The 110913-nt window shown below is 47.1% G+C and overlaps 2 protein-coding genes and 2 pseudogenes across 9 annotated transcripts; 2 read left to right on the top strand and 2 right to left on the bottom strand.

Annotated features, from left to right (window-relative positions):
* The first annotated feature begins 10262 nt into the window (after positions 1 to 10262).
* On the top strand, positions 10263 to 45258 carry FAH (fumarylacetoacetate hydrolase). Of its 6 annotated transcripts, none has more exons than XR_014243488.1 (15): positions 10264 to 10449; positions 15104 to 15214; positions 16376 to 16497; positions 16990 to 17039; positions 17402 to 17492; positions 19259 to 19356; positions 19447 to 19499; positions 23975 to 24074; positions 24833 to 24963; positions 26798 to 26873; positions 29022 to 29068; positions 30932 to 31033; positions 31791 to 31908; positions 34254 to 34383; positions 40712 to 45258. XR_014243488.1 is itself a non-coding variant. In XM_082388538.1 (14 exons), the coding sequence occupies exons 1-14, from the start codon at positions 10369 to 10371 to the stop codon at positions 39428 to 39430; spliced, it is 1224 nt and encodes a 407-aa protein (XP_082244664.1). In that variant the 5' UTR covers positions 10263 to 10368; the 3' UTR covers positions 39431 to 39621. The 6 variants fall into 6 exon arrangements, 4 of the variants coding, with proteins under 4 accessions (XP_082244664.1, XP_082244665.1, XP_082244666.1 ...); XR_014243489.1 differs by lacking the exon at positions 40712 to 45258 and adding an exon at positions 39647 to 39734; XM_082388538.1 differs by lacking the exons at positions 34254 to 34383; positions 40712 to 45258 and adding an exon at positions 39387 to 39621 and having other exon boundaries at positions 10263 to 10449.
* Positions 45259 to 45362: 104 nt separating this feature from the next.
* Positions 45363 to 51449, top strand: LOC309627026 (annexin A2 pseudogene; annotated as a pseudogene). Its single transcript has one exon. The product of its transcript is annotated as an annexin A2 pseudogene (transcript).
* Positions 51450 to 51540: 91 nt separating this feature from the next.
* On the bottom strand, positions 51541 to 109798 carry CTXND1 (cortexin domain containing 1). The gene is made up of 5 exons (XM_082388607.1): positions 107709 to 109798; positions 106277 to 106398; positions 104465 to 104594; positions 56930 to 57091; positions 51541 to 55312 (listed from the first exon to the last, which is right to left on the bottom strand). The coding sequence occupies exon 5, from the start codon at positions 55248 to 55250 to the stop codon at positions 55071 to 55073; it is 180 nt and encodes a 59-aa protein (XP_082244733.1). The 5' UTR covers positions 55251 to 55312; positions 56930 to 57091; positions 104465 to 104594; positions 106277 to 106398; positions 107709 to 109798; the 3' UTR covers positions 51541 to 55070.
* LOC309626997 (histone acetyltransferase KAT7 pseudogene) lies at positions 57098 to 72321 on the bottom strand (annotated as a pseudogene). The gene has a single exon. The product of its transcript is annotated as a histone acetyltransferase KAT7 pseudogene (transcript).
* Positions 109799 to 110913: the final 1115 nt, after the last annotated feature.

Below are 110913 nucleotides of genomic sequence, written 5' to 3'. Positions count from 1 at the left end.
TGGGGAAAGGAGACTGTTAGGTACTGAGAGCACAACTGGTTATCAGTGTGGAAAAAGGTGAAAATTGATCCCTATGTCACACCATAGGGGGAAAAAAATAATGTCTTAAATGTAAAACAATTTTTAAACTCTCAAAAAAAAAAAATGATTACTGCTTAGACCTTGGGATACAGAAGGACTGTTTAAGACACAAAGCATTAACTGAAAGTATTATTGATGAATTTGTCTATTAAAAAGAGGCATTTTAAACCAAAAATACCTTAAGCTATCTTCAAAGAAAGGGAAAAGCCAAGTTACAAACCAGTGCAAATCAAGACCATAGTAAGATACTATTTTACACTCATTCAATTGGCAAAAATTTTAAAGTCTGGCAGTATCTAGTGTTGGAGGGATTCCACATAATCTCTTAAAGTTTCCTGATATTAAGCAAAAGTGGTTCAATCCTTCAAATGCTTTGGTAATTAATACCTTTTAAAGTTGGACTTTCAAACATCCTATAATCCAGAAATTTTACTCCTAAGTGTATACCCAAGACAGACTTGCACATAGGTGTAACAGGAGACATATAGGAATTTTCATAGCATTGTTTACAGAAAGCAAAAATCCAGAAACCACTCAAGTCCCCGTTGAAGAATGATGGGTAAATAAAATGTGATATATTCTTACAATGGAATAGAAATATAGTGATCAGAACTAGAGATCCCTAGAGACAACAAAATAAAAGGACCAGATAGTAAGCCAAAATACACCTTTTTGCAAGTCACATAGATGGAATTTATATGAAGAGAAAGCAGGGTAGTGATGACAGAATTCAGTATGATATCCTTAGATGGGAAGAGGCCAGGCATGTGGTACCATATGATCAAGGCCTTGACTTTTCTAGACATAACTAAAAGCAGGCTATGTGTGAGCCAATGCTGAGAGTCTTATGAACCAAGAATTACGATTAATCCAATTTCCTGTACCTGAAGTCCAACGTCATAATTATGAATCTTTTTTATGACCACATGTTAAAATCGGGAGTTTTGGCGATTATTTGTTTGTTGTTGTTATTTCTTTTTTTTTTCTCCATGCACATGGTTTATTCTTAAAAAATTTTTATTGAATATTTAGGAAAAAGTCCAAAATACAGGTAAATAAGTCAAAAGAGGTAATCCTTTTTAAAGATAATTATACAAATTGCTTAATTGCGACTTTAGTTCTAAGTAACTCAGCTTACTAGTATGGCTGACCATTTCTAATGTAGATGGTTAGTTGTTCGATGGGGTTTCTAGATAAAACACCAAAACCATGATTCATGAAAAAAATTTTTAAGTTGGACTTTCTTACAATTAAAAATTGTTCTGCAAAAGACATTGTTAAGAGAACAAAAAGACGAGCCACAGACTGGGAGAAAATAGCAAAACATATCTTATAAAAGACTTATAAATATAAAAATAACTCTTAACTGTATGAAAACAACCCAATTAAAAAGTGGTCAAAATATCAAGACACCTCATCAAAGAAGATATAGATGGCAAATAAGCAAATGAAAAGATGGTCAACATAATATGTCATTGGAGAATTGCAAATTAAAATGAGATAGCTGCAGAGAACACGGGTTCGAGCCCTGGTCTGGGAGGATCCCACATGCTGCGGAGCAACTAGGCCCGTGAGCCACAATTACTGAGCATGCGCGTCTGGAGCCTGTGCTCCGCAACAAGAGAGGCCGCGATAATGAGAGGTCCGCGCACCGCGATGAAGAGTGGCCCCCACTTGCCGCAACTAGAGAAAGCCCTAGCACAGAAACGAAGACCCAACACAGCCATAAATAAATAAATAAATAAATAAATAAATAAATAAAACCCAAAAAGTTAAAAAAAAAAATCATGAAAAAAAAAAAATGAGATAGCACTACATACCTATTAGAATAGCTAAACTCCAAAACAACACCAAATGCTATTGAGGATGTGGAGCAACAAGAACTCTCATTCATTGGTGATGGGAATGCAACATGGGACAGAAGAAAGTTTGGCAGTTTCTTAAAGCTAATCATAGTCTTACAACCTAGCAATTGCACTCCTAGGTATTTGTCCAATGAATTAAAAACTATGTCCACTCAGAAATCTGTACCCAAATGTTTTTAGAAGTTTTATCCATAATTGCCAAAAATTGGAAACAATGAAGATGTCCTTCAGATGTACCAATAAACTGTGGTATATCTATGTAATGGAACAGTATTCAGCAATAAAAAGAAATGGGCCGTCAAGGCACAAACATGGAGGAACTTTAAATATATTGCTCAGTGAAATACGCTGTCTGAAAAGGCTTGCTACTATATGACATTCTGAAAAATGCAAAACTAGAAACAGTGAATAGTGGTGGCTATGGGTTCAGGTAGAGGAAGGAAGGAATAAATGGGTGAAGCACGGGATTTTAAGGCAGTGAAACAGTCTACATGACACTGTAATGGTGTATATGTAACAGTATGCATTTGTCCAAACTCATAGAACTGTACAACACAAAAAGCAGAACCCTGGGAATTCCCTGGTGGTCCAGTGGTTAGGACTGGGCGCTTTCACAGCCAGGGGCCCAGGTTCGATCCCTGATTGGGGAACTCAGATCCCACAAGCCATGAGGCACAGCCAAAAAAAAAAAAAAAACCCTAAGGTAGACCATGGACTTCAGTTAATAATATTGTATCAATACTTGTTTATCAATGATGACAAATGTACCATACAAATCCAAGATGTTAATAATAGAGGAAACTGTGTCAGGGCAGGGGCATATATGAGAACTCTTTGTACTTTCTGCTTAATTTTTCTGTGAACCCAACACTGCTGTAAAAAAGTCTATTAGTTAAAAAGACAAGGAAGATGGCTGTCCTCTGTTGGAAGGTTCAGACAACTCTGTAGCGACCCCTGCAGAAGATGCCTGGGACTGCTGCTTCTGGCTCTCTGGTTTGGTCTACCTTTAGGTAGCATAGCAAACCTTTCACCTTAAAAAAAAAAAAGTCACGTTAAATTTCAGGGCCATGGGACACCACTACATACAGCAGAGTCTATAGGTGTACTGTCTAGTAGAGTAACCACTAGTTTATACGTGGCTTTTTAAATTTAAGGGACTTCCCTGGTGGCGCAGTGGTTAAGAATCTGCCTGCCAATACAGGGGACACAGGTTCGAACCCTGGTCCGGGAAGATCCCACATGCTGCGGAGCAACTAAACCTGTGCGCCACAGCTACTGAGCCTGCGCTCTAGAGTCCATGAGCCACAACTACTGAAGCCCGCACGCCGAGAGCCCATGCTCCCATGCTCCACAACAAGAGAGGCCACTGCAATGAGAAGACCGCGCACCGCAACAAAGAGTAGGCCCCGCTCACGGCAACTAGAGAAAGCCTGCGTGCAGTAAGACCCAAGGCAGCCAAAAATTAATTAATTAAATACATTTATTAAAATTTTTTTAATTTAAATTTTTTTAATTTTTAAATTTATTAAAATTTTTTAAATTTATTTTTTATTTTTATTTTTGGCTGCGTTGGGTCTCTATTGCTGTGCACGGGCTTTCTCTAGTTGTGGTGAGCAGGGGCTACTCTTCGTTGTGGTGTGTGGGCTTCTCATTGTGGTGGCTTCTCCTGTTGAAGAGCACGGGCTCTAGGCATGTGGGCTTCAGTAGTTGTGGCACATGGGCACTAGAGCACAGGCTCAGTAGTTGTGGCTCCTGGGCTCTAGAGCGCAGGCTCAGTAGTTGTGGCCCGCGGGCTCTAGAGTGCAGGCTCAGTAGTTGTGGCGCACGGGCTTAGTTGCTCTGTAGCATGTGGGAGCTTCCCGGGCCAGGGCTCGAACCCGTGTCCCCTGCATTGGCAGGCGGATTCTTAACCACTGCGCCACCAGGGAAGCCCCTTAAATTTAAATTTAAATCTGTTAAAAATAAAATGAAGACTTTGATTCCTCATTCACTGGTCACATTTCAAATGCTCCAGTAGCTCCATCTTGGTTAGCACAGATACAGAACAACTTCATCACCTCAGAACAATCTATTAGCAGTGGTCTAGCCCAGTGTGTTGTGTCCAGGGGAGCTGTGCTGATTTCCGTCAATGCGCAAGCAGGAGCCCCAAGATCTGACAGAGGAAAGAGCAGATTTGGACCACCCCCTCCAAAGAGAATGTGGGCAAGGTAGACGCTGAAGATTCAGGACTCCCCTGGTCTGTCCGGCAAGGGGGATGCAGTAGGGGGGTTTGGAATAATAAGCAGAGAAGGCAGATGGCAGACTAGGAGTAGAGCTTTTGATCTGGAAGCCTTAGGTAAGAGTGAAGCAGGTCTAAACTTAGTGCTATATTCCTGGGGTTTCTGAGAAAGGAAGGAGCAGAGATGTTTATGAGAGACATATTTCAGTGGGCAGTTATTGTTGACAGGAAAGCAATGTTTGGGGAGAGGGGCACTGAATTGTCTGTTCAACTATGCCAAACAGGTTGGATACAGAGTACATGTTAAATGTTGAAATTTCTCTGCATTTCTGGGTACAGGATGCGACCCACAGCTAAAGCTCAAAAAGACCCTGAAAATTCAGATGGGAAAAGGAAAAATTTGGATGGGAAAACCCTTCAATAAGTATTCATACAAAAAAGCAAAACAAAGTTTTAAGTATCTTGTTGAAATCACAGAGAAGGAGGATCTGAAAAGTTGCATGTGCTTTGATAACAATAAACGAAAGCTCATTGTATGGTACACATTATTATCAAGTAATACAATTGTCAATGACGTTCTCTCTACTTAACATGCTGTTTATTTATGGGTCTTTCAGATCCTGCTTAAATCCAAAATGGCTTTGAGGTAGTATTCCATCAAAACATGGATACAATAGTACCTGAAACAATTAAAGCAGACTAAAGACAGAATAAAAGAGGGCAGGAAAAAGAAAATTTGTCTTGCAAAAAACCCAGCCCTGGTTGAGCTGGTTCATTTGGCTCTGCTTCAGAATTATCAAGAAAAAGAGGGAGCTCTGACAGAGACCGAACTCTTCAATGAAGCAAATGTCTTCTCTCCTTAAGGCTCATGCTCAGAAATGCTTATTGTACACGTTTTAGAGGGGACACCATGTGTTTGGCATGTATACCATACACTTTAGCATCAGAGGGATGTGTATCATGTGCAAACATTAGTGACATTCTGTTCTCTCCAAGGAGTTCAACCTTTAGAGGACCTTGGAACTGGACTCGGAATTCAAGTGCAAGTGAAATTTGTGGGGTGGGGTGAAGGGAATGGATGGATTCCTTAGGGTTGCCCAAAAAGGCCACCCTCCTTCTCCCAGTACAGGCAGAGTCCACTTCCTGCTTATCTGAATGGCAGTTGCCAGCCTCTCGGAGCCCTTGCAAGACATTTGCGCCCTGGATTCAGAAAGCCCTTTCCAGTTCTCTTGTAAGGGAGTCAGGGGCATGCTTGTGTGAATGAGGCCAGCAGTGCAGCTGTTGGAGCCTCTTGTGTGCTACATTTTAGCATCCGAGGGAGGTACTGAATTTGGTGCTACAGAGGCTCAAACCAGCCCTTCATGATGGAGGTGCCAAAACTCACTTCCAGTCCGGAAAGCACCCATACCCTTCGACCCAGGAATTTACCCTCCAGCAAAAGTGTAGGAAAAGGAAAACATTTTGTGCATGCAGATCTCATGGCTCCATTGTTATTACAATCCCAAACATTGCAATTTCTTCAGCTGATGAAAATGATAATAATGAAGCCTATTTGGCCACAAGGAAAAATGTTCAGGAGAAAAATGTAAGGAAAGACTAAAAAATTGCCTCTCTGTAAAGTTCACAATGATGGAAAAATCATGTGCATAACAAATGGAACGAGCAAATAACATGAAAATGTGAAAACTGTAGGATGGTGGGATTACAGGCAATATTTTTTCCTTAAAACTCTTTTTTATAATTGTTGTAATGTACATGCTCAACACACCCCCTCCCAAAAGAGGAGAAAGAAAAAATACAGTGTATTTGCAAGTCACTTCAAATGTTTTTTTCCAAACAGAGGACAGCTTTGGTGTCTTCAGACACTATATATAATTAGTGGGTTGGCAAGTCTATTTTAAAACTACGAAATCTTCCTCCCCCTTCAACTATCTCATGCCCACACCCCTTCCCATACACACATCAGCCCCACACCCTTCCCCCCAAAAGTTTTCTCTTTACATGGTTTTTATCATCTAGGCTTTCATTAGCTTGTGAGTATTCAGGGGAAGCTCCTGGCCCATTGCTCACACAGCCCATGCTCAGAAAATAAGGAAGCTGTGCAGTATGCCCAGGGCCTGGATGGGGGGGTGGGGGGCAGGGGAGGAGGCTCACTGGTTATTGATTAATTGCCTTTAGTCAGCAGTTTCTTATTATTTCCTTAAGTATTTATGGAGCACCTATTCTGTGCCAGGTGTTTTTGTTTTTTTTTTTTTTTAAAGGTAAAGCTATTTTAATTTTTTATTTATTTATTTTATTTATTTATGGCTGTGTTGGGTCTTCGTTTCTGTGCTAGGGCTTTCTCTAGTTGCGGCAAGTGGGGGCCACTCTTAATCGCGGTGCGCGGGCCTCTCACTATGGCGGCCTCTCTTGTTGCGGAGCACAGGCTCCAGATGCGCAGGCTCATCAATTGTGGCTCACGGGCCTAGTCGCTCCGCGGCATGTGGGATCTTCCCAGACCAGGGCTCAAACCCGTGTCCCCTGCATTGGCAGGCAGATTCTCAACCACTGCGCCACCAGGGAAGCCCTGTGCCAGGTGTTTTGCTGGGCCTTGACAAAGCTACACAAAGAATAAGACAGTTCCTGTCTCTATGGGGAGAGGCAGGGCCAGTACAGAACAAGTAAATAGTTCATTGCCCTGCAGCTGAAGAGTCACTAGAATTCTGTAGGTATTAGGTGCTGCCTGGAAGAGTAACCGAAAGTGGGGTCCAGCTGCTCGCTGCTCAAAAGCCAATAAAGAGGCAAGGTTGGTGAAAAGGAATGTTTGCTTTATTTTGGATGCTGGCAACTGGGGTGGGGGGGGAGGGTGGACTCCTGTCCGAAGGCTGACTCCGCCCACTGACAATCGGGGGCAAGAGCTTTTATAGACGGAGGGAGGGGGCTACATGCAGAAACAGCACAGTCAGCTCCGACAGTCATCTTGAACTTGGTCATTGGTGGTCTGATCAGCGTCATCTTGATTGTTTTAGGTACAGTTAATCTTCAGTTCCAGGGTTGGTTTGTTTCCATTTCTTTGAGGCCAGTTCTCTGCATTGTGGCAGCTTATGTTATGGCTACAGCCTGGTCATTATGTGGTTAACTTCTTCCACCTGGTGCGGGTTTCGGTACCTACAAGACAGCTCACAGGATATGGCTCAGAATATTCTCTGTAGCCCTTGAGGAGAAACTAAAGGTTCTTGACTTTGCTTACTGACTAAACTATTATTGTTTAGTCCTGTTTGACTGCTTTTCTTTGCTTCTGCATTTTCTCACTTCTCTGATTAAACTTATCCTTTGGCTAAAGTTTTTCCACAGACAAAAGGCAGGCGGAGGACATGGGGGGCATAGACCATAGGGCCCTGCTCCGTTTCAGAAGGCTTCTTAAGGCCACAGAACAAGAGTTGGGACCCTGTCCTGTTTCTTTTCCCCTTTCTGGAACCTGCCAGAATGAGTCAGAACATGTACCACTGCCAGAGACTGCCCTTCATCCCCTCCTCCCCCCGCAGGGCAGACTTAACCAAAACTCAGGTCTACCCTTGGCACAGACACTCAGGGTAGGAGATGAGAGCCGAGAACAGGTTGAGCAAGAGGGAGCCCCTTGCAGGGTGACCACTGGTCAGCTCCAACCATCTCCGGGCCTAGGGAGGGGGTTCAGCAGCCAGTCCTACTTGTAATGCCCCCTCATCTCAGGCCTTCTGGTTTCAGGCCCTCTTAATCTCACATGATGCCACCAACCCAGCCTCTCCTCCCTCCAAGCCAAACTGCAGGGCAGCCTCCGTAACTCTGCAGAGTTGTGTGTGTGTATTTTTTTTTTTAATTTTTAAAAAACTTTTATTAATTTTTTGGCTGCATTGGGTCTTCGTTGTGGTGCACTGGCTTACCGTTGCGGTGGCTTCTCGTTGCGGAGCATTGGCTCTAGGCGCTTGGGCTTTAGTAGTTGCAGCACACGGGCTCAGTAGTTGTGGCACACGGGCCCTAGAGCGTGCAGGCTCAGTAGTTGTGGCACACGGGCTTAGTTGCTCTGTGGCATGTGGGATCTTCCCGGACCAGGGCTCGAACCCGTGTCCCCTGCATGGGCAGGTGGATTCTTAACCACTGCACCACAAGGGAAGTCCCAGTCACCTACAGTTTTAATACTTGGTTCTAACTACAAGCTCTTTGGTACACACTTCACTGCTGATCTTGTTGAAAAGGCAGCGTTGTTTTAGAGGTGAGGACAGAGAAAGGAAGACAGGAAGGAACAGCTGGGAGACTTGGGACTGGCTGTTGACAAATGTGTTTGAAGAATGAAGATGACTGAACCTCATTTAGGGAGCAGGATAGTGGATGAGAGGAGATATGGGCAAGACATTGCAGGCAAAGGAGGTGCAACTTCTTATTTACTTTTAGGTCTTTCCATCTATCATTATTATTCATTATGAAATGTTTTTGAAGGGAAACAGTTTGTTATATTTACAAACCTTAGGATGATTCTGCCACCTTTAAAATGTTCTTTAAAAATAATTTCTAGAATTTTGGCTTAAATTGGTTTTCAGATTTATTTTCAGACAGCTCTGCTTGTGTATCCATTAATTCTTTAACTTTGGACTCTAATGTCGTAAGAATTCCCAAGCAAATTAATCAAAAGTCAGTGTTGCAAATACTGGTTTGTGTATTGATGAGTATTGTGCAGCCTATACTTTAATAATTTTAACCCACTTAAAGAAATAATTTTGTTAGGTTTCTAAGAAATTGCATTTCTATTATAAATGTATTTTCAGTCAGTGCTGACCACTTTACCTTTATAGCTGTGTTCTCTCTTTTTCTGATTGTCTTCTTCAAAAAGAAAAGCAAAACCCAGACACAAAGAAATGGCTAACTTTCTGGTTGGATGTCCCTGGGGGTAAAAAAGTAGTTAATTGATAACTAACTCTGTGCCAGGCATTATTTGACCATCACAGAAACCCTGGAGTAGGTATTGTTATTATGTCTGTTTTACAGACGAGGAAACGGATGATTGGAGAGTTTAACTTGCCTAAGCTAAACACTTTTGTGCTGTCAGAGGTGGATCTCAAATCTTCATCCTTTTTGCTGTGTCACCAGCATTGCAGAGAGGATTAAGGTGTAAATTTGTTCTTCTTCTCTCCCTCCCTTCCTTCAGTTTTTTCTCCCTCACTCCCTTTCCCTCTCTTTCTTTTCTCTCTGTATTTTTTTTCTCAGTCTCCCCTTTCAATCTTTACACACAAACAGAGTTTCTGTATGCCAGGCACAAATGCTCCACAATTAATTCAATTTTCCTATCAACTCTGTGAAGTAGGAACCATGGTCATCAACGTCATACAGAGAAGAAAGCTGAGGCAGAAAGGGGATAAGTAACTTGTCCAAGGTCAAACATCTTGTCGGTGTCATTTTAACACTAGAATATGAAATAAACAGGTGAGTTACATTTTCTAGAATATTAATCTCATTAATGTAAGCCTTCCAAACAGGCACGACTCTTCCTTTCCCCGAAAAACTGGAAATGCCATAGCTGACAGATTAGCATGGTTTATGAAGGCGGAAAGGACGAGACTGGAAGCATTGTACCAGCCCAGGAGGCAGCGTCTGGCGTCAAAGGGTCTGCTGTGTCCCGGAAACCCAACAAGACTTCTGTTGAGCAGAAGAGCAGGCCACGCAGCCGGGGGAAAACGAGGCTGAAGTCACCAGGGACAGAGCCTTAAACGCCAAGCTGGGGATTGCTCTTGGTAGGACCAGGGCCCCTGGGCCTGGCAGCTGGACCGAAGTCTCCCGGGAGGTGGACTCCGGGACGAGGACCTTCAAAGAGGAGGCGGGGCTGCTTGGAAGGGTCAAAACTGTAGTGGGAGAGCCCGGAAGGACTGTGCGGGGGTGGAGCTTGCGAAGCTGGAGTGACAGGGAGAGGAGGGATTGTGCAGGGGTGGAGTTTGCGGAGGAACAGGCCTCGTGGAGGGGCGGTCTCTTGGTGGGCGGGGCTCGAGGGCGGTCTCTTGGTGGGCGGGGGCTCCAGGAGGGGCGGAGCCCTCGGAGGGGGCGGGCCGGGTCCTACTGTGTCATAGCGTCAGCTCTGGAGGGACGGGCCTGAAGGGGCGGAGCCCGCAGGGGGCGTGACCTGCCTGACGACCTCTGCGAATCCCGTCTTGCTGGCCGCGCGCAACCCGCAGCCCGTCGCCCTGCTCCGTGCCCACCAGCATGTCTTTCGTCCCAGTGGCCGAGGATTCCGACTTCCCCATCCACAACCTGCCCTACGGCGTCTTCTCCACCAAAGGCAACGTGAGCTGCAGCGCTCGGCTTCCGGGTGCGGGGAGGGAGGGCTTCCCCTCCGCCCGGGACCCCCATGCCACCTTCCTGCTCCGCCCCTGGCTTCAGCCCAGCCCTGCCACCTTCAGCCAGCACCCGACGGAGCAGGACGTCGGGCCCGTCGTTTCCCTGCTAGACGCCTCTCGCGAAGACCCCCGGTGTCATTTGGGGCCTAACGAGCGGTGCCTCGCATTCTCCTCCCTGGGGAATGCGATGGGAGGTGGGGTGGAAGCAAGGGCCTTTTTTCTTTGGAGGGGCTGATCATGGAGAGTACTTGTGGGTTCATATCCCTCCTGGTAACTTTCTAGACGTGCAAGCTATTGAAATTCTCAGCCTCAGTTTCTGCAGGTTTGTGTGAGAATTAAACGCAAAATGAAACGGTACATGAGTCTCCCTTTTAGGTAGGCAGAGCAAGTCCTATTATTATTACAGAGGAGTTGAAGCACAATCATCCTCCCTACTCCGAAGTCTTTTGGCTTTGTTGTCTTCCCCCAAGGCACCACGTTGTGACCGGTTGTTTTCTCCCAGGTTAGCTTCTAACCCTAGAACTCGGGAAATATTATCTGACCCGGTATTTTCAGTAGCTCGGAGGGATGAGCGCCTTTGCTGGCAGTAGAGCCCTGGGATCTAAGAGGTTACGTTTCTTTACCTCCAGCTGGCCTTCTTTCAGCTCCCTGGGCTCCCTGGCATTCCCTTGCTGGTCAGAAGAAGCCCTTTTGGGCAGAGAAATGAAATTTCACTTAGTAAGTGTAGTCTGATTGGCAGAAAGAAATCTTTGAAAACTGGGGGTTTATCAACAAATATATAAGAAGGTCCCTGGGTGGGGAAAGCAGATTCCCTTGGATTTATTCATGGTATTTTGGGCTTAGCTTTCTGCTCCCAACTTTAAAGGTAAACTCCTGATTCATAGAACCCCAGAATCTGCTTGCGCCCAAGTGTTGAGGAACCGTTTGCTAAATGGAGCTCCTGGCAGTTAGCCCCTTCCTGGAAACTGGGTTCCCTGCCCCCATGGCAAAAAACGCCTAGGTCTAGAAGATTCAACATGTGGTTTCACAACTGCCAGGCCTGGCCAGTTGTCGCAAGGATGCAAAAAGGTAACACTCAGTCCCCTGGAGGGCCGCAAATACAAATAAGAGGCATGTTAAACCTTAACCTGTGTTAGCCAAGTGCACTCTGCTGGCGAGCCCTCCCCTGCACTCCTCTGACACTTTGTCCTCAGCTGTGTGTCCTCAACCTCTACTCCACAAATCCATTAGGCAGAAGCCTTTGGGGCGTGGGGGGTGCTCTGACTTGCTCTCCCAGAAGGCTCTGGAATGAATGCCCCTTAGGGTATGGCTAGTGGCTTGCAGACTCCATGCCCCAGCTGTTCCACATTAGAATGTGCAAGGACAGCCACGAGGGAGGTTCACTGCCCTCTGAAAAGAGTGCTGGGCGTTGGGAGTGGGCCCCCTGGGCATTGCAGAAGGCTGAGGGCCTTCAGGCGGAAAAGGCTGTGTCTGAAGCTATGGCTGCAGGCACTGGACATTCCAAAGGTGGTGGCTGCCTGTCCAGGCTGACCTAGTCGCCAAGGCACAGCCTCCCTCTCCTCCATGCCAGTGGCCAGCCGTGCATAATTTGGGTGGAACAATAGTGAATGAATCCGGCTTTCATTTTAGTCATTCTTTTATTCAGTGAATGCTTATGAACCCCAACTCTGGGCCAGATTCTGGACTGGGAGTTGGGGATCAAAGGCACACGGGACACCCTCCCTCCACCTTGGGTTGCTCATGGACTAGTAGAGCAGACCCTGGCTCTCTCTGTGAAGACAGGGACCGTGGCTTCTGAGAAACAGACGCTGCAGTCATCTGGAGCTGACGGCCAAGGTGCTCAAGTCCCCATGGTTCCGGCCCTGCCTCTGCCTCCAGACCCTCTGCTCTCTCCAGCCACACTGGCTGCCTTTCAGTTTCTGAAACATTCTTTTTTTTTTTTTTTTTTTTAAATGCACAACGTGAGAGTTGTGAGTTAAGTTTTTTTTTCTTCCCCAAATTAATTAATTAATTAATTAATTTTTGGCTGTGTTGGGTCTTCGTTTCTGTGCGAGGGCTTTCTCTAGTTGTGGCAAGCGGGGGCCACTCTTCATCGCGGTGCGCGGGCCTCTCACTATCGCGGCCTCTCTCGTTGCGGAGCACAGGCTCCAGACGCGCAGGCTCAGTAGTTGTGGCTCACGGGCCTAGTTGCTCCGCGGCATGTGGGATCTTCTCGGACCAGGGCTCGAACCCGTGTCCCCTGCATTAGCAGGCAGACTCTCAACCACTGCGCCACCAGGGAAGCCCTTTTTTTTTTTTTTAATATTTATTTATTTACTTTGGCTGCACCGGGTCTTAGTTGCAGCACTGGGGATCTTTTAGTTGTAGCAAACTCTTAGTTGCAGCATGTGGAATCTAGTTCCTCAACCAGGGATCGAACCCAGGCCCCCTGCATTGGGGGCGCAGAGTCTTAACTGCTGGACCACCACGGAAGTCCCAGTTTCTGGAACTTTCTAAGAGCAGTTTCCTGCCTCAGGACCTTCGCACGTATTGTTCTTTCTATCTGGAATACTCTTTTTTCCTACTCTATGTATGCCTGATTTCTTCTCACTCTTCTGGGCCCAGCTTAAATGTCACCTCCTCAGAGAGAGCTGTCCCCTAAGCACCGTCACTGAACGAGCTCCCCACTGAACTCCAGCCATAGTTATCGTCTGTCACCTCACCGTGTGCTTCCTTTTGCTTCTGGAGGGTGGGAACCATGTCTCTCCTCTATCGTCAGTGCTTCTGCAGCCTTAGCATACTGCTGGGATGAATTAGATGCTCCATAAATTTTTTTGTCTGAGTGAATGTCTGCCCTGTGACTGGTCTCGTGATAAGAGATTTACAGATGTTAATTAACTGAATTCTCACTACAAACTTGCTGTTGTGCTACTGTCCCCATTTTACAGATGAGGAAACTGAGGCTCAGAGAGGCTAAGAATCCTGCTCCAGGTCTCACAGCCAGTAAGAGGCAGATTTGCACCCCACAGCTGTGAGTTCCCAAACCCCATGATTTTCCCTCTGTCAAGCTGGGAGGTGGGTAAAGCTTTCCTTTGGACAACATTCTATCAGATATGACCAAATGTTATAAAGCAGAGGCAACGCACACGCATTCTCTTAAAGTTAGACATAGGATATCTCTTACTAATTTGTCTCCCTCAGGTTATACATGGGAACCTGAGGCCCTCAGAGGACCAGGGACTTGTCCAAAATGATAAGATGGTGAATGACAGAGTAGGCAGGACCTCAGGGATCGGGAGTCTAACACTGAAGAAAATAACTCCCAACAGTTAAAGTAGAGGGACTCACTCTCTCAGGTCCTCACGTCTAGGTCTAGAAGATTCAACATGTGGTTTCACAGTTGCCAGGGTTTGGAACACAAGGGCAGCTTCTCGCCGTTGCTTGCAGCCGAGGAGACAGGCAGCCACACTTTTGATTAGGTCTCTGATGTTGCTCTGTGGCCTCGCCTCCTTCCTTCAGCTTGGTGTGGGGGCCAGGGTCAGAGAAGTGGCCCAGGGGTCTGCCTGCACATCCCCTGAGTGGGCAGCCGCTGGGGTCCAGGTGACCCAGCTCATTGCCCAGGGAGATGAGGCCCAGCCTCTCCAGGCAGCTTCCTCATGGGCAAGGTCTGCCCGGGGCCTCAGGGCCAGGTGAGGGTGTGGCTCCGGTCTACCCCTGTGCACGGAGGGATAGCCATCTTCTGTCAGCCCCCTGAAATGAGCAGCCACTGGAGATAAGGCCAGCCAGTAGCCCCACCTCTAAACTCCCTGGGACTGAAATGGGAAAGCTGGTGGTTCGGGAGAGCTGGGAGCTCAGCTCAGGACAGAGCTTTAGGAGGTCGAGTCTGCAGACATGCTCTCAAGCTCCTTGTTGATGAGCAAACTTCAGGGCCATGTGGACAAAGGTCAGGCTTTGCCAAATATTTGCGACATTGTCACACTCAGGGCTGAAGCTGGGATTTGGTGGTGCAGAAAGGAACTTTCCGCGCGTGCTCTGAGCAGTCTGGCTTCATGCTCCCTGGTGACCCGAGCTCTGCTCTGTTTGAGCCATGACAGAGGTCATTAGTCCAAGCCCCTGGCCCTCAGCACTGTGCCTGGGACATGCTCTGCTGTGCAGAGGAATTGCCCCCAAGGGAAGGCCTAGGTTAAACCTGAGAAATAATCCAGTTGCCTGGTGAGGTGGTGAGCTCTTCATCACCAGAGGCATTTAAGCAACACCTGAGGAGCTTTGCTGGGGCCTTTGCCTGGATAAGGGGCTTGGACTAGGCCTCTTTCAACTTACCCACTACAAGGGGTGTTTGATTTATTTTCCATTCAGGAAACACAGATTCTTTTCCCTTCTTGTCCTAGAGGCAGACATGGCACCAGGTTCTTCCCGGACAGAGATCACAGGGTCAACTTCAGCCCTTTGAGAGGCAAAGGGAGCTGGGGTACAGTACTAAGGATCCAGTTCCTCAGTCCCTCTCCATAGAGGGCCATCTAAAGACAAGAGCCATGGGCTCGTAAATAGACAGACTTGCTGGGTAAGTGAGCCAAGCCCGGCTGAGGCTTTGCCCAGTGCTGACCATGCCACCTTCCTCCCAGCCAAGACCAAGGATCGGCGTGGCGATTGGTGACCAGATCCTAGACCTCAGTGTCATTAAACACCTCTTCACTGGGCCTGTCCTCTCCCAACACCAGGATGTCTTTGATCAGGTAGGACATTGTGACATGGCTTGTCCTGGATCTCAGTGGCCTTTGTTGCAAATGCCACTAAGAAAATGTCCTTTGCCTTCCATTTCTGATAGAGGTAGTGCCTTGAGGGCTCAGAGATTTTACTCGGATAAGGTTGGGGTGGTTGTGAGACAGACAGGCTGGCAGGAGGTAGCCTTGGGACAGCGCAGGGTGGGTTCCTGGGTGAGGAGAGTGTCAGTCCCTCCACAGTCCTAGGCCCTCCCCAGTTGTCTTTGAGGTGATGCTCTCCAGTAACTGGTTCATTTCCTCATTTTAAGCTGGTTGAGTCTCTGCTTGTTCCAGGCCAGTGCTGGGCCCTCTGAGGGAGAGAGCCATGAGCCCTGGCCTCCAGGTTTGATTCCAGCCTGGGAAGAATGGACAGCTTGCCCCAAGTGCCCACTGTGTTGCCACCACTTTAGGAGTCAGCCTGAAGGATACGTACATGAGTGATGGACGTGAATTCACTTCCTTGTAAACGGTCCAGTGCTTTGGTGTGCGTCCTCCCTCCCGTTCCATGGAAGGAAGATGATATATATTGAGTACCTCCTATGTGCCAGGAGTTTTACACACATCTCTTGTTCAATTCTCACGACGACCCTCTGGCGTAGGAATGGAATCCTCACTAGATGGATGAGGGTCTAATCTGAAACGGGACACAATTCTCCCAGGTCACATGGCTACAAGGATTGGAGCTGGGGTTGGAACTATGGCCTGGAGAATCCACAAGTGCTTTTTCTGCTCCACTTCACTGGCTCAGAAACCTCTTCTTAACTCATGTGAAGGGGATTGGTGTAGACTGCAGTACCCCTGCAGACCGGAGGCCCCCCCGGAGGAATGCAGCCATCTTCACTGCAGGCGGGGCCAAGCTTAACCAGGCAGCTGTCCCAGATAGGAGCTCCCGGGCTTTGCCACTTGCCTGCAAGTCCATGAGGGGATGAAGCCCCATCAGGAAAGATGACACATCTCCCCAGCTCGATGAACAGATGACAGAACTAAGAACCAAAGTCCTGAGAGTTTGAATGAACTGGGATAAGTGACAGGGGACCCAGAAAGCTGGCCAGGCTCTCTCCTGTCAGTAGGAGGGGTAGCACAAGGGGCTTTCCCATGTGTGATCTTCTTTCTTCCTCCGCATCTTGGTCCTAGCCAACTCTCAACAGCTTCATGGGCCTGGGTCAGGCTGCCTGGAAGGAGGCAAGAGGATTGTTGCAGAACCTGCTGTCCGCCAGCCAAGCCAGGCTCCGAGATGACACGGAGCTTCGGAAGCGGTGAGGAGCCCGTGGACCATGGCGGGTGGGGAGGAGGGGACCTGGCTTGTCGGAAGAGGACGGTGTGGTCGTCGGGGACATTCCGAGTCACGGGTTGGCTGCCTTGGCCTCATCCAGCCCCGACCTGCCTGGGCTGCATTTTGGTGGGAGGGCTCTGGGCCGACTGGGATTACCTCTCTGCCTGGACTGGGGTGTCCAGGCCATGCCTGGCCCACCGGCCCACTCCCTTGTTCACTCAGCCATTCCTCATCAGCATCATTTGTGTCCTTGTCTGGTTTCCAAACAAGGGGTAATTTAGCCCGTTGCCTAGAGTGGAACATAGAAGCGGGGGAGAGGCAACTTGTCTTTAGTGGGTGGATGCCCATCCTGGGGTGGCCCCAGGCTGGTCTGGAAGTGCTCGCTGGAGATTGTGAGCAGGATTTGGGCCATGATCTAGGCTGAGCCTGTCAATGACCGAAGCTTGACCTTGAAGCCCCTTGTTCTGTGTTTCAGTGCATTCACCCCCCAGGCTTCCGCCACGATGCATCTTCCGGCCACCATAGGTGAGTCCAGTCTCTTTACCAGGATGCACACGGAGCAGCTGGCTGCTCGGGGGGGCAGGCACAGCTTGAGCAAAGGCCTGGCGAGCGGAGCCCGCGGGTGGGAGGGGTGTCCGCCACTCTTTTGCAAATTCCATTGTCTGTTTCAGGAAGTCTTGGCTCCTTGTTTCTTTTTCGTTTCTCAATTGGGAGTTCTCAAAACGAATTTTTAGCGAGGCGACTTTGTGTCGCATGTCGGGCGTGCTCTCCCGGCCCCTTCTGCCCACCTCTCCTTGTTCTCCCGCTCCGACACCACTCGGAACTGGCCCTTCTCTGACCTGCGGCATCCAGGTCACTGACAGCATCTCCCGGCCTTTCCCCTGCAGGCGACTACACGGACTTCTATTCCTCTCGGCACCACGCCACCAACGTCGGAGTCATGTTCAGGGGCACAGAGAACGCATTGATGCCCAATTGGTATGTTCTGGACCAGTGTGTGGCTAAGTTCCAAGTCTGTCTTTACGTGCCCAGCAGTGTGTTGTCCCAGGAGCTGCCAAGTCCTCTCAGGTTAAGGAAACCCAGGAGGAAAGCTAACAATGACCATGATGTCACCGCTTCTGGAAACGGTGGCCTCAGACTCTGGTCCTCCTCTCCCCTCAGCCCTGGACCTGCTGTGGGATCATGGGGACTTCCCTTAAGCTCTTTGATCTGGAGAACACGGGTTGGAATTAGATCCTGACTCACTCACATCCTTCCAGATCCTTTTGTTTGTAAGCTGTGAATTATGGTTCTATTGGCAAGTCTTCCATGCCAGCATTCTCCATACTTAGCCTCTTCCGATGAATGAGAATCCTCAAGTGTGCCCAATGCTGCGTTTTCTCAAAGTGTGGTCAGCTCGAAACAGGGGCTGCATTTATTTATTTAATCCTCATAGGGGTTCTGAGGGGTTGCCAAGGCTATGGCTGACAACCCCATTTCACAGGAAGGGAAACAGACTTAGAGAAGGGGCAACTTGCCTGAGGACAAACAGGGCCAAAGGCTGTCTCCTAACTCCCAGGTCAAGGCCATTGCCGGAGCCTAGAACGCAGAGCCGAGATCCTTGCCCTTTGCTGTGTGTTGTCCTCTGGATGAGACGGTTATTCAGAGCACAGTGGCAGGCGCACGCCCCAGGCCGGGTGCCCTGGGCCACACACAGTCACTGGGGTGGACAGAGACTTTCCCCTTTTTTAGTGGGTGTTTCAGATAAGCTGTGCCAGAAGGGGCTGCGTCTGTCAGAACCAAGAGGAAGAAGGGGGAAGAGAGTGGGTTACGACCCAGAGAAGTTAAGCAACCAGGCCAGGGTTGCAGAACAAGGCCAGGGTGCATCTAGGACTGCAGGAGGCCAATGAGTCAAGACTCTGGCCCTGTGCATGGTCCAGGCCAAGTGGGGGAGTCTCAGCCCATTTCCTTCTGCAGGGTAAGAGCAAACAGGCTTTCTCTCTCAATGTTTGATGCAAAGTGGTCGGTGGCTGTGCCTTTTTTACTTTATGCATATATCGTTTATTATAAAGGTAATATATGCTTGTTGTGATTAACCAAAACAGAAAATACATAAAATACATAAAGTAAAACACTAGAAATTTAAAATGTGCATACCATTGGACCCACAGTCTTACTTTCATGTATCTATCCTACAGAAATAATGTTTGTATTCAAGGACAAAGATGTTTACCAGCAGTCTGTCTAAGGACCCAAAGCTGGAAGCAATCTGAATGGTTATTGGTGGAGGACTAGTTGAAAAATCATGGTCTGTTCACAATATGAAATGTTTTGTAGCTGTTGAAAGAAAGATTTAGGATCAAAAGTCATGTGCATGATATATATATATATTTTTTTAATAGATTTATTTTATTTATTTATTTATTTTTGGCTGTGTTGGGTCTTCGTTGCTGCAGGTGGGCTCCTTAGTTGCGGCACGTGGACTCCTTAGTTGTGGCATGGAACTCTTAGTTGCAGCATGCATGTGTGATCTAGGTCCCTGACCAGGGATCAAACCTGGGCCCCCTGCATTGGGAGTGCGGAGTCTTAACCACCGCATCACTAGGGAAGTCACTGGTTATCCATTTTAAATATGGCAGTGTATACATGTTGATCCCAAACTCCCTGACTATTCCTTCTCCCTTTCATTTTTAATTTGAAAACATTTTGAAATTTACTTTGCACATGTAACAGTGTTGATGCTTTCTCTCTCCTTTCTTCATCAGGCTGCACTTACCAGTGGGCTACCACGGCCGTGCTTCCTCCATCGTGGTGTCTGGCACCCCAATCCGCAGGCCCATGGGACAGATGAGACCCGATGACTGTAAGTACCCTGCCGTGCTCCACTCTGTGTCCCCACACCCTGAGTTCCATGCCTGGCACTCACTAGCCTCTCTTTCTGGTATGATTCCAGCTAAGCCTCCTGTGTATGGTGCCTGTAAACTCTTGGACTTCGAGTTGGAAATGGTAAACCATGTCTTGGTGTTTTATTGGCGTGGGGTCTGTATATACAGTAAGGCAGGAGAGCTCCCTGGGATGGCCGCCCTGGACAACGGGCCGTTCCCCGATCTCAGCCACGTTAATGGCAGTCCTGGGTCCCCACTTGGCCATCGGAAGTACTGTCCATCCTCATTATTCACTGATTCCGTATTTGTAAATTCACCTACTCAGTAACAGTTCGTTCGTAACCTCCAAGTCAATACTAGCGGGAGCTTTTGGGGGTCACCTGGGGGCATGCACAGGGTGGCAGAAAATTTGAGTCTCCCGATGTGCATGTCCCCATCTGAGGTTGAACAAGGCCCTGCTCTGCCTTTGTGTCTCAGCTCTCATACTGCAAACAAGTGTCCTTTTTACTCTATTCAGTGCCACGTTATTTTCCGTTTTTGTGCTTTTCTTTGAGGTGCTAGCTAGTGTTCCCAAGCAGAAGAAGGTTGTGTTGTGCACCCTGTAGAAAACGTGTGTGCTGGATAAGCTGCCCTGGGGCCTGATAGTGCCTGTGCCTTGAGTTCATGTTCATGAATCAACCACATACAGGCAGACCTTGTCTTACTGCACTTTGCAACATTGCACTTCACAGATATTGCGTTTTTACAAATTGAAGGTTCGTGGCAACCCTGCATCGAGCAAAGTCTGCCGGTGCCATTTTTCCAACAGCGTTTGCTCACTTTGTGTCTCTGTGTCACATTTTGGTAATTCTCGTAATATTTCTTTTCTTTTTTTTTTTTAAATAAATTTATTTTATTTATTTATTTTTGGCTGCGTTGGGTCTTCGTTGCTGCGCGCGGGCTTTCTCTAGTTGTGGTGAGCGGGGGCTACTCTTCGTGTGGTGTGCGGGCTTCGCATCGCAGTGGCTTCTCTCGTTGCAGAGCATGGGCTCTAGGCGTGTGGCTTCAGTAGTTGTGGCACATGGGCTCACTAGTTGTGGCTCTCAGGCTCTAGAGCGCAGACTCAGTAGTTGTGGCACACTGGCTTAGTTGCTCCGCTGCATGTGGGATCTTCCCGGACCAGGGCTCGAACCCGTGTCCCCTGCATTGGCAGGCGGATTCTTAACCACTGCGTCACCAGGGAAGTCCCCTCTCGTAATATTTCAAACTTTTCTTTTTTTTTTTTGGCCATGCCACACGGCATGTGGGATCTCAGTTCCCCAACCAGGGATCAAACCCACGCTCCCCTGCAGTGGAAACACGGAGTCTTAACCACTGGACTGCCAGGGACGTCCCAATATTTCAAACTTTTTCATCATTATTGTATTCATTATGGTGATCTGTGATCGGTGATCATTGATGTCACTGCTACGACTTGCTGAAGGCTCAGATGATGGTTAGCATTTTTTAGCCATAAATTATTTTTTAATTAAGATATGTACATTGATGGTAGACCTAATGCTAGTGCACACTTAATAGACTACAGTATAGTGTAAACATAACTTTTTTTTTTTACTGGAGTTTCAGTTGATTTTAAAATTTTTTTTCTAAAGTTCTTTTTTTTAACTTTTTATTTCATATTGGAGTACAGTTGATTAACAATGTTGTGATAGTTTCACGTGTACAGCAAAGTGATTCAGTTATACATATACATGTATCTATTCTTTTTCAAATTCTTTTCCCATTTAGGTTGTTACGTAATATCAAGCAGAGTTCCCTGTGCTATACAGTAGGTCCTTGTTGGTTATCCATTTTACATATAGCGGTGTGTACATGTCCATCCCAAACTCCCTGACTATCCCTCCCCCCACCCAACCCCCAACCTCCCCCCCTGGTAACCGTAAGTTCGTTCTCTAAGTCTGTGAGTCTGTTTCTGTTTTGTAAATAAGATCATTTGTATCATTCCTTTTTAGATTGCGCATATTAGCGATTTCATACAATATTTCTCTCTCTCTCTGACTTCACTCAGTATGACAATCTCTAGGTCCATCCATGTTGCTGCAAATGGCATTATTTCATAAACATAACTAACTTTTATGAACACTGGGAAACCAAAAAAATTCGTGTGGCTTGCTTTATTGAGATCGTCACTTAATTGTGGTGGTCTGGCACCAAACCTGAAATATGACCAAGGTAGGCCTGTATATGAAACCAGGTGTCCTTAAACAGAAGCACACACAAAGCAAGGTTATATGCTGATTTGTTGATGTGAATGTTGTGACCAGAGGCTGGCAGGAACTTAACCCCGCATTTCCCCTAGAAGCGATATACCTGTATTTGCTAACTCGGTGTTTCTAATGACTTTATAGAATATAATTATTACCAATAACAAGAATCAACTACATCAGCCCCATTGTACTTGTGGCTGGACCTGCACAACCTCAGAACTGTGGTTATTTCAGGGCTGTGCATTTTTTTAAATTAAACTTATTTTGAGATCATTGTAGACTCATGTGCAGGTGTAATAAACAGTACCGAGAGCTCCAGAATCCTTCACACACTCTCCCGCAGTGTAACATCCTGCACAGCAAGATTGCCATCTCACAGCCAGATGTTGACATCAATCCAGTTGGTTCCCTCACCCCAAGGACCCCTCATGCTGCAGGGCTGTGCATTCTGAGAGGGACACTGAATTCCAGGAAGCCCCCAAGGTCAAGGGACCAGGAAAGAGATGGGAAGGAGGAGCTGAACTGGCTGGGAGGATCCAGGGACACCGGCAGTGTCTTCAGTCTCTGCCGGGTCGTTGGATGCTGGGTAGCGGAGCCAGGCCCTGGGCAGGGAGGTGCGGGCAGGCCATGGAGGGGGCTTCTCATAGTCAGCACTCAGGGCTTCAGGTGATGCTCAGGGTGTCTCCTCATGCAGGTGGACGGAAGGGGCTGCGGAGTCCGCTGGTAGGGCTGGGGGCGTGGGAATCTAGGTTGATTGGAGGCAGGCTGGACCTCCCCGTAGTTCCAGCCCTGCCTTGTGATTTCTTTGGATTCTGTCCAGAGGAGGGGAGCAAGTGGGCACTAGTCCCCTAGTCCCAGCAGGGCGTTACCGGCCAGCCCTCTGCCCCCTGATGCCTTTGTGAGGCTGCCCCGTGAACCCTAAGAGGAGGTTTCCCAACCCAGATCCCCCAGAGCAGGGCCCCCTGGTTGGGGGCCAGGGTCTTCTCTCTGGGGGAACGGAGGACTCTGCAGACAGATGCTTCACCTGTGTTGGTTCCTGTTTCGGGGAGGGGGCAGGGGGGTGGTGGAAGGGGTGGGCATGATTTCGACCAGGGTTCTTGGCCTCCTTAATTAATAGAAATTGACTAGAGGCAGACAAATTCAGGCAAGGCTTTACTGGGGCCCCTGCTGCTGCAGCAGGGGGCAGCGAGAACCAACAACAGTTTCCCTTGCTTGTTACCTGAGCTGGGGGGGGTGGGCGGGGAGGCGGGGAGGGGCGGGGCGAGCTTGTTCCTTATCTGGGGTGAGGGTAGAGGTGTGTCCAGGGGTTGGGCCGGAGGGGTGGCTTAGGTGTTTTGCCCACCCCTTAGGTGGTGTTGTGTGCAGGGGGCATGCGCAGTACCCTGCTTTTGTTCCCAACACCGTTTTTGCTCCCAGGTTTTGTGGTCTTTTGTATCTTTTTGTCCATAATTTGCCCCAACTGCTCATGCACGCAGTTATTTTTAGTCCCATATAGTTTCTTTGCATTTTGTTGCTCAAGGAGAGGTTTGTCTAGGTGCAAGCACTGCAGCAAAGGGTCCCAGGTCCCAGATGGTCTCAGGCAGGGGAAAAATAGAAAGTCAGAGTGTGGAGAAACAGTGACAGGTAGGGAGCACAGATAATCTTGACGATGGTGGTAAGGTTCTCTATAAGATGGCATCTTTTTTTTTTTTTTTTTTTAGAATCTTGACAAAACTTTGCAATGTTTAAACACTGTCACAGAATGACTGTAACTGCAGTCTAGGTCCTGCAAATGTCATAGCTGATTTTGTGTGCTTTTGACAGTTATCTTCTCAATGTTTTCCCCCCAATGATGTCTGCATATTCTCTTGTTTCCTGGACATTGCGCTGATGATGCTTTCCTCTGAGACGGTGGGTGATGGGCTGGGGTGTGGGATACGCCCCGGCAGGCTCTCTTTGCTGCATCACAGAGGCCTTCTGATTTTTTGTGATAGGAATACAAACCCTGATATTTTCATTTTTCACAAGCCTGGTGTAGCTGTCAAATCTTAAAATGCAGAGCACGGTATCGGGTGAAGGGGAAAGGGCAGAGGTGTGGAGTGGGCTGAAGGAGGGAAAAGGGGGCTGCCTTGGTGATCAGGGGCCATGAGTGGGGGCCCTGGGTGGGCACTGGTACGCAGCTGCTCACCATGTCCCCGGGGTAGCCATCTGTCTACTCGGGTGCCGGTCATGACATAGAAATACAGTGGATTCGAACACAGCGGTCCAGGTCCCTAGCCGGGGTTTGGAAATGCCTGACCTTTACCCTCCAGGCAAGTGACCTGGGGCAGCAGGTCAGAGCCAGATTCTCATCAACTTTTCCCCTTGTCAGGCTTTCTTTGTAGGCCCTGGGAACAAATTTGGAGAGCCGATCCCCATTTCTAAGGCCCATGAGCACATTTTTGGAATGGTCCTTATGAACGACTGGAGTGGTAATTACGGGATGTCGGGCGTCCTGGTGTCGAGTTTCCTGCGCGCACTCTGCTCTGGGTGAAGGCTGGGTATTTGGGAAGCCGTGGATGGTCTCCTGGGTCTGGTGCCGGTCAAAGTGGCTGAGAGCACAGGCTTGGGTATCAAACAGACCTCTCAGCTCTGAGCTCTTGGCCAGTTACTTCACCTCTCTGAGCTCCAGTTTTCTTGTAAGTTGAACAGGGACAAGGCTGATGTCACAGCTAGTATGTTTGAGCAATTTTGTGCCAGGCCCAGGGCTGAATATGTCACATAGACTCTCCTGCCAGATCCCTACGAGACACTGATAATATTACTATTCCTATTTTACATGGGTGAGGAATGAGGCACAAGGACGACTTCAGCTAGTTGCTGAGCTAAGATTTCAAACAGAGCAGCCCGGTTTCTGAGCCCATGTCAACCCCTCTGCCGTTTGTAGGAGCACAGTGGTGCCGTGAATCTCAGCAAGTGTTGCCTCCCAGTATGGGGATGAGCTTCCAACCCCTTCATGGGGAAGTATCCCGCCTGCCCTTTGGTCATCCTTCTCTTCGCTGCAGCCTGGCACAGTGACCTCAGAGGACCTCTGTCCTTGGTCCTGGGGCAGCCAGCCTGCTTGGGGCCAGAGCACGGGGGTGGGGGAGGGCCGTGCTGAGTGTCTGTGCTCCTTGGTCAAGGGGAGCGGGGAGCCTTGCTGCGGGGCCCGGTCAGCCTTTGTAAGCCCTGCTCGGCCCTTCTTCTGTAGCTCGAGACATTCAGAAGTGGGAGTACGTCCCTCTTGGGCCGTTCCTCGGGAAGAGTTTTGGAACCACCATCTCTCCGTGGGTGGTGCCCATGGATGCCCTCATGCCCTTTGCTGTGCCCAACCCGGAGCAGGTAAGCACGGCCTCTGCAAGAAGTCCCAATCCCAGGCCCCTCTGCCTCCGAGGCTGTTTGCCCACCAGGCCTGGAGAGGGTCTGGAGGATGCCCATGTGCTGGGGGTCCTGGTTGTGGGGACCTCCAGGCAGGCATGGCACTAATCATTCTGCCTTGTGCTTTCCCTGCCCCCTGCACAGTTCTTGAGGAGAACATGGAATTTTGTAACCTTTAGAATCCTCTGAGGCTGGGAACTGGCCAGTTGGCAGGAAAAGGGGTCCCTTCCAGTATCACCACATTGCACAACTTTCCGGGTCAACAAGTTGTGTTCTGTGTGATGGCGCCCCCTGGAGTCCAACTGATAGAATGCAGCGTGGAGTCAGACAGCAAGGCGTCCGTCCTCGTCCTGAGCCTCGTGTCCCCCGAGCCTCCTGTCCCTGCACCGCTGTCCAGGCCCGTCTCACAATCCTAGCCCTCACTCCTCCGCCTGTCCCAGTCTGGCCGCTGCTCCCACCCCATCAGCACCGGTGGTCTCACCAAAGTGCCCAGTGACCTTGGTCAGTGCCGGGGCCTTGTGCCCTCTTCAGTGTGGACCCGTTGGTGGCCCCCTACTCTTCCTAGGCACTCTCTCCCCCTGGCTTCTGGCATGTGACCTGTCCTGGTTCTCCTGTATCTCCTAGAGTCCTGCGACGCTCCAGCCGACTCCGTCCTCCACATGGGGGCAGCCCTAGCTGAGCTCTGAGCCTTGCCCTTCCCCCGGTCCTGTTCCCCCTCGCCTGAACATCTCGCCTTGCTCACACGTGGCTCCTGGACACCTCTCAGCCTTCCTGTCATCCCATGGAGCTGTGCTCCGACACTTGGAGTCTTTCCCCACAGACCGGTGCCTCGTGAAGCTCCTGTGCGGCCCTCACCCTGTCCCCTTGCTCCCTCCTCTACCGCTCATGCCACAGTATCTCCCTCCCCATCATTTTCAGTCGCAGAGACTTGTCTCTTCCGTCTTTGGTGAGTCCCACCCTCCCAGGACCGCCTGGCCTGCCGTCACACGCCCTGCTCGTCCCCTCCAGGCTCCATCCCTGGTCCAGATCTCTGTTCACAGGCACTGCTGCACCCTTGCCAGAGACCTCTGGCCTCTGTCTCTCTTCATGCCAGCCCTTCCCAAATACCCTTTACGTGCAACCTTGACGACCCTTGCCACTTCTGAACGATTATTTATTGAATGCTTTTCTTTAAAACAGCTTCCATCTGAAAACTCTCATAATGTATTTAGAAAAGGAACTTTATGTCCCTATCTGCATTACTAGCCGCCAAGTTAATCATAAAAAGAAACACATAACCATTAAAATAAAATCACCCCGCATTGTCTCATGGCCCACTAGTGATGCAGGTGCATGTTGCTCTTTGGGAAAACACTGCTTTTGGCCAAAGTGCAGACCTTCTGGCCTGGCTACCAAAGCTGCCTACACACTGAATCCAGCACTAGAAGGGCGGAGCGCCTCTGTCGGCCGCCCCTGCCTTCCGCCTTCCCTTTCTGTTGGCCTGGCCTCTCCCTGCAGGCCTGGCTTTGTTCCCACATCCCACTGTCCCCCTTCCCCAGCGCTCCCCTCCCTGGCTTTCTGGGTCCTCTCTCTACCTTTGACCTGCCGATGCCTCTCCCTCAGCTGCTTTTCCCCAAGTCTAGCACACATGACCACCCTCGCTCCCCAGTGTCCAGGGACACAGTGCTGGGCCCTGGAGAGGGGACACCCCTTCCCCCTCAGGTTCTCTCTGCCAGCTGCTCTGCTGGGCTGTGGGGCTCAGCCTGGGCCAGCTCGGCCCGCTGGCCCAGCCCCTCTGTGCTGTGCTCTGCCCTCACAGGACCCAAAGCCCCTGCCGTATCTCCGCCATGACCAGCCCTACACATTCGACATCAACCTCTCTGTCACCCTGAAAGGTACTGTCGTGGGGTCGAAGGGTGTGTCCAGCAGCTGGGTGGACCCCTGTGCCCAAGTGCCATTGCCCAGGTGGCTGCTGAGCTTCTGAAGGGGGGAGGTGAGGGGGTGCCACCTGCTGCAGACTGGGAGACACGTGGGGCTCTTGTAAAGGACGGGAAGGGACACCCTTGTGCTCATTGGGAACTGCACGGGGCCCACGTGGCCTTAGCCCCACAGCACCGGACTCTCAGCTGCTAGGGCCAGAAACCGTGGAGTCTGGGACCTCCACCCTCCACTTGAATCCCCTCTCCAGCCTCTCCAACCAAAGTCTGCCCAGCCTCTGCTCACACGCCACTGCCAACCCCTCACCCTTGGGTGGCATGTTTTATCCAGTGCCCGTTTGAAAGCCTGTCCTCGTGGGCCTGGCTCTGTCCTCTGGGACCACATGGAGGCAGCACACCCAGCCCCCGGTCCTGCTCTCGGTCAGCCCTGAGAGCCTCGCAGCAGGGCCCGTGTCCCCCTGAGGCTGCCCCGCTGGGCTGAGTTAATAGGCCAGTGGAGCAGTAGTAAGAGAGAGCCGGGCTCTGCAGGCCACGGCTGGGGTTCGAGTCTTGGTTCTGCCCCTGCCCAGCGGTGGGACTTTGGACAAGTTACTGAATCTGTCTGTGCCAGTTTGTCGTCTGGAAAGTGGGATAATGGTGGCATCGACTTCAAGGTGTAATTGTGAGCGGTAAGCAAGTCGATTCACATCAAGGTCTAGAACAGCACCTGCACCTGGGTAGAATCAGGTGTCATTTTCCGATCCTGATGGGGGCCCTTGGCGCTGGGAGAGGGCTAGTCTGGGGGATGCACACAGACCTCCTGGGCCACGCTCTGGCCAATCTCTTTTCTTCCTAGACCTCTCTCCTCCTTTTGTCCTGTTTATATACCCCAGGCTCTGCTGTGGCTCTCTCACTGCAGCTTCCAGGGTCTCCATCCTTCACGGAGGTGATTCTGGCAGCAGGCCATGTCCGCCAGGAAGAGGAGGGAGCTGTCTCTCTCGGGAGTAGGATGCTCCACACGAGAAAGGGCTCCTAGGAAGAGCCTCATAGCCGCCAGAGCGCCCCTGGAAACCTGTGCTGGCCCCACTCTTTCACCTTATCAATTGGGAAAGTGAGGCTCAGAGAGGAAAAGGGATTCACCCCGAGTCGTTTAGCCGGCAGATGGAAAGGCTGAGACTACAGCCAAATGTCATAAGCTCTGGGCTGGTGTCCTCCTACCCACAAATGCCTCTTTGGAGCTCATTTCTGTCTTGTTTTCATCCTGCCTATCTGGAAACATCCAGGGGAGTGCACTATCGGAGAAAGGGACAAGATTATCAAGAAGGTGCAGTGCCCAGAGATGTAGAAAGACCCGGAAGAGGGAGGACCGAGTGCAGGGATGGCTTCCAAGACCCTTCCCCACACCAGTCCTGAATGTGCAGTTCTGATGTTCTGAGTTGGGGTCTGGGTGAAGCAGGCTTGGGGGACCCTGACCTTCCATGGGGCCGATGAGCACACCTGTTCTGTGCAGCCTCAGAAAGGAAGACAGGGCCAGGGGAGGAAGGCCAGTCCTTGGGGAGTAGAAGAGCTTTCTGATTTTTAGCACTCTTCAGAAATGGTACAGCAATGGCCTGGTACCTTGTGTGTAGTAGATGTGTAAATGTTTAATAAATATTGTTGAAATAGTAGCACATTATCCATCACGGGAGGAGTTTGGCAGGGGACAGATGGCCCCAGCTGTCCAAAGGGCTCTGGGGGGTATGGCAAGTCGGTTTCAACTTGTACACTATCTCCAGTTGATGATCAGCTTCCAGGAGCATCGTGTTAAGGGGGGTTCTGAGGCTACATCTGATCTCAGGGGATACCAGTACTGTGATCAATTTGTGCTGTCTGCCGTGGGTGTGGGAGGAGGAAGTGGTGTCTTGTGTGCATCTCTTTGCCATCCGTGGACTAGATCCTCTCTGTGGAAGGCTCCCAGCTCTGATATCCTATGAGCTCATTGGTTCATGGACTCTTTTAGGTAGAATCACATTAGATAATGGGAAGCTTAAACCACAAAACAATTCCCCCTACAAGGTGGGTCCCTCCCTCCTTGATGAATAGAATTAAGTCTCTTTGTCAATGTTACTTGTCTTGTCTACCCAACAGGAGAAGGAATGAACCAAGCCGCTACCATATGCAGGTCCAATTTTAAGGTAAGCTTTGAAGTTAGGCAAACTGGTTTTTGGAAGTGAGGGAGACCTTTCTTCCTGGGAGGACCAGGGGAATAGCATCCATTTTGGGCTATGATGATGGGTCAGCATGTGGGCCTAGAGCTTCCATGGCGCTGTTTCTTTCCAAAGAGGCCAGGAGGTCACAGAGACCCCTCCAGATGGAGGCTGCGTGGACACGGCCAGTGCTTTTCCTGGGGAATAATAGATACTCCTCTAAGGGGCTAGTCCCTGACTTCTCCTGTCCTGCCAGGGGCTGGGTTGATCAGAGTGACTTATTTTTTTAAAGTGAACTTTTAATTGAAGCATAACACGTAAATATGAAGTTGCACACGTTATAAGTGAACAGCTCAGTGAATTCTCACAAAACAACATCCCTGTGCAGCCAGCACCCAGATCAAGAAATAGGAAACTTCCAGGACCTCAGCTGTCCCCTGGGGCCCCTTCCAGGCACATCACCACTCTCCCCGTCAGGTGTAAACTCTCTGCTGACTTCTGTTACCCTACATTCATTTTGTCTGTTTTTTAAATTTTATAAAAACGGAATCATATGGTATATGCTCTTTTCTGTCTGGCTTCTTTTGTTCTAACATGTTTCTGAGCTTCAACCATGTTGCAGTTTGCAGTGGCAGTTCATGATTCTTGGCTGTTGTATCGTGTTCACAGTATAAATGTTCCACAATTGATTTTTCCATTCTACTCTTGATGGACATTTGGGTTGTTTCCATTTTTTTTGGTAGAGTTACTGTGAACATTCTAGTCCAAGTCTTTTGGTGCATGTATGTGCGCATGTCTGTTGGGTGGATATCCAGGAGTAGAATTGCTGGGTCATAGAGGATATATATCCATACTCAGCTGAGGGGTACTTCCAAACACTTTTCCAAAGGGCTTGTTCCAGTTTATACTCACACGAGCAGCATGTAAGCGTTTTGACTGCTCCACATCCAAGTCAACACGTGATGTCGCCGGCCTTTTCATTTCCGCCTTTCTGGGGGATTGTGATTTCGGTTTGCATCTCCCTAAAGACTGATGCAGCTGGGCACCTTGTCATATGCTTGTTGACCGCTTGAACATCCTCTGATTCAATGTATTCCTTTTTCCTCCAGTCTCCCTTCTAATTTAACTTTATTCTGGGCTCCTTAGGCTAAGAAGGAATAAGGGGGCCTCCTTGAAGGGGTCTCTTGGGTAAGAATCCATTTCTAAGATTTCCCCTGCCTGGATGTGTAGCTCCAGGAGTGGCAGATATGAGAAGCTGTGACCTTGGAGAGGCGCAAGCGTGCCGCCTCTGAGCTGCTCGGGGGGCGTGTGGTCCTCGGCCGCCCCCACCAAGCCTGACCTCCTTTAGTGCTCCTTCATTCCTCAGTCTGCTCTGAGGTCCTGTTTGAGTCGTTCAGCTCTGTTGCCCAGTGTCTGTTCCAAAGCACAGGGTGGGAGAATGGAAAGGAGGTCTTTGCTCATGAGAAGCTTCTGCTATGACGAGGACCTAGACCTTGTCAACTTAGGACTCAGGGGTAATCGCAGGACAGAGTGGAATTATGGACAGATGAGCACATTGCAGATTGAGGGTCTGAGCAGTGAGGTCGGCTCCTCGGGGAGCGCTTCTTGGAGAAGGTGGGTTAGGGGAGGGCTGGAAGGAGCAGAGGAGCCGGGGCTGTAGCTGGTGAAGGGCCGGGGAGAGAGACGGGGAGGGTCACAGGGTAGCTGCAGGAGGACAGCTTGTCCTTGCTCTGAGGGCTGGGAGAGAGCCCAGGGAAGGCCTCAGTGAGTGGCGCAGGCTGGCAGACTGCTCCAGGAGGCTGGGAGAAGCCCACCCCTGCCCATCCCCACCTCTATGTCCCTCGCCCGCAGTATATGTACTGGACGATGCTGCAGCAGCTCACTCACCACTCTGTCAACGGCTGCAACCTGCGGCCAGGGGACCTCTTGGCTTCTGGAACCATCAGCGGGCCGGTGAGTATCTGATTGCCTTGGGGGCTGCCCACCTGGAGCACCCCTATTCCCCCTACAGACTGGAGGGCCCTCAGCTCTCCCTTAAGAAGGGATTCCAGCCCGAAGCAGGTGTATCTTTCAACTCTGTCCTACTCAGAGCTTCATCCATCTCTGGGTGCAGAAGGGGCTTCTTTTTCAAATTCAGAAGAGGCTGGTGTAGGGATGAGAGGCTGTGTCTGTGTACTGGGGGAGAGTGAGAGTGACACAGGGGCAGACTTGGGAAGCCACTACAGTGTCTGGTTGTCACCACCTCACAGTGCGCCCACCCAGGATGAGTGGCCCCACTGATACCCCCCCTCCATGAGCCCTTGGTGATGACTTTGGGGTGGTGCATGTAGCAGTCGCTTCCGGCAGGGTCGAGACTGCAGGCCCTTTGATGGAGAGTCTCTTCCCAGTGGGTGGGGTCAGGCACGACAGCGTCTGGGTAAGCCGCAGTCTCTGCAGTGGGCAGGGGCCTGGCAGGAGGGGCCTGGGCACGCTCGTCCAGCATCCCGCACCTCCGAGTCCTGAATGGAGTGAGCAGGGCAGGTAGGGTGCCCGGCCTCGAGGACACTTCTGCAGTGGTCCCACCGAGTCAGGGTCTCTGAGGGCCGCAGGACCCCCCGCGCCTTCCCAGCCCCCCTGGCCCCCGCCTTGCTAACCACTGTCCACACCAGATCCGCCACGCTCACCATGATGTAAGTACATATCACACCTTCTTCCCTTTCCCGTCATGAAGGAGCCAGAGAGCTTTGGCTGCATGCTGGAGCTGTCGTGGAGGGGAACGAGGGCCATAGAGCTGGGGAATGGACAGACCAGGAAGTTTCTGCTGGACGGGGATGAAGTCATCATCACAGGTGAGGGGGGCGGGGCCTGCGGGCATCCTCTCCTCCTCGCCCGCGGGCGCCGTCCTAACCGTCTGGCCAGGAAGCCATCTGTCCCAACTCGTCTCCACTCTGGCAGTCCCAGGTCTGTGTCTGCTTGTACTGGCCTTCGCCCCAACCCTGGCTGCCGGGGACTTTATTTTTGTTTAAATTAAAAAATTTTTTTTATCTTTTGGCTGCACCGCGCGGCATGTGGGATCTTAGCTCCCCGACCAGGGATCAAACCCATGGCTCCTGCGTTGGAAGCGCAGCATCTTAACCACTAGACCGCGAGGGAAGTCCCTGCCAGGGACTTTAAATCTGAGTCTCCCTGAACCAAAAAGACTGCAGAAGTCCTGCTTTGTCTCCTTCCTCCCTGAGCAAAATTCTAAAATAATGACAGGTTCCCATTGTTCTGGACTCTGCAGTGCAAAGACCCTGTGTCCTCTGACCTTGTGCCCTATGACCCTGTGCCTTATGACCTGGCTGAGTTAGTGATGAGATTTCCCAGCAGCCCATTCCGAGGAGGTCAGGACACCCCTTACATCTTGGGGGGTCGTTCTGTCCACCACATATCATTGCTGGAGAGGAAGGCACCACCGTGGTCAGCAGCCCGTTCCTCGGAGTCAGGCGCAGGTTGGACTCCCACATCCCCACCGGCCCTGTGACCTTCTTCAAGTTATTGAACCTTTCTGGACTCAGTTTCCTCATCTTTAAAATGGAGTTAATGATACAGTAGTTAACCTCACAGCATGGTTGTAAGGATGAGACGACCCAGGTTATTCCTTCAGGGGACGTTGCTGGAGCAGCTGCTGTGACTCCCATGCTGGGGTTCCAGTGGTGAACAAGGCAAGTGCAGGATCTGCCCCCTGGGGTCACGTTCCACTGTCACTGCTGCACCTGCATTTTACAGGTGGGACAATGAAGGCCTAGCAGGGGGTAGATAACTTGCCCAGGATCTTGCAACCAGTAAGTCATGAAATCAGATTTCGCATCCAGGCAGCCTATCTTCAGAACCCCAATTCTTAACCCCTTTGATAATATCTAAAGAGCCTAACAAGGTGCATGGTACCTTGTGAGTGCTTAAAATTGGTGACGGTCTTCACCGTTGTCCTCATTGTCATTGCTGTTTTTTCCAGAACCCAGTTTTGAGAATGCCCAGCATCCTGACCCCTCCTTAATCGGAGTCCCTACCTGAAGCGTGGGAATCAGCCATGCCCATCTGCCCTACAGGCAGGCTAAGGGGGCACCCGTTCTCTGCACTCGCTCTCCACGTCCTGGGCTCTGACTGCCGACCACACATTTCCCTTCCTGTGTCCTATTGTCACCCCTGTTTCCTGCCCCTGTCTTGATACTGCTGACTCTCTGCTCTGTGGGCTGGGACCTTGGACCCATTTCATCTGCACATCCTGTCGGCCGTCCCTTTGAAGTGTCCTGCCATCTCTGTGCAGCTGGCTTGCTCCAAGCACCATCGTTCCGTGTCTGGATTACTTGCACAGCTTCGCTCCAGCCCCCTGCAATCCATCCTGCTCATGGTGCCTGGAAAATCATCCTTCAGGTCTGCTTTCCCCCTGTTACTCTTCTGTTCCTGATTTTCTCGTGGCACCCTGTCGCCTGTTTCATTAAATTCATACCCTTCCCTCATCTGATTCTGTCCTCCCCACTGAGCCTCATTCTAATCATAACCCTGCTTTCCCTGCTGCCTGCAGACCTTTGAGCTTAAATCTGGCTCAGTTCAAATGACGCCTTCTCTGGTTGCTCAGGGAGAATCAGTCTGTCCTCTCCACGAGCAACTCACTGAATTCTGGTTAATTTTACGCATGTCTGTTTCCATGCTTGGCTAAGAGCTTGTATTAGTTTCCCAGGGCTGCTGAAACAAATGACCACAAACTTGCTGGCTTAAAACAAAAACGTATTCTCTCATGGTTCTAGAGGGCAGAAGTCTGAAGTCCAAGGGTTGTCAGGGCCACACTTGTTCCAGAGGTTCAAGGGGAGGACCTGCTCTCTGCCTCTTCCAGCTGCTAGTGGCTGCTGGCATTCCTTGGCTTGAGGCCACGTCACTCCAGTCTCTACCTCCGTCTTCACATTGCGTCCTCTGCTTCCGTCTGTCAAATCTCCCTCTGCTGCTCTCTTATGACACACTTGTGATGGCATTTAGGGTCCACCCAGATAAGCTCCTCGTCTTAAGATCCCTAACTTAATCACATCTGCAAAAACATTACCATATAAGGCAACATTCACAGGTTCCATGGTTTAGTATTTGATACCTTTGGGGGGCATTAGTCAGCCTACTACAGAGTTCTTAGAGGACAAGGTCCAGACCTTACCTCTCTCTGCAGTCTGACTGTGTGCCAGCCACATAGTGGGTGTTCAATGTGGTTGCTGGTTGGTTGAATAAATGAAGTGGATTGAGTAGAGAAGATGCAGGCAGAGCTCAAGACAGCAGCAAATGATGCCCAGAATTAACCAGTAAGTACCCATTTTGCCCCTACTGTTCCTACAGCCCTATCATACCCTCTCTAATACCAGTTTTAACTAATGGTTCCTGAATATCTGTGGGGGCCAACCGTGTTACCGCCACGTCCACTTCCATGATTCTGTTTCATACTCACAGAAGCCCTTGGGTAAGGTCATTGCCCCGATTTTACAGAATAGAAAACTTAGGTTGATCGGAGGTAGGTTACTGGCGGAAATTCACACACCGAGGGAGCAGGATACGGTTCGGGTCTTCTGATTCCCTTGCCAGCTTTGATCAAGAGGTGCTACAGTGCTTGCCAGAACTACTGCAGGCCCTCAGTCGTGGTTCTGTGGATCGAGTGAAAGCGTTTTCTGAAGTTTTGGTTTGAGGAGAGGAAGGAAGGAGATGAGATGGGAGAGGAGGAAATGACGACTTCAGCTCTCTCTCTTGTCACTATTATATAAGCCCCCAGCTAAGCTGCTGTGGACCCGGCAGCTGCCCAGGGCCTGGAAGAAAGGAGATGAGTACTCAGGCAGATGGGATTCACATGTATTCTGTCATTTGAGTCAAGGAAGGGGTGAGGAAGGAGCCAAAATGCTGCGAGGGTCACTTGTTTGTGTACAGTGCCTTGCTCCAGAAGGATTTATGGAGGCCAGGCAGAGAAATTCAGAGAAGGGCAATTCCTTGGATCTGAAGATGCACATGTTGGCAAGAAAAGAGGGAAACGGGAATAGATTGGTGGAATTCCCTGGAACAAGAATAAAAATTACAATTTGGCAATAGAGAGGTAGAAGTTATATATTAATAAAACAAAAAAACAAACAAAAAGAAGAGATTTCATGCTGAAGGAGATGCCTGACAAATTCTAGGGAGTGAATGTGGCTGAGACTTGAGCTCTGTGCTCGCATGTGGGGAGGTGGACGGGGGGCACGGGCGTGTCAGCTATGTTGTCTTTGCTGAGGTCACCACAGTGGGCGGAGTGCTGTGCCCTCACCTGCCACGACCCCTCTGGCACCTGACCTGGGTGAGCCACCCTCTCGCCGGAAGCCACGCTGAGTTTCTGTGGCTCTTTCCCAGCCCTCTTCCTACTTCTCTGGCTGTACCCGCTCAGATGCCACCTCGTCATCTCCCTGCTCTGTCATCATGGGCAACTATTCCCCAAATCCGTTTCTAACCACTGGAATGATAAAGTATAGAAACCAGGATTTGAACCCAGGCAGTTGGGTCCCAGGGTCTGTGCTCTTAAACCAGTATGTCATGTTGCCTGTGGTGCCATGTGGCTCTCATTTCTGGGAGACCAAAAGCCCCAGCCCAACCAATGGTATCCACTCCTGTGCTCCAGCCTTGGCCAACCTTTTGGGCAAGGAGACCTCCTCTGTCTACAGAACAGAGCACCCACTGCCAACCCCAGGCATTTGGGCTGCTCTTGCTGCCTGGGACGCCCTCCACCCCCTCCCACCATTCTTAATCCTCCATGTCTTCTAACGCCCAACACAAGTTCCATCTTTTTTAGTATTTCCATTCTTGTTTCTAGTGTTGCCACAGACTTTTCCCTTATATCTATATTGCTTTGACCATTTCCATAGGAATATAAGAGAAGGAAAGTGTTAATGTATAGAATCATGCCCTATCTTGAACCAGAAGTCTAGCCTAAAGCTATTTATCATTAACTAAAACACAAAATCATTAACTAAAACACAATCTTTAACTGAAACACAAAAAAACCACGATGAAGACAACAGTAACACAACAGCAATTTATCGTGCACTTACTGTGTGCTAGGTACCGTGCATGTCACTTTACCTGCATTATCACATTTAATTCCCATGGTGCTATTACTCTGATTTATAGATGAACCATTGGAGGTCTAGAGAGGTGAAGTAGCTGGACCAGAATCACACAGCTGGCGGGTGACAGCCCTGGAATGCAACCAACTCCCTTGGAATACAAAGCTCACCACCTTCACTTCCCCACAGTTGCAAGCCCTTCCCATTTGCTTTCCCAGATCATTTCCTTTAGTTTCATTCAGTGACATAATACCGTTGGGACTTCCCTGAAGCTCTGGTGGCAGAGAAAACCCTGGTTTCAGGCCTGGCTCTGCCAGTAACTCAGCTGGGTCTGGCTCCTGTCTCTGGGCCTTGGGATCTCCTCCCTCTGGGAGGTGAGGGGTGCACCCCGGTGTGCTTGCAGGCGTGGCATTCCAGGAAGCTGGAAAACTGGGCTGTAGCTATGGATTCTCATTCCCATTGGTGGGATGGAGTGGGGAGTAGGCAGAGGGTCAGTTTTCAGGAAAGGGCCAGTGAGATCAGATAACATTCCAGAGGAGATGAGTATACTTTTCCCTTCCATTTCCGTGGTTGATGGAGCCCAACCCAGGGAGGCAGGGAGCTGCTTTTGCCCTCTGCCCAGGGCTCGGTGATACGCTCTGACTTGGGTGCAGACTTTCCTCATGCTCTGGCCTCTCGGGGCCCTCTGTCCCTGCCTGAATGCACCTGCCCCCAGCTTCTCCTCCCTGCAATGGAGAGCAGCAGCTTGGGAGCCTGGAAAGACCCTGGAAAGACCTTCCTCAGCTGGGTGCAGAGCCTCACTTTTCATCCTTTGGGCCAGTGGTCTCAACCAGAGTGGCTTTGCCCTTTGGGGGACATTTGGCGACGTCTGGAGACAGTTCCGGCTGTCTCCGAATGGCAGCCAGAGATGCTGCTAAACATCCTAAGTGGACAGGACAGCTTCTCACGAGAAAGAATCATCTGACTCAAAAGGTCGTCTCTTGACGTTAAGAAACCCCATCTAGACCATCTGCCTGCCAGCTGTAAAATGGGGAGGTCAAGTGGCCAGCTTTCCTACCAGGATGTAATCGTGCATCTGTTCTCAGGAAGCAGGCAGTGCTGTTTGCTGGGGGTGGTGGCTCTGTTGTAACCCAGGGCAGGAAGGAGCAATGTGACTGACAGAGCACCCGGCGTTGGGGATGGGGAGGAGGAAGACACCCTCTCAGGATTTGCAGCTCTCCAGGAAGAAGGCGCTTTGAAAATGCTGCAGCTTGGAGTGAGCTGCTTTGATAGATGATTGATGAATTTCTGCCAGGTTTTGCTTTAATAGGCTTTTCCCCCCACCAGGGACACGAATATTTATGAGCACTGAGATTCTAAAGTGACTGATGGAAAAATAATGAAACAGAATAGGCAAGGATGTTGCTCGGGACAAAAGGTGACACTGAGTGTTAAGGGTCAGTGCTGGGGTGGCAAGGATGTGCCTCGGTGATGCCGGGGAGGGCGAGGGGCTGGTTTGGGGATGTTGCTGAGGTGTCCAAGCTGCCACCTCCCCAGAGAAGGCCAGCGGTCAGAGCAGCCCTCACAGGGAGGGCGGGTAGGATGACTGGGCAGGTGGGGGGAAGTGGGAGGAGACAGGCTGGGTAGGCTGTACTGAGCTACAGGTGGCCGTGAGGACTGTCCCTGGGCTCGCTGGAAGGGCTCACGGGGACGTCCCTGACCCCGTCTCCCAAAGCTGACTTTGGTCTCAGTGTTCAGTTGGCTGGGAGTCCTCTCAGCCGTGAGCTTCGATTTGTTTCTCTCGGTTGTGGGAATATTGCAACTCCTTGCTTTCCCTTCTTCACACTGGGTAGCAGAAGGCCTAACTCCAGGTTTGGGGGTCGTCTTCAGCAGGTGAGGGGGTCTGGTGGTGTTTTGTGTAACTCAAGGTCACGGGCATCCCCTGCAGTGGCCCTCGTGTTCGTCATGGGCCAGGTGGCCGTCACCTCAGCACTGCCCTGGCTCGTGGTGCTTGAGAAGCATCTCAATCGGAGCAGCCTTGGAGCCTCTGTATAGGCCTGACACTCATAAATCTATGTGTTTCCATCTATCTTCTCTCTAGGGGCCACTGGAGAGGGCGCTCTTTAAAACATAGCTGTAAAACACAGCTTTCACTGTCTTGCTGAAAACTCCTCTGAGTCACCGCAGTGCCCTCAGGAAAAGGTTCAAACTCCTTAACATGGCTTCTAAGAACACTCTGTAATCTGGCTTCTCAGGGGACCCCACACAACAGCTTCACTGAATAAATGCACCTCGTGCATCTCTCGCCTGGGTCTCCGTGCCTTTGCACACGCTGTTCCCTCTGTCTGGCACACCCCTTTTCATTGTGTCCCCCCTGGTGAACTCGTATCCACCTGTCAAGTCCCAGCTCTGGTGTTCCCTCCTTTCTGCTCCTGTCTCCTCCATGCTGCTCTCCCAGCTCCTCCTAGACTTTTCTGCTCTGACTCGGACAGCTGCTCCCACTCAGTGGACCCTTCTCAGGTCCAGGGACCAGGGCCTCCTCCTCTCTGCCTTTCTGTTGAAATGGAATTGAGTGAATTTGTATAACATCTGCTCTGGGAGAGGTGTCATGCTAGGGCTTCAGCCACATGTTTCATCGAGTCCTCACAACCCTGAGAGATAAGGATTGCTATTCCCATTTGCAGACAAGGGGGCTGAGCTCAGAGGTTAAACAAGTTGCCCCTGATCCCCCAGCTTATAATCATCATAATAGCTGACACTGAGCATTTCCCCTGGGGAAGGCACTCTTTTGGAGTTCTCTGTGTATTAACTCACATCATCTTTGCAACAGCCCTGCGCAGTGAGTACTATCATTAGATCCATTTCACAGATGAGGAAACTGAGATCCAGAGACTTCCCTCGTGGTCCAGTGGTAAAGACTCCACACTCCCAATGCAGGGGACCCGGGTTTGATCCCTGGTCAGGAAACTAGATCCCGCGTGCTGCAACTAGGCTAAAGGAGCCTGCATGCCACAACGAAGATCCCACGTGCCACAACTAAGACCCGATGCAGCCAAATAAATAAATATTGTAAAAAACGAAGAGAAAAGAAACTGAGTTCCAAGGGGACTCAAGGTCATGGAGCCAGTAGGTGGAGGAGCCAGGCTTTGAACCCAGTCAGTCTAGCCTCAGGCTAATTAGCAAGCCTAGGATTTGAACTCAGACTTACTTAGGGAGAGTTGACCTATACCTATTCCTTTACCTCTCAGGAAAGCCATTGTGCCATCCTTGCACTGCTTGTGAGGGTCCCTGACAGTAGGGCGGGCCTGGAGTTCCATCTTGGTGCTCCTGCAGCTCTGCCCAGCTTCTGGAGAAGGTTGTTTTTCTGTCGAAAATACCTGTTTGTCATTCTGATGGCGTCTTCCTGCCTTGGGCCCAGCTGTGTGCTGACCGGCACTGTGGCCGCTTGGGCGGTGGTTCCCCTGAGCCCAGCGGCTTCGTGGCTGACCCCTGTCCTCCTCCGTTGCAGGACACTGCCAGGGGGACGGGTACCGCATTGGCTTTGGCCGGTGTGCAGGGAAAGTGCTGCCTGCCCTTTCACCAGCCTGAGGTTCTCTCTGCTTTCCTGGAAACACAAGGCTTGAGCACCGCCCTCTCCACCTCCCTGCGGGGGACCAGGGACCCCCACTGTGGCCGCAGACCTGGTTCTTCATTCAGTAATAAATAAAGCCATCGTGCTCCCTCTCCATGCTCTGAGCCTGGCACGGCTGTGACTGCGCAATGTCTCCTCGTGTTCTTGGTTTGTGTACCGCTTCCTTGAGAGACATTCATTAATTTGTTTTCTAGTTTTTATTAGTGAGGCTGAGGGTCTGATGTTTCTCCTGAGACATTCTAGAGCTCCCAGTATTCTCTGGAACATGGAAAAAAGAATGGCACTTGTATTAGCTCAGATTCCTCCAGAGAAACACAACCAAGTAGATGTGTATATAGAGAGAGACATTTATTTTAAGGAACTGGCTTATGTGATTGTAGAGGCTGGCAAGTCCAAAATCTGCAGGGTGGGCCACAGGCTTGAGACCCAGGGAAGAGCTGCAGTTTGAGTCTGAAGGTGGTCTGCTGAAGAATCCCCTCTTCCAGGGAGATCAGGCTTTTTTCTCTTAAGGCCTTCAGCTGACTAGATGAAGCCCACCCATATTATGGAGGATAATCTGCTTTACCCAAAGTCCACTGACTTAGATGTTAATCTCATCTGAAAACTACCTTCACAGCCACATCTAGACTGACGTTTGAACAAATATCTGAGTACCGCGGTTCAGCCAAGTTGACACATAAATTTATGCACCACAGTACCCCTCGCGTTCAGTATTTCTTGGGGCCGACTGATGGATGTACATGGGGTGCAGACTTGGTTCAAGGGCCCTGTAGCCATATCAGCACATTGTGAACCTTTGGCTGAGCCCCCAGGTCAAGGGTTCACACACCTGAACTGTGAGAGGGCAGGAAAAGGGCCAGGGGCTTGCTTTTCTCCCCTTGCAAGCCCACCAGAGTCAGGAGAGTGAGCCTTGCCCCGTCTCCTCTGCCCTACCCACTGCAGGCAGGCAGCCTGGTTGCTGGTGACCACAGGGGAAGAGGATGCCTGGTGACACATCTTGGGCCTCATGGACCCCACACCAGGGCCTGGGAGGATGACTGAGCCTGCAGAGCCTGCCCATTAGATCACGCTACTCATTCATTCATTTATTCACCAAATCGTTATTGAGTGCCTTCTCTGTGCCAGGCACTGTACTAGGCACAAGAGGTGCAGCAGTCACAGAAAAGCTGTGACTTATGATGCCCTTGTGCCCTGTGATGATTACTTCCTAGTGGAGGGAGATAGGCAGGAAACAAATGGACAAGGAAAAGATATACACTATTGAAATGGAGCAGGACCCTATGGTCTATGCCCCCCATGTCCTCCGCCTGCCTTTTGTCTGTGGAAGAACTTTAGCCAAAGGATAAGTTTAATCAGAGAAGTGAGAAAATGCAGAAACAAAGGAAAACAGTCAAAGGAGACCAAATAATAATAGCTTTGTCCTTAAGCAAAGTCAAGGACGTTTAGTTCCTTCTCAAGGGCTATAGATAATATTCTAAGCCATATCCTGTGAGCTGCCTTATGGATACTGAAACCCACACAAGGTGGAGAAGTTAACTACATGATGACCAGACTGTAGCCATGACATAAGCTGCCACAATTCCGAGAATTGGCCTCAAAGAAATGGCAACAAACCAACCCTGGAACTGAAGATTAACTGTACTTAAAACCATCAAGATGATGGTGGTCAGATCACCGATGACCAATTTCAAGATGACTGTCAGAGCTGTTTCTGCATGTAGCCCCCTCCCTCTGTCTATAAAAGCTCTTGCCCCCTGATTGTCGGTTGGGGGGCAGTCAGCCTCAGGACAGGAGTCCGCCCTCCACCCCCACCCCCAGCATCCAAAGTAAAGCAAACTTTCCTTTCCACCAACCTTGCCTCTTCATTGGCTTTGAGTGGCTAGCAGCCGGACCCCACTTTCGGTTACACTATGACAGATGGGGATAGGTTCTATGGAACAGTGGGGGACATGGGTGCCGTTATAAACAGGGTGGTCAGAGAAGGCCTTAGTGCCTCGGGTTCTTAGTGCTTTTTTGCTAGACAGCTGAAGAAAGTGAGGGATCAAGGCAGATGGACATCTGGGGCACAGTGCTCCAGGCAGAGGGTCCAGCCAGTGCAAAGACCTGAGAGCGGAGCATGTTTATCAATTCTAAAGAACATTAAGGTATTTCTTTCTCACCTAAAAGCATTTTGGAGCCAGGAAGTCTGGAGTTTGTATGGCAACTCCACAGTGTCATTAGGGACCCAGGGTCCTCATCCTCAGCACATGGTGTTCAACCTCAAGGTCACCGCATGGTACAAAAAGCTGCTGGAGCTCCAGCCAACACACCCAAGTTCCAGGCTTGCAGAAAGAAAAATTAAAGAGGTGAGGGTTGGGGAGATGAAGGGCTGAAGGGCCCTCCTCCTAGCTGAGTTAGGTACCCTTTGAGCAGCCTTCCTGGGAACCCCATACTACACTTTTCTTGTGTTTTATTGCCAAGAACATAGTCACAAGACCACACCTCATTGCAAGGAAGCCTGGGAATATAGTCTTTTAACTGAACACATTGCTTCTTCAGCTTAAAAATCAGAGCTTGATTGCTAAAGAAGAAGGGGAGAATGAATCCTCGGGGGTGGGGTACAGCTCGTAGTCTCTGCCACGCACAGGCTGGGAAGCATCGTGCGCTGAGGCTGAACTGGTCTCGCACAGCTGATTTTATTCCACGAAGCTGCGCCCTGGGGCCATGGTCTTCAATGCTTTGCTGATTTCAGTGGAAACCCTGTACAGTAAGTCCCCTGCATACGAATGAGTTCCGTTCCAAGGGTGCGTTCGTAAGTCCAACAGAGTTAGCCTAGGTACCCAACTAACACAATCGGCTGTATACTGCTGCTTTTACACTTGCTTCCAGACATCCTGGGCTTGAAATAAAGACACTGTACTACTGTACTCTATACAGTACTGCACAGTAAAGTGGCCAAAAGCACAACCACTTGTAGAGGATGCACACACATGACAATATACTCCAGACACGTGAACTAACTTAACGTGATTGGACATGCAAACACACGTTCGCATCTTTGAAAGTTCACAACTTGAAGGTTCGCATGTAAGGGACTTACTGTAGAGTCACCAGGGTCTCCCAGAGCCCTACTATCTAGATAAGATTGATCCAAACATGTATTCTCTGAATTTGGAAGACCAAAGTCTTCCTTGGGTTTGTTCTGAATTCCTGTGGGCTGTGTTCCCAGGGCCACCTCTGCTCCTGCTGACTCCACTGAAATCTCTGTTCTCCACCCTGTGTTTGGGTTTGTTCCCTTAGCTCTATCTCCTGGCATCAGCATGCATGAGTGACCCATCTTGTTTTCCTCACCTAAATACACCTAAAGAGCTACTGCACATGGCAGATCTTCACCAGAGGTCCCTGGGTCGTGGGCAGAAGTCATCTAAAATCATTATCAATCCATTTGCCCGCTGGCAGCAGAGAGTGCTGATGCCAGCTATGGAGATCACATACTTATCCCCTCACTGTGCATTTAATGGGCTTAGGGGCTGGTGATGCTGGATGAACCCGCTGGATCCGGCCCTGGAGTCTGAGACACACACAGGGTGGATGTTAATAGGGGGTCTGGCGTGGGATTTCTCCAACGATTACTTTCCCTTAACCTTCAGCAACATGAGCCTCTTTGTCTTCCAGCCTCGATCTCGAAATTCCCATTGCCAGCTCCAGATGAGAAGTGAATTTAATAGTCTTTAGTTCGGGAACCGAGCTCACTGAAACCTACCTGTGTATAATGGTAATGAAATAGACAAAAATGCTTTTCATGGCCAAATTTTCTCTTTTAAACAATGGTATGTTAAGAACTAGAGACGTTTGATCAAATAGATGGAGCTGACAGATCTGGTGATGAACATCCCAAGGCAAATTGGCTGTAATTATCACTATATCTTCCTTATTAATTCATACTTCATTCACGCTTCCCGTTTTAACCAGTGGCCCATGATGAATCTAAATGGATGACTATGCAACTGAGAATAGAATCCATTTTAAACTTCACTTGATCAGGAGGAACAAGCCCCGTGATGTTTCTGACAGGATGCGGCCTGCTGGAGTTTATACTGGAGGGTGTCAGAGGGAGCTGGCTGGACTCATGGGCATGCCACTGTCCTGGGCCTGGCAGGCACTGGGTACCAGGGCCCAGGAGCCCCTGCCCTGGGCAGGTGGGGAGCAAGGAAAGAGGAACCTTGTTGCTTTCACCGTGGGACTTCCCTGCCCTGCGCCCGCTCACGCACACTGGTTTACCTTAAAATGCCATTTAGAGCTATTCTGAGGATGAGGGTAGATTTGGGCCAAGATAATGTTTTTGAAGACAAGGGAACTTTAGGATTTTTTTTTTTTTGGCTCCACCGCTCAGCATGTGAGATCCTAGTTCCCCGACCAGGGATCGAACCCACGACCCCCGCATTGGAAGCGCGGGGTCTTAACCACTGGGCCACCAGGGAAGTCCAGGAACTTTAGGATTTTAAGTATCATAATTAATAATTATCTCAAAGAGTCTCGATACCAAAATGGACCTCCAAAGTGTTTACATTTAAAATTTTCTTTTCTTTCTTTAGTTCGGGAGCATGTTCCTTTTAGCAACCCCAGAAAAATTAATGTGGCAGGGTTGCATTCCACAGTAAGAGTTTGTTTTCTGTGTATCTCTCTCTCTCTGTCCTCTCTGATACCCCAGGGCTGAGAGAGAGGCAGAAAGTTACTCAAAGAACTACCGAGCTATGGGAGATGGTTACAAATGATGCTTGCTTGAAGGGTCTGCTTTGTCTGTTTGGCTTTGGTTTTTTTCTGCTCTTAGAGAGAAACTAAATAAGACTGGGGCCAGTCTTATTTTGAGGCTGTCTGCCAACAGCACACAAAAGCTGGAACAATAAGACCTTTCTTGAAGCGAGATCTGGATGGAACATCTCTGTGTCTACAGAGGACTTGATCCCAGAGATGAATACACTATTGCTGTCTGTGATTTTTGAGCAATGTCTGTCTTCATTAGATTTTAAGCTCCTGGGGGCAGAGTCAGCTTTTGCTCATGGAAAGTTCTTCATTACCTAGCACGGTGCCTACCTAGCACAGAGTAGGCACTCAATATATACTTGTTAAATAAATGAATGAATATCTGGGAGATTATTGGGGACAGGGATTATGTCGTATTCATAAGTCCACCCCTGCTTGGCCAAGAATACACATGGAGACCCACTTATGTCTCAATATTTAAGAGATACAAGTGAAGCTACAAACTGTTAAATACTCTCTATTCTCCTACCTTGGCATACACATTTTCATAATTACGAAACAAAAATATTTGCAAAGCTATGGTTTTTATATGATTGAAAACTGGCAAAATAGCAAATATAAATGAATATAATCATCATTGCACTTGAAGAGTGTTGATGGGCTGGTGATGTTGGAATGAGCGTTTAAGATGTACAAATTCATGAATTGCTATATCAATATTTTTAAAATAAAATTTTACTTTTTAAGTTAGTTTTTCTTGCCTTAATTTCATTAGAATCACTAATTATCCTATCTTAATCAAGCTTTTCACATAATTTGGGTTTTATTGACAGACTAATGTAAATGATTACAAAGTAAATTGAGTTATACTCAAAGTATATGAAATGTAAATATTTTCATCAACACCTTAAATGTTAAAAATTGAAAAATTTACTTTATATTCATTTCCAGTTATTTTTCTTTGACATTCAAAATTATCTATTAGGAAAAGGCAAGATACAAATTATAATTAAAGAACATCAGCATTTCATATCAAGCTTATTTAAATCAAGTTGAAATGTTTAAATTTATTTTTTTTTAATTCGATTAAATCCTATTAAGTGCTTTTTATAAAAATAAAACTATTCATAATCCTAGTGTTCAGTGACCATCTGGCTGCCAAAGTAAAGAATTAGTATCACGCTCCATTTATGTTATGTCGAGACTTATGTATATATAAATTAATATGAATTAGTTAACATTGCAAAATGTGCCCTAATTGCCACGTGCAGCTGTTGTGAATCCCGTGCCAGAACCACAGATTGGAAAACAATCAAGAAAATGAATTTTGGGTAGGACTGAAAAATGACACAGGTTGGGGCAAGAATCAGTTGCATCCATGCTAGGAGGAAGTATTGAGTGACCTAATCAGTCTCTTCTCTTACCAAAGTGCTTTCACTCCCCCGCGCCCCGCCCCCCCGCAGGAGGGAGGACGCGCCCATCACCAGCGTTGGCAGTGACCCACCACACGGCTGTGTGGCATTCACGTGGGCACTTTTATTTTGAGGTCGCAGCCCAGAGGTGTGAAGAGGCGTTCCCCTGGGGCCTGGGCAGTATTACTCTTGAGAGGTTACGTAGGATACAGGTGGGGCCGCATCAGGATGAGTTCCAAGGGGAGAGGGGCCCGCGTGCTCTTGAATATATTCATTTGTGCGTGTATGTTTGTGATATGCTGAGCCCTCCGGGGCATGGATCCCAGGGAAAGCCCGCCTATTCCCCAAGCCTAAGGGCACTATTGCTTCTTTACCTCCATCTCTGGACCCCGCACTGTCTCAGATAGTTTTTGTATAAACGAAGAGACTTGTTCATTTCACATAGCTAGTGAGTGGCAGAGCTGAGACTGGATTCCGCAACTTTGAACTTCTAGGGCAACACTTTTCTCAGCCTGGCAAATTGTGGTGTTTTGTGTTTTTTTTTTTTTTGAGAAATGGTAACATTTTATTACCATTAAAACAAATCTTTTTATTTGGAAATAATTTCAAACTTACAGAAAACTTGCAAGAATTAGGATAGTATAAAGAACACCATATAAAGACCACACCAGAAGTCCCTGGCCATGTTTAACTATCGCTAACGTTTTACCCCATTTGCTGTGTTATTTGTGCTCGCTCTCTCTTTACGTGTACATATGTTTATACTCTCCAATATGATATATGTAAATGTATATATACTCTGAAAGCCTCCATGAAGGGGCTGGGGACCGATGAGGACTCCCTCATTGAGTTCATCTGCTCAAGGACCAACCAGGAGCTGCAGGAAATCAACAGAGTCTACAAGGAAATGTACAAGACCGATCTGGAGAAGGATATCATTTCCGACACATCTGGTGACTTCCGCAAGCTGATGATTGCCCTCGCGAAGGGTCAAAGAGCAGAGGATGGCTATGTCATTGATTATGAACTGACTGACCAAGATGCCCGGGATCTCCGTGTTGCTGGCATGAAGCAGAAAGGAACTAATGTTCCCAAGTGGATCAGCATCCTGACCGAGCGGAGTGTGTGCCGCCTCCAGAAAGTATTTGAAAGGTACAAGAGCTACAGCCCTTATGACATGCTGGAGAGCATCAAGAAAGAGGTCAGAGGAAGCCTGGAAAATGCCTTCCTGAACTGAGTCCAGTGCATTCAGAACAAGCCCCTGTATTTTGCTGACAGACTGTACGACTCCATGAAGGGCAGGGGCGCTCGCGATAAGGTCCTGATTAGAATCATGACCTCCCACAGTGAAGTGGACATGTTGAAAATTAGATCCGAATTCAAGAAGAAGTATGGCAAGTCCCTGTACTATTACATTCAGCAAGACACCAAAGGCGACTACCAGAAAGCGCTACTGTACCTGTGTGGTAAGGATGACTGAAGCCCGCGATGGCCCAAGGGTCCAGGATGGCTGCTCCGCGCTCCCAGCTAACAGTTCTACACAATCGGCTTGTGGCTAACAGTCCCCTTGTGCCCATCCCTGGGAGGATGACGTTAGCACTGCCCACCCCACCCACTCCATCCTTAGTTTAGTTGCCTAAGCATTACCTGGCTTTCCAATCTAGTCTCTCTTTATAGTCAAAGAAATGAACATGCCCAGGAGTTGGAAGTGAAATCTATGATGTGAAACACTTTGCCTTCTGAGTACTGTGTTGTAAACAGATGAATAAACTGAATTTTTACTTTAGGGAAAAAAAAATAAAGGTAATAAAAAAGAGTTCACCTTCATCGGGCAGGGGACAGTGGTACCCCTTAATTGCATTACCTCAGGAATTTGCCATTTTCCTTCTCTCTGTTGTATTGTAGGGGCCCTGATCACCTTAACAACCCACAGAACTTCATGAGTGTCTATTATATAGATGACATTATGCTAACCGGCTCTGGTGAAGTAGCAAGGACCACACATGGCACATGCTTGCCAGAGGGTGAGAGAAAACCCTTACGGAAGTCCAGGAGCCTGCCATATTGGAGAACTTTCTAGGGTTCCAGCAGTCGGGGGCATGTTGGGATATTCCCTCTTAGGTGAGAAACCTTGCTTTTCCTTGCATCATCCATCACGAAGAAAGAGGCTCCATGGGTGATGGGCCTCTTTGGGTTTTTGAGGCAACGTGGAGCACATTTGTGTGTGCCACTCTGCTGCATTTACTGGGTATGTCATAAGGCTGCTGGTTTGGAATGGGACCCAGAGCAATCAAGGGCTCTAGAACGGTTCAGGCTGTGACGAAAGCTACCTGACCAATTGAGCCTTAAGGCCCAGCAGACCCAATGGTACAGGAAGTGTCTGTGGCAGATAAAGATGCTGTCGGGAGCTTCTGACTTTCCCCAGTAGGAGAATCAGAGTGCTGACCCAACTGCAGTAAGATTGGAAGAGAGGACTCAAGGCAGTCTTGAGGAGATGTATGTAGAAGGATGTCTTTGAAGGAGCCCTGAATGTGAAGATATTCATGTGCCACCTAAATGCCTATCAAAAGGTATCCATTGCAGAGAAGGCGGTCAATAATCAGCTGGACACGATGACCCAACCTGGGGATGCCTTCCCCTCTCCACTCTGGTGTGTTCTCAGTGGTACTGTGAACAAAGTGACCGTAGTGGAAGGGATGGAGGCTGTACATGGGTTTAACAACATGGGCTTTCCCTCACTAAGGCTCGCCTGGTTGGTTTCCATCACTTCTGGGTATGCACCCTGCCCAGGAGGAAGCCAATGCCCAGCCCCTGATACACGGCGTCCTTCCCCAGGGATGGGTCGTGCGAGACAGGCCAGCCACCACTGGCAAGTTGATTACACTGGACCCCTTCTATTATGGAGGGTGGTGGGAATAGATTCGTATTCTGCATACGGATTAGCTACCTCTGCCCTCCTCGCCGTTTGTGGTGTTTCATTTATCTCAGCGTATCTCACAAACATGACCTTCAACCAGACAACCCATTTGTTTCTTGTTTGTTTGTTTTTTAAAGTTTTTTTTTTTTTTGATGTGGACCATTTTTAAAGTCTTTATTGAATTTGTTACAATATTGCTTCTGTTCTGTGTTTTGGTTTTTTGGCCCCGAGGCATGTGGGATCTTAGCTCCCCGACCAGGGATCGAACCCGCACCTCCTGCACTGGAAGGCGAAGTCTTAACCACTGGCCCGCCAGGGAAGTCCCTGAGAACTCATTTGTGAAGGAAGTGCAGCTGTGGGTTCATGTCCAGGAAATTCACTGGTTTAGCACATGCCTCATCACCCAGAAGCAGTTGGCTTGAGTGAAGTTTAGAATGGCCTGTGGAAGGCTCAGGTATGGTGGCTGACCTACAGGACGCAGTATTCACCTTAAACCAGAGACCAATGTACGTTGGCATCTTCCCTTGAGCTGGATGATGCTAGTCTGGGAACCAAGGGATGGAAGCGAGAGTGATTCCTCTCACTATGATACCTAATAACCCAGTTATAGAATTTTTGTTTTCCATCCTGTGACCTTGGACTTGGTGGGTTTGGAAATTCCTAGTAACAAAGAAGAAATATTTCCACCAGGGAACATAGTTATGGGTCTGTTAAATTGGAAACTGAGATCATCCTGTAGCCATTTGGGTCTCCTCATCTTGGACTAGGAGGTGGAGAAGGGGATCACTGTGCTGTCAGGGTGATTTATTCCAATATCTCAGAAGAAACGGTATTGCTCCACAATGAGGGCAAGGAGGACTAGCTCTGGAACCCAGGGATTCACTGGGGAATCTCTCGTTATTCCTCATCCCATATCCTACTCTGTAGGTCTGGGGTGGGGGCATGCATTTAGATTCCTAGCAAACTCCCCGGTGATGCTGATGCTATCTGTCCTACGACCGTAGCATGACTAGCGCTGTCCTAGGGCACCTGTTCCCTCCTGAGTATTCAAAAATGCTTCCAGGTGAGGCCTTCAAGGCCTTGTCAAGTTCTTTGAGGGGGTGGGGATCTGCGGAAACTGGCAACCAAAAAAGACAGGGCACCAAGAATTTGGATCCTTTGTGAAGAAAGATTTGGGTCATTCCACTGGATAAAAGACTCCAGCAGTGGAGGGACTGCCAGAAGGTAGAGGGGATACGGAATGGGTGGCAGAAGAATGACACTGTGGTTATCAACCTAGGCCTCCTGACCAGCCATAGAAGAGGGGACTCTAGCAGCGATGCTTTATATGAATCGTTTCATTCACTCACCTAGAGGGGGATACGTTACAATGTAAGTTCCAGGGGGTGTGGAACTAAACTGATAGCAACCTCAGACAATGTGGTTGTTGATGGGAATTTATATTTCTCCTATGTTGGGGACATATTCATTTTCCCCATCCACGATGGATGCTGAGTGGTAATAGGGGTGCACTGTACTGGTTAGTTTTCGTTTGCTCTAGTTTGCTAATATATATGAAGGATATCACACAGAGTTTCCTGTCCTTTAGCTTCTGTTCTTGGCTGATGGCATAGGAGATTAGAGGGCAGAAGGTGAGAAATCAAGGTATATATTCTCTTCTCACTTGGTTGCACTTTGATTGTCTACCTGTGGCCATGGCTTTTGTTGGGGGACTCCTCTCCCACTGCTACAGCTTCCACTGGATTCTGGGAACACCCCTTCCCCTTGTTGCTTCAGGCCCAGGTGGTAATGGGCTCACCCTGTTGCCCGTCCATGGGTATTTTGCCAACCCCTTTCGTTTCCCTTAACCCTGCCCAACCTCTCTAAATATTCTTTCATTAAACCCTCTTCATTTAATGCTTTGGGTGTGCATCTCTTTCCTGCTAGGGTTCTGAGTGATACGAGTCCCAAAGACAAACTCCCCAGGAAGGAGGGAGAGTCTTAGCTGATGATGATCAAGGACATGAGGATTCAGGGGGCCGGTTGGTATGGCCGAGGCTGTCCTGTCCCTCTGAACACAGCCTACCTGGCTGTACTGTTTGGACAGAACGACTGGGCATGTGAATGTGGAACAGTGAGCTTAGCTCGAGCACCTCTCAGCAGACTGGGCTATAAACCAAAGAGGGCACTGCAGGTTGTCATCTATCACACACGTAGGACCCATCTTCAACAGCTAGACTGCGGGGTGTGAAACCACACTAGTGGACACACCAGGCTTTGAAATTCTCTCTACCTGATAATTGGAAGCAGGACCACCTCCTTTTGGATTGAGTTAGCCTCGAAATTCTGGGGCAATTTTATAGGAGAGGGAGTCACGGGTCTTTCAATTCAATAAGAGCATGTAGATATTTGAGCAACTAATTGGAAAAAATGAAATAGAGATGATGGGAATTGATATACCAGGCTGGTAAAACTAGTGTGCTATTATTCATATCAGCCTATCTGAGCATTCTCAGGGGTCACATTTATGCTAGCAACCATCATTCTGATTTTTTTAAAATTAATTTTTATTGAAGTATAGTTGCTTTCTGATTTCCTGCTTCTGCTTATTTCTGCTACCTCACTTGTCCCTGGGATGACTATCCCTTTCCAGATTACATTTCTTCACATTGACCACCTTCCAGATGTCTTTATTGCCCCCAAATACCACAACCACAAAGTGGATTGTGTATCAGACTTTACTGAGGGTTTGGAGTAACATGGAGGGACTGTAGCAGAGCACAGAACAGGCAACAACGTAAAATAAGCCACGAGACACCACTGTCTGGAAAATCCATCACCCTTTCCCTGCAGCGGGGAGTTTCTCTCTGATCATATTTTGCCTTAAGTCCTGGATTAGGGCCAATGCCACAAATGCTTTTCATTTGCTCTCTGCCAGCTTCCAGTCTTCAAAAATTCTCTTCATTTCTTTTGCTGGAGAGTTTACCTCTCCATACCAAACCCCAAACTTCATCTCAGCTAGCTAGAAACTGGCTAAGATGCTCTGATGACAATGGACCATCTCCTCCATCCTTTAGCAGCTAAAGCAACAGCAGAAGCTTGAAATTTCAATTGGTTTTTCCCCTTAATATGATCAAATGTTTAGATGGCTCTTCGTCCCCCATGTGTCTCTAAGGTGGAGGAGGTGTTATTTAAATATTTATTCTCCACCATCCTGAGCAAGCCCAGGGTTCGTCATATCTGTCTTTAGCTTTCTTTTTTTTTTTTTTTTTTTTTTTATTTTGCAACATGTATAATAGGGAAAATGAAGGCAATCCAAGTACTTATTAATAGGACTCTGGATAACTATGTACATGCACTAGATGGCATGGTTTATAGCCAGTAAAATGATAAATAGGAAGACTGTAGCAGAAACATGCTTATGATGAAATGTTAGGAGATGTTGATTTGAATGATGTAACCGAAGGCTTTTATGAAAAAAAAACATCTTGCACGTGGGCAAGGATTAGAAGGGAACACATGGACACACGATAGAAATCACTATTTTGTGGAGGCTTGGATTAAGAGTGATTCTGAAATTTTCCATCTTTTTCTGAAATATTATTTCCCTTTGCCACCAAAAAAAGAGTCAAGAGATAGAGTGGGAAATATTAGCAAATCTAGGTGTGGAAAAGAAATAATTGAGACCAAAGGATCCCCAGGGCAGTGCTTCTCAAACTTGAACATGCACACAAATTGCTCGGTAGATCTTGCTAAGAGATTCTTGGGCCCCATCTCCAGAGATTATGATTCTGTAGGTCTGGAGTAGGGGGTCCATGATTTTGGATTTCTAACAAGCCCCTCAGTGTTGCAGATGCTATTTGTCCTTCATCATGGTTTGAGTAGCACGGCCCTCAGGCACCTGCTTTTCACTCCTGAGAGCTCTAAAGTATCTCCAAGTGAGGTCTTCAAGCCCTCTTCTTGTTCCTTGGGATCTGTTATTAACTGATTGGGCGTTGGTTCTGATTTGCATTGTAAATCCATGCTGATGAGCTTTTCACAGAAGTGCTTGGTATCTCTGAGGTAGGCTGCAGAGTGAAGGCTGCTGCTAGGCCTGAGGCAATGTACAAGGCCCTTGCTCTAGATCCTCCCCTCACACAGAGCTTCCAATGCACCTTGGTCCACTGCCTTTGCCAGCTGTCCCTTTGTGCATCCCACACAGTGGGGGTGTGGAGGAAGGAACAGCTAGATATGCCCTGGAATGCTGTCTGAGCAGCTGTGGCCTTGTTCACTTTCAGGGGTCACCTAGTGGTGATGGTGCTTTGGAAACCCACTTCCCAGGTGACCTGGGATGGAGTGGGACCCATGGCTGGGATGCAGGTGATGGGAAGGGAGCCTTGAGCTTCTTCACAGCTGCAGGGCACTTCTGATGGGGATGGCAGGTGTGCCTTAGAGAGATGGAATAAATGCATTCAGAAGGAGGGGGAGTTCTGGTGGTCTAGTTTAACTTCATATTATGTTTGTGGGAATACCAATGACAATGATAATTACGTAAATTAATAGACACCATATCCCTTGAGGTCAGGTGCTGGGAGAGGTTGCTGTGAGTATTCCTCTGACCAGTGGTCCTGGCTCGGAGATTTGGCCTTTCAGAAGTGGCCCTGGGAACTGAGGAAAGCCCAGGGTTCCAGGCTCTGCAAAGAGGGGGGAAGCCAGACCTCTCTTCCTCCCAGCTCAGACCCCTGGCTTCTCCTGGGGTGGTAAAATCAAGAAAATACACCAATGTTTGCCCATCTTCTCTCATTTCATCCTCACAACAACCTTGTGAGGTAGATGTTATTCCCTCATTTTACAGATGAGGAAACTGGGGCTCAGAGAGGCTGAATTATTTGGGGTCATACAGCAAGGAAGTAGAGGATTTGGGACTTGGGACCAGGTTTGTGGGCTCTGGTCCAATATTCTTGCTGCAAGGCCTTAGATGTAGGTGATGGGGTGGGAGGGGGTCAGAAGGGTGGGAAAAGAGGGAGAAGAGTCATTATCAACAACTTATCCCTTGTCTCCCCCCACAGCACGTTTACATTCAAAGCACTCCCACTCCTGTCCTTTCATTCACATGAGGTTTACACAAAACAAAAAGGGCAAGGCTTTTCCTTCCCTTTTTAAAATCAGGGAATGGAGGCACCGAGAGGTGAAGTGACTTGCTCAAGGTCACACAGCCTTAGAGTGACTGACAGGACTAGAAGCCAGGTCTTCCTGTCCGATATTAATCTCATAACTGTGTGCTCTCAAGAGGTCACTGGGTGAAATAATTTTGCATGAGGAAAAGTTAGTGAAAAAAAAAATGTAAGACTAAAGGAGATAATTATGCAACTATGACCTATCCACCTGATGGAATACTCTGCAGCCAGTAAAAATGATGGCTATAAAGAGTGCTCGATGAAATGAGAAAGTGTTCATGCTCTAATATGCAGTGATACAACATCATGCACACAGTATGATTTTGACTATTTAAAAATACATGTAAAAAATGCTGGGAGAAAATATATCAAAATGGTGGCTTTGGGGAAGTGGGATTATAAGTATTATTTTCCCCCATCCTTCTATTTTTTCTGTATTTTCCCAAACTTCCAAAATACACATTTCATTTATAACAGGAAAAATATACCCCTCTATATTTTAGTTTCAAAAAATACTGTTGGGAAGCAGCCCCTGTGCCTTTTGTGAATTTGGGGTGATGCACCTTCCAACTCCTTTCCCACGTCACCACGCGCTCCATTGCTGGCCCATTGGGAAGGGGCTGGGGCTCAGGTGAACGTCTGTGCTGGGAGCCTCCAGGGCTAGTGTGTGTGCTACTTTGCATGTTAAGGGCAAGAGTCTCCTCAGAACGAGACCACTGTTGTTATGATGGTGGGTGACTGTCCCGTATCCGATGCCAAAAGGTGTGCGCGAGCCAGGGAAGGTGACCGCCCCCTAGGCTCACAGTGACTCCCCAGACTGGCACCCGGGCCTCCTGACTCCCGGCCCAGTGCTCTCATCCCCAGACTGGCCCACCACTGCAACACCCACAGCCTCCCGATCATCTCACCCTGCTGCTCCTGTGAGAGCAGGCAAGGCTAAGGTGAACCTTCTCCATCCCCGGGTGGCCAAATCCTTTCTCGCCTCCATGGGCTGGAAAGCCGGTGGCCAGGGGACAGAGGCACATCCTGGGGCAGCCCTGTCCAGAGAGCGCTGGGGTCTCGGTCCCCCGCCGCGGCCCCCGCCCGCGGGCGCCTCAGTCATCCAGGTGCTGCTCCTCCCAGGTGGATGTGGGGATGGCGCTGTAAGGGTCCATGATGACCTTGGCGCAGCGAATGATCATCACGACGAGGAAGAGGCAGAGGAAGACGAAGCAGGCCAAGGTCAGTCCTTTGTCCACGTCGACGTAGACGGGCTCAGGCGTGGGGTCCTCCATCCCTCGGCAGCGGCTTCGGGCTCCTCCTCCGGCTCACGGTTGACTGGTACCATCTTCCACCCCTGCAGAGAGCCACAGCAGTGGGGACCGGGGGGTCGTGCCACCTTGCCTGGGGTGCGGGCAGGGCACAGGCCTCCCCCTTCTTATATGTCCCCCTGGTGCGGGAGTCTGCTGCTCCCCTTCCCTCCCCCACATGAGGGCGAGGAGAGGAAGGGTCACGGGCCTCCTTTTCAGGCGCCTACGTGGTCTCAGCCCTGAACCTGATAGGCAACCCAGGTGTCAGGGCCCAGCCAGTGCGTCCTAGGGGGTGGGGGAGGTGACAGAGGAGGCCCAGCAGGGGTAGAGCTGGGCTGTAGCAGAAGCAGCTCCTGAGGATGGAGCCCCTGCAGTTGCCTCCACTCTCTGAAACCCTTTAGGACGAGTTATAATAATGCTTTCAACTCTGCCAAGCCACTGACTGAGGGAGATCAGAGAGCATTTTATTTTATTTTATTATCATTGTTTTTTTTTGGCTGTGCTGCATCGGCTTGCGGGATCTTAGTTCCCCCACCAGGGATCAAACCCATGCCCTCTGCAGTGGGAGTGCAGAGTCCTAACCACTGGACCGCCAGGGAAGTCCCCAGAAAGCATTCTAAAAAGTTAGGTAATTAATATATTTTTTTTAAAGCAGTAGAACTTAGGTTTCAAATGAAAATGAACGTTGAACACCAATACATGAATAGATTGAAGAGGGGCTGCTGTCCCAGAGTTGGGTGGGCAGGCAGCGTGGAGGGTCTGCATCGCTTCCCCCTCCGGGGGGGCCTTCTGGGACTCCTGAGGGACTTTTGCTGAGCCCCAGAGTCACAGCTGGAACACTGCGGGTGTGACGGGAAGAACAGTTTTGGCAGTCAGGTGGACCCCGAGCCCAGCTGCCTTGCAGTGTAGTCCTGGGCAGTGTAAGGTTATCCTTGTATCAGGCCTACGCCTCCCTGCTGTGATAACACAGGGCGCGAGGCTGCATCGCAAGGGTGTGAGGATTCAGTGCATCTAGCGTGGTCCCCGGCCCTGTGGGTGCCCTAGAGCAGGCCGAGATGGCAAGTCACGTCCTTGCAGCCCAGCGGTCAGGGAGAGCTTAGGACGAGGGGCACTGATGCTCGTTATCATCAGCCCCCTCCCCCCCAACCCCGCTGAATATTCAGAGCCCTTGAGCTCTACATTGTGCTTTCACATCCAGTTTATTATTTGATCCTCACGACAGCCCAGGAGGCATGTTAGTTGTGTATCAATATGCCCATTTTATAAACATGGAAACTGAGTCACAGAAAGGGGGGAAATGACTTACCCAAGGTCCCACATCCCAAACCCTAAGCCTCTGCATGCCTCTCTCTTCTCTGATGGAAAGTAAAGTGGGGACCCATCTCCCCCACCCACTTTGCAACTTCAGAAGGGCACCTATGCAGCCCTGGGCTGGCTGGTCCTGGCATATCTGTAACCACAGGTGACTATGCTTTCCCCTCCACTTTTTTTTTTTTTTTTTTAAGTTTTTTTGGCCGCGCCACATGGCATGCGGGATCTTAGTTCCCTGACCAGGGATCGAACCCATGCCCCCTGTGTTAGAGGTGCTGGACCGCCAGGGAAGTCCCGCTTTCCCCTCTTTCAGACCTCGTCTCCATCCTCACCCCTTCCCAGAGGGCACTGACCTGCTGGTCGGAGTGATCACCACTTCACAAGGGCCACTGGGTGGGCTCGCACCCTGGGTGGGGCTGCTCCAGGAGGGAGGGGGAGTGACCAGACATCACAGCTGGGAGCCAGTGAGAGGAGTGGCCTTTCCCTTAGAGAGCAGGTGCCCACACTGGCAGCAGCTGGAACAGAACAGGACAGAAGAAGGCTGATTACCTCCCAAGATGCCCACACCCAGTCGTGAGCTGGGCTGGCAGGAAGGTCTGGCCTGGGCAGCTTCTCCCTGGGCATGGTGGTGGGAGCGGCCACAATTTATTCTGATGCTGTTTTTTCTTTCCTTCTCTCTTTTAAAAAATATAACATTAAAAAAAATTGTGGTGAAATATACATGACATAAAATTTACCATAGTGACCGTGGTTAAGTGCACAGTTCAGTGGCTTTAGGACATTAAATCGTTGTACAGCCATCACCACCATCCATTTCCAGAAATCTTTTCCTCTTGCAAAACTGAAACTCTGTGCCCATGAAACAACTGGGCTGAATTGGGAGGTTGGGATTGACATACATACATTACTATGTATAAAACAGATAACTAATGAGAACCTAGTGTATAGCACAGGGAACTCTACTCAGTGCTCTGTGGTGACCTAGGTGGGAAGGAAATCCAAAAAAGAGGGGATATATGTATATGTATAGCTGATTCATTTTGCTGTACAGTAGAAACTAACACAACATTTTAAAGCAACTATACTCCAATAAAAATTAATTTAAAAAATAAAAAATATAACATTTTAAAAAATTGTGGTCAAATATACATGACATAAAATTTACCATAGTGACTGTTGTTAAGTGCACAGTTCAGTGGCTTTCGGACGTTCAAATCGTTGTATAGCCATCAACACCATCCATCTCCAGAACTCTTTTCATCTTGCAAAACTGAACTCTGTGCCCAGGAAACAACGGGTCCCCATTTCCCCCTTCCCCTCAGTCCCTGGCATCCACAATTCTATGCTCTAGTTACCTCATATAAGTGGAACGATACAGCATTTTTCTTTTTGTGACTGGCTTATTTCACTTAGTGTAATGTCCTCAAGAGTCATTCAATGAATGTCAGAATCTTCTCTCTTTTTTAGAGGCTGAATAAATATTCTATTGTATGAATATACCACGTCTTGTTTATCCGTTCATCCATTGATGGACACTTGGGTTGTTTCCATCTCTTGGCTATTGTGAATAATGCTGCTGTGAACATGGGTGTACAGATATCTCTTTGAGGCCCTGTTGCAATTCTTTTTTTTTTTTTTCTTTTGAACAGAGAACATGCTTTATTGAGGAGTAGATATAGAAAAGCACATTCTACCACATGTGGGGAAGGGTTAGCTTCTGTAAAAGGCCTTTACCCCTTAAGAAAACCCCCAGTGAAGTTGCTTTTGGATAAATTTTAACAGTGACACTGAAACTGGCAGGGAGCTGCCCCTGAACATGCTTAAAATTAGCTCCCCCCAACCCACAGTGAATATAAGTAGTGTACAAAGATGACAAGAGAAAGGCACAAATGACCAGGGCTGGGATTGTGGTGAGGGTTCCACATGAAGACAGCGGTGTTGTAGGAGACCAAGTTGGAAAGGGTGACATGTCATACATCAAAAGCTGCCCCAAGGTAGCAGGTTATAATGGGCTAGAGAGAAATTAGAGGGAGCATCTCTTCCTTCACTTAAACAACACCAAAAGTAGGAGACCAGAGAATGGGGGGATGGTGGTAAATCCCAAAAAAGGAAATGGAGGAGGAGTTCTTGGAAGGGCATAAGCACTTTAGTCCTAGAGGGAGGGTGAGACACTGTTGAAAAGGGAAGCAAACCCTGGCAGTGGTGACCATTCTGCCTTGCTGAGTCATGGGCTGAGACACGGAAGTCATTTTCAGTCACTTCTCCAAGGATGTTCAGACAAAAAGCAAGGTAACTTATGTGGAAGTATAGGTGTGCTATATCAGACTGGTACTGGTGAAAAGGTCTCTGCAGTATAATTAACCAGTTAACATGCAGCATGAAAGGGAGAACTGGAAATTATTTTGGTACCTGCAAACGTAAAGACGGGCAGGGAGTAAAGAGAAGAAAACATTTACTACTGGGCACTTTCTGGTGAGGCAAAAAGTAGTATTCCATTCCCTTCCACCAAGACGTTGCCCACTGCCCACAGGTGAGCTCAAATCCAAATACAGAATCACCACCTCTCAATTCTTTTCTCCATCTCATTCAGATAATGTGCCATAACCGAGACTAATCCCTGCGAGAGTCTTCAAAAGTATTTGGCTCTGGTCAGCCTGATACTGATCAAAAACAGGTCTTTCAGTAAAAATGGAGGAAAAAACTTAAAGTGAGATGAAATCCAAAGGGAAGGGACCCCTCCCAGCACACACACACACTCAGAAGTGTTACCTCTTCCCTGCCCCTCCAAAAACACATGTAAGGAATAACTGGGAAGGTCCTGGTGGCGGTAACCAGAGTTGGTGGCCTGGTGACCGGGCGGCAAGAAGCACTATTACAAAGTTTAGAAGACACGACACGACCTCATGGGGCCAGAAGAGAGAACCAGTGACTGGACAGGTACAGTACCAAAACAGAACACCTTGGGTCAGTGCTACGAGGGGTCTGCACTCAAGTCTAATACAGATCCCATCCAGGCAACCTCACTGAGGCCGAACAACAGTTCCTCAGAACCAGAGTCTGCAGTGTACACGAAGGTCGGAGCCAGGACAGTCCTGAGGGGGATGGCCTTCCTGAAGGATACTGTACTTGCCAATCACAAGAGCAACAGAAATGACAGACAGATCCCTAGAGTACGGATTCCTACTGCTGGGGTTTGCTGGCTCGGAGTAACCGGTCACTTTAAGTGCCCTTCGGAGGGGTCCCTTTTAAACAGCTTGGATCCATGGTTTTATTGGAGTTGGATCTTTTGGCCTCTTTGGCTATCCACTCATCAATCAGGTCCTGTCTCTTCAAAACTAGGTGTTTTCCTTTCCAATATCTGAGCATCTGAAGGGCTTGCAGAATGCTGACAATGTCCACAGGATTCACAGCTGTCTCCTGGCTAATTTCTTTGAGAGAAATCTCTTTGCCTTGGAAGTTATGCAGGTAACGAAGAAGCACTTCTTCCAGTAACTGCGGCAGCTTATGAGCCCCAGACCTGAGAGCGGACGTAATGGGGAGCCAACTTTTTCTTCCACTTTGGAAAGCAAATAACTGAAACCAATGAGCATCTTGCCATAGCCCTGTCTCATGTACTGAGGCATGGTAAGGATACAGGATACATTGTGGTGGAGGAATGACTTCTTTTCCTCGGAAAACTATCCAGTCAGGTGACAATCAGTGTTGTCTGCTTCTGTCATAACATAGAACAGGAAGGGTTCCACATCATAATATAATGTCTTGTGGTCCAGAAAAACCTTGGCCAACAGGCACAGTTTTTGGCAGTAGATTTTGTTTTTCTTGCCATTCGCTTCAAACACAGAGATTGAACCTTTGCATTATATCTCATCTCCGGGTGGGTGTTTCCACACACACTTAGCCATGTGTCAGCAGAGTATTGTCTGGCTCTTCATATATTTTAAACAGAATTCTCACATGTAAAGACATCTCAGTCGTGCATATTCCTTAGGATAGGGAGAATGGTACCAAGTATCAAGCTCATAGCGACAAAAAAGCAATAGCTTTAATCACGTTGCTCCCCTCTGTGATTCGGTCTTGCAGCCTTAACTTCTCCAGACTCTCTGAAGCCCGGGCTTGTGCTCTTCCGAAAAGATTCAAGTCATACTCGCTAGTCAGGTTTTCCAAGAGAGGTTCCCGTATGTTCCCATAGGTCTGCCTGTGTCCCATATATTTCTCTTTCTGTTCTTTGCTCAGCCCAGAATTTCTTTTCTTCCTGAGTTCAGCAACCTTTTCCTTACATCGCAACTGCCTCTCTGTTGGTGCCTGGCGCCTGGTTGCATGCCTGTTGCTGCCATCTTGCCTGTGGGACAGCATCTTTCTTCTCTCTGCTTATCCTGGCTCTGTGCTCTCACCTTGCATTTATCAGCTGAGAGGTTATGATAGAGAGGGCATCCTGATGTAGAGAAATGTCCCTCGTGTTTTCCTGTAAGGTGTCCTAGGGAGTTACAGCCTGGTGTAGGACCGTTCCTACTGAAATTGTAGCTTTCATGGAAGTGGCAGCGCTTGGGGCGATGAGAGAGATCACTGCCCGCGTCTTTCAGGGACATGCCCTTGGCAGTGCTCTCATCGTGAGACACGTTGGGGCTGGAGATGTCTATATCAGACTCAGAAGAAGGGGTATTTCCAGCTGGCGTTCGAGCTGGAGACTCATCATGATCAGCTGTATTTTTAGTTTCTCTATCTGAAAAGTCAACCACTGGCTCACTTTCTGAGGCAGATGAACGAGTCTGCCGAAGCGGGTATTTTTTCGGAGTCACTGGGGTGGGCTGCTGCTGACGACGCGTCACTGTCCTGGTAGAATAAGCAGGGCCCTCGGTGCCGAAAGACTGCACGTTTCCAACAGGACTGGCATCTTGGGAACTCTGGCTTAGCTGGGCTGAGGAGCGGGTGACTTGGGCAGATGGCCGGGATGTGCCATCACTCTCTGAACTGTCTGTGTGCCCGAGATCTGTAGAAAAATCGGAATCTTCGGTTCCATCTGAACTACTGCCTACGTTCCTCTTTCTTTGCGGCGTTGCTGGCGGCTGCGGCCCACCGGTTCCGATTCGGGCAGCGGCGGCAGCAGCAGTAGGAATGGTGGCTCCGGCGGGCTCCGGGGTGGCCTCTGTAGCGTCCCAACCCTGCGGACGATCCCAAGTGCCTCCTGCTTCACAGCGTCTAGAGCCTTCTCCTGTTGCAGTTCTTTTGCACAAGTGGAATTGCTGGATCAAGGGTAATTCTATTTTTAATTTTTTGAGGATTAAATTTAACATCGTTGTATAAAACAATACTTATACACAGTTCAAAATTCAAAAAGTACAAGAAGAAAACCACGAAGAGCAGTTTTTAATGACTTCTCTCTCCAAGCAATCCAGTTCATTTCCAGACAGACAACTACTGTTATGAGGTCCTCAGACATCCCTCTCATCTGGAGGTATTCAATGCATAGACATTGTATTTGCAACTATTTACATGGTGTTTACATTGGGTATCATAAGGAATCTAGAGATGATTTAAAGTATGCAGAAGGACGTGCATAGATTACATGCAAATACTGCACCATCTTATATAACGGGCTTGAGCATCTGTGGATTTTGGTATCCAGTGGAATCCTGGAACCGACTCCCCACAGCTACTGAGGGACAGTTGTATTGCCTAATCATGTTTGCTTTGCCTTTTCTTTTTCCAGAAATATATCCTTCTGTTGTAACTACTAGAGCATGCAGGACCACTTCCTCTCACCCTATCCAGTGGTGACACCATCTTGAGTGTGCTGTACATTTTGCACTCAGGGCACCCACGGAACTCTTAGGGTTCCTTGGACCATACTTTGAAAATACAGATCTAGTCCACCTCTCTCCATTTCAGAAATGAAGAGACTGGAATTTAGGGAGGCGGAGGGGTTTTCTCAGCATCTCAGAGTGATAGCATAGCTGACCTTGGAGCACACTCACATTTCTGACCCCAGCCAGGCCTGTGCTTTGGGCCACACGCACTGAAGCCACATGGTCCTTGGTGGCTCTCAGGGACGGAGGGACATGCTGGAGTTTCATGCTCTTGTGTTTCACAGCTGCACCCAGTGTGACCTCTCAAGCACAGACTCTGAAATCCCTGGCCAACGGTCTGCCTTAAGTTAATATCAGATACCCTGCACCAATTGTAAAAGTCAGACCTCAGAGAAATTGTCTCGTTACCCTCTCGTGTCTTGTATGGGGCGAGAATTGGTCCCTATAACCTGGTAACATGCCCCAGAGGAAGATTATCAGCATTTTCTGGATGCTTCCGGCTGGAATGAGTGCCAAGGACTTGGATGCAAAGAACAAATTCATCTTTCCTCCCTCCAGACGGAGCGTGCGCATTAATCTTAGTTACTGGGCCGGCACACGTCCCTTCCAGCCCCGTTTCCTAGTGAGGACCTGACACCCGGGAGCGCTGCAACACTGAACTCGGCTGCCGTCCCCTGGGAGCTGAGGAGCCGGCCTTCCCAGGGGCCAGCTCAGTGGCCCCCAACAGAACTGAACCGTCCTTCAGCATGGCGCCTGCGCAAGCCAGATGCTCCATCTGCCACGGTCTTGGGGCGGCTGGAGGTGAACTTGCTTGAGTCCGGGCTTCTGGTCTGGGCGAGGGAATGACCCTGAAGGGGAATGGCTGCTGGGCTGAGCCAGCACACTTGTGGAAGTGAGCGGTTTTAGGGTTGGGGTGTAGAAGGTCCACGTGGAAAAGAGTCCTGCCAGATGCCATGGGAGAGTCACAGGACAAAGTGACCAGTCCAAATAGAGGCCCTGGAAACAAGTATCTCAGTCAGGGTTTTGGGAAACAAACAAGCAATAGGGCAGCCACAGTTCAAAGGGAACACAAATAGAGGATTTACATACAAATGTGTGTGCTACCCCGGGGCTGGAAGTGGGGTGCTCGAGACCTTACTCCCTGTGCTGACATATTTCTTTGTTTCTGTACATATGTGTGCCTTACCTGCTAGGGCTACCATAACAAAATACCACCGACGGTGTGGCTTAAACAACAGAAATTAAGTTTCTCACAATTCTGGAGGCGAGAAGTCCCAGATCAAGATCTGGCGGGGTTGGTTTTTGGTGAGAGTTTTTCTCCCTGGCTTGCAGACAAGCCTCCTTCTCGCTGTGTCCTCACATGGCCTTTCTTCAACGTAGTGGGTTAGCCATAAATTTCGTTCGGGTTTTTCTGTAACATCTTACGGAAAACCCGAACAAACTTTTTGGCCAGCCCAATATGAGCACAGAAGGAGGGAGAGAGACATTGCCTTCTCTTCCTCTTCTTATAAGACCACCAGTCCTATCAGGCGAAGACCCCACCTTTATTCTGTCGTTTGACCTTAATTACCTCCTAAATGCCTTATCTCCAACACATTGGGAGTCAGGGCTTCAACATATGAATTTGGGGGTGGTACACAATTCAGTCCATAGCAGTGTGTCAGTTCCTCAAGGGCAGGGTCCAAGTCTGGCCGAGGGGCACTGCCAGCCTGGAACCAGGCCAGGCCCACCCCTTGTGGGTTCACAGGAAAGGTCAGAGGTGATGCAAACCTGCACTTTGCCGCTGCCCTCTGGACACCAATGGGAGGAAGCAAGGGGATTGAAAAAGCATGTCACTTATTACTGTGGGGAGAAACAACGGGCTGTATCGACATTGTGGATTCAATCAGGTAACAAAGATTGGAGCTGATCACGTGCAATCATCCACTGGTTCTATAAATAGTAGCGGAGCCATTATGAAACGTGACCTGTCAGAATCACTTCCCCACATGACAGATGGGTTAAGTGGATGACATTTGCTCAGGACACAGAAGATGTCCAGTGTCATAACCCGACACCAATTACGTTGTCCTGTGGGACTGCGCTTGGTGGCTCCACGCCTCCATCAGAGCAATTAACAGGCTTGCCAGAGGGAAATGATGAGTATATGCTAAGAGATGATTAAGACCATAACCACTACCAGGGCTGGAAGGATGTATGGAGGGGATGGGATTCATGGAATATTGTGGTGAGAACTTGTTATCTTCCAATATTTAAATATCCCTAACTTCTAAGAAACATTGCAGAGCAAGGAGGCTGTATGAAGCAGCACCGTTTCAGATAAAAGAAAAGAGAATATTTCTGCCAAGAGAATGCATCATCATTGTATCATACTTCCATAAGCCGTCATACCAGTTCTGCTGTATCACTTTTATAATACGATGCTGATGCTGTTGGCCTCACTTAGATCTCGTACTCCCTTAACTATTCGGTGTGCACACCCCCCAGCCTCTGTATGTTTTGATCCTAGCAGCTCACACCTACTGTTTTTTAGAAGACTGCCCTTGGACTACTGCAGCTGCTTCACCCATGCGTGCAGAGAACTCGAAATGCCTAGAAGTTTACATCAAGGACTCTTACCCTACCCAGATTGCACAAGATGCTAAAATTAGGAGATTCACTATCAGGAAAGCGTGTTCTGAACAGAAGGCCAAGGGTGGGACTGGACAACCTTTTGCTAATGCCGAAGAGATTAGATGTGCCACTCAGCCATCTCAGCAGAAACCAGGAATAGAAATGAGATTATCCAGAAAAGGTCTTTGGAGGACTCTCTTATCTAATGGAGTGAATCCCTGGGACATGCATTGGTAATATACAAAGGGTTTGAGAATGTTACATTAGAAATGCTGCTGGCTGGAACCGAAAGGGACAGAGACAAGATAAAACGAAGGAAGGCTGTTGGACTCTAAAATTTCTACAGGCAGGAACAGGATGATAAAACTAGTCAGCTACAAAGTGTTCTACTCTTCAAGACAATGGAATAATGACTCTGAGAAGAAGAGCTTTGTCTCAGAGTGCAGAGCTGTGTGGATCCTTGAGTCACAGATTATTCCCAGACCTTGAAAACTAATGAAGATTTCCCGGTTGGATTTTGAAATTGCTTGGGACTGGTGACTCCTTTCTTCCTTCCATTTTTTTTCCTCCTTTAAAATGGGAATGTGTGTAACTGTTATCCTATGCCTGTCTCACCACTGTATTTTTGGAGCAGATAACTTGACTTCTACCTCCACAGATGGAATTTTGCCCCAGGCTGGATCATATGCAGAGTTTTACCCATACTTAATTTAGATAATTTAGGTTTGGAGTTGATAATTTTGGACTTTGAGTTGATGCTATAATGGGTTGAGAATTTTGGGGATGTCAGAATGGGGTGAATGTATATAGGATAGATATGAATCTTTGGAAGCCAGAGAGTGGATTTCAGTAGATTGAATAATACCTCCTCAAGAAGTCCACAACTGAACCTTTGGAATCTGTGAATGTTATCTTATATGGCAAAAAGAACTTTGCAGATGTCATTAAGTTAAAGATCTTAACATGGCGAGATTATCTTGGGTTCTCTGGCTGAGTCCTAAATGTAATCACAAGTGTCCTAGAAGAGTAATTATAGAGGGAGATTTTTGGCTACAGTGGAGGAGGAAGTGTGACCACAGAAGCAGAGACTGGAATGATGATGCCAGAAGCCAAGGAATTCTGGAAGCCTCTCTAAGTGAAAGAGGCAGGGAATGAATTCTCCCCTGGAGCCTTCCATAGGAACCAGCCCAGCTGACACCTTGATTTTAGCCCCTTAAGACTCATTTTGGATTTCTGACCTCCAGAACTGTAACAGAATATATTTCTGTTGTTTTAAGCCGCTAAGCTTGTGGTCATTTGTTACATAGGCAACAGGAAGTCACTGTAGAGGTTTAAGATAAAGGCATTTCTGTACACAATCCTTTTGATTCTTACATTCGATCTATAAAAGACATGCTCTATTTCCCCAGGTTTGGAGAAATGGAAACAAATCAATCAAAGGTACACAAGAACATGATGTCTACTTACTAGAGGAGGAGTGACTCACTGGCAGGCTGTCAGAAAAACGCACCTTAAAAGGGAACTGAAAACCAAAATGAAGGTGGAACAAGAGCACACCAGCTTTGGGCACTGATGCAAGTCAGACAAAGGCAGCCATATAGTTGGGGAAAGAGAGGGGAAAGAAATTGCACAAAGATATGGAGAGGACTTCCCTGGTGGTGCAGTGGTTGAGAATCTGCCTGCCAATGCAGGGGACAAGGGTTCGAGCCCTGGTCCGGGAGGATCCCACATGCCACGGAGCCACTAAGCCTGTGCGCCACAACTACTAAGCCTGCGCTCTAGAGCCCACGAACCACAGCTACTGAAGCCCGTGTGCCTAGAGCCCGTGCTCCGCAACAAGAGAAGCCACCGCAATGAGAAGCCTGCACACTGCAATGAAGAGTAGCCCCCGCTCGCTGCAACTAGAGAAAGCCCGCGCACAGCAATGAAGACCCAATGCAGCCAAAAATAAATAAAAGTAAAAAAAAAAAAAAAAAGATACGGAGAGTTTCATCAGGGGTCTTGCTGAGGCTGTAACATCAAGAACTGAGGCAGGGAGCATGGTGCAGTGGGAGCTGTAGATCTTGCCCTTCCCACCCTGCTGATCCTTCAGGCATGGCAGTCACAGCAACAAGAGAAGCCAGAGCAAGCGCATCAGTAGAGACCCTGAGAGGCAATGAGCGGAGAACAGGGGCAAGGCTGTTCTCGTCCTTACACTAAAAGATCCATTATTTGTGGTAAACTTAGTGACCTTCTCTTCCTTATAGAATCACTCTCAAATAGAAAACACCTGAAAAAAATCATCTTCATTTCTGGAAGGCAGTGTGCTGAATAATGCCAGGAATGGCACTAGCTTTCTACTGGTTACGAGGAGCGTGTTAAAAAAAAAGATAATGCTACATTGTTATGGTGTATATATATATATATATAGTGTATATATATAATGCTCTATAAGGTGGTGTGACAGCACGGGAAAACTCAGACTCTGGACACATGGATGTGGGTTCGAATTCTGACTTCACTGTTTACTAGTGGAGGATCTTGAAAAAGTTACCCCCATTAAGACTCAACCTCCTTGCCTATAAAATAGGGCTAACTATGCCTATCTCATGGGGTTGGCATGTGGATCAAATGCAAGAATGGTCCTTTTCTGGCCCAGATCTTTCCCGTTCTCCCATGAGTGCAGGGACAAAACACACTTGGAAAGCTTGACACTACTCTTGGTCTGCTGAGAGCCTGCTCTCTGATTTTTTTACCTCCTTTGATAAGCTTACTTTCAGACTCCCCTCTGTTTGTCCGCAGACCGTGTTCCCAAGTCACCTGCTTGGTTCATGGGTTCAGTGTGCATACGGGGATGTGGAGTTGAGTCACCCAGACCCTCTTGGTCTCAGTCTGGCCTGCAGGTCTCTCTGCTCTTCCCCACAGTTCAGAACATCCTTCTGGTACCCTCCCTGTGCTGACTCCTGCTTGTGCTTTCCACTGAAAAGCAGATGATGACTACACAGCTACCCTCCACACCTGGCCTGTGACTTCTCAGGCCTCTGGGAAGAGCATGTCATATCCTGTCCATGACCTGCTCCTGTCATTTGCCTCAGACTTTTTCAAACTTCCAGGAAACAGGAAATATCTCAGAAGTAAGGGAAAACAGAAATGAATATGATTGCTCAAACAATAAGTATCATGGCATACCTAGGAGTTAAATTACACTTGGAACAGGAATTTCAGGAGGAGAGAAAAGAATAGAGACTTACACCTACATTTTTCTTGGTGACCTCTGACTTTCAAAGATAGTGGGGAAGAAAAAAAGCTATGAGGTTATAAAGAGAGAGAGAAAAGTAGGCTATTCACAGAGCGTAAGAAAATAATGTCAATAGACTGGCATCAGATTCTCCTCTATAACACTAACTACTTGAGAACAGGGAACAATATCTTTAGGATTTTGAAGGGGAAGAGTAAAAACAAAGAATTCTGTATAAAATAATGCTATTCAGCTGTGAGAGCAACAGAAAGACATCTTCAGATATTAATGGATTTGAAGTACCCATCTCATGCATACAAGTCCTCCATCCTTCCAGCCAAAAAAAACTTGCTTGAAGAGGTACCCCTTTCAATTAATGAATATTGATATAAATGAATAAATTTATTCATACCAATAAATAAATCAAAGTGAAAGATTCAAGGGAGAGGAAGACATGCAGAGAATAATAAAACCAATAAAAGAATCTATAGTGTAAATAATTATAATAAATATAGGTATAAAACAATGTAAATGTTAAAAAAAGTATTTTAAAAATAAAAGTTACATAACATAAAGACTTTATAAAAATAATCTGTATCTAAAATTCCACATTATTTCAATAAAAATTAAGGGAGGGAAGGGGGAAGGAAATCAGAATATAATAAATTTTTAATATTATTTGGGTAATGTAAATATTTTAATAACTTTAATTAATTCAATAATTTAATGCCAGTTCTATTTTAATGTTGATAGAGTAGTGTAGGTTAAGACATGTGTTTGAATATTTAAAGATAAAACTAGGAGAATGACAAAAAATAATTGAATAATATAATTGGTAAACTGAAGAGACATTTTTATTGCCTGTAGGGAATATACATTATTTTCAAATGTTCATGGAACATTTACAAAAATTGATTTAGTGTCGATTTACAACGAAAACACCCACACATTTTAAAAAGTAGAAATTTTACAGGCTGTATTTTCCGACCACAAAGGATTAAACAAACTAACAAACCAACAAAATATTTGATTTAAATAACGTTAAAAAATAATTATTGAGTTAATGAGAAAATTAAACTGCAATTACAGAATATTTAGAAAATCACTCTAATGAGAATACTACATATTAGAAGTTAGGGGGTGAGGTGAGTGACAGCTGTTTACTACACTCAGGGCCAAAATCATAGCTTTCATGATTAAACAAAAAGAATTAAACAAAGGGAAAGAAGAAATCAACTGAGACAGTTAAAAAAACAGCATCAAAGAAATCTGGAAGATTAAATTAGTAAAATTAAAAGCAGAAATTAACAATTCACAAAACAGAGCACCAATAGAATTAAAAATAAACCACAGAGAAAGGTCTTTGTATAGTTTGAACCTGGGCAAACCTCTGGCAAGGCTAATCTAGAAAAAAAGAGAAAAGGCAAATATACACCTTTAGGAATGAGAAAGAGGCTATAACCATAGACACTAAGGAGATTAAAAATATAAAGAGGCAGTGCTGTGTAAAACTCCACCAATACATTTGAAAAATTCAATGATATGGATGTTTTCTAGAATGTAAATGGTCAAAATGAACTAAAAATATGCAGTATTGGAAAACAAAATTAAACAATCTCCGTGAGAGGTTTGTCAAGAGCCGCTGCTTAGCCCAAGTTGGGCTGGGGTCCAGCAACCAGACCAAGGCCAAGTCCATGAAGCTGCCTAAAGTCCTCCAGTGCATCATGGCCTCCCTGGAGCTTCCCTTGGACTGGGGAGACACCCTTCCTTGTTCTGAGAACTGGGGACAGCCTGGTGGCCACCACTAGGCTTCCTCTCCTCTTATACATCTGTGCTCCTCTTTGCCACTTTGGGATTACAAAACAACAGGAACACATTTCTTGTTAATAGTTGTACTGAACAGCTCAAGCTCCAAAGTCACCAACTTTGAATATGTTTCCTGGGACTAAGAAGTCCCCAAGGTGCTTACGTATGACCAAAGGGCCAGTTTGCTCATGCCTTCCAGGTGGAGCGCCCCCTTGAGGCCAAGGGATGCCACATCACCTCGGGAAGCTGGTGGACAACTAGGAAGCTTACTTTATAGCGTAGGTGGTTCTTCCAGGTGTGGGCTGTTCCAGCCTTCCAAAGTGCTCTGTCAGGAGACCCCACGTCCCAGCTCCTTAGATTCGCTCCCATGCATGAGCCACATTCCTGGGACTCTAGTCAGCCTCCAGGACGGCTGGATTGTGACCCATCCCAGGATCCACAGCCTCAGGGATTCAAACCATTCCTCTCTCAAGAGACACCAACTCCAAGCCTAATGCTTTTATCCTCACGATGATTTCATTTCAGAGGCTTCGTTGCTCTTTCCTCCCTCTGGATATTGTTTAGGCAAATCGTGAGCTACTGAAGCAGATTTCTGGAACTTGAATCTTGGGGGCAAAGGGGTAGAGTCTCAATCAGTTTCCATTCACGAGGCTCCCAGGCTCCTCATGCAAATATGCCCGCCTCCCCCGGCATCTCTCTAGGTCTGCTCATCAGCAGTTTATTTCCCAGAAAGAAATGTTAAATTTCCATCTCTTTGAATATCCTGCTACACAGAACCAACATGACATTTTAAAATGTCTGTCCTTACCTCATCTTGCGTTAGAAAACTTTGAACACTGTCTTCCTGTTTGCTAGGGCTGGGGCTCCATGAAAGTGCACGGAGCATATGTTTTCTGTCTCTACTTGTGTTAAACATATGGCAAAAGGGAACACTTTCTGTTGATAGTATTTCCCCCAAGTTAATGCAAATCCCCTCTGCAGAGCTCCACAAATTGCTTTCCTGGGTTTGAAGGGTAAACTGGCAAGAGCCCAAAGTTTTGCAAACTGGGAAGAGATGTTTCTTTTCTAAGGAACATAATTCATTTCCAGCCATGAATTGAGATGTTCACATTTCCTTCTTACAAATTTTACAAGTGTTATCTAGCAGCAGGTGGGCCAAGAAGCTGACGTTTCCTTTGCTGCAATTTTCAAAAGTAATTTGAGCCTTGTTTTGGATAATCAGTCTTTCAATATAGAATCAGAAGTGATGACCTTGGACAGCATCCAATCCAGTGCCATTATTTTGAGACTGTAGCTCAGAAAGGGCAAATGATGTGATCAAGGATCCCTTTATGGGACAAGCACTCTTGAATGCTGATTGCTGAGGAGGGCAGTGACTTGACACTATCCATGATCTCCAACAAAAATCTCTGGTTTCCTTGAATTCCTTCCAATGGCAGAAGGTAGGCTCTAGTGCAAGGACATGAGAGGAAAAATTCATCTTGTGTTTTTCGTCTGCGCCACTTATAAGCAGGGCCTCTGTCCTCCTGTGGACTGCATAGTAACATAGCTCTAAAAAGAAACATCTAGGAAACTGAGACAAGACTGCCAAAGATGAGGGCTGGTGGAGATCCAAGCAAGGGGTTGGAATCCTATTTCAATGATTATGGTGTTGGCTATTAGTTTCTGGTCAATAACTTCCACCGAGTTAAGGATGTTTTATTCCTAGCTTGGACAAAGTACTTAAATTCTCTAAGTTTTAGTTCCCTTATATAGAGAAAAGGGGATGATAATGACACCGGCCTCATAGGATTGTTATGAGGATTAAATAAAACATGGGAAATTCTCAGCACATAGTAAATGCTTAATAAATGCTAGCTGTTCTTATTGATTCTAGTATTCTAATGATTTTCAGGATCTTTTGAGATGAACGTGGATTTTTTCACTGTCTATGAAAAAATATCTTAATGTTGAACCAAATTTATATCCTGGAATAAATTCTACTCTGTACACCATTTTTAAAACACTGCTGGATTCAAACGTTAATGTTTTATCTAGGGTTATTACAACCATTACTAAGTGAAATGGATCTATTGATTTTTTGGTGTGCTATTCTGTTAGATTTTTGTATCAAGGTTGTGCTAATTTCTAAGCACAAGAGGAAGATTTCTGTATAATTCTGCATATCTAATAGTTTAGGAAGAGGAATTATCTGTTCCTTAGTGGTTTTTAAAACTCAGCCTGTGCCTGGGGTCTTTTTTGGAAATGAATGATGAACAACACTTTGATTTTTTAATGGATGCCAGTGTATTTAGATTTTCTACCTCTTCTTATAGCAATTTGGTAAACATAATTTTTTGGAGGAGGAAATTGTCTATATTATGTAAATATTTAACTTTAGTGACATAAAATCGTATATGGTATTCTCCTATTACTTTTTTTGGTCATTCTTGGCCGTAGTTATTTGCTTATTTCTCTCTGCATATATTATTCAGTTGTGCTTACTCTTGGTCAGACTTTACAAAGTTTCTCCATTTTGATGGGATTTTAAAATTATTGATGTTCACTAATCATTAGAGAAATGCAAATCAAAACTACAATGAGGTGTCACCTCACACCGGTCAGAATGGCCATCATCAAAAAATCTACAAACAATAAATGCTGGAGAGGGTGTGGAGAAAAGGGAACCCTCTTGCACTGTTGGTGGGAATGTAAATTGATACAGCCACTATGGAGAACAGTATGGAGGTTCCTCAAAAAGCTAAAAATAGAACTACCATACAACCCAGCAATCCCACTACTGGGCATATACCCTGAGAAAACCATAATTCAAAAAGAGACATGTACCACAATGTTCATTGCAGCACTATTTACAATAGCCAGGACATGGAAGCAACCTAAGTGTCCATCGACAGATGAATGGATAAAGAAGATGTGGCACATATATACAATGGAATATTACTCAGCCATAAAAAGAAACAAAACTGAGTTATATATATTGAGGTGGATGGACCTAGAGACTGTCATACAGAATGAAGTAAGTCAGAGAGAAAAACAAATACCATATGCTAACACATATATATGGAATCTAAAAAAAAAAAGGTTCTGAAGAACCTAGGGGCAGGACAGGAATAAAGATGCAGACATAGAGAATGGACTTGAGGACACGGGGAGGGGGAAGGGTAAGCTGGGATGAAGTGAGAGAGTGGCATGGACATATATACACTACCAACTGTAAAATAGATAGCTAGTGGGAAGCAGCCGCATAGCACAGGGAGATCAGCTCGGTGCTTTGTGACCACCTAGAGGGGTGGGATAGGGAGGGTGGGAGGGAGATGCAAGAGGGAGGAGATATGGGGATGTATGTATATGTATAGCTTTGTTATACAGCAGAAAATAACACACCATTGCAAAGCAATTATACTCCAATAAAGATGTTAAAAAAATTATTGATGTTATAGATCAATTCTACGCTCTTCTCTTGCTTTCCAATGAATTGTTTTCTCATTACCTTTTTTCTCAATAGTATCTATTACCATTTTTTTCTGCCAGTATTTTATTTGAAAGAGCTAAACATGCAGAAAGTTAGAGAGAATATGGAGAATATCTATATATTTACTATCCAGTTTTAACCAATATTTATGTTTTGGCTTGTCTCCTTTTTCAAAATAAATAAAACACCAGAGATGTAGTGGAAACCAACTATGTATTCTAACTAGAGCCCACATGCCATTTTCCTTCATAGATGTGAATACTATCCTGAAGTTGTTGTGAATCATTCCTATGCATATTTTTATATTTTTACTATATAAGTATGTATTCATACACAACATTGAGTACTATTTCCTCTGTTTTTAAAACTTTAAATGCAGGCTGTTATGAAGTCTGCATCACCCTGCTGCTTGCTTTTTCTTTCAACATGATGACTTTTGAGAATTTTTCCCATGCTAAAAATACACGCTAGTTCATACATTTTCTCTGCTGCATAGAATTCTGTGGTTGGACCAAGATTTGTTCATTTCTTCTCCAAATAATGAACATTTATATGATTTCAAAGTTTTAATAATGAAAACAATGTTTCAGTGAACGTTCTTATGCATATACACTTGGGCCGGGTTTTTTCTATGGTGTGTTAACTGGACTGGAATCCCTGAGTCCTATAATAAGCCTTTCTCTAACTTTCTTGCATATTGCCAAGTTTTCCTCCAAAGTGGTTGTTCCAATCCACACTTTCTCCAGCAGTCCTTAGAAGCTCCTGCTTCACATCGTTGGCAAGACTTGGTATTGTTAGACTTGAACTACCGCCATTCCGGTGGTGTGAATGGTATCTCACTGTGGATTGAATTTGCTTTCCCCTGATTTCTAATGATGTTGAGTATATTTTCATAACTTTATTGGGCAATTCGTTTTTCTCTTCTTGAATTGATGGGTTACTTTTCTTTCTCTCTTTTTTTTTTAACATCTTTATTGGAGTATAATTGCTTTACAATGGTGTGTTAGTTTCTGCTTTATAACCAAGTGAATTAGCTATACATATGCATATATCCCCATATCTCCACCCTCTTGCGTCTCCCTCCCACACCCCCATCCCACCCCTCTAGGTGGTCACAAAGCAATGAGCTGATCTCCCTGTGCTATGCGGCTGCTTCCCACTAGCTATCTATTTTACATTTGGTAGTATATATAAGTCCATGCCACTCTCTCACTTCGTCCCAGCTTACCCTTCCCCCTCCCCATGTCCCCAAGTCCATTCTCTACGTCTGCGTCTTTCTTCCTGTTCTGCCCCTAGGTTCTTCATAAACTTTTTTTTTTTTTTTTTTAGATTCCATATATATGTGTTAGCATACGGTATTTGTTTTTCTCTTTCTGACTTACTTCACTCTGTATGACAGACCCTATTCCATCCACCTCACTACAAATAACTCAGTTTTGTTTCTTTTTATGGCTGAGTAATATTCCATTGTATATATGTGCCACATCTTCTTTATCCATTCATCTGTCGATGGACACTTAGGTTGCTTCCATATCCTGGCTATTGTAAATAGTGCTGCAATGAACATTACGGTAAATGACTCTTTTTGAATTATGGTTTTCTCAGGGTATATGCCCAGTAGTGGGATTGCTGGGTTGTATGGTAGTTCTATTTTTAGCTTTTTGAGGAACCTCCATACTATTCTCCATAGTGGCTGTATCAATTTACATTCCCACCAACAGTGCAAGAGGGTTCCCTTTTCTCCACACCCTCTCCAGCATTTATTGTTTGTAGATTTTTTGATGATGGCCATTCTGACCAGTGTGAGGTGATACCTCATTGTAGTTTTGATTTGCATTTCTCTAATGATTAGTGATGTTGAGCATTCTTTCATGTGTTTGTTAGCTCTCTGTATATCTTCTTTGGAGAAATGTCTATTTAGGTCTTCTGCCCATTTTTGGATTGGGTTGTTTGTTTTTTTGATATTGAGCTGCATGAACTGCTTGTATATTTTGGAGATTAATCCTTTGTCAGTTGCTTCGTTTGCAAATATTTTCTCCCATTCTGAGGGTTGTCTTTTTGTCTTGTTTATGGTTTTCTTTGCTGTGCAAAAGCTTTTAAGTTTCATTCGGTCCCATTTGTTTATTTTTGTTTTTATTTCCATTTCTCTAGGAGGTGGGTCAAAAAGGATCTTGCTGTGATTTATGTCATAGAGTGTTCTGCCTATGTTTTCCTCTGTTTGATGGTGTATGGCCTTATATTTAGGTCTTTAATCCATTTTGAGTTTATTTTTGTGTATGGTGTTAGGAGTGTTCTAATTTCATTCTTTTACATGTAGCTGTCCAGTTTTCCCAGCACCACTTAATGAAGAGGCTGTCTTTTCTCCATTGTATATTCTTGCCTCCTTTATCAAAGATAAGGTGACCCTATGTGCGTGGGTTTATCTCTGGGCTTTCTATCCTGTTCCATTGATCTATATTTCTGTTTTTGTGCCAGTACCATACTGTCTTGATTACTGTAGCTTTGTAGTAGTCTGAAGTCAGGGAGCCTGATTCCTCCAGCTCCGTTTTTCTTTCTCAAGATTACTTTGGCTATTCGGGGTCTTTTGTGTTTCCATACACATTGTGAAATTTTTTGTTCTAGTTCTGTGAAAAATGCCATTGGTAGTTTGATAGGGATTGCATTGAATCTGTAGATTGCTTTGGATAGTATAGTCATTTTCACAATGTTGATTCTTCCAACCCAAGAACATGCTATATCTCTCCATCTGTTTGTATCATCTTTAATTTCTTTCATCAGTATCATAGTTTTCTGCATACAGGTCTTTTGTCTCCTTAGGTAGGTTTATTCCTAGGTATACTTTTCTTTTTCTTGTTTGTTTCTTCATTTTATTTTATTATTATTTATTTATTCATTCATTCATTCATTTATGGCCATGCCGCACGGCATGAAGGATCCTAGTTCCCCAACCAGGGATCGAACCTATGCCCCCTGCGTTAGAAGCACAGAGTTTTAACCACTGGACAGCCAGGGAAGTCCCTGTTTCTTCATTTTAGATATTTCTTCATTGGTCCTGTGCTTTGCAAAATTTTCCCTCAGTCTGTGGCTTGTCTTTTAACTTTGTTCATAGAATCTATTTTTACTTGTTCAAATTGTTTTAAAGTTTAATATAGTCAGCCTCATTCATCTTTTCCTTTATAATTTATTCTTTCTGTGACTTCTTAAATCCTTTCCTATCCTGATGTCTTTGATGTATTCTCCTATATATATTTTCTAGAATTTTGACATTCTATTTTTCTTACTTAGGTTTACCATCCATCTGAAATTGATTTTCATGTTATCTGACATGGAGGTGCACAGTTGTGTCTCCCCATACGGATAGACAATCATCTCATCCCCATCTATTGTCTAGTCTGTCCTTTCCCCAGTGATTTGTAATGCAACCTCAAGTTTCCATCTACACAGGAGTCCACTTCTTGGCTCGCTATCTATTTTAAATTTGTTTACTGTCTCTCCCTGTGCCAATACGATGCTGTCTGAAACTATGTTACAATGACTTTATAGTACAGCTTGATATGTGCTAGTCCAAGTCCTCCACTTTCTAATTTTACTCAAGAGTACCTTGGCCCCTCAAATATGTTAGAATCATTTTGTTGGGATGTTGATTGGAATTGTGCTGAATTCATAAATTAATTAGTAATGAATTGCCATCTCTATGATATGGAGTCTTTGACTCATGACAAAAGTATTCAGGCTTTCATTCATGTTCATTAATCATGTTTTATCATTTTCTCCATGAGAAAATGCACATTTTCTGCTTATTTCTGAGTACCTAATACATATGTTTATATTTTTCTTTGAAATAATTGGGGGAAATTGAACATTGATTAAATATTGTATGATATTAAAGAGTTAGGGTTAATTTTTGTTGGTTATGATAGAGGTATTGTGGTTATGACTACTTAATATAATTTCTTAAGCATATTTGTTACACACACACACACACACACACACACACGTATCCTGCTCCCCAGAAGAAATCACATTCTGATATCACCATAGATTAGTTTTATCTGTTTATAAACTTCCTATAAATGAAATGAAGTGTGTACTCTTTTGTGTCTGGCTTCTTTCACTCCAATTATGGTCTATGATTTTTAAACCATATTTCTGCATCTATCAATAGATCTTTTTTATTGCTGTGAAGTATTCCACTGTGTGACCATGGCACAATTTATTTTTTCACTCTACAGCTGTTGGCCATTTGGGTTATTTCCAGCTTGTGCCTATTATGAATTGTGCTGCTAAGAAATATTTGGACTTCTTTGTTTATCTTTTGGTGAATACATGTACCCATTTCTATTGGTTGTATTCCTTGAAGTCAGGTTGCTGGACCATATAGTAGTTGTATGTTCAACTTCTGCAGATATGGCCAAAGTGTTTTCTAAGGTAGACGTACACATTTACATTCCTTCCAGCAATTCCAGTCCCTCCACATCCTCATCAGCATTTGGTATTTTTAGACTTTTAAATTTCAGCCATTCTGTTGGGTATAGTGTGGGTTTTATTTGCATTTCCCTAATGTGAAATGAGTTTTTTTTTCTTTTCTTTTTAGCTATTTGGCTATCCTCCTCTGTGAAATGCCTATTTAAATCTTTTGAGCATTTACTTATTGGGCTATTTGTCTTTTTCTTTTTGATTTGTAGGCATGACATATATACTAGATAAGAATCTTCTTTTGGATATGTATATTGCAGATATCTTCTCTCAGTCTTTGTGTTTCCTTTCCATTCCCTTACTGATGTCTTTAGTGAACAGAAGTTCTTAATTTTAATAAAATACAGATTATTAATTTTTCCTTTTATGGTTAGTGCTTTCTATATCCTTTCTAAGAACTTTTTTCCTACCCTAATGTCATGAAGATCTCCTATGTTTGCTCCCAGAAATTATATATTTTGCCATGCACTAAAATAAATGTCTGCGTTTGCTGTTAAGTAAGGTTCATCTTTTTTCCCCAAACAGATATCCAATCTCTTTTGCACCAATGATTGAAAACACCATGTTTTCTCGTACTGTATAACTGTGGCACCTTCACTGCAAGTTAAGTGACCCATATAACTGGGTTGAGGTACAGATTTAAAAATATGTCCACAAATCCTTTCAAAAGGGGCAGTCCACGGCCCCTCCCCTTGGACCTGGATGAGCCTCTGCGGCTGCCTCAATGAATAAAATGAGGTGGAAGGGATGTTGTGTCACTTCCGGGGCTGGGTTAGAAAAGGTCACACAACTTTTGCTCTTCTCTCTTGGGCACTGGCTCTGGGAGCCTTGCGCCATGATGCCAGGAACTGCCCGGGGCTGCCATGTGGAGAAACTGCCAGAAGAGCCAGGCTGTTCCAGCGCCAGCTGTGTGAGTCTTCCCAACCCACGTGCCGGACACGGGAGCGAAAGAACTTGGAGAAGACCCCAGCCGTAACCACCGTCTGACCACCACCACCTGAAAGATCCTGAACCATAGCTGCCTAGCAGAGCCGACTTCAACTCCCAGATCTGTGATCAAAATGAATGGTTACTACTGTTTCAAGTCAAGATTTGGGTGTTAAATTACACAGCAATCGATAACCAGAACCATCTATTTCTGGACTTCTCTATCCTGTTCCATTGTCTTTCTTTTTACCAAAACCCCATTTTCTTATTCTAGCTTTATCCTGAGTCTTGCTCAGCTTGTTGGGATGTTGAATGTCCTCATATTTTTGTCTGCTTGCTTCTATGAAAGGAGGTGTAGATCCATTTATACTGGAAGCCGCTGTGGCTCCTTCAGCAATTACCTTGGTTCCACACACCCAGCCATCTGCTCTAAGAGCTGCAGGGCTCCACAGGTAGGGTCCACCCTGGGCACAGTGACTGAAGTGGGAAGCAGGAGGCGAGTTTTATTTCAGGGAACTTGGGCCAGAAACAGAAGGAAGAGATTAGCCCTTCCCTCCTCTCAGGGGAAGGTGGGCAGCTCAAAATCCACTCTAGAAGCAAATCCCCGATTGCAGCCAATTAAGAAGGAATAGGGCACCTTCCTGGTCTGGATCCTCCCTGCTAGGTTCAGGGCAGAGCTTTATAAACCCCTTTGTTTTTCTCTAATGTCCATCGCTCAACCTGCCTTCTCCTGCGGATGCTGCTTCGAGGTCTTGTTCTTTCCTAAGAGTTCTCCTCCCCCTCAGTATTGGTGGGGTGGCCCCCTCCCCACACCCCTCCCCTGGCCCTCCTGCTTGGGTTAGCAGTCTCCAAGAGCAAATTCTCTACTTCATTTAGGAAGCAGTCCATGCATGAGACCCTGGGGCAAATGGCAAGCTTTTCATGCAGGAGGCCCTGGCAGGGCTCTCAGATTGGAGTTTTTCAGTTTCTCCTGAGCCCCAGGGCTGAGCACACCAGCACCCCGGCTGCCAGAGCCTGATACTCTGGCCCTGGGCCTTCTGCTGCTGCTGGAGATAGTTCCACATCCCTCTGGGGGTCAACCTTTGACATAAGTGTTGAGCATTCAACCAGTGATTGCCACCTGCTCCCATCTGATTCATGTCTTCCAGAAATTGTTACACTCTTCTTCTCCACTGAGAACACCCTGACTCCTTTTCCTGCACTGCTACAGGCGTTTGTGTCTCCATTTTATTTCTTTGGTAATTTCAGTGGGATATAAAGAATGAAGAGAAGGAAACAAGGAAGCAATTCTTCATTTTGAAACGAGCAACATTCACCGCCCCCGCCCCATATCTTTGCTCTTTTGTCTATTAACTGCTCTAGTCTTCGTATCTTATTTGTTGGGATCATGGTTTACTGAGTTTTATTGAGTACGCCTAGCAGATTCTATTTAAAAATTACTTCTGTTTTGTGAAATACATAATTTCCTACATGCTTCCCCTGACTCTTGAATTCCAGCTCCTTCCTTAATGTTACAAAGAAAAACAAAACAAACCCAGTAACCTTGGCGTGCAAAGAAAAAGTACCTGTGTTTCCTACAGCAGACTGAATGTCCTTCACAGGCACCCACCTTGGTGAGCAGTAGGGGACACTGACTCATTAACAATATCACAGTCTTCTACTTTCTTCAGCTTTTCAGTTTCATTCATTCATTCATTATTTGTCATTCAACTTTCCACTTCCCACTGAGGCTGACTTCAATGGTCCATATCTTTAGGTAAACATGCAGGCTTTCTGAGTTCTGCCTCTCTTCCCTCCTCCTCCTCCTCCAGTTGACATCTGTGTCTACGAGTGGTTACGACATCCTTGCAGTGGGCAATAAGGACCTTCAGATCCAAGTGTCCTCCTCTGGATCCTTGCTGGCTTCCGTTCCCTAGAACAGTGACTGCTGTAGTGTGCCTGGTCCCTTCCGGACTATTGGAATGATGGGCTTTGCCCCTGTTTCCAGGTCCTCATCCATGGTCCTACTTTCCTCCTAACCCTGGGCTTTTGACCCTGTCACACGTCACACCCCAGGATGCGCAGTGATGTCTGGGTGCCCTGCACACTGTGCACAGGCAGTGGGGACCCAGGAGCACGACCTCGGGCTTGTGATCTCACCACCTGTGTGCCACTTCTCCTACACATGCTCACCATCAGTGGGCTTATCTTAGGTCCTGCAACTTCCCTCACCGCATGCCCAGAAAGTGAGCTCCTGACCCCATGTTTGTGAGCTCCTCACATGTAGCTGGGTGTTCTGAAAGCCCCTACGGTGTGACCCCCAAGACACGTGAGGCTGGGAAACAAGCTCCTGCCACTCTACATGCTCACCTTCCTTGTCCCCCTTTTCCCTCCCATGATCTCTCGCCCTGGAAGGGACAGGCTTCAGGCTTTCTGTCTCCTTTACAGCAGGCTTCATGTCTGTCCTTGAACTTCCTGGTTCACACCAGGTCAGTACAGACTTGAGAGTGAGTGTTAGGAAACTTTTACAGCAATTTGACATTGCAGTGACATCCAAGTGTGTGATAGCGGACTCTCTCCCGGGACACCGCACTGACCAGCTAGATATGAGTCACGCGGTACTAACTGAGTACTGATCATGCGCAGTAAAACCACAGACTGGGAGTTTAGGGGAAACCCAGCAACAACAGGTTCTTTGCTGGAGAGTTTGATAAGCACTGCTCTCCACCATATTCTCCTTCCACCCTGGGACCACAAGCCACCTGGCCTGGCTAGATGGGAGGGGGAGAGGGGCTGTGTTGGAGCATCCTCTCTATAGGATGGAAGAACTCCATGACCTTGATAGTCTCATGGAAATGAAAGGATGATAACCTCCTATTCCCTTGGTATTCTAGCTTTCAAAGCAATATTGACTTGACCAAAAAATTCTACTGTGGTATATGGTAGTCAAAAGCTGAATAACCCATTCTTTTAGCTTTTTTTTTTTTTAATTGAAGTATCGTTGATTTTCAATGTTGTGTTAATTTCTGCTGTACAGCAAAGTATGAATAATCCTTGTGATGGTGTGCTTTGGGCTGATTAGGGGAGAACATTAGGTGCAAAAAATATAAAAGATACATACATATCGTTAAAAAAAATTCCTTTTTATATTTATCTCAAACAAAGAGAGTTCCATCTGGGCTGGACGATGTTCCCCAAGATACTAAATTCTTTCACATTGAGGCTGGAAGGCCTTATACTGAAGTGAGGCAGGAGGAGCTGATTAGGGTGAGGCGGGTACGTGTCCTGGTTGGGAAAAACAGCAATGGTGGGCATGGTGCAAAGTATGATTCCTGGTGCTGTTCTGAATTATTTGAAGGGCCTGGACCTAATTTTCTTTAAGGCTTGCTAGTTATTAGAAAATAACAAGATACTTTTATAGACCTTCCTCAAATCAATTGATTAGTTTCTAGAGCTACTTTCTGGAATTCTTGAGCTGATAGAATTGCATAAGGTAGAGAATCAGTTCTGTTTGCAGAGCTGCAGCAGTGTAATCGTAAATTGCATTCTGCTGGGTGGCCAGTGTCACGCTGAGTCTCTAAATGCCCCTGGGGGTCGGGGGTGGGGGATGACGTCACCACTGAAAAGAATGAGGACTTTCAGCTCCTGTCACTTGAATATTCACAGCCTCCCAAATGGCACAAATGTCGACATATACTCGCCCATTTCTGTTAAGAAAAAGTGTGCAAGATTTGGAAATGGGGCCATAGGATTGCTGAATGACCTTTCTGTGTTTGCTGGGTGTGTTTGTGTCTAGTAGGCCTGCCCAGGCTGTATTGATTCTCTCTGGCTGTGGGCCTCTGTTTGATCTGCTCCTTACTATTTATTGATTAGACTATTTTACAAATCCGAAGAGTAGATGTAACTTGTAGAAAACTGATAGCAGTGCAGATGATTCTTGCCCGATAGCAAGGCAAAGAATTTCGCCTGGTAGAAAAGATCACTCCAGAGCTTACAGTTTATTGCTCTGTAAGACATTAAAAATTTTGTATGTAAATCAGCAACTGTATTCAAGCAGCTTTCTTTCAGGGACTTGGAATAATTTACTTTTTCCAATTCTCTTGGAGCTAGCCTTACCATCCTGATGGTCCCTTCATTAATGAATTGAATAAATCGTTGCTCACTTTATATATTTGCATGAGAGTCGTAATTTTAACTATTTTTTGGCTGCTTTGGGTCTTTGTTGCTGCGCACAGGCTTTCTCTACTTGTGGCGAGCGGGGGCTACTCTTTGTTGCGGTGCGTGGTCTTCTCATTGCAGTGGCTTCTCTTGTTGCAGAGCACCGGCTCTAGGCACGTGGGCTCAGTAGTTGTAGCTCGTGGGCTCTAGAACGCAGGCTCAGTAGTTGTGGTGCACAGGCTTAGTCGCTCCGTGGCAGGTGGGATCTTCCCGGACCAGGGATCGAACTCATGTCCCCTGCATTGGTAGGCGGATTCCTAACCACTGGGCCACCAGGGAAGTCCGATTTTAACTTTTTGAAAATTATACATTGACACTTCTATTGTCCTCTTGGAAACGAGACAATGTATGAAAATTGAAAATCATTCCCATCACAACTCTGATACACAGAGAAAATGTAACGTCTTTCTTTTTTGCCTGTTATTGAAGTAATCTTTTTCCAAGTGTCAAACACAGTTTAAATTTTGTCTGATCTGATGATTGTACGCAGCACCTTAAGGCAACAGTCAGGCTTTCTAGGGAAAAAAAGGTAGGTCCTTCCAAGAGTCTTCTAGTTCACCCTTCTCTAAGATGGTGTCTGGACTCCAGGGAGGTGGGGTGTGTGGATCATGTGTCCTGTGGCACTAGGTGTGGTGGCTGCGCTGGTCCCCTGGTCACTGGGGCTAGGTCCCTGTTCTGCCTGGCTTCTGTGTCCCCACGGCTCTTCTTTGCTCATGCTGTCGGCTGCTGTAACTTGGCGGTGGTGTTTTGGTTCTTTGGCTGACGTGGCTTCTCACCAGTTCTCCCTGGCTGTAGAGTCTCTGAGCCCTCTTCTTTTCTCCATCCGGCCTGATGGCCGTGCAGCTCACTTCAGTCTCTGGGATGAGGTGCTGAGCCTCGGTGTTGTCTCAGAGGCCACACAGAAAGCAAGGGAGCTCGAGAAAGCCAAACTTCAAGGCCAGCTCCCTCGGACCACTACATTTGCTCAGCTGTGTTTTTAAAGAAATGTATCCATTTCATCCAGATTGTCAAATTGACTGCAAGTTGTTTGTTTATACCACTCTCTTACTATTTTCTTTGCTCTTTTTTTTTTTTTTAAAGAGAACTTATCTGTATGAGACCTTTATTAAGTATTAGCATTTATTTTTAATTAATTAATTAATTAATTTATTTATGGCTGTGTTGGGTCTTTGTCTCTGCACGAGGGCTCTCTCTAGTTGCAGCAAGTGGGGGCCACTCTTCATCGCGGTGCGCGGGCCTCTCACTGTCGCGGCCTCTCTTGTTGCAGAGCACAGGCTCCAGACGCGCAGGCTCAGTAGTTGTGGCTCACGGGCCTAGCTGCTCCGCGGCATGTGGGATCTTCCCAGACCAGGGCTCGAACCCGTGTCCCCTGCATTGGCAGGCAGACTCTCAACCACTGCGCCACCAGGGAAGCCCCTTCTTTGCTCTTTTTAATTTTTATTTATTTATTTATTAATTATTATGTTTGGCTGTGCTGAGCAGCATGTGGGAATCTTAGTTACCCAACCAGGTATCGAACCCACGGCCCCTGCAGTGGAAGTGCAGAGTCCTAACCACCGGACCACCAAGGAAGTCCCATCTCACTATTTTCTAGTATATGTAGAATCTATTGTAATGCTGCCCTTTAATTCCTGATATCAGTAATTAGCATTTTCTTTCTTTTTCTTTACCAGTTTATCAATTTTATTAATTTTTTAAAAAACATTTATTTAATTATTTTTTTGGGCTGTGTTGGGTCTTTGTTGCTGCGTGTGGGCTTTCTCTAGTTGTGGCGAGCAGGGGCTACTCTTTGCTGCAGTGCGCGGGCTTCTCATTGCGGTGGCTTCTCTTGTTGTGGTGCATGGGCTCTAGGTGCACGGGCTTCAGTAGTTGTGACGCACAGGCTTAGTTGCTCCACGGCATGTGGGATCTTCCTGGACCAGGGCTCGAACCTGTGTCCCCTGCATTGGCAGGCGGATTCTTAACCAGTGCGCCACCAGGGAAGTCCCAATTTTATTAATCTTTTAAAAAAGCTAACCCTTGGCTTTGTTGTATGTTTGCTATCTATCTAATTGATTTCTACACTTACTTTACGGCCTTTGATTTTGCCGTTCATTTTCCACCTTCTTCAGTTGGAAACATACATCATTAAAGTTGGACCTTTCTTCTTTTTCCAACCTATGCATTTAGAGCTATCCATTTTCCCGTAAAAGTAGTGCTTTAGCTGTAACCCACAAGCTCAAAATATTTTCTAATTTACATTGCAATTTCTTCTTGGACCTATAAGTTTTTAAAAAGTGTGTTGCTTAATTTCCAAACATTTAGAGATTTTCTGGTTGCCTTCCTGTTATTGATATCGAGTTTAATTCTGCTCTGGCATCTGACCACCGCTTCTCTGTGTCTGTCCCACCGTCCCCAAGGGGAAGGACCCTCAGTCCTCAGTGATCCTTCAACTTCTCTAATGCACCTTGCCCTGCCAAGTCCAAGTGTGGGGAAGTTGGGGGACACATCTCACCACCTTCAATCTCTCTTTCACCATCCCCCCTGCCATTTTTTGTCCTGCCTTCTTCTTTTTTTTTCTTCTAAATTTTACTTCCCCTGAGTCTAATTCTCCTTCTTGAATGCAGCTAATATCTCATTAAGAACATAGACAAGGCTCTAAAATGTGGGAGAAATTTATGAGCCAACTACTCTAAGTTGGTTTGTGATTTGCTAAATAAAGAAGGAAATAAGGGAGTTTGGAAAATTTCTTCTCAGGAAAATAGCCTGGCTTGCAATGCTATTATTCTGCTGCATAATTGTATTTTTGATTGTGTCAGGAACTGAATATGAGTGTGGCCTTTCTTTCTGCATGCCGCCTGTAGCATTCTAATCTCTTCTCCAGCAGATCGTTGCCCAGGATGAACCGGGTGAAGGTGAAAGAGAAAAGCCCATTAACTTTGTAAAAACGTTTCCCATCTTGCGACCAGGGAAAGGTCTGTGGACATTGAGAACAGCAATGGCTGATACCTGTGCACAGTTTATATTTTGGAAACGCGTTTCCATTAATGGTGATATTAAAGCAATAACCATGGGATTGCTTTGGTTACCAAGCTAAGCAGGGTCATGAGACTATGTTCCAGTCTGGGCACCCGGATAGTGTGGTGCTTCTGGGGCCATTGGGGCGTGGGGATCCACAATGACTCTGAGTAGTAAGTTCCTATGTTTGGAGGGAAGTACTTGGGGTGGGCATGGGGAGAGCCATGCCCTAGGAATGGGGTGGGGTCTGCCTGGGACACTGAACACCTGGAGACCTGCAATCAACAAGCAGAGAGATGACGAGGGTTGTGAACGAGGGTAGTGGCAGTGAGGACCAGCCTAGTGTGGGCAAGGCAGCCAGCGAAAAAGGGAAAACCCTTGGTTTTTGTGAACCTCCCTTCTTTTTCTGAAGCACGGAGGACTCATTTACAAAGTCTCATTCATCTGGAGTGATCCAAATGTCTTATATCAGACCAGCGGCCAAAGAGATGTTTAGGAAATTGAACCTACATTTCTAATTTGACAGCAATTTCATTTGTGCCCTTATGTAATTATTTACCTTTTCAACACTGGTAAAGAGTCTTTAACAGATTTTTCTTTTAAATGGAGAGAATCAACCTTTTTTCTCCTCATAATGAAATTGATTTGCACGACACGGATGAGCAGTACATATGATTCAACAGTTCTGCTCAGGCCGCCCTTCCAGGCCTCAACCACAACCTTGGGCACAGGACTCCCCGAAAACGCACGGTTCTTCGTGCCCCTCATCCTCCCAAAGAAAACCCTCCACCTCCCGGAGAGCCTCAGCAGGGAGTGTCTTTTCATAAACAGTCAGGCTGACTCAGGTACATTGAGCCCACTTTTGCCGTTATTTCTCACCACCATAGTTAGCGTCTCAAAGCCCTTTCTCATGTGAAAACAGAAAGCAGTCCCCTTCCTAGGAGGGGAGGGAAGTGGTTACAAGTTCAGGTCCTGGGACAAGATGTCCAGGCTCAGATTCTGGCCACCTGGCGCACCAGCCACGTGACACTGGACAAGTGATGTAACTTCTTCAAGTCTCAGTCTCCTTATCTTTAAAATGGGGATAATAATATCCCAATGAGTCTCACTGGATCTCTGAAAAGAATAAAGGAAGATGTATGTCGAAAGTGCTAAGCAGAGTGTCCCAACAGAGAGTAAACACGTGATGAAAATATTTGCTGTTGCTTTGATTTTTGTTTTGATGGCCCCTCCATAGGCGTGAGTCCCCCACGATGATGGCAGGAGTAAAGATGCTCCCAGCCTTCAGCCTGCACACCTGCCTGGCTCTCTGTGCTGGCTTCCCCAGAACACCGCCAACCACAAAGCAAATCACCTGGTGTCCTCTGACAAGGGGACAACCACAGTGACTGAATTATCCAAGGAGCATTCCTTCCACCCAAAGCTGGACCAGAGGGCTGAGGGCTGCACTCCGCTGGCTGTACTTGCTGGTACGAGGGGCTCAGGAGAGCGACACAAGCCTGTTTCCCCACAATGACTCAGACCAACAGAGGCAAGTTGCAGGAGACTGACTTGGCTGTCCCCGGGAGTAATTAATCTCCCTGAAATTAATGGTCCCTCCAAGGCAGGCAGCCACAGTGGCTGTGCACCTCCAAGCTTCAAGACTCATCTGCATATGCAAAGATGTTTGTGAGGATAGATGACACCCCTGTGGGTGTCCACGGCCCTCGGGGATCCACAGGGCTCCCCACGAGATCCAACACTGGTCAGGAATGGGGTCACCATCACAGGGTTCCTTGCCTACCTCCTCCATCCCCATAAACAGAGAAGAAGAGTGTCCCTCAGAATGGGAGCAAATCTGCTGTGGAAAAGCTGAATGACCTTGAGCAAGTCACCGAGCCTGGTGTCCTCACCAGGAAGATGGGCAGGTTTTGGCGGATTCCGTCCTTGCGTGTAGGGCACTGTGCAGAAGACAGAAACCAAGGAACACCAGCCTTCTTCCTTCAATGCATTTGCAGACTTCTTGGTGGTGGGGAGGGTTTGAGGACAGGGATTGGTTATGGAAACTTGACAGTTTGGAGGCTGATCCTCTGAGACCAGGGGCATTTGGACGAAACTTGGAAAACAAATCACTAAATATTTTTTAAAAACCAGGCACTGTGCTAAATTAGTAGGGTGATGGAGGTCAGGGATGGATGGAGTCTGGGCAGAGGTTGGGTCAGGGACAGGGTGAGATGGGCTGCTTATTATGCACAACATCTAGAAGTAAAAACTGGGACGCCACACCTTGGCTGTGTCAAATCACCTCTGTCAAAATGCCCCCCTCTTCACAACTGCTGCACCGGTGGTCCACCCTCCCAACACCCCACAGTGTTCCAGACGCCCTAGGTCAGTTCTGGACACAAGCCTGCTTCTTGGTCGTGGCCCTCTTCAGTGAGGCAGGGACGGTGAGCTGCAGACAGCAGCAGGCTGAGGGGCGACCCCCACCCCCAGAGTCTGAGTAATGGCTCTGCCTCTTGGTGGCTGTGTGACCTTGGTCAGGTTGCGTGGCCTCTCTGTGCTTTGCAACCAGAGTTCTTCCCCTGCCCCTCAGCTGTTCTTCCTTGTGGAGTCACGGGGAGATGATGAGGCAGGGGGAGGGGCTGCAAGACAGCCCCTCCCTCTAGCTAAGCAGAAGGAGAAGCAGTGTATGGGCCTCCTGTGTTCCTCCATTTATGGTATCTTGTGGGGTTACCCCAGTGCTGACAGGGACCTAGTCAGACACCGGAGCAGCAGAAGCCTAGAGAATGGGATTCTCCGTCTGGGTCCCTGAAGCACATCCCAGTGTGAGCCATAGAAGGGATTCAGGACAGGTGCCCTCCTGATCCAAGGGCCATGGTGCACATGTGTCTCCCGGGGGCAAGCTGACCAGGCTGGCTGACCTCCGCAGCTCAGCATCTCAGAGTGAGCTCCCCCTGAATTGTGTTCCTTTGCGTAACCTACTTGTGGGCTTGTCTGGCGGGGAGCAGCTGGGAGTGAGGTGCATAACATCACTCTGGAAGGCTGCCGGGGAAATCAAGTCCCAGTTTCTATCTCCAGCCTGACCTCTCTCCTGAAGGCCAATCTTGCCAGCTGGCCATCTTCACTGGGATGTCCCGGTATGTTGCTCCAGGCTGCGTGGAGTCGCCACTGTGTAGTTCTGCAGTTAAGGCAGCCCTCTCCTCGCCCCACCACCCTGCCAACCCCTTCCTCCTCTCAAAGGGCTTGAGTTTGGCTCTGTCCCCTCATGATGATGGCCTGGAGCAAACTGCTGAACCCTTCCTAGCCTCAGTTAGCTCATCTGCAAAATGGGAAGAGTGGCAGTAACAACTTCATGGGGTGGTGATGAGGACTAAGAAGAATTAATATACATAAGGCACTAAGAAGAGAGTCTGGTTCCCAGCAAGCACTGCAAAATATTCCTCAACCAGCTGTCTATCTGGACTTGTCTTTTGCTGGTGCCTTGGTCTGTTCGGGCTGCTATAACAAAATACTACAGGCTGGGTGGCTTGTAAACAACAGAAGTTTATTTCTCGCACTTCTGGAGGCTGGAAGCCAGAGACTGGGGTATCAGCACAGACAGGTGAGGGCCCTTTGCCAGGATGCAGACATCTCACTGTGTCCTCACACGGTGGAAGGGGCCAGGGAACTCTCTCTATGGTAAGGGTACCAGTCCCATTCACGAGGGCTCCACCCTCATGACCAGTCACCTTCCAAAGGTCCCATCTCCTAATAGCATCACTTTGGGAGTTGGGATTTCGATACATGAATTTGGCGGGGACACAAACATTCAAACTGTAGCAGCTGAGAACCATACTAAATCCCGCAGGTTCAGATTCTTAGCCCAACATTTCCTGGAACATGTTGGAACAGGGAAGGGACCCCTTGAGCGCTGCTCAGTCCATTTGGGAAGCAGCCCATCTCTTGGTCCCTCTGGGATGTTCCCACTGCACCCTGACATGGATCAGTGGCATCGGCTAATTATAGCCCATGGGCCAAATCTGGTCCCCTCCTGTTTTTGCATAGCCCATGAGATCAGAATGGTTTCTGCATTTTTAAATAGTTGAAAAAACAAAAAAACTGAAATCACGACACACGAAAAGGATATGTAGTTCTGATCTCAGTGTCCATAAGTGCAGTTTTCCTAGAACATGGCCACACCTGTGTTTACACATCTATGGCTACTTCTGCACGGCAGTGGCCTCAGACCACATAGCCCTCAAAGCCTAAAATATTTACTATCCAACCCACTACTGAAAAAAGTGTGCTGATTTCTGTGTTAGAGGTCCCAAGAGATCCAGAGTAGCTGTTTTCTTTTTAAATTAATTTCTAGTGGAGTATAGTTGCTTCATAATGTTGTGTTAGTTTCTGCTGTACAGCAAAGTGAATCAGCTATACGTATACATATATCCCCTCTTTTTTGGATTTCCTTCCCATTTAGGTCACCACAGAGCACTGAGTAGAGTTCCCTGTGCTATACAGCAGGTCCTCATTAGTTACCTATTTTATACAGAGTATCAATAGTGTATATATGTCAATCCCAATCTCCCTATTCATCCCACCCCCCCTTCCCCCTTGGTATCCATACATTTGTTCTCTACCTCTGTGTCTCTATTTCTGCTTTGCAAAATAAGATCATCGCTACCATTTTCTAGATTCCACATATATGCGTTAAGATACGGTATTTGTTTTTCTCTTTCTGACTTACTTCACTCTGTATGACAGTCTCTAGGTCCATCCACATCTCCACAAGTGACCCAATTTCGTTCCATTTTATGGCTGAGAAATATTCCATTGTATATATGTACCACAGCTTCTTTATCCATTCCTCAGTGTAGCTGTTTCATAATTAGTGTTTCCTAGATTTATTTGGCCACAACTTCCTTTTTCTTTCAAGTGACACCTGTTAACATTCTGAGCGATGGGTGACAGCAGTGCTGCCTGGGTTCTCCTGGACCTTTTGCTTCTGTCTTCCACATCCTAGCTCTGGAGGCTTGGCTTTCTGAAGCCCTCCCTGTCCAGACATTCCCTTCCCTTCCCGCTCTTTCATAAGCCCTAGAACTCTGACCCGGGTCCCTCCTCCTGGTCCCCTGCGGCCCATCTCTCTGTCCGACGCCCACTGCCAGACTAGCCATGTCAAACGGCCGCATTAATCACCAACGTGCTACAGCTCCATCATCCCTAGGGTCAAGTCAGCCCTTTGGCCAAGACTTCAAGGCCCGCTGTGGCCTGGCTCTGCCCAAGCCTCCCTGCCCCCTCTCCATTGCTCCTGACACACCGGGGACCTTGGTTCATTCTAGTCCCTGCACTTTAAATGTTCACTCTCATTGACCAGCCAAAGTCCCCTAGGCCTGAGTGAGGGAAGTTATTGTTTAATGGGCAAAGAGTTTCAGTTTAGGAAGATGGAAAAATTCCAGAGATGAATGGTGGTGATGGTTATACAAAAATGTGAATGTACTCAATGCCACTAAACTATACACTTAAAAATGGTTAAAATGGTAACATTGTATGATATGTATATTTTTCTGCAATTTTTTTAAATTAAAAAACAAAAAATAAATAAAATTGACAGTTACACAGGAAATAAAAAAAAGTCTCCTAGGCCTGGCTCAATGGCCCTTTCCTCCAGGAAGCCCTCCCAGACCTTCTGTGTCCCTCTTCAGAGGTGCCTTTCCCATAAGGCTAATGGTGCTTAAGTTTCAGGGCCCCTCACTTGCATGGGCTCCTTCTAAGACCTTGGGAGGCATGTGCTCTAACAGTATGTTCTCGTGGTCATGTATTTTAGCAAAATTTGCAAAAGCAAGATATATTAACTTCAAATGATTAAGAACACTACGTCTTCCTACTCCAGCTGCCCACCACTGGGCTCACTTCCCCTCCAGTCTGAGGCCTTCGAGAATCAGCGGCATTTTGGGGATCAGGCCAAGAGGAAGTTCAGTTGGAAATACATTCAGTTTGGATCACTGGAACATATTTACCTGGTCCACAATGACTTGTGTATAAAAATGCCATGTGTAGCTAGGTTTCCCCTGGCTACAAAGTGGCAGGGAAGATCGAAACTGAGGCTTGTCTGACTTGATCTTTAGAATCCACTGTATTGGCTTTCCCATGCATCGATGGTCATGGACAGGCCTTGCATTCCTTAAGCAAAGGCAGGTTAGTCTATTTTCAGAGCCTTGCCAGCCTCTGACACTGTTTCCCACTCTCCATCTGTTCCCATGTGCTTTCCTGCCTCATGGACCCCCCGAGCTGCCCGGACTTCCCCAAAGTAGACTCCACACCTTTGCCTTGGGCACGCTCTTCCTGGCCTGAAACGGCCTAGCTCAGCCATCTGTGTGGCTCTTATTGATTTCTTACTGGATTGGCATGACATACTGACACCCATGAGGATTTGAGGAAGCTCTGAACACCCCACTGTAGTGTGGACGTGGAAGACAGCTGGCTGAGTGTCATCATGCAGGATAGTTAAGATCAGTCCGTGCCTGAGAAGGCTGGGAAAGCCTTGCAATCTTACCCCTGATAAGTGAAAAAGCCGTGATAGAGGTTTCCTCACATATGATAATTTAAGACATTATCAGTAATGAGGTGCGAAGCTAAAAGAAACATTTGAAATTAAGCACCGCCCCCAAGAAATCAAAGTTTGGCCAACTATGAAAAATGATTGACACTATTCCTGTTTTCTGTAGAAATGATTTTACCAAAGTAGTTGAGATAGGAAGGGGAGATCAAAATTCAGCCAAAAATGTAGGAATAAGAATGTCACCCAGGTGGGGCAAGCAGTGAATTTTTAAAATTATGTTAATTTTTATGGATTTTGTGATGTCTGTAGGGTTTTTATCTTTTTTAAAAAAAAATTTATTTATTTATTTATTTTTGGCCGTGTTGGGTCTTCGTTTCTGTGCGAGGGCTTTCTCTAGTTGCGGCAAACGGGGGCCACTCTTCATCGCGGTGCGCGGGCCTCTCACTGTCGCGGCCTCTCTTGTTGCGGAGCACAGGTTCCAGACGCGCAGGCTCAGTAATTGTGGCTCACGGGCCTAGTTGCTCCGCGGCATGTGGGATCATCCTGGACCAGGGCTCGAACCCGTGTCCCCTGCATTGGCAGGCAGATTCTCAACCACTGCGCCACCAGGGAAGCCCTACCTTTTTTTAAAACAAAAAAATTTTTGAAATGTTTTTATTATTTGTAATTTGCTGTGATTTATTTCCTCATTCGAAATAAAGATTCTCTTCTGTGCTTAATTTTTTTTTTCATAATTTTGTGTTGCTTTATGAAGGAGGGCTCCCCGAATTGTATAAATTTTAGGGCTCATAAAATCTGCATCTGCCCGTGTCCCTCATCCCCAGGGAGGACCAAGCTCTCCCTCTCTATATGGCTGTCTTGTTTTGCCTGTTCCGCCAGGCGACCCCGACAGGGACATGGCTCAGAGCCCACGCTAAACTGATCCGCCGGCCTGCGGATCTGTTACATTGAACTGCAGGCTCAACTTCCCCCCAGCACCCCTCCTCCCACCAAATGATAAGCTCTTCGCAGCGGAATCAGTTCCTAATCACCGTGTAAAGTGAGAAGTCTCTCCATGGAGACTCCCTTCTGGAAGTCCTGAGAACTTTCCAGACATCTGTTAAGGGGAAAAGGATTTTAGAAGCTGATTTGTCTCACTGATTCATTGATAAGAGCTCTTTAAAAACACATCTGTTTGGGACTTCCCTGGCAGTCCAGTGGTTGACTCTGCCCTTCCACTGCAGGGGGCACAGGTTCGATCCCTGATCTGGGAACTAAGATCCCACATGCCGCATGGTGCAGCCAGGAAAAAAGTAAAATAAAAATGCATCTGTTTATTGGAGGCACTTTGTACAAGATATAAAAACCAGTAGCACATGTCACATGTAAGTGAAAATAAAACCAGTGAATAAACGCTCAAGCAGCCCTTGACGAGGGACATTATTTTCTTTTCAGCAGCCAGCAGCGTTATTCTGAAGCCATCCAGACATCCTGGGACATAGAGAAGTCCCTAGGAGAAACCTGGCTTCCTTCACCTTTGGGTCCTGCTTTGTGCCAGGCCCTGAGGGGAAGCCGCTGGGAGACTAGCGCTACAGGGTGAAAGTGCTGAAATCCAGCCAATACCAGCTGCTGTGCCTGAAAGCCTTAGTGCTCATTCACTGCCCCGTGGCCAAGGCCTTGGGGGTGGGGAGAGTCACGGTACCTCTGCTTTATAAATAAACAGATTCCCCGGGTATCACACAGGTATTAACACATATAAAATACAACTCTGCTATAAACTTCAGTGACTTTCAAGAAATTCACCTATAAAACATTAAATCATTCATATTAGTCCATAATAATCATTTTAATTTACCTTCTTCAATTTCAGAATTGTTTTACAAGGTATGTTAAAATTTTTCTCCAAATAATATGGATACTTTGTCATCTTGTTTACTAAAATTTTTCTTTATTAAGGGAGAGATATTGAAAATTCTCCCAATTTTATTGGAACTGTGCTCTACAAATAATAAATTTCTATCCATATGGAAAAAAAAAAAAAGAAACCTAGCAATGGCCCAGCCAATAGTAACTAAGAAGTGGGCTGGCGGTCAAAGGCTTATCTATGGGCAGCAGAGCCCCTGGGTGTGACCGCTCACCCAGACCACTCCCCAGGGCCAGGGCCCAGGTGCTCAGGGCAGGAGGAGCCCTGCAGGGATGTCTCCTGGGAAGCCTTCCCACCAAGAGTCCCGCCTGCCCCCCCTCCAGAATAAGTAGGGTTTGGATGGGCAGGGAGCTCGCAGGAAAGGCCTTCCTATTTTTTTTTTTTTAACATCTGTATTGGAGTATAACTGCTTTACAATGGTGTGTTAGTTTCTGCTGTATACCAAAGTGAATCAGCTATACCTATACATACATCCCCATATCTCCTCCCTCTTGCGTTTCCCTCCCACACTCCCTATCCCACCACTCTAGGTGGTCACAAAGCACCGAGCTGATCTCCCTGTGCTATGTGCCTTCCTATTTTTAACAGTCCAGATTTCCTAAGGCAGTGGGTGTCTAGGCGGGAGAGTGGCCTTTGCTCCCCCCCCTCACTTCTTTTCCTCCTTCCCCCATTCCCTCTCTCCCCTCCTCTCCTCCTCTCTTTCCCTCCCTCCTCTCCGCTTCCTTTCCTGCCTCCTGCTTCTCCTTTTCTCATATATTATACTCCAATCACTGTGTTTCACAAACACAATATTTTGATCAATTCAGTAGATTTTCACATAGTCAATACATTTAAATCAAGTAGAATCAGGCAAAAATTGTCCCAGTTTTGCCCGGAGGGAGCCCTATTAATCTGGTTTTTATAACCTTTTGACATCATCTCAGTCCCTGAAGTCTTCTTTGGCATCAGTTGGTAACATTCCCTAGAATCAGTCATTTCCCTAAGGAGTACTGGTTCCCTTTAATGGGAACTTGTATTTAGATACCAAAATCTGAGTCCTAGGGATACTCAGTGCTACTAGGGTGTTATTGCTTCTTGGTCTTTTCATTGGATCAAATCAGGAAAAATATCTTAAAAAATCATACATGTATAATAATGCCAATTAAAATGAACAAATGAATATATCTCTTACCTCTTAAACTGAAAATCTTGGTTCCAAAAAAAAATTATCTTTCCCCACTTCCATGCCTTTGTTCACACAGACCCTTCTGCCTCTAAAGCCCACTCCCCAGAGAAATATTTCGGGCCAAGTTCAAATCCACCCCTTCTGATCTGAATTGAAGATCTCCTTTCGGGTTTCTTATGACTTGGCTTCAAGTGTGTGCTCTGGTCCAACATAGAAAGGCTTCAGCAGCCATGTGCCTATCTTCCTTTCCTTCTCCCTGTTTGAGGGCAGGGACCCCCATAAGGGCAGCCCCATGCTCAGTGGCTGGGCACAGTGAGGATGGCAGCCCCTGCTCTACCTTCTGCCATCACCCAGTGTCTAGAGGACTGGACGCGCTCTCTGGCTGTCGAGGAGGCAGGTACCCCTCCAGACCAGTGTGGGCCCCCTGCAGTAGCCCACCCAGGAGCAGGCAGAGCTGCTTGTGGGCCACCCCTTCTACCCATAGCATGACAGAAACACACTGCCACTGGCAAAGCCACAGCGTCCTGATGATCAGGACATTCAGAAATCCATAATGCTGGGCCTACCTCCTGGAGGCCTGCCTAGTGCAGCTGGGGAAGGAGGAGAGAAGGACCAAAGTCAAGTTCGTCTGCTCTTGCTAGCCAAGAACCCAGACATGCAAAATGGCAATAAGCCCTATCTTCTGCCTTGATTCACATCTAATACTTTCACATCCATATCCCGTTTGCATTCCTATAACGCCCTTGGGAGGTGGGCAGAGTGGACACTAGTATTCCTATTTTATAGATGGGAAACTGAGGTTTGGAGAGACCTCCTTATCCAGGCAGATATCTCTGAGCTTATTATACGTGACATAGGTTGAGAAGATTTGGGGGCACCCTAAAGAGACAGAGGGGCTGCATTTTGACTGCATCACGGTCACTCCAAGTGACTGACCCTGTTGAGAGGCAGGCGAGATGGACGGGTCCTGACGAGCTTCTTCACCCCAGACGCCCTTCACCCTCTGCTTTCAGGGACTTTGTGGCTAGTTTGAAACCTGCAGAAACTCTCCTGGCCCACCAGAGGGCGACTGTGAGCCTGGGGAAGAATCCTCAGTTTTGATGGTCTCAGGGCCAACACCCCCTGGGGCAGCAAAGGGCGGCCAAGATATGGTCCCATCTGCCTGCTCCTCACCAGAACAGCTCTGAATTGTCTGTTTTCTAAATTGGGTCTCCTATTTCACTCCACCAGACAATGCCAGCGTAGTGTGGACGTCCAAGGTCACAAAAGTGTCCTCTGGTAGATTTGGGCAAAGATATGTTATGCTTGGGCTGCAGAATGGCTATGAGTTTAATTTTATTTTAATTTTAAAGAATTGGCCATTGGGAGATTTTTAGATAAGATTCAGAATTTCTGCTTTTGGAAGATTGTCGGGTCTGGCGATCCTGGGCCTATATATCTGCTCAGCAACGTGTAGTCGGAGCTAAGTTGCCAGTGTCCCCTTTAGACTGTTCCTGGGTCTCATTTTCCACAGTCTCCACCACTCCCTATTGTCTTAGACCCAGCCTGCTTCAGTCATTATGTCACCTGCCGGGCTTCTGGAGGTATTTGATTTTGCTATCCCAGGCATGTGTTGCTTCAAGAAGCAGGTCATGAGTTAGAACATGCAATCTTTGTTACCCAGGGAGGTCCAGAGCCTTGGACTTGTCAAAGATTTCGTCTGTGACCACGCTGAGCTGTGGCTTCCATCTGCCAATCCTCTGATTCCTTTCAACCACGTCCTCTTCACTCAGGAAGGAGGCTGTGCATTTCCCTTGACCTGCCCCCCAGAACAGATGTGGGTCAGCACAACCAGCAAGGCCTGGTTTCAGGAGCCTCCAGGGTCTCCTAGGTAGCCTGGTTGTTGGGGCCTGTTTTAAGCTCCCCCAGCTTGGTAAATGCAAAGTTAGGTCTCTCCAAGGTATGCTGGAAAAGTTACACATTGGTCAGTGGCCACTGCAATGGTTACTAGACACTTTACCATCCAGGGAATTCCCTTTGTCCACTGTCACCTTGGCTTGTTCTCTGAACCAGGCCCCAGGAGAACTTGAAGGGTGGCCACTGGGTGGGTGAATGAGGAGTGGGGTGGGCAGCCCCCGCCTGCCACAACCAGAGAGAAAGCCCGGACGCAGCAACAAAGACCCAATGCAGCCAGAAAATAAAAAATAAAATAAATAAATTTATAAAAAAACAAAAAAACAAAAACAAACATGGGAGAGCATTTTGCACAAGTGGAAAGAATGGTGTTGGCGGCTCCTGGGGGAAAGCAGCGGGTGTTGGAGGGGTCTGACGCTCTGGGCCATCTGCAGAGCGAGAGGAGTCCGGCTCCGCTGGAGCGCGGCGCAGCGCAGCGTCCGTCTTCTGGATGTCCCCGTCCGCACAGAGACCGTCACGCAGCACCTGGCCGAACTTCACATCCCAGTCACCAAGGGTGTGGGAAATGGGAAGATGAGTCCAGCCTGTTACGACTCATCACCCTTCTCTGTTTAGAGTCCTTGAAAATGTCGGCTTGTTTTCTGCAGAACGTAGAGCAATCCTCTCACAGTCTGCTAATGCTTTCTTTCCTCTGAGCCCAGCAAGCCAGATTCAAGTGAACAGATGAGGCCTGAGAGTTTATGTGCAAAGCCCCCAGCTCAGGACGATGGGGGATACGCTGGTAAAGGATGTGTTGAAATCAGCAGGCCCTACAAGCATCCTTTTATTATTCTTGATAAACCGAACCGTGGGGAGAGGCAGCCTGACACATGGTTGACTATGGCAGGCTGGGCCTGTAGCTGCCTGCTCCCCAGGTAAGACACGGGGGGAGGCAAAGCCAAACCTCCCTCTCCCAGGAGGACATGCAGAATATTAAGGGGTCTCTTTTTCGGGAAAGTAAAGGACCGTCATTGTTGAAGACTGGGTAGACTCTCCTCTGAGTCTGTGCAGAAGGGCTCACAGCAAAGGGCGATGCGGGTGGACGGGTGAGCAAGGATTGGTTAGTCTGCACAGTTCTGGTTGTGAGGAAGGTTAATCAGACCCAGACACTGGCCTCTGCAATCAAAGCAAAGGCGACACAGTGACTAGGACTTACGTTTCTGATGAGTGTCCTGGTGATGCCGTTGCTCCTGCCATTCCTCCCGGAGCCCTTCGGACTAGATCTTTCCCGCAGAGAAGGTCAGTTCAGCCCCTGATACGTTAAGTACCTACCCCTTCAGATATACAATCTCGTCTGTATTCCAGCACTCCCTGGAGAAGGAGAGAGTATAAAGGTTGAGACTAGGCACCGGAGCCAGTCCCTGGGTTTTGAATCTCAGCCCCGATCCCATTTACTGGCAATGCACCTTGGGTCAATTATTTAATCTCTTGGTGCCTCAGTCTCCTCATGGGTAAAACAGGGTGATGGTTACAGCAGCAACCTTATAGAGTCAAGATAAGGATTCGAGGAGTGACGTCACAGAAAGCACTAAGCTTAGTGCCCACGTGTAGAGATGATGGTGCAAACACCAGCTGCTGTTATTCTATCCCTCTGCAGGTGATGACTTGTAGCTGAGCAGTTTGGGGAAATCAGGCCTCGGGCACCAAGGGCCTCTAGGCTCTGACCCCAGCCGTCCTCGTGTTGCCCTTGGCAATCGTGTGTTTGCCTCAAGACTGAAATAAACATGGTCCCTGAAGAGACTTATTCTGGTTATTTATTCATAAACAAATAACAGTCATTTGTTTTGCTGATGAAGCTGGAGGCTGACGGGGCTCAGCCTGGTAGTTCTTGCTCGGAGTTCTGACGTTCAGTTAAGGCCGGGTGCTGGGTGGGGCTGGGGTCCTCTGGAAGGCTCCGGCACTCACGTGTCTCACGTCCAGGCTGGGAAGACTCACAGCGGGGGCTACAGCAGCCAGGCTCCTCGGGCATTGCCCTCAGTGACGTGGTCTCTCCACGTGGCGACCTCAGGCAGCTCAAGGGTCACAGAGCAAGGGTCCCAAGAGAGGCCAGCGTTAGTCGAATGGCCTTTTCTAACCCAGTGCAGAAGCCACAAAGCATCCCTTGCACCTCATTTTGTAACCGAGCAGGACCCTATGGGGCCTTCCTTCCCCCCATAGCCTCTGCTTTAGCTCCTCTCTGAAGTACCTAGATAACAGTATTTGAATTTGATGCAAATTTCCGGAGTTGTTTTGCAGATGTGAAAACCCCCCATCAAATGGAAGATGTTATCTACTTGATGACCATGAGCACATTGCCCCAGGCCTCCCGGAGCCTAAGGACTGACAAAGTTAACCCCTGTGACCCCGCCCTGTTCCCTCATCATCAGCCCATCAGTGAATTGTGCACGATCTGATTACCTACCCTGTGATCCCCCTCCCTCACCTCGCTTTTAAAAAGGCTTTGCCAAAACCCTTCTGGGAGCTCGAGGCTTTTTAAGGCATGAGCCACCCGTCGCCTTGCAATAAACCTTTCTCTGCTCCAAACTCCGATGTTTCCGTTTGTTTGGCCTCACTGTGCATCGTCACTGTGCCTCGGGCACACAAACTTGTATTAACAGTTTTATTCACTGAGGCAGCCCCGAAGGCCCACCTGGGCTCAAGGCAGGGAGGGGGGGCGGGGGGGGGCGGCACGGGCTCCACCTCTTGGTGGAATGAGTGTCAAAGAACTTGTGGACATGTTTCAAAACCACCCTGAGGCTCTGTCCCCGCTGTCCCTATTTCTTTCTGCCACCACCCTCGCTGCCTGAAATGCCACCCTGCCTACCTGTGCTGCTCAAATCCTGCCCATCATCCAAAGTCCTCATCAAACTCACTCTCCAAGAGTGAGCCCTGCCCCAGGCCACCCCTGAACCCCACAGCATCCTCTGCTCTTGACCACAAGTCATTGGTTTTATGCTCACAAATTCCAGTTATGTAAACAAGCAAATGAGCAATAATACCAAAAAGGTGTGTATATAGGGGGAAAAGGTATGTACAGGAGGAACTACCAAAATGATAGTTATGTGCTGGGGATCGTAGGTAGTTGTTATTTCCTTCTTTATTTATTTATTTATTTTTGGCTGTGTTGGGTCTTCGTTTCTGTGCGAGGGCTTTCTCTAGTTGCGGCAAGCGAGGGCCACTCTTCATCGCGGTGCGCGGGCCTCACGCTATCGCGGCCTCTCTTGTTGCGGAGCAGGGGCTCCAGACACGCAGGCTCAGTAGTTGCGGCTCACGGGCCTAGTTGCTCTGCGGCATGTGGGATCCTCCCAGATCAGGGCTCGAACCCGTGTCCCCTGCATTAGCAGGCAGATTCTCAACCACTGTGCCACCAGGGAAGCCCTCCTTCTTTTTTTATTTTTCGGTATTTCCCCAAACTTCTACAAAGTATATCTAAAACTTGAATAATCAGAAAAATATTTTTTTCAGAGCAAATACCTTTAAAAATAAATGGTAAACCTTCCTTGCTCTGAATCCAAAGGACTCAGCTATTAAGCTATTAAAATCTTTCTCCTCCAAAGAAGCAAACTGAGATAATTTCAAAGTTTACTCTGTATAAAGGTGAAAAAAATACCACAAGACAGATCAAAGATGAACATATAGATTGAAATTGGAGCAATAGATTGAAATTGGACTTTTGTGGTAAAAAAGTCATGGTCAAAGACACAATTGCCTTAGACCTAGAAGCACAGGTTTCCTTCCAGATACAGCCTCCGCTGTTTGTCCTTCTGTGATTTTCCAGGGCTGGTGCAGCGGAGATTGAGGCCACGTCAGCCTGGACAGCAAAGCTTTGGCTACAGGGCGTGCTGCAGCCGGCTTGTCATGACTTTTGTGGAAAACAGGAAATTACAAAATGCCCTTGAGTGAAGCCCGTTGTGGGAACGAATGTGCCTCTCTAGGTCGAGAAGGAGAGAGAGCATTCGTGTTTCTGTCCAGACAGAAGGAGCTGTGGACCTGGAGGGGTCCATAGTCTAAATCAAGCAAGGGTGCAAACAGTGCTAATTTCCCCAAGCAGGGGGTGTGATTCTCAAACTTTAGACTCCAAAGTTCAGCGTGCTAATCATCTCTCTCAGAGCTTGTTGAAATGTGCATTGCCAGCTCTGTGCCGGGTAGTTCTGATTCAGGGGTTCAGAGTTGAGCCTCTGAATCTGAATCTTACAACGAGTCTCCCAGCTGATTCTTCGAGAATTTCTCTGTTTCATTCTTGCAACGTCAGGTACAATCAGAGTCAGGTTCCACACGCACTTCTGCAGGCCTGCTGCATCGTAAGCATGGTGTTATTTGATTTCACATGTTCTCTTCTGTATGCTCCTCCTGGAACTTCGGAATTCAGCGTTCATATCTCCATTTTATGCGTGAGAAAACTATGGCTCAGAGTGGTGGGCTGATTTGTCCGTGGTCACCTAGCTGTAAGCAGTGGAGTTAAGATTTGGAGCCAGGTCCGGGGAGCTTGACAACCCAGAGTCCCTCGTGTCCCCCCTGGGAGAACATCTCCAAGGTCCCATAATTTTTGAGTCTCACCAGCCAAGGAATTGATTACTGGATCTCTCTCTTCCCCATCCTCCATCACCCTGGCCACATTCCCATGTAGGAAGCCCTTTCCTTCAATTATCCCATAACCCCCACCACCTCTGCTTCTAAGATGCCTCTAAGATGGTAGCTTTTGTCTTGTGAGCAGCTGAAGGGTTCCTTGCTTGGAATCACAGGTGGGGAACCCCTCCTCTGAATGGGGGAGTGGAGGCACTGAGGGGACGGGGAGCGGAGTGGTAAGAAGGGAAATCAATTCTTTTTTTTTGGATATCTTTATTTTTATGCTTATGTTTATTTATATTTATTATTATTTTTTAATTTATTTTTTAGCCATGCCACGTGGCATGTGGGATCTTAGTTCCCCGACCAGGGATCGAACGGGAACCCTCTGTGTTGGAAACATGGACTCTTTTAACAGATTTTTTTTTTTTTATTTTATTTTTTTTATTTATGGCTGTGTTGGGTCTTCGTTTCTGTGCGAGGGCTTTCTCTGCAGCGAGCGGGGGCCACTCTTCATTGCGGTGCACGGGCCTCTCACTATCGCGGCCTCTCTTGTTGCGGAGCACAGGCTCTAGAGCGCAGGCTCAGTAATTGTGGCTCACGGACCCAGTTGCTCCGCGGCATGTGGGATCTTCCCAGACCAGGGCTCGAACCCGTGTCCCCTGCATTGGCAGGCAGATTCTCAACCACTGCGCCACCAGGGAAACCCCGGAAACATGGACTCTTAACCACTGGGCTACCAGGGAAGTCCCGGAAATCAATTCTTGATAGAAATACTGCAAACCCAACCTCCCCACACTCACATAGATGCTCATTATCTTTCTAAGGAGCATTCTCAGAAATCAGAGAAATGGCTGAACAAGAAGACAGATTTTTAGGAGCGTTACAGTCGACTGGGCATGTATATTGATGAACAATATTGTCCTTGCTCGCTTGGAGATGCGGCCACTGGGGAGGCGCAGGAGTTTCAAAGCGTGGTTTGCTAATGGTGGCAACGTTTCTCCCTTCCTCTGTAGACACTGAGAACGACTATCTTAGTGTTTTAACTGGGGCACAGGGAAGGGGGACATATGCTCTGATCATACTGGACAATTCCGCCTGACGGTCGATACTGATGGAGCCCAGGTCACCTCCTGGGAGTCAAATCCAGAACGTCCGTTTGGCCAGTCCGTTGGCCCACTGGACAAGAGCACCCTTCCCAAACATCAGTTAATAAGAGAGGAGAGCAGACTATTTCCAAGAGGAGGGCCATCTTGGAAGCTGAACAACTGCCCTAATGATGGAGGTTTGGATGCAGGTCCATCCACGCCCTCCAGAGACCTGGTACTTGTGGCTGTTCCTCTGTATGGGGTCTCGTTACTGTGCCAGCCTGGACCGCACCCTCTCAAACAGGCCAAGTTCAAGCATCATTCCCTCAGATGTTGTTATGGACTTAATTGTGTCCCCGGCTCCCCTCAATTCATATGTTGAAGATCTAACTCCCGGGACCTGAGAATGTGACTGTATTTGGAGATGGGGGCCTTTAAAGAGGTAATGAAGGTAAAAGGAAGTCATATGGGTGAGTCCTAATTCAATATGAGTGGGGTCCTTATAAGAAGAGGAGATTAGGACACAGACACACAGAGGGAAGCCGATGTGAAGACACAGGGAGAAGGCGGCTGTCTGCAAGCCAAGGAGAGAGGTCTCAGACAACATCATACTTCAACCCCAATGTCTGCCACGGGCGTGGGTTGCAGGAGTGGCTGCTTCTCTAACCCTGCTCAATCTGTAGGGGAAACTCAGGGTTCCTTTCTGTCACGCCATCCCAAGGGCAAGGATGAAATGCCATTCTGGAGTCTGTGGGGTTCTATGTGCCAAGGCATTAGGAGTCAGATCTTTTAGAAGAAGGATCCAAACCCTTCTAGGGCCTGGCCTCCCCACCTGGGGTATGCACACCATGGAGGGTGCAGGGGTGTGGCCCAGGATAGAAGGGCACTCCTTCCCAGAGTGGTGTTGGTAGTGGGCTGCCTTGCTTTATATTAACACGAAGTTGTATTCTGGAGTAGAATAAAATACTTAAAAATAATGTAAACATTAAAAAATATCAAAAGAATTAAACATTTGTTTAAATTCCCATAAGAACAGAGTGTAAACTATATACTGAACGTGAACTGTGTGCCTTGAGGCCAGTCATTTACTGAGACCCAGGGGCACGTTCACTCTTTTGTCATTGAGTCAGCAAGAGGACAAGACATGACTAAAGGGGACAGGCACGCTGAAGGATGCTGTGCTACAGGGGTCTCTTATGAGATTCTGGCATGAGGGATCCCAACCTCACCTCTTCCCATCAAGGATGTTGGCCTTCTATATTTCCCTTGAAATAAGTTTTCCAAGGGGGCTCCATCTGAAGGGCTTGAAGCATCATTGTCCCTGGGGGGACCGTCTTCAGGAATGGCCAGCATAGGGTCCTGTGTTCAAGAACACACAGAGGAAATCTACGGAGCACCGACGTCCATGGTAAAGACAGGGGCAGACACCGGAAGGGGAGGTCCACAAGGACTTCGTTACTATGTGCTAGGCTCTTTCATATACATCACCAACTATGATTTCCACAACCACCCAGCAAAGAAGGCAATGGTTTCCTAAGTTTAAAACAGGGAAACTGAGTCTCAGAAGGAGTTAGGAGCTTCCATGTAATAACTGATTGTATAGAGACCAGTTACAGAGGGACCACTTCCCAGGCTCAAACGTGAATGACCTCATTTAACTTCACCCTCACAAAGTGGAACTGGTCATCATAGTTAAGGGCAGCTACCTTTTTTTTTTTTTTTGAGTGCTGACTCTACATCAGGGATGTTTTCCTTTTAGCAACTTCATATGATAGGTCAGAAGAATATAGGTTTCAAAATCAGATGATCCCAGTCTGGAAGAGCAGCTTTCCTACCCTGAATTAACCTTGGGTAATTCAAGTTGCTTCTCTGATCATAAGTTTCCTCATCAGGAAAATGGGAATGATAATTGTTTCTCTGGGAATTAAATGACAGCATGTATAAAATGCTTAGCATACAGTAAGTACTTAACAAATGGAACTGACTTTTAGGTATCGGTTCTCCTAGGGTTTTACAAATGAGGGAACAGAAGCTCAGAAAGGCATCTCGATTAAGTCAAGGTCATCTGACCACAGGCAGAGCCAGGACTAAATGCTGATCTGTTGGATGCAAACGTCAGGGCTCCTTCTCCCCTATGGACACAAGATAACTGATTTTCACAGGGCTGGTCCCCAGGCATCAGGAAATGCAAACATTCCCATTAGCCAGCTGTCTGATTGTAGGGAAGCACGGAGTGCACTTGAGGAATATTTCCTTCCCAAACAAATCAAATATTTGAAAATGTTGCCACTTTTAATGTTTTAACGTGAACTTCAGTTATCTAAAAAATTCACTGACATGGACCAGTTCCAGAGCCTTCGATGCCAAAATTCAGAGCCATTATGGTCTTCCTACACGTCAGGACTTACTAGAGCAATAGCCTCAGAGTCTTGGAACTTTGTCAATTTTAGAAACACTGTTCTTTCTATTGTGGCCGGACAGGATAATTTAAGGACATTTTCCTTGATACCATTTCATTTTCCATTTCAATCTTGGAAATGTTGTCGAATTTGAATGATACTGCACACAAACCACCCTAGGACTGCAGATTTTGAGTCTGTGCTGTGATCGGGTGGCCTGGCAGTGTAAGTATTTGTTGGAGAAAAATTAACTAGCAGGGCAGTATATTCAGAGTGGCTACCTTTTTCATTAACCCTGTAAGTAAATAAACTGGAGAGAAATGCAGTCCTCTGAATCACAACTTACAAGCGGTTAATAGAACTATTTCTGTTCAGGCTAATTCAGGTTCCTACTATTTTAAAAGCCCTTTATTTTACCATAACCTTGTCTATTTTAAATTTACATCTTAACTATCTAATGGCCAGAAATTTGCTGTAAATTTCCAAACATATTTGAGTTCAGAGACACATTATACTTCAGGCATTCATTACTTGAACGTTGTTCAGAGATATTAAACACAACTGAAAAAAGAAGTGACTGGGAAATTAATCATTTGGAATAAGACTATATTAAAGATCATATAGAATCAACTAACAGCTTACCCACAATATCTCTTTTGGATAAATGTGAAGTCATTGGTTCCAGAACAGTTTTCCAGGGTAAGTTTTTGCTTGACAATTTTCCTTCTCCTCAAAGCTGCTACATGTCTTAGGCTGAGCCATCCCTGAAAATACAGCCTTAATCCAAATCCAATTCGTAAATCACATCTAAGGCCTTGGATGTTTGGCTTTCTGATGTCCTAAACCCACTTCGTAGGTTTGCAAAGACCACAAGTCAGGTTATTACAGTTCATCTCAAGTGGTGGCTTAAAGAGACGGAGGGAAAGTACAGGAGACCCAAGTTACCTGGAACCTAGGCATCAACCCCCTAATTTACTGGGTACATATTTTATGTAAAGGAGTAAGATTGCATCATAGATACTCTGATTTTCTGGTTGGAATCTGGGGCGGTTCAGCTAAACCCACACAGTGATTAAGAAAATCCTTCAAGCTGATGCAGAAGTGGACTAGAACGGAATCTCTCCCAGGGAAGGGACTTCCTTCCTGCCTGGGACTTTATTTCTGGGTCCAAAGCCACACTGTGACCTTACTGAGCATCTAGTGAGAAGGTGTATCACCTTGGTCTTTCACCTTGGTCTTTCCTGACAGGTTTTCCCTTTCAGAACTTTCCTTATGGGCAATGGAGACTATTATAAAAGTCAGTTCCATAATGCATTCCCCCAAAATCACCCAGTCATTCTCTGCTTCTACACTGACAAGGGAAAAAATATTTGAAAGGTTGTATGAGGCTTTTCGCTGCAGATCCGGACAAAATCCAATGGGGCCTGACGTTTTAGAAAGGCTGCCACCAACAGAACTTTCCCCAGAAGTTACCTCAAATGTGACCTTCATCAGCTCCACTGAGAAAAATCTGTTCCAGGTACACTGTCAGCCACAAGAAGGGACTGAATTTTAGGCACTGAACTTAACGAGAAGAAATTTCTAACTTTGATTCAGTTTCAACTCAGACTCCTTAAACCCCCCAGTGGAGAGGGGTCGAGGACCCCCAAAGGGAGAGGGGACGGCTCAGGAGAGTGACGACGCCTTGAACACATTACGCCACTCTTCCAGGCTTTAGAGACCCGAGCCCCGAAGCAGAACTGGGGCTGCTGCAACGCGGAGCCCGGCTCGGCTCCCACCCGGGCGGCCCAAGGCTGCCGCCACCTGCCAGCCCTCCCGTGCCCACCGCGGCGCGCCCCGGGCGCCGTGCCACCAGGAGGGGCGTCCCGGTCCCGGCTGGCTAGGCGGGTCCCCTCGCGGAGGGGGCGGCGGGGCCCGGCGGGACCGCAGCGAACAGATCCTCCGCCTGTGGCCGACGGGCTGGCTCCGCGACCGGGGACCCACCCGCGCGACGCCCCGGCACCGCCGACCGCGCTGCGCCCCAGCCCCGCAGGCGCCGCGGCGGCGGGTCCCGGGATGTTCCTGCAATGCTTACCTGGCGAGGCCGTCCCGAGCGCTCGCTGCGGCGCGTGCCGGCCAGGGGCGCGGGGCGCGGAGGGAGCTGCCCAGGCCCGGCTCGGCGGGCAGCGGCCGGGCTGCGGCTGAGTCAGAGCCCCGGCGGCGCCGGCGAGCGCGGGCCAGCCGCCGAGAGGGGGGCTCTGAGCGGAGCCGCGGCCGCCCTGGTATTTTAAAGGCGAGGCAGCTGGATGCTGTTCAAGCGGAAACGCAGGGAGAAACTTCAGCCCCCAGACCAGAGCGTGGATAGCGCGGAGGGGGCCCAAGAGCCCCTTGCAGGCGCACAGACCAGTCTGGGCTTCTCTGATATGCTGTTCACAAGCGTTCCCACCAGATATTTCCTTCATGGGAAAGCAGATACCTCTCTCAGAGCATCTGTCTGCATTATGCTTCATAGCGAGACAAACGTTTCCATCAAAGTTAGGAGCAAGACCAAGAGGCTGGTTTGGAAAGTCTGGTTGATGCAATTAGACAAGAAAAGGAAAAAGGTGTAAAAACGCTGAAGTTGTGCCTTTGTAAAACAAACAAAAAATTGGGGGGGCGGTTTTTAAAAATTGGGAAGTAGAAGAAAAACAATGACGATATGCAGCAGATGTGATTGTTTAGATGGAAAATCCAAACTGAAGATTGAGTGAAATAGTAGGCTTTTCCAAGGAACTGGCAGGTTACAAAATAAACATCCCAAACTAACAGCGTTCCTGTGTATTTACTAACCAGTTAGAAATGCCAGTGGAAAAAAATATCATTCTTACTACTAGCAAAACCATAAAAAGCTAGGAATATAAATTTACCAGGGAATATATTCTACTTTGTTAAAAACTTCTACTGTCTACTGAGGCACCAAAGAAGACTGGAATCTATTAAGACACAATCCTTATTCTGGGACAAAAATACGCCAACACTGTAACCTTGTGACATCCTCTTTACCTGTAAATTCAATAGAGTCTTCATCAAATTCCAAGTAGAATCTTTTTTTTTCACTTGACATAATGATTGTAGGTCTCATGTGGAAGCATAAAGAGAGAACAGTCAACACAATGTTGATAAAGAAGAGAAACTAGGCCTGGTTCTGTATAAGAGAAACTAGGCCTGTTGGATATTAAAATGAAAGAATGCATACATGCATGAAGGAGTAAATAAAATGCAACATTGACCCAGGGCTCACTATTTAAGGAAGTGCTTTACGTGTATTAATGCATTTTGATCCTCACAACAAACCTGTGATGCAGATACTAATATTGCTGTCACTTTCAGATAAGAAAATGCAGGCCCTGTAGAATAAATATCACACACCAAATCACACAGCTAGGAGTAGGGGATTAGGGATGTGATGCAGGCATTCTGCCTCCATAACCTCTGCACCTGTGCTTAAACCTCCCTCACGCTACACCGCCTTTATCACAAAGCCACAGTAATTAAAACAGCATGTTACTGCCCCAGAGATGACTGTTTAATGGAGCAGGACGAAGAGCTCAAATTTAGAAGTACATGAGAAATTGTGGTGTTAAAATGTGGCACTTCAAGTTGATAGAATAGAGGAATTTTTCAAAAAATGATACTGGACTAGTGGAAGCTGATTTTCTACATAGTTCCCTAGGCCAAAAATAAATTCCAAATCCATCCAATACTGAAGGTAAAAAAGTGAAGCCAAAAAATAATTAGATGAATATATAGGTGAATATTTGTTGTAAACCTGGGATTGTGAAATTCTAAGTATATCATGAAACCATAAAGGAAAAGACTGATAGGTATGATTTATTAAAAATCCAAATAAATTTCTTTGTTAAAAAAGACACCATAAGGGACTTCCCTGGTGGCACAGTGGTTAAGAATCTGCCTGCCAAAGCAGGGGACATGGGTTTGATCCCTGGTCTGGGAAGATCCCACGTGCCGCCGAGCAGCTAAGCCCGTACGCCACAACTACTGAGCTTGCGCTCTGGAGCCCACAAGCCACAACTACTGAGCCCGTGTGCCACACCTACTGAAGCCCATGCGCCTAGAGCCCATGCTCTGCAACAAGAGAAGCCACCACTCGCCGCAACTAGAGAAAGTCCGCGTGCGGCAACGAAGACCCAATGCAGACAAAAATAAATAAATAAATAAATAAATAAATTTAAAATAAAAAAAGACACCATAAAATAAGTTAAAAAGTAAATGACATGGACATATATACACTACCAAATGTAAAATAGATAGCTAGTGGGAAGCAGCCACATAGCACAGGGAGATCAGCTCAGTGCTTTGTGACCGCCTGGGGGGGGTGGGATGGGGAGGGTGGGAGGGAGGGAGATGCGGGAGGGAGGAGATATGGGAACGTGTGTATATGTGTAGCTGATTCACTTTGTTATAAAGCAGAAACTAACACACCATTGTGAAGCAATTATACTTCAATAAAGATGTTTAAAAAAAAAAGTAAATGACAAAATGGAAAGATACTTACTATATATATGTATATATATGATATGAGATTGCTACATTTGACTAATAGAAATACAAACACTCAGTTAAATTTGAATTTCAGGTAGACAACATATAATTTTTTAGTATGAGTATGTGCCATTAATTGTTTATCTGATAGTCAAATTTAACTGGATGTCCTGTCTTTTATCTGGTAGACCTAATATTACAGCAACATTTTAATGTACGTAATTTATGAAGAACTTTTACAGTCATTACCAAAAAAGATGATCACCCTAATAGAACAGAGAATTAAAGAGACCAGCAGGCAATTCACAGTATCCGGTAAATAGGACAAAATAGCTATCCTCTCTTGCAATGAAATAAATACAAATAAGAAGTTTGGGAGGTTGTGCTTTTTACTTTCTTGATTGGCAAATTTTAAAATATTGACAAAACTCAATGTTGGCGTGGGGCTTGGAAAAACAGGCATTCTCTTCTCACTGTTGCTGAGAATGTAAATTAGTATTATTTCCAGAAAGCAGTTTAAGAACAAAATTGAATACTTTATGCACATAGCCATAAACCAAGCAAATCCATTTTCGAGAATTTATCTAAAGAGATAATTTGACAAGTGAATCAAATGCATACAGTGGATGTTTACTGCTTTGCATAAAGAATTTATAAGAGTGAAAAATTGGAAACAACCTAAATGTCTATAGCTAGGGGACGGGTTAATTAAGTAATAATGACATATATTGAGACTTTACTGTGATGCAGGCACTGTT

The sequence above is a fragment of the Balaenoptera borealis genome, assembly GCF_965194805.1.
Source record: "Balaenoptera borealis genome assembly, chromosome: 3".
NCBI classification, from domain to species: domain Eukaryota; kingdom Metazoa; phylum Chordata; class Mammalia; order Artiodactyla; family Balaenopteridae; genus Balaenoptera; species Balaenoptera borealis.
Note: the sequence above shows the minus strand (reverse complement) of the source record. Positions and strands in the feature narration are given on the sequence as shown.

Excerpts from the sequence above, each read along its gene's own strand:
- FAH (XM_082388537.1), top strand. The coding sequence starts at position 10,369 with ATGTCTTTCGTCCCAGTGGCCGAGGATTCCGACTTCCCCATCCACAAC. Across the intron at positions 24,075-24,832 it reads CCTTATGAACGACTGGAGTG|CTCGAGACATTCAGAAGTGG; the intron begins GTAATTACGGGA and ends CTTCTTCTGTAG. Across the intron at positions 29,069-30,931 it reads TATGCAGGTCCAATTTTAAG|TATATGTACTGGACGATGCT; the intron begins GTAAGCTTTGAA and ends CCTCGCCCGCAG.
- CTXND1 (XM_082388607.1), bottom strand. The coding sequence starts at position 55,250 with ATGGAGGACCCCACGCCTGAGCCCGTCTACGTCGACGTGGACAAAGGA.